General features: G+C 35.5%; 1 protein-coding gene across 6 annotated transcripts; it reads left to right on the top strand.

The window, feature by feature from the left end:
* Positions 1 to 56462: 56462 nt before the first annotated feature.
* MTAP (methylthioadenosine phosphorylase) lies at positions 56463 to 133060 on the top strand. 6 transcript variants are annotated; one of them, XR_007947687.1, is made up of 10 exons: positions 56463 to 56597; positions 80687 to 80773; positions 82355 to 82413; positions 84367 to 84534; positions 101016 to 101118; positions 103041 to 103124; positions 119395 to 119634; positions 122069 to 122191; positions 128256 to 128358; positions 132188 to 133060. XR_007947687.1 is itself a non-coding variant. In XM_051961741.1 (9 exons), the coding sequence occupies exons 1-9, from the start codon at positions 56565 to 56567 to the stop codon at positions 128952 to 128954; spliced, it is 903 nt and encodes a 300-aa protein (XP_051817701.1). In that variant the 5' UTR covers positions 56463 to 56564; the 3' UTR covers positions 128955 to 129720. The 6 variants fall into 6 exon arrangements, 5 of the variants coding, with proteins under 5 accessions (XP_051817701.1, XP_051817682.1, XP_051817691.1 ...); XM_051961741.1 differs by lacking the exons at positions 128256 to 128358; positions 132188 to 133060 and adding an exon at positions 128949 to 129720; XM_051961731.1 differs by lacking the exon at positions 128256 to 128358 and having other exon boundaries at positions 56464 to 56597.
* The last annotated feature ends 11119 nt before the right edge of the window (positions 133061 to 144179 follow it).

Below are 144179 nucleotides of genomic sequence, written 5' to 3'. Positions count from 1 at the left end.
AGGCTAAGATTTATGATTTGCTCCTACAAAATGGCTTGCTCCCACAAGACCTAAGATACCAAGTTGTATGAAATGTTTAATAACAATAAATTATGAAAAAGGAAAACAAGAATTGACAGTGCAGTTCTTACAGCAAGAGCACTTAATGCGTCCTATGATTACTATAACTAGTACAGAAGAAAGAGATATATCAACTAAAAAGGGAGAGAACAAAGAATACAGCAGCAATTCAGGGGAAGCACCAACATTGCAGACTTCCGGCTGGGCAATCCCAGATTACAACCCTGCAAGTCCCAACTAGGAGAGTCCCAGGCAGAGTGTCCTCTCCATGGGTAAGACTCCAATTTGGGTCTATCATGACTTAAATAGCAGGGAACAAAGGTAGCTAAATGCCAAATATACTGACTTCACTTTCTTGAGCAAATCTAAAAGGAGGGGTCAGTCCTACCAGAGTCTGTCAAGAGTGAAGCTTTACTTCTGGAGTAGTGGGTTTGGCCAGAATCCACCCAGGACAGTGTTCTTTAAACTATATTTATTCCCAGGGTTATTCAGCAGCTGCAAAATTGGGGTGAATAATAGTTCACTGTATTGCAATTCCCTATGAACATGGAGGGAAATTGAGGGCCAAGGCCTACAGAATCTTATCCTTATATCTATATCTTTCAGCATTTTATGTCCTTGGCTTCTTCATAAAGAGGGGAAATCCCTTGTAACACTTAATTTACAAACTTTTTGCCAAAAGACTAAAAAAAAATGTTTATATAACTCCATATAATATAAACTATATATTACCATTGTATATATGTTTATCTTAATCCCTCCCTCTTCCAGGTACCAGGAAAGAAAGCATTTATCAAAGTCTTCTCATTTTGGCTACCAAAACAAATATCATAATTAAGGGGAGGAAAGTAGGATAAAATACCTAATCTAAATCTTAGAAGATTTGATTTCATTTAATCCAACTTCTCTTTGTACCTGTTAATTAAATTAAACAATTGGTTTGACTCATTCTTTCCATTCAGTGAATAGAATCAACTGGAGTTTGCAATAATGTAGTCCAACTTTTAGTCTTACCCTTACATACTTGAAAGAAAACTTTAATCTTTGAAGAAAAAAAAATTAAGTGTCTGAGACCAGATTTGAACTCAGGTCCTCCTGACTTCAGGGCTGGTGCACTCTATCCACTGAGCCACCTAGCTACCCTGATCAATTCTTTCTTATGAAAATTCATTGAAAAAATTTTAACTTCTATTTCTACAGGGGGACATCTAATTTTGTCTTTTATTCTACTAAAGTTATGTCATGCCCAATATAAGCCAACCAACCAACAAATGTATATAAAATTCCAACTTAATGTCTGACTCAACCAGAAACAAAAATGATTGGTTTCTCCTAAGGGAGATGAAGGGAATGAAAAAGCAGAAACATTATCCTCATTTTATTCGCTTCCCATCAGGTTTCTTGTATGTAAGGCAAAGCAAAATAGAACACATTTCTTAATTATTTTCCATGACCAGGCAGTTTGCTAGATACTGGAGATACAAATATAAGCAAAGAATAAAACATTCCTCATCCTCAAGCAGTTTATATTCTAATGAGAGAAGTGGTGAGATTTAAATGATGACTCTAAAAAGACAGAAGCATAGACAGGAGAAAAAAGAAGGTAGGCTGACTTTGAACACTCCCCAAAATAAAGGTACCAGGAGGAACTCATCAGTGCAAGAAAAGGTAAAGGCATGTTCCAAGGTTAAAGAACCATAGAGTAGATGAATGTTCTAGAACAAAGCAATCTCAGGCTCTGAGGGAAGTTCCTGGTGTTAAACTCCAGGAAGTCAAAAGCACAAACAAGAGGATACTGAAAGTTGGCCATCCTAGGATCCTCACCCAAATGAAGCCACTGGAAGGAATTCACCAATGAGAGAGGGGGACTAACAAAGTAGAGAGATGTTTCAGGATGAGAGGATTGGAGAGCTAGATAAATGTCCCAGGGTGAAGAGGTTCCAGGCATTGAAGGAAGTTTCAAGATGACCTTGTAGCTAACGCATGATATATCACTTTCATATCTAACTTATCTCTTTTGAACTTCAAAACAACATTGAGAGGTAGATAGGGAATGCGTTATCTTCCTTTTTTTTTTTAGATGAAGATCTAAAATTTAAATCAATAAAATATTTATTAAGTAACCAGGCACTGTGTTAAGTTCTAGTGACTAAAAAGAAAAGACAGTCTCTGTCCTCAAGGAGTTTAAAATCTAATAAATGAAATGGTATTTAAACAATTACATATAAAGTGAACTCTATAGAAAATAAATTGTTGCTGTTGTTTGTCCTCCATTTCCAAAGAAAACAATGGAATGGTTGGACATTATGGAGTAATGCCTTGACTCCTTGGTTAATTGAATTTAAGTGAGGCAGAATTACACAAAGTCATCAGCTTCACTCTTTCTTCCAGTCATCAAACTCCAGTGGCAAGGCAAAAGTCAAGACATTTGGCAGCAACCCAGTATGCATTGACTGACTGCCAGAGACCATGTCCTTGGGGGACATGCCAGAGACCATGTCCTTGGAATCAAAGAGCTAAAGAAGAATGTAATCGCCTGCACATAAATTCTGAAGCTACAACCTTATCGTAAACAAACTATACATCCTAAACTCCTGAGACAAGATGATGTGTGTCCCAGGAAATTGGCCCTATCAGCCCAGGTGCAAGATAACAATTAGGCTCCAGGATGTCTGCCACACATCTGGTGTGACATTCTTTACTTTGCTACCCCCCATTCAGAAATGTATTTAACTAGACCCTCTTCACTCATTAAACTGAGACTTTGTTTCACCCCAACTGGTCTCCCTCCTCATTTCTAACCCCATTACTTTTCAGGCATAGCCTTACAGACAAATTCCAGTCTTGGGACCCGCACTTTGATGACCTGCTGGACGGGTCAACTGACCTTGGTGTTTTATATGCCTGACCAAGCTTGAAGTTCTCCACAGCATTTGACTCAGCCACCTTCATGACCATTGAAACACATTATTCTCCTCTGCCCATTCCTCTGGGAGATATCTTCACGAGTTTGAGGTAGACATCTACTTAACTCACCAAGGGGTTTGTCAGTTTACACTTAGCTTGGTTTTAGATTGTCTTCCAAAAAGGTTTTCTGGAATATGGCCAGTAAGCAGTTTGGAGCCACAAATGAGAGTTGAGTGAAAGGTGGACACCAAAGGTGAATGAAAAGCCCTAAAAAGAACTAGTAAGTCCTTCTTACCAGAGGTCCTAGTATTTCTGGAATACCCTATAGGATAAAAAGAAAATAATTCAGAGAAGGAAAGGAGAAGTGACCCAGATAGTCTATGGTAGCTCTAAGAGTTATATTCAGATTTTCAAGCTTCATATCCAGTGTTCTTTCTAGTACTCCAAATTGCCTTTTTATAAAAATAAAAATAAAAAAAAGTCCCTCTTAATAACAACTCTCTTCTAATTAACAATTGAATAAATTATGATTAAATTAAATAAAAATATTTAATTAATATAAAAATAAATAAAATTCATAAATTCTAATTCATAATGGAATTTTCTTCTTCCTTTTTTTTAAGAATCTAGTATCCTTGTTGGCTTTTTTCACAAAAGTATACAAAATATTCAAATAAAAGATTTATTCTTTTTAATCTGGAAGGTATAATTTAAGATTTGCATCTATTTAGTTTACCTATCAGATCTTTGGAAAAGAGAGGAATTTATGACTAAACAAGAAATAGAAAACATTACAAAATGCAAAAAAAAAAAATTACATTAAATTAAAAAGCTTTTGCATAAACAAAACCAATGCAATTAAGATTAGAAGGGAAGCAGGAAGCTGGAAAACAATTTCTATAGCCAATGTTTCTGATAAAGGCCTCATTTCTAAATTACATAGAGAATTGAATCAAATTTGTAAGAATACAAGTCATGGGGGCAGCTAGGTGGCTTACTGGATAGAACACCAGCCCTGAAGTCAGCAGGACCTGCGTTCAAATCTGGCCTCAGATACTTAACGTGTTCTAGCTGTGTGACTCTGGGCAAGTCACTTAACCCCACTTGCTTCAGGGAAAAAATACAAGTCATACACTATGACCATTATGATAAATATTCAAAGAATATGAACAACTTTCAGATAAAAAAATTAAAGCCATCTATAGTCATATGAAAAAAATGCTGTAAATCACTCCTAATTAGGGAAATGCAAATAAAAACAAAGCTGAGGAACCACCTCACACTTAACAGATTGACTAAGATGACAGGAAAAGATAATGATAAAAGTTGGAGGTAAGGTGGGAAAACTGGGACACATTGCACGTTGAAGTAGTAAATTGATCCAACCATTCTGGAGAACAATTTGGGAGCTGTGCCTAAAGAGATATAAAACTATGTACATCCTTTGATGCAGCAGTACCACTACTGGGTTTGTATTTCAAAGAAATCATAAAAGAAGAAAAAACGACTCATATACGCAAAATTGTTTGTAGCAGCTCTTTTTATGGTGGCAAGGAATTTAAAAATGAATAAATGCCTATCAATTGGGGAATGGCTGGATAAGTTCTGGTATATGAAACTAATAGAATATTATTATTCTATAAAAACTGATGAATTGGCTGATTTTTTAACAATCTTGAAAACATGAACTGATGCTGAATGGAGCAAGTAGAACCAGAAAAATATTGTACATTGCAATAAGGTTGTACGATCATCAGCTATGATTCTTGGTTCTTCTCAGCAATTCAACAATCTAAGATAATTCCAATAAATTTTGGATGGAAAATGCCATCCATATCCAGAGAGAAATCTATGAAAACTGAATGAGGATCAACACACTCTATTTTCACTCTTTCTTATTTTTTTCTCATGGTTGTTACCTTTTGTTCTGATTTTTCTCTCCCAACATAGCTCATATGGAAATATGTTTTTAAAAAATGAATGTACCTGAATAACTTAAAATAAATAGTTTAAATTAAATGTATATAATATTTGCATCTACTAAAGTTATAATTGATGAATTCAAACACAAAATAAAACTCTAGTTTTGACAATGTTTATAGAATGTTGCTGCATGGCAAAATATGATCAATATGAAGAATTTGGAAAAGAATAGAAAGATGTTATGAACTGATGCAGAGTGAAGTAGGTGATCTAGGAAAATTATATACATACATACTACAACAATGTAAATGGAAATAAAAACTTCAACAAAAAATGAAACCAAGTGTTGTATAATGAGAATATCCAAGTTTGACCCTGAAGGAAAATTAAGAAATGTACCTCTTCATTTATTAGAGAGGTGAGAGATTATAGGTGCAAAATATTGTATATATTGTTGCAGATTATCTAAATAATGGTTAATTTTGCCAAACCATTTTTAATCTTTCTTTTTTTATTTTTCTTGGTGAATAATAGAGTAAAAGAGAGAAAAAGATTCATAAATGAGTGTGATATAAAAATAAACATATGAATAAAATATGATTTTGAAAAAATGTTCATATTAAAGATAGAATAGTCTTTTCAAGGAAGTAAATATCACTATGATTGAAATTCAGCATAATGCTATTAGATTTTGAAAACATACTCTGATATTGAAGTAGACCTTCTTTAAGCTGTTTTTATACTGAACTACCAAAAGAACTTTAATAGACACCAACTGAATACGTAAGATACCTTAATATGAACCTCCAAAGACAGTCATAGGAGGTACCAATGCATTTATTATTACTCTCTTAAGTCAATTAAAAAGGCATGTTCTTAAGCATTTGCTAATGAATTAATGTATTTTTAGGTGCTGAGAGGAATACACGAATGAATAAAATGATGGCTACCATCACACACATATATAGTTCCCATTTAAAAGGGACAAACAACAGCAACAATTTATCTTCTCTTTAGATCACTTTATTTATATTTGAGGGGATATTAGGTCCTGCTCTAGACAATTATTTGGCAAGACTTTTCTGAGTTTAACAGCAATATTGTAATAATGATCAACCATGAAAGACATACTTTGAGTAATAATTCAAAACAATAATGATCCAAAACAATTCCAAAAGACTTATGTTAAAAAGTGCTTTCCATCTCCAGAGAGAGAACAAATGAATTCTAAATACAGATTGATTTTTCAGATTTTTCCAGTTTTGTCGAGGTATTTGTGATGATATCAGTGCTGTTTGTTCTTATAATCACAGCATTAGGTAATTTTTGTTTTGGGGGTGCTTTATCAGCAGGGCAGGAACTGGCGAGACACCAATAAAATAGCAGATGTACATAGCAAGATCCAATAACATATCAACCCGACATCAATTGAGGAACTTTATAACACACACGTGTATTTCCAAATGGGGATATTAAATTAAGGATCTAAAGAAATATTATTAACAAATAAAAATTACATATAATTTTATTGATAAGAAATGTGTATATTAATATTAATTACTTTAGGACAAACTATCAATGATCTTTAGCCATATTATTATTATATTACTATTACTCTCCTCAATAGTACATGCATTTATATTCATCCCTTCCCCTTCCCCTCCCCCATAACACTTAAACATAGGTGTAAGCATGAGTGCAAGTGTGAATATAAGCACATATGTGAGCATAGGTGCAAGCAATTTAATAATTTATGGTAATTTATGCTTATAACCATTAAACCTCTGTACTCTCTTTACTAAATTTTATTGCTTCCATCACCCTAAAACCAGATGATAGGCCTTTAATATAGTATATTACTATACCACAGAGAATAGGTACATTAAGTCTCTATGACAAAATAGCAAGTATTATATAAAATATTATAGGATGTTATGTGCACACAAAATATGATAGAATAAATATACTCTATGAAAATTAAGATACACCATCTTTTCAATCAAAATCTTGGTCTTCTAAAATTTATATTTTAAAAAAGACCCATAGTGACATAGTATACAAATTAAAATAAGAGGGGGGCGGAATATTAGTTTATATAGCTTAACCCAAAGCAAAGCACTGAAAATGCTTAGATGGACTGGACTTTAACAAGTCCCACAAACACAAAAGTTTGGTCCTAGTCTTAAAGTTAATTTTTATTAGATCTACACATGCAAGTTTCCACAATCCCATGAGAATGATGAAGTTATTTTCTGAAATTAAACTTTATATTTTTAAAGGAATGCCAACAATGCTAATTCTTTTGTTTTCTTCTTCATTCATCTCTAGAATATGCTCTTGGCATTAGATTTTTTTTTCTTCTTCCATTCTCCAGCATCTCGCTTACCTAGGAAAGATCCCTTTTCTCTTATGGCCCCTTCACCTGATGCTTCTCTCTGGAACCCCATTTTAAGGAAGGATCATTAGATTAACCAAGATCATGTCTTCATTTTTCCATAAGTCCTGCTCCTGACCATATGATATCTTCCATCCTCTTTTTAGCTTCTTTCTGTATGCTGTCTTTCCTCCTTAAGATAAATTCCTCAAAGACTGAAGTTTTCTTTCTTTTTGACTCTATTTGTAACCCCAGGTCTCAGCATAGTATCTGCACATAGCAAAACTTAATAAATATTCAAATATTCACTAAATAAATATCACTTGAGTAATTCCTGCTTTTAATTGAACAGTGTGAGAACAATTTGAATGGTTCATTTTGTTTTGTTTTCCCTGACATAATATTGAAATTCCATATGATTTAAGGGAATGCTAGGAAGAGATAACATTCTATTCTAGCATGTATATATGCTTCTACCCCTTTCATGGGCACTGAAGGTAGATGCCTACTTGCTTCCCTTATACTTTGTAATGAACTACCTACTTGTATCTCTCTCTCAAGAAACACCCCTAGCCTTCTAGTTTCTTTCTAGAGTTCTATGTCCTTTAATCTAGAACTTAGAATATAAAAAGTCAATTAATAGTTTATACATTTGATCAGAATTGGAATGACCTTCACTTCCCCTTTAAACTAACATGCCCTTCCCAACTTTGGTAACCCAAAGGAATGTAATACTATCATTTTAGATTAGAGTAGGCTTACTGTCTATGTGAATGTACTTATACACCACTTAAAAAATCAAGTGAAGGAGGGAGCAATAAGTTGGTGTAGTGGACAGAGGACCAGCCTTGAAATCAGGAGGACCTGATTTCTGACCCCAGACACTTAAAACTCCCTGACTGTGTGACCCTGGGCAAGTCACTTAACCCCAATTGCCTCGGGGGGTGGGGGGAATCAAGTGGAGGAATCACCTCACTCACATCCAATCAAAATCCACATTAAGAGATTCAAAAGAAGACTATCTTGAACTTCTCTCAGGGATAAGTTCTCACCATATTTTTCACCATAACCTATCCCTAGAAGTCCTGCTCAGCACAGTACTATACATAATTTCTACTTCTCTAACCAGGAAATCATTAGGGTCTTCAGGTTTTAGGAAACTTAGTTTCACAAATAGCTCAGAAAACTTTGCACAAGAGATTAGAGGAGAAGGAATCCAGAATTATTATTTCACTTATCTATAATGTCTTTGCAATAATTTTGCTGAATATACTACATCACTATCTGACATCCCTAGAATGCAATAGTCAATTTCGTTTTAACTTCCTGAAATTCCATTAATGACAATAACCTGAGCAATGAAGTCAGCGGGGTCGTGATCACCTCCTTTTCGGTACTTTCACCTCCTTTCCTGAGAAGTCAGGGAGGGTGTGATAACCTCCCCTTGGGGGCTCTGACCTCCCTGAGGAGTCAAGGATGGCATTACCATCTCTGTTCTAAAACAAAAGAAAGTGGGGGGTGTAATGGGCTGAGGCTCGAGTTGATGCACTGAGGTCCCAAGCACGTGAGGCTAAAAAGTAATTGGACCATACTCTATTAATATATATGCTTGGAGAAAGAATGGCCCCCGCCCACTCTTTGTGCAAGTTCTGATGTGTTGTATAGGAAATGACAATTTTTGCCTTAGAAAGGCAAGGGAGTGGAAAGGGACATTGCTGGCGGGCATATTGACACAGCTGCTCCCATTGCTATTGTGACCGCCCTTCACCTCTGATCCCCTTTTCACCTGCAATCCTCCTTCACCTCTGCTAGCTGGCTTCCTGTCACAGCTGCCCGTATTGCTATCACAATCCTTCTTCACTTCTACTGAGAATAAAGATTGAAGATTTTTCCCTTGACCTGAATTCCTGACTCCGGCTGATTTTAAATATGCTGTCATCACAAATTTCTAATTTATTTTCCACCAGGAAAATTTAAGAAATTTCAGAGTCAAAATTCAAGCTCTTTCAAAACATATTTACCATTCTACTATTCCTCCCATGAAAGATTTGGAGCCCCTGCAAAATTATAAAAACATTTGCAAATATCATGATAAATATTACAATATCATACAACTAAAATAATCATTCCTGCATCTTGAATAATTATCCTAGGGCACTATTTATTTAATATCCACATTACCACTGCAACCAGTAAGTAACAAAATGCAAATTTTAGCAACAGAGTTGCTTCAATGATTAAATAACTTAATTATATGCAGAACATATTCATATTGTTATAACAATACAGTAACACAATGCAACATATCTATCATTAATGCATTCACAAATAAACAGAAAATAGACCCCTTCAAAAAAAAGAAAAGACAATAAATAAGAAATGCAATCATTGCTTACACATGACTCAATTAATAGCTATGTATACAGTTGTATCCAATGCACATACATTAATGTTATCATCTATTGATCTACCACATTCAAAGTTATAAGACTTCATAGATAGATTTCATTCTTGTGGTATTTATGCCAGTGACATAAGTAGCAGAAAAAGAGCTTTTTAAGGATTTATCCTCTTTTCCAGCTTTAGGCAGGTGTCTTCTAACAGATGAACTTTTTTACATTTTCATTAAGCAAAACTCAGTTTCCTCTTCAGTTATTGGCCAAAATCATTTGTTATGATCTTTTTATTGTGAGGGGATGGCAGTTTTCCTGTTGTACCTGGTGAACAGGGCTTCCTGGGACCTGATAGTTCAAATATATCCTATCCTTTATGTCATCAAATATTCTTATCAGACAGTGAAAAACACTGAACTTTGAATCAACAATGAAAATTCAAATTCTTGTTCTGTCATGTAATGCCTTTAAAATCCTGTCTATGCCTTAATTTTCTTTTATTTTTAATAATAGCTTTTTATTTTCAAAATATATACAAAGATAGTTTTCAACATTCATTCTTCCAAAATCTTGTGTTCCAAATTTTTCTCCCTCCTTTTCCCTCACCTCCTCCCTAGATAGCAAATAATCCAATAAGTGTTAAACATGTACAATTCTTCTGTACATATTTCCACATTTATCATGCTGGACAAGAAAAATCAGATCAAAAAAGGAAAAAAATGAGAAAAAATCAAGCAAACAAAAAAGGTAAAAATATTACGTTGTAATCCACATTCTGTCCTCACAGTCCTTTTTCTGGATAGAGAGGGCTCTCTCCATCATATAGATCTCAATTTTCTTTGCCTGTAAAATAAAGGGGCTAGATTAGAAGACTTCTAAATGCCTTCTGTCTCTAAATTTCCCAGATTTAACTCATCTCTTCCTATCTCATTACTTCGCAATTAATTGATTGACACTACCTCTCTCAATCTCTTCTCGCCTCTAATTGGAGGGCTGAAGAGAATAGTACCAAACCACTCCTAATGTCTTACTTCATAAAGGGCAGCAACTATATCCTCAGCTCTCTCCATTTTGCTTGATTTCCACTACATGTAATACAGTGCTCCCATACTGGATATCCCCTAGTTTCCCCTAGTTCTATTTCCTCTCTGCTTTTATATATTTTTCTCTCCTCTTCCCTTACCTCCTCCCCACAAACCTATTAGATTGTGAGATTCTTGAGGGAAGGGACTATCTTTTTTATTAATTTTATTCCTAGCACTTAGCATGGAGCCTGGCATGTATTAGGTCCCTAATAAATGTTTATTGGAATGTATTAGATCCTTTAGATGAAAGATTCTTAACCTAGGATTCACAAATTTTATTTATCCATTTAAAAACATTCTGAAAACAGTTAAATAAATTTCACCAGACTTGCAAAGGTATAATCCATGACACAAAAGATTAAAAATTCCTGCCCTGGATTTATGCAAAAAGTGAACTGCAATCCATCACCTATTAATATCTTTTTCCTTTCTCTGGAATTATTGTGTATGCTGGTAGATTACAGATTTTCAGGGATATTAAATTAAATGATCACAATCACAAACCCCAGATTCTAGGTTATATATCTAGTTTCGCTTTCTCTCCTCTAGTTTACTAACACATCCTCAGATGCTTTTTGCATGTTTCAAATTTAATATCTTAGAATAAAAGCAAACTCAGTAGGCTGAAGCATCTTAATTATCTTCCTCTTCTCTTCCAAAACTTTCCTATTTATCTCAAAAGCACCAGCATTCTCCAGTCTCCCAGGTTTCTAGTCTTGGCATCATCTTTGAATCTCCACTCTGCCTCACCCCTCAAATCCAATTTATATCTATAGTTGCAAATCTCTTACATCCAATTCTAATCACAAAACTGACATCTTAATTAAGGTTCAGGGTTCTCACCTCTTGCTTAGCTGATTGCAACTATGTCTCTATTCTCCCCACTACAATTCATCTTCCACACAGTTGTCAAAGTGATTTTCCTGAAGGGCCATTGTGACCATGAGTCTCTCCTTTCAACAAACTCCAGCTTGTTCCATTGCCTAGAGAATGGAATTTATATTCTATTTAGCTTTAAAGCTATTTACAACCTGGCCTGACCCATTTTTTCCAACTTCATTATTCATTAATCTTTCTTTTATATTCTATAACCTGGACAAATATTTCCTTAATTCCCCTCATTTGATATTCGTCATGTATCACTTCTTCATCTCTACCTCAAATAATCCATAACTTCCTTCAAAATGCAGTTCATGCTTTAATTTCAATATGAAGTCTTTTCTGATCTCCTCAGGCTAATGGCTTTTTTCTCAGACTATCATATATTTAATTATTTTTGCTTTTGTTTACATTTATTCTCTTTATAGTTGTTCTATGTACTTATAAAGTCAGACTCCAGCTTCAATTGCTATGTAATAATGATATAATATAGATATAATATAATATGTAATATATGTAATGACAGGTGGTGTGGTATATTGAATATCAGGCCTGGATTCAAAAAGACCTAGTCTCCTGATGTGTCAGATTTGGACACTTCTTACTTGTGTGACCCTGAACAAGTCATGGTTTGCCTTAGTTTTCCTCGTCTGTGAAATGAACTGGAGAAGGAAATGACAAACCACTCCATTATTTTTGCTAAGAAAACTTTGGATAGGATCATAGAGAGTCAGATATTACTGAAAATAATTGAACAACAATATAGGTAATATGTCTAATATAACCATACATAATTTAGATGTGGATGCATCTAACATTAAATGACTGACCTACATATGATACATATAGATAGATTTTTACATCTAGAATCTGGAAGGCACCATTTCCTATTTCCAAAAAGTAATTGCAATTTCTACCTTTGTGAAGAGTAGGGAGAATATCTTAACTATATCACTTATAGTAAAAGCAGGAAAAATCTAGAACTCCAAAGGTATTAGATCAGAATCATGCATCATACCTCCAATTCTGGTAGCTGTCATGTAAGATTTTTCATTCTGACAAAATATTTTGATACCCAGTTTCATTTCACTCCAAGTCTTTATAAAGATTTGTCAACCTTTTTTAAAGGTTTTAAAGATTAAAATTGCCCAGCCTCTGGAATACAGAAATTATACAAAACCAAAAGTCCTGCTTTTCTAGCCTCTTAATTTTTATACCCTTGATCCAAATCCATAAATGTAAACACATTTCTTCAATAACAACAACCAAATGTATGGAACACAAATTTTGACCACGGGAAAGAATATCTAGAAAAAGTCAGTTTGGCTGGGGGAAAAATGATTTGAATTATCATTAGTGGCTTAATAAAAGGATACAAAAGAGAAAAGCTCTTAAGTCCCTACAGATGAAAGAATCTTCTTTGCCCTGAACTTGAAAAAATTTGCCTGTTTATTTCAAATACATTAGAATAAATAGAATTTGAAGCACATGAAAATCTATTGGGAAACAAAAAAATAAAATAAAATAAACATTTACTAATATAGTGTTGTCAGTGTACATTCAGCCTGCAAGTATCTTTTTGCTTTGGACTCCAAAGTAGAAAATGGTAAGATAAATAGTAAATAAAGTAAGGTTTTGGGGAGCATGTGCAGAGCAAATTATTGCAAGTGATTAAGTAGTCTGCTGACTGTCACCAGCATGAAGAATATGACTATAACATGGTAGAATGGGGGGAAAAATTGTTAGTTTCTACGTGGTACATTTTCCATGAAGAAATTGAATTACCTCTAAAAATTATGTACCTCAATATTTTTTCAATTAAGTAGCCTTGACTCTGAGGATCTTTCCTATTCTTAAAGCAGTATTCAGCTGCCTAATTTCTACATGAGTAACTCCATTTATGTATAATTTATTAATTTTTTTCCAAAAATATTTGTGATCCTTTGATACTGTGATCTGTTAGGAGGCATAATTACAGCATAAAGCATTAAGTTGACTATTTAGATATTTAACTCTCTCTTATTATTGAATAGACTAGAAAGATCTCAGGTATTTCCAGAAGGACTGCTTTTCATTATATTTGCATAGAATTACTACTGAAAAGGAATATAGAGTAGAATAGAAAGGAAGGAATTTCACAATTATCTAGACCAAACTTCAGGTTTTACAGTGCTTACAAAGCAGTGTTTATCCATACATTGATTTGGGAAACTGAGGAATGTATAGCTAATATCCCAGTCACTAATACAGGTAGACAATGTGTGACTTATCATCCAGGAAAAGTAGTAGCATCAGAAGTAGTGATACACACTCCTAATAAGCAATTTGGTGATATTTATCCAGATTTTTACTCCCAGCAACAGAATCCAGGAATATTCTAGACTGCAGCTATTGCAGTTGACTATCATATGCTCACTATCTATATAAATAGCATACCACTGGAAGGGTTGGTAGACATGGATGCACATTATATAGTCATTAGAGGTGCCAATTGGCCTAGTCATTGGCCAAAAATTAAGGCAGACACCTATATGTCTGGCACAGGAGGATCAATAGCAGCTGAAGTTAGTGCTACCTCTTTAAGATGGATATTTGAAGGTGAATCAGGAGCTTTTATTCCTTTTATAGTTGAAAAAAAACTCCATCAATCTATGGGGAAGAGACATTCTATCTTTGACCAGTCTTGTGGTGGCTATCCTGCCTTCATCACTATGACCAAGTGATGAAGGAGGAATGACAAGGTGGGACCCCAAAACTCTCTCTCTAAAACTCCTTCAAGGAGAAAGTCTCCTTGATCCTGGCCTCTATAAAAGACCCCGCCTAAGGGAAACAGGATAAACAGCTTCATTCTGTTATCCTGAGAGACAGGCACCACCCCTATTGATAACACTCGCTACTGATTAAGCTTCCCATTGAATTAAAGATCAGTCTAGAGACACTTATTCAATTCTAAGATTCTCTTTTTTAATTCCAGCTCAAGCCACACCCAGCCCCCATTAAGAGTAACCCCTGCTTATAGCCAAGGCCTCCATTATAAAATGAACTTGCAGGATTTGCAGAGGACCTAATATGCCAAGGAATCTCTCTCCATGGCATAGCAGCAACCCTCTGCCCGCTGAAATGATATTCTCTTTCAGTGTTACCCTTTCTTTATCTTTCTCATTTATTTCCTTAACAAGACTTTATACCTCTGTGTCGGGATTTCTTTACTACTTAACTTCTCTGTTGGGACCTTGCCACCAAGAAATTCAGTCTTTCTATTCATGCATAGTAAAGGCTGACTTCCCACTAATAAACTTCTTTTACCAGTCTAGCTTTTGGGGTTCATAAATTCCTTTATGAAGAATTTCTGCGCCTCCAGAAGGGGTTCCCACAACTCCCCACCCTGTGCCAAATCCTAGGGAGATTTAGGGGAGCCAAACCTCTTCATTTGGTTCCCTGAACCCCGAACTTGCCACTAACCTCATCATTTAACTCCCTGACCACCAGAAACCCGAAGTCCTCCAGAAAACTAGCCTGAACATTACAAAGATCCATAGGCGTTGAACCCAATAGTAAATAGTAAGTGGCTGAGCCAAATGTTGAACCCAGACTCTTTGACTTGATATATGGTGTCCCTTCCCCTAGCAAATGGTTCTCAAACTTTTTGGTCACTAGATCACTTTACACTCTTAAAAATTATTGAAACCCCCACCCAAAGAGCTTTTCTCTATCTAGACCATGTTTAATGGGATCCTAGTTTAAAATACAAAGTGCAAAACACTTTACAAGGGCAATTTCTTAGCCAAAAAGGTACCTTTATTTAAGAGAAGAGGTTACAGACAAAATGAAGTAAAATAGGCACCAAGAGTGGTAAAAATGAAATAGATTTGGGAGAGGAATACAGTTAGTAAGGAAAGGGGCTAGAAAGAAGCCATTAAAGGAATGTGCCATGAGACCTGGGTATACCATTGACTAACAAGCTAGAGGAGTTTAGCAGATTAACTAGTGTTAACTATAAAATGCTATGAGGAAGTAGGAAGTACCTCAAAGCAGGCTTAGTCTTGAAAAGGACTTAGCATCGATCTTCATCATAATGGTAGAAATATAGCCTGGCAATTTCTCAGGGGAAGAGGAGAAATAAAAGTAAAAACAAGGATGTATATTGAAATTCTGAGACTGCCTTGAAGATATTAACAAAGGCAATCTGGCAAAGCCTGGGTATCTTAAAGGTATCTTAAAAATGCTAATCAGGACAGTCTAGGCACATTGTAATTGTCTTAATTATGGGAATAAGATAGTCTGGGAAACTAAGTTCCCAGGATGATCATGTTAGCATTTCCTAAAATATAAGAGAGAGAAATATAAGCGAGAGAATAAACTGGTTTAGGATTCACATCATTATCTTTCAATATTTACTATATTAGGAATTAAAATGTCTTAGTATAATAGTGATATAGTTTTAACCTTGAAGGTCCCTAAGGGATTCTAAGAAATCTTTACAGGTCCCCAGATCACATATTAAGAACCATTGCTCTATACCATGCTTACACATCAGCACTTCTGCAGAAGTAGGAATTTTTTGTTGTTGTTATTGTTTTGTCCTGGCTGGGTTTTTGCCTTGCAACTTTATTTCTCTGTGTCTTTTACAAAAATTGTAATTCATGTTCACATTTTATTGAATATAGATTTTTAAAAACTTACCTAATTTGCTGATTTTAAACAGATTTTCATGTCTAAAATCCACAATAGGGTGCATGATAAATGTCAAATAACTGGATAAAACATTTACAAAAGCCCTCCTCTGATGTCTTACCAAGAACTGAATGACCCTAGGTTTTGGAAGATATCTTTGAGAGAAATTAAAATTTTAAATGGCCTTCAGTGCTGCATGGCCCTCTTCTGCTTGCAAAATGGCAGTAACTGAGTGGTGAGAAAGGAACAAAAAATAGAAATGACACATGCGGCAGATTCAGAGGATTATAGACTTGTATGAACTCATAGAGAGTGAAATGAGCAGATCTTGAGAGAAGTTTATGTCATGACCATGTTGAGAAGAAAGACACCCCAACAAGTTTAGAGTCCCCCTGTCCATACTGTGGATTTGGTAAAAAGAATTCTCACTCTCAGTCTCCAAGTTAAGAGTCAAAGATTTATTATTCTGCTTGACAATGGGCTAATTTCTAAGGGAATTTTAGCAAAGAGTCAGAATCAAGAAGATAACTTTATAAGAGAGAGAAACAAAGATTAAGTTAATGTGCTAATATTATGGCTTAGAGGTACAATTTAGGAGTGGTAGTGGTGGGGTAGTTACCATCATTGAGTTCTAAAATTTATTGAACTAGACAATCAATATTAAATTACTGCTATTGATGGCATTGTTTATGGCACTCCAAAGACCAGATAGGTTAGAGTTTCTCAGGCAACCAGCATTGTTTGTGAAACTCCCAAGACTGGGTAGCCTTAGGGTTTCTCAGGAATTGCAACTTTCTAACACCTTATCATTTCCCCCTCAAGCAATTAAAACCCAAATTCATTGGAGTAAAGGGACTGAAGTAATCTTCTTGTAGAACTACTTCAGGCTGACAAGATATGTAGAACTGGCCCTATCTAGCTAAATTCAGACTGAGGAGTATAGTGTTCTCTTCTTTAAAATATAATGGTCCTCTCTGGGAGCAGGTTTCTTGGGGAGGTTTTCTGGAGGCAGCTTTAGTTTCAGTACAGAGTAATAATCACTCCAAACATAGCCAGGTGTTAAAAGTTCAGATTTTTTTATTTTCCTCCAAAATAGCCCGGTTAGTTTTCTTAGAGGCCTATCTCTCTCCTTGGTTCCAAGAGCTCTTATCCCTAATCTTTTGCCTCTGCCAGCTTCAGCTTCTCTTCTTCCAAATGTCTCCAGCCAATACCAAAGTTAAAGTTGGAATGAATCTGACTTCACCCGGGAGATAGGCTTGTAGGCTTCCTCCCAGAGTGCTCATCTCCAACTCCTGGCAATGTTCTGAACTGACTCTGACTGACTCACTGAAGTTCTTTTTATGCTCAGTGTAAAAGGTTGACTCCTCCTCCAAGAGAGGAATTAAGGAAGGTGTGAATTCACAAAGTTACAAAGTTAACTTTGTGAATCTCCCATACTTGTGAACTCCAATGAATACTTAAATACATTAGTGAGTTAGAGAATTTGCTAAGTACCATGCTAAATTAGATAATTATTGTCTCTATCAACTCTAATGAGTTAACACTTTGTAAGGATTCCAACAGAGGAGGAGAAACTTAATGGTGGCCCAGCATCCAGGGGATACTGAGTTTTAGGATTAGATTGTGGCTTGTATTCATTTTAGGAAGTGCATGGAAGACACAAAGCTTTCAAGATGGGGAGAAAACAATTATCTTAGAGAAAGTGGAGGATAACAACAAAAACAGATAAATTCACACTTCTCTGTCCCTATGTTTCCAGTGTTTCCAGAAGTACTGTGGAACAGTAGTTCAGGTCTTCTATGAGTTCACAGGCACATCTAGGAAAATCTGAGGGAGATGAGGTAACAAGAGTGGCACTTTTAATTCTAGAAACATGAGTCTAACTGGGAAGACCTTCCAATTTAACTGAAGTTAGAGTAGTCAGAATGACCCTATATGGTCCTTTCCACTTTATTTATACCCATGGGGTCAGTACCTTGGGCCTTCCAAGATTTCACGTATACCATGTTCCCCAGATTTACTGGACTAATAGTTTGGGCATGAGCATCTGTGATTTTAGGGAGTGGTTTATTTGCATATTCAGAAAGAGCCTTCAGGACTGCATCAAACTATGTGGCAAACAAGTAATCAGTTGCTGTTCTGGATCTATAAGAATGTCAGAGATTAAAAAGAGACTTCCATACAAAGATTCAAAAGGGCTAAGCTTAATGTTCTCTTAAGGTGAAATTCTAAGTAACTCAAATGGGGGATTCTTTACCCAGTCCTCTAAAGTCTCCAGGCACAGTTTAGTAAGGACTCACCTGAGGGTGTGATCCATTTGCTCCACCTTTCCAGAAGAATGAGGATACCAAGCAGAATGGAGGTGGTAAATAATTTTAAGTGTCTCAGCTACAGCTTGAGAAGTGAAGGCCACACCTCTGAAAAGAGTTGGGCAGGCCAAAAGGAGGCATGATTTCTTTTTCAGCTCTAAAAGGGAAGTTCTCTACCCAATTAGAAAAGGTGTCAACAAAAATTAAAAGTGTAATGCTGGAGAAACTAAAGCAAGATAGAGATTAGAGTTTTTAATATTTTTATTTGAGAGGGAGAGGTTGCCTGGGACTAACACAAGATCCATGTTGACCCCAGTGGACTGAATGGGACTCGAGTCTCAAAGCATTCAGCATCGAATGAAGAATTCCAGGGATTTTTATAAGACTCCAGCTATCAGGGAAACAAAGGCAGAGGTAGAGTGAGCACTGGTGAGCAGAAATTTCCAGGAATGGACCATAAATGTGCTTCTAACAGGCTGGGAGTATGGAAGGACTATAAATTCTTGATAAGAGGGAGTGAAGAAGATAGTCAAGCTAGAGACAGGAAGTCTGGAACAAGGGATATGCTTACATATCTCTAAATAACTTATCTGCAATTTATGGTTCTATGGAATGCTAATGGTCAGGACTAGGTAGCTCTGTCCTAATTTATATCACTTCTAATGGTCAGGAAGGGGGGCTGTAACCAAGGGAATTTAGGCAGAACAATTCAGGGAAACTGAAGCAGAACAATTCAAGGAAGCTGTGTCATAACAAGAGTAGTCTGAAATCTCTTCAAGAAGGCATATGTGTAAAATCTATCTGCTACTGCTCTTCTGGTTATGTACTCCTCTTCTGGATGGACTTCAGGAGGGGGAGGTTTTAACAGCTCTTTCAGAATTTACTTGGACATACACTGGCAGACCTAGCAGACTTGTCTAATTATTTTTCCCAGCTTGTGACTTGTGAAAATAGATTTTACAAGGTATTGAAAGGTATTCTTCCCAAGTGAGCAGCTTGATGTAGTCCAAAAAGAAGTTTCTACTGGTTTACCACTGGGATTAGAAGTTGACCTGAAGGTATTTGAAACTACCCAAAAGGAAAAGGGATATATCCCCTTTCTTTAGCAAAAGCCTGTTCCTGGTAGCTATATGAGGGAGTGTAGGAGTCAGGGAACTGAAGAGTCAAAGGTGCCATCAGGGGCAGTCAGGCAGCAGCACGGCAGCTCAATGGACAAGCCTGTTTTCCTTGACCTAAAGTGAATCCCCTTCTGATATCCTTTACAAAAGATAATAGAAAACCTCTCTAGGTCCATGAACAGCTTGCAGTAATTGTAGAATTTCCCCTACATACTTAATGGGGAAATCTTTGGTGTCAAAAATCCCCTTTCTTTCCACATAGTCCTATGAGCATGCAAGATATGAAAGGCATATTTGGAGTTTGTATAAATGTTCATTCTCATTCCTTTCCCCAATTCTAAAGTTCTGGTGAGAGAAATAAGTTTGACTCTCTGGCCAGAGATGGGTGGGGTGGGGAAGAACAGCTTAGCCTCCAAAGTGCTATTGAGGCTCACTGTAGAGCCTCAATAGACTTCCTTTCCTGTTTTCAAAAAATAATAAACCCATCAATAAACCATTCACTGTCTGGGTTATCAAGAGGAATGTCTTTTAAGTCAAGTTAGCTAGAGTAGATAGAATCTAAGGCTTCCTTACAACTGCGAATAATGTCACTCAGTTGAGTGCTGTCAGAGAGCAGTATAACAGAATTGAAAGTATAGTACACTTGGAAAGTCAAGTCACAGGAGTGCCTGATATTTGATAAGCCCACTAGCAAGCCACTGATGACCTTTGGCTTCCAAAATGCTCTGAACCCACTGTGGGGTTAGAACCTCCAATGGTTGGCCTAAGGTGAGCTGTGACAGCCACTGCTCCAAGATAGGGGGTCCATTAGATGACACTGAATCAAGCTTCTTTGAGAAATAAGCAACTGATCTGGGATCTGATTCCAGGGACTCAGTCAAGACCCATAGAGCCTGGTCCCAACTTTCATCAACATAAATTAGGCAAAAAGAAATTGTGACTCTTTATGTAGCGATATACAAAAGAAAGCACTTTTAAGATATAAAGTACAAAATCATTGTGTGTCCCCTGAGAACTGAGTCAGAATAGTCCAGGGATTAGACATGATAGAGTTTATGGGAATAAATGCCTCATTAACAGCTCTGAGATCCTGTACCATACAGAACTCCCCATTCAATTTCTTAACAGGAAGGATGGGAGTAATACAGGGAGACTGACAAGGAAATAAAAACTTGTACTTAAGAAATTTTTCAATCATAGGTTGCAATCCTTCTCTGGCCTCTAGTTTTATTAAGTACTGGCACTTATGAGGGAATATGTTGGGATTCCAGAGTAACCTGCCCAGGATTTCCTCGGTCCCAGACGGAGAGAAATTTCAGATGGAATATAGAAGGGATTTGAGAGAAACACAAAAAGTATACCTGGAGGTCTAAGAAAATAAAATTGGATCGCCAATTTCACTATTAAGTCATGCCACAACAACAGGATAGGACAGGGGGAAATGATAACAGTGTTTGACTAACAGGTCACCAAACTGATAAAGCAGAGAAACTGTTTCTCAAAACAGTTCATAAGTTTCCCTTCGGTTCCCATCACTCTGTAAGGGGAGGGGAAGGACAGGTAGAATCAGAGTCAGGCTCTACTTCCAAAGTCAGGAAGGACAGAATAGGAAGCTCCCATGTCAAAAAGAAATTCAGTGGACGGAATTTTTTGCCACAGCCAAAGTTACCTTGGATTCAGCCATCATGATGCAATGAGGGCATCATGATGCCAAACCCCAAGTACAGTTACTCCTGGTCATAAGACCAGAGGATAAGGCATTGGGGAGAGGGAGCTTGACCCCCTCAACTACGGTGAACATCCTCTTTTCCAGTGCCTCTCCTGTTTGTACTTAGGGCATCGGGGTTTCCTCCAAGAACAGTCGTGAGAACAATAACCCTGGTCATAGCATCTGAAGCATGAAGCCATGTAGTTCCCAGATATATGGCAGCAGCTAAAATTTGAGGCTCCTCTCTGATTCTTGCTTGACACTGCATTTATTCTCCTTTACCTCCAACTTGGTCTTTATTATTGAAAATTCTAAAAGCTGTTTCCAACATCTGTGCCTGGGGAGTTTGAGGACCTATAGCTAACTTCTGCAACTTCCTCCAAATGTCTGGGACAGACTAATAAAATGCATGTTGAGGACAATGGTTCTCTGGAGAAGTGGGATCCAGGTTAATGTCTTTCTTTAGAGCCTCTATAAGGTGCCCCTGAAAGAAGGCAGGATTCTCCTCAGCTCCTTGAGTAACTTTCTTAAGTTTTTTTCATAATTAATCTGCTTCATAATTCCCCTCATTATATGTTCATTGAATCAGATTAGAAAATGATCACTACTCTTTCTGTTTCTGTTTTCCTTCTGATAGTCTTACTCAGTTCCCAGACTGAGATAGCAATAATACTTAGGGGCATCTACAAGAGGAGGAAGAGAACTCAGCTACATCATCCCCAAACTTCTGGGCTAGATCCCAAATTCTTTTCTTCTCTGGTGCAACAAGAGAAGGTAATGATGTTAGCACCTCTCCAGGTAAGAGCAAATTGGAGGAAAATAGCTTTTAACCCTCAAAACATCTAGTGCGGCCTTAGAGCAATGGCCAAATTTTTCCTTGATCTGGGAAAGGTCTGACATTGAAAAAGGCACATGCATCCTGAGTGTTCCACCCCAAGAGGCTGATGTTTCTCTTAATGGGCAGAGTTTAGAAGAGGTGACTGAATCAGGATATTGAGGGAGAGAAAAAGGGAATCCCATTCCTTGTATGGTAGGGACTGAGGGAAGAGGGCCAGGAGATTTCAGAAACCAGCTTATGAGGTGAGGGTCCAGAGAAAAGGTACTGAGTTGAAGAAATATTGCCAGACATAAGTTTCAGATCTTGATAAGGGGGTGGCCCTGGAAGGGATTCTCAGGCTTTCTGAAAATTGCATAAGAGGGCAAATGGAGGATCCCTTGTCCTTGGAGAAGTAGAAAAGGGAAGTCATCTAAGAGGTCAGTGTTCAATTCCCCTAGATCAGGTTTAAAAATAGAAATGAACTGTCCCTTCTTTCGCCACAAGCCTTAGAATTCTTAGTCCTATCTTACCTCTCTTCCATTGGCATCCCAGGGAGGGCAAAAAGTTGGCAAAGGTTTCTTAATCAAGAAAAAACTTTGCCTAGAAATGGCAAGAAATTACAAGTCCTGTGCAAGAAAAATTTGCAGAGCTCAAATGATTAGACAAGTTTTCCTAGGAGCTTGGGATATCCTTCGGCTATAAGATTGGGGTGAAAAGGGATTACCTTAACAAGGAGGGCATAAAATTTGGGGGACAAAGGGCACTAAAAAATGTTGAGGAAAAAGACAACCCAGTAAATTTAGGGTCCTCCTGGTCAGTGCTGTGAGTCTGGTGAAAGAATTCTCACACTCAGTCTCCAAGTTAAGGGGCAAAGATTTATTACACTGTTTGAAAGTGGGCTAATTTTCAAGGGAATTTTAGCCAAGAGTTAGTCAAGAAAACAATTTTTATAAGAAAGAGAAATAAAAATTGGATTGATATGCTAATATTATGGCTTAGGGATACAATTGAGGAGTGGTAGTGGTGGAGTAGTTCCCATCATTAGATTCTACTTTACTTAATTTTACTTTAGGTTCTACATTAGCTTAAAGACTAATAGAATCAGTATTAAATTGCTGCTATTGGCCAGCATTATTTGTGTCACTCTCAATGCCAGTTAGCCTTAGGGTTTCTCAGGCAACTTTCTCACATCTCATCAACTGTGTTGGAGAATTCTTCAATCCAGAGATCCTAAGATCCTCCCAGGAGAGTAACTCCTCCCAACTAGGTTTCTCAGACTGGGCAAATAACAAAAAAAACAAAAACAAAAAACAAACAAACAAACAAAAAAACCCTATCAGGTTAGGCTTCTCATCTACTTTCCCTTATTTCAGAGTTTAAGGGATAGGTTGTCAGGTAATTTTGGATTTGGGAGTTGAAGATGAAAAAGTCTTAACTCTGAAGTAAACTTAGTCCATCTCAGACTATCAGGAAGGGACTGGAGGTCTCCAGTTAATCTCATAAAAATTTCTTAGAGGTGAAATGGAATCCACTCAAAGTTTATTTTTATTTATACAACCTTCCAGGCTATATTACTTTGATCTCTAAGATTACTATTTCTGAGGAGATGTTCTCCTAAACTCACAGTATAAGGGTTTTGTATATCTCCTTCCCAATTGCCAAGTAAACTCCCAAATGGGATCACAAAAAGTCGGACATGATTAAAATGATTGATTTCAAGACTGCTAATGAAATGCATTCTTACCCCCATTCTCTTGGCAGAAAGGTGAAGGATTAAAGGTACATTTATTTTCACGTGATACTGAAATTTTGGTTTGTTTTTGACAACACAAGTTTCCAACACAAATTGGAAAAATTTTTACTCAAATGAGGAGGAAAGAAAAGTTAGTTAGATTATGATAGAAAAAAAAAATTAAAGCACCAAAAACTATTTAAAATGCAAAACTACATATTTAATACTCATTACATGGGTTTTAAGCTATTAAAATGTCATTTAATTTTTGGTTCTCTTAATTTGAAGACCAAAAATCAAAGAGATATACCGTGGGAAGAACTGAACTACTCTTCAATCTGATGTTTTAAGGCCTTTGACAATCTGAATTCAAATTACCTTCTGTCTTTTATATATACTCTTTATTACACTCTACTTTCTAATGAAACTGTGACGATGTAATGATGTTCTGGGTCACTAGGTGGGGTTTACAGAGGAAACCTGAAAATACTGATAAAACTACTCCCTGAGGCAAGCAGGGAAGGATATTGCAGGGGATCAGCTCAACCTTACAGGCTTACCCTCTATGGAGGTTTTATGTAACCCTGCCTTACTGAATCCAAAAAAAAGTCAAATTACAATGTCAAACCCCTGAGATTAAATTTCCCCTATAAATCTGTCTATGGCCTACACCCTCTTTGTTGAATCCTTTTGGGTTAGTTCGCGCTAGTGTTTTACTTCATGGTGTCTTTCTTCCCATCCTCTTCCCTATGCCCCATGGTATTTTTCCTCCTCATAACTGAGTAACTCATTTTGGTTTATAACTAAACTCCTCTATGAATTTAGCCTGTCAGTCAATGGTATGTTATCACTTCATGAAGTATTTCCTTTCTCCTGGGTAATTGTGAGTTTCCCTGGGTCTTCCCTTGTCTTTTTCATTGTTAATTTCCATTGTTAATTGTATATGCTCTTCCAAAACTATTTCATATTTACCATTTCTAGTGTCTATTGCATCTCTTCATTTTTTCTGTAATGTCCTGTCATAAACAAACTTTTTGCTAAAGATAATGACCATTGTGATTTCAACACATGACTGAACTCCAACATTTTATGCAAACCCCAATATTTTGTGCCAATTGCTCTTCTCAGTCTCTTCATCTGGTGCCTACATTAATATCAACGTTTGGTGCTGAAACTCAAACACTGGACTCGCTGGACTCCTAGCTATTCCCCAAACTTGACATTCTATCTCTCACTCTTGGACTCTGACATAAACCATCATCCATTTTCATAACAGAATTTCAAAGTCTTTATCTTCCTTCAAGAACAAGATCATATGCCATATCCTCAGTTAAGTTTTTCCAACTTTTAATGCCTTCCCCCTCTACAAATTGTTGTTCAGTCATTTTAATCATGTCCAACTTTTTGTGACCGCATTTGGGAGTTTATTTGGCAAAGATACTAGATATGTTTTTCATTTCCTTCTCTGGCCTATTTTACAGATAAGAAAACTAAGACAAACAGTAATAAGTGAATTCCCCAGTGTCATACAGCTGATAAGTATCTGAAGTCAGATTTGAATTTAGAAAAAAGTCCTTAGGAAGTCTTCCTGACTCTATGCCCTTCCCTTTATCCATTGCTCTACCTTGCATTCCTCTCCTCAAATTAGTCTACACTTAATTATTTATTTATTTCCCTATAGTAGGTTGTAAGTTGCCTGAGGACAGAGATAATTTGGGGGTTTTTGTGTTTATATACTCAGGGCCTAATACAATTCCTTCTACAAAGTAAATATTTTGCCTATATTTCTTAAATTGAATTGTATATCTATTGTTTAATTTTAGCTCCTACCCAAGTCAGACAGGAGAGGGGAAACATGAGCTACATGTTACATTTAGAGAAAAACATGACTCCTAACTCTTCAGGAGAAATACACAAAGAAAGAAAAAGACTTTGATAGCTGTATATATTTAGGGGAAACTGGCACCATGAAACTTTTTTACACAAAATTTCAAAAATGGAGCAGATTTTAGAAGCCATTTAGTCTAGCACATGGGAAAACAGGAATACTCTTTTTTTTTTTCCAATTTACAAACATTTATTAAATTCCTACTACTTTCTTTTTTTATTTATTTTTTTATTTTTATTTATTTATTTTTATTTTTATTTTTTTTAAATAATTTTTTATTGATAGAACGCATGCCAGGGTAATTTTTTACAGCATTATCCCTTGCATTCATTTCTGTTCCGATTTTTCCCCTCCCTCCCTCCACCCCTTCCCCAGATGGCAAGAGTCCTTTACATGTTGAATGGGTTGCAGTATATCCTAGATACAATATATGTGTGCAGAACCAAACAGTTTTCTTGTTGCACAGGGAGAATTGAATTCAGAAGGTATAAATAACCCGGGAGGAAAAACATAAATGCAAGCAGTTTATATTCATTTCCAGTGTTCTTTCTCTGGGTGTAGCTGCTTCTGCCCATCTTTGATCAATTAAGGCTCTCTTTATCAAAGAGGTCCACTTCCATCAGAATACATCCTCAAACAGTATCATTGTTGAGGTATATAATGATCTCCTGGTCCTGCTCATTTCACTCAGCATCAGTTCATGTAAGTCTCGCCAGTCCTCTCTGTATTCATCCTGCTGGTTGTTCCTTACAGAACAATAATATTCCATAATGTTCATATACCACAATTTACTCAACCATTCTCCAATTGATGAACATCCTTTCATTTTCCAGCTTCTAGCCACTACAAACAGGGCTGCCACAAACATTTTGGCACATACAGGTCCCTTTCCTTTCTTTAGTATCTCTTTGGGGTATAAGCCCAGTAGAAACACTGCTGGATCAAAGGGTATGCACAGCTTGATAACTTTTTGAGCATAGTTCCAAATTGCTCTCCAGAATGGCTGGATGTGTTCACAATTCCACCAACAATGTATCAGTGTCCCTGTTTTCCCACATCCCCTCCAACAAGGAATACTCTTTACAATAACTGCAATAAGTGGTCATCCTGATTCCATTTGAAATTCTCTAATGAAGGAGCACCTAAAGCAATCTTTTCTGCTTTTAAACAGCCCTAGATTTTGGAAACTTGCTCTTTTATTGAATTCAAATTTGTCTCTACACAACTTCAACATTTTAGCTCAAGTACTACCCACTAAAGCAAAGCAGAATGTTCAGATCATTTAAGATGAAGGTATTCATGTGGAAGAGGGCAGGGAACTGTGCCAGCAATTGGTGTGAGTGCTGGATGAAGCTGGATGAATGTGGGGCTAGAAACTTACATCTTGGAACTGACTATTTCTTATATCTCCCCTTTATAGCCCATAAGCATATTTTTCTGTTATCCATTACACAAATGTCAGAAAACCACAGAAAGTATAACCAAAGCTGTGACATTTCCTTGTTCTATTAGTTTTTCTTCATTTTTGAAAACATCCTCTCTCAAAATACACTTTGGTCATGTTGTCCATTATATTTTTGGTAAATAATCTGAAGGAGCATAGATATGAGTTGTTAGCTGTGAAACTGGCCTTGCTAAAAGCCCTAAAGTCCTCTAAAAGACCTCACCTTGCTTTGGTCTTGCTTTTGATCTGCTTCTGTGAGAAGACATTCTATGTTCTTCTACCAAGTGGGTTGTGAAGTATGGGTTAGCTCTCTGGAGGGCTTCAGGGTCCACCAGAGTCAAGATAAATCAAAGTCCTTGGTCTTTAGGGGGAGAAGTGAAAGAGACAGCCAAGCAGAATCTTGGATTGTCAAGTGCAGAGCCACTAGCCTCTCTCCTCCTCATCCTGCTGCAAAGTGAGTCTCTCACCCTTCTCTCTCTGCCCTCCAATCCTTGCCTATGATTATCTTAACACCAAACATTTAGCCAGCACCCAACAGTGAGAAAGAGCCATTTTTCCAAACATATGCTAATAGAGTCATTGTCTCACATCAAATAGGTAATTAGCCTTAAGTGCTCTGTTCTTGTCTGATTCAAGCACAACTTTTTCTGAGTTTCAGCCTTCTACATCTCCCACTTTCTTTTGTTTTAGAACACAGGTGGTCATACCATTCCTGACTTCTCAGGGAGAGAGGTAAAAACACCAAAAAGGAGGTGATCATAGCTCTCCCTGATTTTTCAGGAAGGAAGATAAAAGCACTAAAAAGGAGCTGATCATGCCCTCCCTGACTTCTCAGGAAGGGAGATGACAAACATCAAAGGAAAGTGGGGAGTCAAGCCAGATATTGTTAGAGGTTTCTGGGCTGAAGGGTCTTACTAGAAACAGGTATATACAAACCCATCAGCATGGGAAGTATTACACAAGCAGATAGCAATATAGCACAAGTTAGCAGTGATGACTCTCCCCACAATCAGTGCAGGCTCAATGCGTTGTAAGAAACATGAATTTTACATGCAAGTAGTGATATAAAAAACAAAATGAATCAACATGGTATTGTAAAAAATTTACAGAAGTCCTAGAAAGAGGCTATGTAAATAACAATCACTCAAACGCCTCCTTCAGCAACCAAGAGATAGTCCAAAACCAATTTATTGTCCATTACTTCATGTGTCAAGGAATCCAATGATGCCTGAAAGTTTCTGAAGTTCTGCAACAGTTTCATCATGTCTCAGAGAATTCAATGATTCCTGAGGGTTTTGAAGTCCTGCATCAATCTCATTAACATTTTTTCATGAATCAATTGCCATAACTGCCATGCTCTTTCAGTGGTGGGCACAATCAGTGATGGAATCACCCAATGTTTCTTGGGTCTTCTCCTTCATTTCAATAGTCTGCTCTGTCTCTCTCTGATGGACAAGGTGAATACAACTTATTGGCACCCATCTGATTCCTTCTCCTTTTTTTTTTTTTTAAATTTTATTTTATTTAATAATAACTTTGTATTGACAGAATCCATGCCAGGATAATATTTACACGACATTATCCCTTGCATTCACTTATGTTTCGTTTTTTCCCCTCCCTCTCTCCTCCCCCCCCCCCAGGATGGCAAGCAGTCCTATATATGTTAAATATGTTGCAGTATATCCTAGATACAATATATGTTTGCAGAACCGAACAGTTCTCCTGTTGCACAGGGAGAATTGGATTCAGAAGGTAAAAATAACTCGGGAAGAAAATCAAAAATGCAAATAGTTCACATTCATTTCCCAGTATTCCTTCTTTGGGTGTAGCTGTTTCTGTCCATCATTTCTCCAATGAAACTCAGTTAAGTCTCTCTGTCAGAGAAATCCACTTCCATCAGAATACATCCTCATACAATATCGTTGTCGAAGTGTATAATGATCTCCTGGTTCTGGTCATCTCACTTAGCATCAGTCCATGTAGGTCTCTCCAAGCCTCTCTGTATTCATCCTGCTGGTCATTCCTTACAGAGCAATAATATTCCATAACATTCATATACCACAATTTACCCAGCCATTCTCCAATTGATGGGCATCCATTCATTTTCCAGTTTCTAGCCACTACAAACAGGGCTGCTACAAACATTTTGGCACATACAGGTCCCTTTCCCTTTTTTAGTATCTCTTTGGGGTATAAGCCCAATAGGAACACTGCTGGATCAAAGGGTATGCACAGTTTGATAACTTTTTGGGCATAATTCCAGATTGCTCTCCAGAATGGCTGGATTCGTTCACAACTCCACCAACAATGCATCAGTGTCCCCGTTTTCCCGCATCCCCTCCTACATTCATCATTATTTTTTCCTGTCATCTTAGCCAATCTGACAGGTGTGTAGTGGTATCTCAGAGTTGTCTTAATTTGCATTTCTCTGATCAATAGTGATTTGGAACACTCTTTCATGTGAGTGGTAATAGTTTCAATTTCTTCATCTGAAAATTGTCTGTTCATATCCTTTGACCATTTATCAATTGGAGAATGGCTTGATTTTTTATAAATTTGAGTCAGTTCTCTATATATTTTGGAAATGAGGCCTTTATCAGAACCTTTAATTGTAAAGATGTTTTCCCAGTTTGTTACTTCCCTACTAATCTTGTTTGCATTCGTTCTGTTTGTACAAAGGCTTTTTAATTTGATATAATCAAAATTTTCTATTTTGTTATTGGTAATGGTCTCTAGTTCATCTTTGGTCACAAATTTCTCCTCCACAAGTCTGAGAGATAAACTATCCTATGTTCCTCTAATTTATTTATAATCTCATTCTTTATACCTAGGTCATGGACCCATTTTGATCTTATCTTGGTATGTGGTGTTAAGTGTGGGTCCTTGCCTAATTTCTGCCATACTAATTTCCAGTTATCCCAGCAGTTTTTATCAAATAATGAAATCTTATCCCAAAATTTAGAATCTTTGGGTTTGTCAAACACTAGATTGCTATAGTTGACTATTCTGTCTTGTGAACCTAACCTTTTCCACTGATCAACTAATCTATTTCTAAGCCTTCTCCTTTTGTAGAGGTATAAGCAAACCCTCTCCCCCAAGCAGTTAACTTATCTGGTCCCTTCCATTCACCACTTTCTGGATCTCTTCACATCACCTGGTTATTATCAAAAGATAGTAGAGCTGCTCGCATTGAACCTGTTTGCCAGAGCCAATGCATCTTTGTCAAAAATCAAAGTTCTCTAGGATTACCTGTTGCTCCCCCTTTCTTTTGATTTTGAAGGAGTGACTTAATGTCTCTGTTTCTCCTTTCTACTATTGCCTGTCCTCGAGGATTAAAGGGTATGCCAGTGGTGTGTAAAATCTTATGTGCAAAATCTTATACTGTGCACAAAAGTGTGCAAAATTGTAAGAAGTATATGAAGGTTCATTATCTGTTTTTATTGCTTGTGGAAATAAAACCTTATCTGTTTTTAATCGCTTGTGCCACACCCATACTTGCAAATGCTTGTATAAGGAATTCAATGACCACTTGGGCTGTCTCTTTTGCTGCTGGTATTGCAAAAGTGAATCCTGAAAAGAAGGTATCTACTACAACATGGACAAAAGACAGATGACCAAAAGATTTATAATGGGTCACATCCATTTGCCAGAATAAGAAGGGAAAAAAAAAATGAAGGAAGGATGGAATGAAGGAAGAAAGGAAGGAAGGGAGAGAGGAAGGGAGGAAGGAAGGAAGGAAGGAAGGAAGGAAGGACGGAAGAAAGGAAGGAAGGAAAGAAAAATGCAAAGAAGTGAGGAAGAAAGAAAGGAAGGAAGGAAAAAAATGAAAAAAGGAAAGAAAAAAAGGAAGGAATGAAGGGAAGAAGGGAAGAAGAAAAAGGAAGGAAGGAAGGAAGGAAAAAAGGAAGGAAGGAAGGAAGAAAATGTTGTGCCACAGTTCTCTTTTAATGTCCTGACCCAGTTTCCCTAATTATCCTGTTCAGTTACTCTGCCTCAGGTTATAACCATTCCCACTTCATGTTTGATGGGATAAAGGTCTTTATTCATTTTAAATATCATTAGAATATCAGCAGTCTCTCCAGTACCTCCCTCCACTATGTCATCCTAGATGTCTCCCCCCATTAGGTCATACCCATCCAGGTACTTCCCCATTATGTCATTGTTCTTGTTACCCTATAAAAGAATCTTGTATCTGACATTCATTACTGGATTCTTTGATATGATAATCTCATTCAGCCCTGGGACCAAACAATGGATCCATTTGGTCCCAGTAAATCTCTCCATTAAATAAATTACTAAATTCTCTCTAATCTCTATCTTGCTCAGTTTCTCTGGCATTACAGAAGGAAGGAAAGAAGGAAGGAAGGAAGGAAGAAAAAAAGGAAAGAAAGAAGGAAGGGGAGGAAATGAAGTGTGTTCATGTAATGTCTGAGAAACTGAGGCAATACAGAGATTAGTTTTTCATCTTTTTAATGTGGAGATTTAGGCCTGCCATCCCAAAGAACTCATGTTCAAAAATCATTTGACCCTAAGGATAAGATAATACAAGGATCAAAATAATGCACCTGGATTTTATGATACAATGGAATATAAAGTGGCCAGAGCTTCAAGGTTTTTCTTGACTCAATTCTCCCAGTCCTAATGGCAAGAAAAATGTTGGGGAGGGGGCGGGGAAGAAATAATAATTTTATTCAGGGCATAACACTTCAGGACATAACATGGGAATCATGGTTCATAGTTTGGAAGAATTCAAAAATATTCCCTTAAAATCACAATAAAGTTTATTTATGCCATAGCTGAAAGGTTAATCCTCAAAAAAATAAATAAATAAATAAATAAAAAGTCTGTCAAATTATAAATAGTTCAGGAGGTCTTTATATACTGAAAATTTGGGGCTTAGCTAAAAGGCTAACAGCCTGCAAGGTTGTTGTAAATTATGAAAGAGGTAAGGAAAGGAGACAGGATGCCTTTCATCCAGGTAAGGAGACAAGATTATCTTTTAACAAAGTTTTGACAGATAGGTTGGGGATTTTACAGAGGACAAAATAAGGAACAACTGATAAGAAGTTTTGTTACTCCACATTCCTTAGCTAAGTGTAAAGTTTTGAGTAGGCCCACAGTTCTGAACCACCATCTCCCTCCTTTCTCTCTTTTGGCGAGAGGAAATTCTTGGGACAAAAGTTGGGGATCCATGAAGAGGGAGGGAAAAGGGGAGAAGCAAGGAACAACATTGCCCAACTGACACTGGCAATTGCACATCAACAACTACATACAGAATGTTGTGTCTTTTGTTCTTGAAGAAAACTAATGACATTAGGAAGATGATATCTTGATTTGCAAGTAAATTGGATTTAAGTGAAGTAGGACTAAGCACAGTTACCAGCCTCATTCTCTCTTCCAGAGTCTTGGATGCAAGTGAGAAACCTGAGCCTTTTTGAGCTAAAGTTTTTTTCCCAGGTCTCAGTTTGTCTGAGGCTACACTCATTCAGTGACTGTGTCTAGTAAGAAATGAGGCCAAAATGCCTCTTTTACCAAAAAAAAAAAAAAAAAAAAAAAAAAAAGTCTGAGTCTATTATAGCCCAAACATTGACCAAGTAGGACTTGTTGGCTAATCAATAAAAGACAGAATAATTTGGGTTTAAGGCATGGTCCTTAAAAAGAGCTAGCTAAACCCTAAGATATCTTGAGAGATTTCAGTGTATACATACACACATACATATATATATATTTATATATATTTTTAGCAATCTTTTGGCCAGAGGAACTCAAAATAGTGATGTAATAGGACTTTTTGGACCCCTGATCTTTGTGGGGGCCTGGATCATAAAACTCTGAATCTTCTGGTTCTGGCTCATCACTCCCCCCATCCCACCCCACAACTTTAATTCCTCTGGAAATTCCCCCTAGTAAAAAAATCCCTTAGTTTATTGGGAGATAGCTCTCTAGCTCCAGGCTACAGGAGACCAAATAAAATTCAACTCTGTCTCTTAATTCCCTACTTTTTTCCTTATCAAGATCCTAGCTGGAACTTCCAGCCAAGATGGCGGAGAGGAGGCACACAGCTGTGTAAGCTCCGTGTTTTTCTATCACTATCCATTTCATTACAAGCCTCTGAATTAATGCTTGATTGGAAAAAAACCTACAAATAGTTACCAAGAGAAGCCATCCTTGAGACTCGTCAGGAAAGGTCTGTTTTTGCTCGAGGGCGGGGACAGTTTTAGATCGGACGCAGGCTGGGGGCAGACAGGCAGTGGCAGCGAGAGCACGGAAGGCAGCTCAGAGCCTAGCAGAGCGGAGAGGGGGTGGGGTGTGATCGCAGCCGTCTCTGCGGGGAGAGCTTTCCTACAGGATTGGATACTTTGCTCCGACAGCAACCCAGAAGCCCAGCAGAGAAGCTAAAAACACCGGGGGTAAAGAATACAACCCCAAACAGCTGGAGTCTCTCTGGACCTGGCCACCCCTCCTCCATAGTGTCTCAGCACGCTCTCGGATCTCAGATCGCAGGCGCAACACAGCCATCGTTGTCCTGTTAGGGCCTCACTGCTGCCCCCGCAGTCTGTAGAGGAAGCTCGGTAACACCACCCAGCCCCTCCCCCAAAGAAAGCAGCCTCCATTCAAGGGTTTTTTTCTTGTGTTTCTTTGCTAGTTTGTCTTTGATTATTAGACAGAATGAGCAAGAAATTGAAGAGGACTTTAACCCTTGACAGCTTGTATACAGATAGAGAGCAGACTCTAAATCCTGAGGAGACTAAAAACCAGGTGAATCCCCAAAGGAGGAGATCATCTATTCCTCAGCACAGATGAACCTCATAGTAGAAATTAAAAAGACTCTCACAAGGGAGCTAGAAGAAAAATGGTAAAAGGAGAGGGAGGCTTGGCAAAAGAGTCTGGAGAAATCATCCCACTCATTTAAAGAGAGAGTGGATAAAAAAAATCAAATCCTTGAAAAATAGGATTAGTGAAGTGGAAACAGAAAATAGCTCTCTAAAAAACAAAATTGGCGAAATGGAAAAAAATTCCATAGAACAAAAGAACTCAACTGGACAATTAGAAAAAGATTTTTAAAAAGTGAGTGAAGAAAATACTTCACTGAAAATCAGGGTCGAACAAATGGAATTGAATGACTCGAGGAGACAAGAAGAATCAGTCAAGCAAATCCAAAAAAATCAAACAATGGAAAAGAATGTGAAATAACTTCTTGGGAAAACAACAGACCTGGAAAATAGATCCAGGAAAGACAATCTGATAATTATTGGACTTCCAGAAAAGTATGATGAAAAAAAGAGCCTGGACACTATTTTCCAGGAAATTATCAAAGAGAACTACCCAGAAGTCATAGAAACAGAGGGTAAAATAGATATTGACAGAATTCATCGATCACCTACTGAAAGGGATCCTAAAATCAAAACACCAAGAAATATAGTGGCCAAATGCCAGAACCCTCAGATGAAGGAAAAAATACTGCAAGCAGCTAGAAAAACCCAATTCAAGTATCAAGGAGCCACAGTAAGAATCACCCAGGATCTGGCAGCATCCACATTAAAGGATCGAAGGGCCTGGAATATGATATTCCGAAAGGCTAAGGAACTTGGTATGCAACCAAAAATAACTTACCCAGCGAGAATGAGCATCTTTTTCCTGGGAAGAACATGGACATTCAACGAAGTAAGAGAATTTCACCTATTTTTGATGAAAAAGCCAGAACTTAACAAAAAGTTTGATCTACAAATACAGAACTCAAGAGAAATCTAAAAAGGTAAAGATTAATCTTGGGAACTATATTTCTGCTATAAAGATATATAAAGAATACATGTATACCTTGTTTTAGAAACTAGATGTGGAAAAGACATTGTACCAGAAAAAGGGTAAAGTGGGGGTACTACATCTCATGAAGAGGCAAAGGAAACCTATTATATCTGAGAGAAAGAATGGAGGGGGATGAATATAGTGGGTATTTTACTGCTTTCAGAATTGGCTTTAAGAGAAAAATTTTAGATATATTCAATCTATGGTGAAACTTCTCCCAACCTCATTGAAAAATGAGAAGGGAAAAGTGAAAAGGGAAGGAATAAGCTAAGTGGAAGGGAATACAGAAACTGTGAGGGAGAGGGGTAAGATAGGGGGAGGAACTCTAAGGCAGAGGGAGGGATACTAAAAAGGGAGGGCTGTGAGAAGCAAGTGGTGCTCACAAGCTTAATACTGGGAAGGAGGGTAAGGGGGAAAAAAGGGAGAAAAGCATAAACCGGGGATAACAAGATGGCAAGTAATAGAGAATTGGTCATTTTAACCAAAAATGTGAACGGGGTAAACTCCTCCATAAAGAGGAAGCAGTTAGCAAAATGGATTAAAGCCAGAATCCTACAATATGTTGTTTACAGGAAACACACCTGAAGCTGGGAGATACATGCAAGATAAAGATTGAGCAAAATCTACTATGCTTCAGGTGAAGTCAAAAAAGCAGGGGTAGCCATCCTGATCTCAGATCAAGCTAAAGCAAAAATTGATCTAATTAAAAGAGATAAGGAAGGGCACTATATCTTGCTAAAGGGTAGAATGAATAATGAAACGGTGGAGCATCTAAATTCTTAAAAGAGAAATTAAGAGAGTTGCAAGAAGAAATAGACAGCAAAACTATAATAGTGGGAGATCTCAACCTTGCACTCTCAGAATTAGATAAATCAAACCACAAAATAAATAAGAAAGATGTCAAAGAGATAAATAGAATACTAGAAAAATTAGATATGATAGATCTCTGGAGAAAATGTAATGGGGACAGAAAGGAGTACACCTTCTTTTCAGCAGTTCATGGAACTTATACAAAAATTGACCATATATTAGGACATAAAAACCTCAAACTCAAATGCAGTAAGGCAGAAATAGTAAATGCATCCTTTTCAGACCACGATGCAATGAGAATTACATTCAACAAAAAGCCAGGGGAAAGTAGACCAAAAAATAATTGGAAACTAAATAATCTCATACTAAAGAATGATTGGGTGAAACAGCAAATCATAGACATATTAATAACTTCACCCAAGAAAACGATAATAATGAGACATCATACCAAAATGTATGGGATGCAGCCAAAGCGGTAATAAGGGGAAATCTCATATCTCTAGAGGCCTATTTGTATAAAATAGAGAAAGAGAAGGTCAATGAATTGGGCTTGCAACTAAAAATGCTAGAAAAGGAACAAATTAAAAACCCCCAATCAAACACTAAACTTGAAATTCTAAAAATAAAAGGAGAGATCAATAAAATTGAAAGTAAAAAAACTATTGAATTAATTAATAAAACTAAGAGTTGGTTCTATGAAAAAACCAACAAATAGACAAACCCTTAGTAAATCTGATTAAAAAAAAGAAAGAGGAAAATCAAATTGTTAGTCTTAAAAATGAAAAGGGAGAACTCGCCACTAACGAAGAGGAAATTAGAGCAATAATTAGGAGTTACTTTGCCCAACTTTATGCCAATAAATTCGACAACTTAAATGAAATAGAAGAATACCTCCAAAAATATAGCTTGCCTAAACTAACAGAGGAAGAAGTAAATATCCTAGACACTCCCATCTCAGAAAAAGAAATAGAACAAACTATCAATCAACTCCCTAAGAAAAAAACCCCAGGACCAGATGGATTTACATGTAGATTCTATCAAACATTTAAAGAACAATGAACTCCAATGCTAAATAAACTATTTGAAAAAATAGGGATTGAAGGAATCCTACCAAACTCCTTTTATGACACAGACATGGTATTGATACCTAAACCAGGTAGGCTAAAAACAGAGAAAGAAAATTATAGACCAATCTCCCTAATGAATATTGATGCTAAAATCTTAAATAAAATATTAGCAAAAAGATTACAGAAAATCATCCCCAGGATAATACACTATGACCAAGTAGGATTTATACTAGGAATGCAGGGCTGGTTCAATATTAGGAAAACTATTAGCATAATTGACTATATCAATAACCAACCAAACAAAAACCATATGATCATCTCAATAGATGCAGAAAAAGCATTTGATAAAATCCAACAGCCATTCCTAATAAAAACACTTGAGAGCATAGGAATAAAAGGACTTTTCCTTAAAATAATCAGGAGCATATATTTAAAACCTTCAGTAAGCATCATATGCAATGGGGAAAAACTGGAACCTTTCCCAGTAAGATCTGGAGTGAAGCAAGGTTGCCCACTATCACCATTATTATTCAATATTGTATTAGAAACACTAGCCTCTGCAATAAGAGTCGAGAAAGAGATTAAAGGAATTAGAGTAGGCAATGAGGAAATCAAAATCAAAACAGAAGTAAGTGCAAGGGATAATGTTGTAAAAAATTACCCTGGCATGGATTCTGTCAATATAAAGTTATTATTAAATAAAATAAAATTAAAAAAAAAAAAAGATCCTAGCCCACTGAGAACCCCTCAGTGTCAATAAACCCTCTTTTGCCAAACCTTAACTTGGAGACTGGGACTATTTATTCTTTTGAAAACCTGCAACACCAGCCTGGGGACCCCCAAATACTGTTAGGGTGTCTCATCCTTCAACAATAAGGCTTATCATTTGTATGTCTCTGCACACTGAAAATTGGCTTCTATTCATAACTCTCCATTGAAACTCTTATCTCAAAAGCAACTAAAGATATCTCAGTTAATTGTTGTATTTTTTTTTATTTCAATTGAACCATATTAAAGAATTTAGCCCCATCTATGGAATTTCCCCTCATTTCTCTCACTGCTCCTTATCTGTCTCTTTTCTTTGCTCCTCTTCCTCCTTTAGTCCTAATGTGGGTCTGCCCTAAGGCTTTATACCCATCTCTGACTGAGTCAGAGGAAAAATTTTATTGGCCAAACAATAATTGGTTAGGCTCATGGAGATCATGGAACATTTCTTTATTTTTTTATTTCTTTGTTTCTTTTGCATTTTCTTTTTCTTAGTTTTCAACACGGCAAAATCTTATGTTCCAAAATTTTTCTACCTCCATTCCCCCCAAACCCTCCCTTAAACAGCAAAGTAATCTGATATACGTTAAACATGTGCAATTCTTCTATACATATTACAATGATCATGCTATTCAAGAAAAATCAGATTAAAAAAAAGAAAAAATGATAAAGAAACAAAAAGCAAGCAGAAAACAACAAAAAAAGTGATAATACTATGTTGTGATCTACATTTGTTTGCCAAAGTTCTCTTTTGATGTCCTGACCTAGTTTCCCTAATTGTCCTATTTAGTTATTCTGCCTCAGGTTATAACGTTTCCCTCTTAATGTTTGGTGAGATAAAGATCTACCTCAATTGCTCTCCCAAAACCCTAGGCTATAATCATTCCCTTTTAAATGGTTGATGAGTTAAAGGTTTTATATCTTTAGTTTATAGACATTCCTTCTTAATATTTGACAGGATAAAGGTTTATCCATTTTAGATGTCATTAGAATATCAGTAACATCCCTCCATTGTGTCATCCCAGGTACCTCCCCCATTATGTTGTTGTTATCCTATAAAAAAGTTTGCTCTGTGATACTTAGTGCTGGACTCTTTGAGATGATAGTCTCGTCCAACCCATGGATCCACTGGTCCCAATATCTCTCTCCATTTAACGAACTATTGAATTGGTCTCTAATCTCTGTCTTGCTCAGTTTCTCCAGCATTACACATTCAGTCCCCACATTCCTTTTGCTGGATGCAGGTGACTCTCTTCATCATAAGTCTATTGGAACTGGCTTGAATCATAAACCTCATTTGAAAAGAGCCAAGTCCATAAGAATTTGTTATCACATAATCTTGATGGGAATGAACCCTGAAACTACCATTGACTTTTGGGGTGAGCCCTGAAACTCTCTTGACAGGGACCCATCCTTCAAGGCAGTTAATTGGTTTCATTAAGATTGGCCCAGGACCACTCCCTACTTAATACTTAATTTAGCTGGAGATCTCGACCTGATATTTCTATTGAGCTGAAAAATTAGTCCAGATCCACTCCTTCTTAGATCATTTAAGTGATCTTATTCAACTTGAAATCTAGGCCTGGGAGCAGTGACAACACTGAAGGAATTTCATTCAATTGATCTCTTAGAAAAAAAAGGCAATTTTAAACTCATAACTTGCAGGAACCTGAAGTAGGAATATGCTTTGCCAAGGGACCTCTCCCCTCTTGGCACAGTTGTCTACCAGGAGCCTTGCCTGCTGTGAAGAGACACCCTCTTCACAGTGTTACTACCTCTGTTTATTAATATAATTATTGTTATATAATAATAAATTATTATTATTTATTTCCTCCGCCAAGATTTCTCTGCAGGACTTTTATCTTTCTGCCAGGACTGACTTCTCAGTGCCAATAAAACTTCTCTTTTGCCATTCAAACTTTTTGGTTCATGAATTCTTTCACGTTGGATCTGTGCTGACCAAAAAGGGGTCCCTACAACTCTCTGCACTGCCACTAATGACATCATTTGGTTCCCTAACCACATCAATCTTGCTGTTGCTACATACAATGATCTCTTGATTCTACTCAATTCACTTAGCATCAGTTCATGTAAGTCTCTCAAGACCTTTCTGAAATCATCCTGCTAATCATTTCTTATAAAACAATAATATTTCATAACATTCACATACCATAACTTATTTAGCCATTCTCCAATTGATGGGCATTCACTCATTTTCCATTTCCAAGCCAATTAAAAAAAGTCTGCTGTAAATATTTCTGCACATGTAAGTCCCTTTCCCTCCTTTATCTTTTTTGGGATACAAGCCCAATAGAAAAAATGCAAGATTGAAGGTTGTGGATGATCATGTGAGCACCTTGGATACTTTATAATCAGCTGGAGTCAGGATCAGCAAAAGTCCTTGATTTTTATTCTTTGTGGACATGAAGGGAATGGCCACACAAATCCGCCCAAGAGTCACTCTGGCTTTCTTACTTCAGCCTTTTTTTTCTCCTCCTCATCTCTCTATACAGATTGAGCCTGCACAGAATGGTGGGGCGGGCCATTTTCCAAGCAAATGCTAGTAGAGTATTGTCCAATCGGTAATTAGCTTAAGTGCTTGTTTGTCCAAACCTTAGTGCATCTGCTCAGTTTCAGCCCATTACAAAAGGTTATTCGTATTTTGATAGCCCTTTGATCAAAGTTCCATATTTCTCTTCAGAATTATTGAATCAGTTCACAATCCACTAACAATGAAATAATGTCCCAATTTTCCCATATCCCCTCCAATATTTATCATCTTTTCCTGTCAGCCAATTTGAGAGATGTGTCTTCATTTGCATTTTTCTGATGTGTAGTGATTTAGAACACCTTTTCATATGACTAGAAATGTTTCAATTTCTTCATCTGAAAATTGTGTGTTCACATGCTTTGACCATTTATCAATTGCAGAATGACTTGAATTCTTATAAGTTTGATTCAAGTCTATCTGTATTTTAGAAATGAGGCCTTTATCAGAACTGGTAGATATAATTCTCTCTCCCTCCACCTTCTCCCCAGTTTTCTACTTCCCTTCTAACCTTGTCTGCATTGGCTTTATTTGTACACAAACTTTTTAACTTAATATAATCAAAATCATCCATTTGCATTTCATGATGTACTCTAATTCTTCTTTGGCCATAAATTCCTTCCTTGTCCACAGATCTGAAAGGTAATCTAATTTGCTTATAGCATCATTCTTTAAGTCTAAATCATGAACTCATTTTGACCTATCTTGTATAGGGTGTTAACTGTTACTGAATGTCTAGTTTCTGCTGTACAAGTTTCCAATTTTCCCAGCAATTTTTGTTACATAGTGAATTCTTATCCCAGAAGCTGGATTCTTTAGGTTTATCAAACACTCATTGATTTTTGTGTCTTGTGAACCTAACCTAGTCCACTGATCAACTACTCTATATGTCTTAGCCAGTACCAAATGGTTTTGATTACTGCTGCTTTATATTATCATTTTAGTTCTGTTACAACTAGGCCACCATCATTTGCATTTTTTTCATTACTTTCTTGAAATTCCTTTTGTTCTTCCAGATGAACTTTGTTATTATTATTTGCAAAATAATTTCTTGGCAGTTTAATTGACATGGCACTGATAGATTAATTTAATGAGAATTGTCACTAATCTATCCAGGAACACTATGACCATTCCAATTGTTTGAATCTGATTTTATTTGTGAAGAAGGTGTTTTGTAATTGTATTCATATGGTTCCTGACTTTGTCTTGGCAGGTAAATCCCAAATATTTTATATTGTCTACAATTCTTTTAAATGGAATTTCTCTTTATATCTTTGTTGGTAACATAGAAATGCTGATGATGTATGTGAATTTATGTTGTATCCTGCAACTTGGCTAAAATTTGTGGGTTTCTAGTGGTATTTAGTTGATTCTCTCAGATTCTCTAAATATGTCATCATATGTAAATGGCTGCAGATAGTGGGGAAATTCTGGGTAAGGTATAAAACTCTTCAGCCTAGAGCTGAATTGTCAGCACCCTGCTGAAAATGCCTGGTTCGGCTCCCTATCTCCCTTTGGTGCCTCCACCCTTCTTGAGAAGTCAAGGAGGGAGTGATCACCAGTGTTCTACTTGAAGCAAGGGATACTTACAGTAAAGAAGAATTTACATGTCAATAGCAGAGTCCTTATAGTTAATACTTGCACAGTGTGCTGTGGTGATGTAACACTACTATAATTAGCTATAGTGATATAATCATACTAAGGTATTTAAAGGCTGAGAAGATTTGAAATAAAGGGACTCCATTTTTGACCATCCTCATGGGTCTCCTGATTCATCAGTCCTCCACTAAGACCACTAACAATTATATCATCTGATACCACTACACACCAGTCAGATTGGCTAAGATGACAGGAAAAAATAATGATGAATGTTGGAGGGGATGCAGGAAAACTGGGACACTGATGCATTGCTGGTAGAGTTGTGAATGAATCCAACCATTCTGGAGAGCAATCTGGAATTATGCCCCAAAAGTTATCAAACTGTGCATACCCTTTGATCCAGCAGTGCTACTACTGGGCTTATACCCCAAAGAAATACTAAAGAAGAGAAAGGGACCTGTACATGCCAAAATGTTTGTGACAGCCCTGTTTGTAGTGGCTAGAAACTGAAAAATAAATGGATGCCCATCAACTAGAGAATGGTTGGGTAAATTGTGGTATATGAATGTTATGGAATATTATTGTTCTGTAAGAAATGACCAGCAGGATGAATACAGAGAGGCTTGGAGAGACTTACATGAACTGATGCTAAGTGAAATGAGCAGAACCAGGAGATCATTATACACTTCAACAACGATACTGTATGAAAATGTATTCTGATGGAAGTGGATTTCTTTGACAAAGAGATCTAACTCAGTTCCAACTGATCAATGATGGACAGAAGCAGCTACAGCAAAGAAAGAACACTGGGAAACGAATGTGAACTATTTGCATTTTTGTTTTTCTTCCCGGGTTATTTTTACCTTCTGAATCCAATTCTCCCTGTGCAACAAGAGAACTGTTCGGTATTGCAAACATATATTGTATCTAGGATATACTGCAACATATGTAACATATATAGGACTGCTTGCCATCTAGGGGAGGGGGTGGAGGGAGGGAGGGGAAAAATCGGAACAGAAGCAAGTGCAAGGGATAATATTGTAAAAAAATTACCCTGGCATGGATTCTGTCAATATAAAGTTATTATAAAATTAAATTAAATTAAAACAAACAAACAAAAAACTAGTTACACAAGTTTAACAATTTCCATCCCAAGTCTTAAACACACAGTAATACAGTAAAAATTCTAACAAGTCAACCACTTTCCCACTCTCCCATATCAGTCTAAAATGAAAAGGGGCAATGGTTCTCAATAGCTACTTCCTGCTGAAAATGGGCAAAGATGCTCAGTCCATGGAGGGGGATGGGTGTAGTGTGGCATGCTGACAATCAAAGCTTGATGTAGGTCCCAGCAGAGCAAGTCAATATATTTGTAATTTGACCAAATTTAGAAACAAAAACAAATGCAACAAAGAAAAGTTAGAACAATCTGAGATAGAAATACTGGTCCACAAGGACTGCTACAAGATGTGGCCTCTCATTAGTTATAAACCTTAAAACAAAATAAAACAAAACAAAACAAAACTTGAATATCCAGACACAATATCTAGTAATCAATAGATGACCAGACTAAATACTTATTTGCTCAAGTATTTAGGATATAATGATTACAGATAACTAGATTGGAAACAGCAAGGTATGACATAATTGAATCAACAATTTCTCATTGACCATTGCTCTGATTATAGAAATCAGTTACAGGAGGAAAAAAAATACAGTGACATATTAATTACAAATGCAAGAAATTTTACCTCCAATAACAAACCCTAAACAGATATTTTACCATAGCCTTATCAGTTTGCTGCTTTTAGCCAAGAACCATGTAGCTACAACTTGATAAAAAAAAAAAATGTCTGGAACAGTTTAGAGGGACGGGGGAGAAGAGGATTCCATGTGACTGCCCTTCCCTCCACTCTACCTCCCAAGGGAGGGTGGGGGGGAGTCGAACTAAACTTCACTCCAGGCTAACTAGATGCTTCAATAGCTGAAGTAGCAGCAGTGGGGGGCGAGTTTAAATCTTTACAAAAGATCTGTACACCACCCAACATTTAAAGTAGCAGAATTCAGTTGGTGGGTGGGTGGGTGGGTGAATTCCATAAAACCCACATATCCAGCAGAGCTGGATTTAAAGCATAATCTACAATGTTATAATATAGGTAACAAACAGCTTTAAATTCCCAATAATATAAAAACTGCTTTTCCTATCTCATTTCAAATAATGAAATGGCATAGTTTCTCTCTCTCCTTCTGGCCCTATGTGGCTATTATTCCCTATGGACTCCTAAGCTCCAACTTGGCCAAAGTTGAAGCTTTCAGAAAAATCAGATCCTCTTTGCTACATACTTTACCTAATTAGAGGCACATGACCCCTTTCAGGCAGGTTAACAGAACTTCTTTAACAAGCTATTGTTCTTTTAAGATCTTACAGTTAAAGATAACCAATTCTAGCCTGCATAGGCAACAGTAAAATTTATTTCCCACAATTATAAAACTGCCCAAAAGAATACTCAGAACAAATCTGGCATGTAAAGGCAAACTAGTAAAATTTATTTCCCAAATTTGGAATCATCCTAAAATTCCTAATCAAATGTTTTTTCCAACTGGAGTTCAGTATTGAAATAACCAATTCCCAAATTTGATCATTGTTCTTAAATTTAACAGAGTTCTTAAATTAACAAAACAGACAAAGAAATTACACAGAACACAGAACACAACTAGACTGCCCAGTGACCATTTAACAGACAATAGACTGTCCAGCAGCCATTTAATACAGACAGTAGACTGTTCAGCAGCCATTTAACATAGACAATAGACTGTCCAGCAGCCATTTAACAGAAAATAGACTGTCCAGCAGCCATTTGACACAGACAATAGATTGTCCAGCAACCATTTAACACAGACAATAGACTGTCCAGCAACCATTTAATATTTAACACAGACCAGGGGCTATCTGGAAAGAATACCCCTGAGGGAAGTTGTCTGCTCTAGTCTTCCCTCCCATAATCCAAATGGAGCCTTTTAAAAAAATTAACTTTAAGCCACAAAACATGCAATAACATACAATACATACAGAACACTGATCACACTTAGACTGCACAGTTACAACATTCAGTAGTATAATAACATTAAAACCAAGCCAGATGGCGTCTTAAAAGGACACCCCAATAGTGACAACCATGTCTGGTTCGACACTAATCAAGAACCAAGCCAATGGCATTTGGAAAAGACATCCCAGTAGTGACAACCATGTCCAGTTCAACACTTAATCAAGGCCAAGCCAAATGTGTCTTTAAAAGACATCCAGGTTTATACTCTGGAATGCCCAGAGTTGTGCCAACTGGCACACAGAACCAGATGTGTCTTAGGAGATACTCAGGTATTGCCAACTGCATGCAGTTCGACACTACTTCTCAGAATTTATTCTGAGAACCCAGGTGTTAGCACAAGCAAGTATATTCTAATATTCTGAGAATCCAGGTGCTAACACAGACAGAGAAAAACAAATCAGATTGGATTTACTCTCTCCTGGCCTAATCAAAAGCATCCGCTGTCGGGTGTGGCCCCAGCTGGTGAACTGCTCTCTTCCTTTTCAAAGAAAAAGAAAACCCGGATCCCCAACTGTTTCCAGGCCCAAAGTGGTGACTTGAAATGTGTCTAACCCCTAGTCCCATATTCAGTTTCAATACTTGCTGGGGAAGCTCCAAAATGTAATGCCGGAGAAACTGAGCAAATCACAGGTTAAAGACCAATTTAATAATTTATTAAATGGAGAGAAATACTGGGACCAAATGGATCTTGGTCCCAGGTCTGGATGAGACTATCATCCCAAAGAGTCCAGCCCTAAGTATCACTGAGCAAGCTTTTTTTATAGGATAACAATGACATAATTGGGGAGGTACCTGGAAGGAGGTACTGGAGAGGCTCCTGATATTCTAATGACATCTAAAATGGATAAATCTTTATCCTGTCAAACATTTAGAAGGAATGACTATAACCTAAAGATATAAAACCTTTTTCTCATCAACCATTTAAGAGGGAATGATTATAGCCTGGGGTTTTGGGGGCAGAGCAACTGAGGTAGACTTTTATCTAATCAAACATTAAGAGGGAAAGGTCATAACCTGAGGCAGAGTAATTAAATAGGACAGGAAACTAGGTCAGAATGTCAAAAGGGAACTGTGGCACAACATTCAGCTATGGTCTTTTCATCAAAAATAAACAACCCCCAATTTCATAGAATGCTCATCTTTTCCCCTGAAAGATGGATAATGCTTAATTTTGCTGGATAGTTAATTCTTGGCAGCAGTCCAAGTTCCTTTGCCCTGCAGAATATCATATTCCAGACCCTTGTATCCTTTAAAATGGAAGCTGCTAGGTACTGGGTAATTGTGATTGGAGCTCCCCTATATTTGAATTGTTTCTTTCAGGATGTTTGCAATATTTTCTCCTTGATCTGATAATTCTGAAATTCAGCTATGATATTACTTGGAGTTTTCATTTTGGGACCTCTTTCAAGAGGTGATCAGTGGATTCTTTTAATCATTATTTTACCTTCTGGTTCTAGGACATCAGGGCAGTTTTCCTTAATGATTTCTTTATATATGTTATTATTTAGGTTCTTTTCTTCATTGTGGTTTCCAGGTAGTCCAGAAATTCTCAGATTGTTTCTTTGGGATTTATTTTCCAGGTCAGTTTTTTTTTTCCCCCAATGAGGTATTTTACAGTCTCTTCTATTTTTTCTTCTTTTTTTGCTTTGTTTGAGTGATTCTTGAAGTCCCATTGGGTGTGAAGCCACTGTCACCTATAGAGGAAAGTAGGGACAATCTGCCTTTTGTCCTAAGAGCAAACCTCAACCTTTCAAAATGAGCACAAAAGCAATAAGAGCTCTAAGTATAGATAAGCTATATGGAGAAAGGGAAGACCAGACCTCAAACCCTGGGGTGACAGTGGTTTCACACTGACCTTGGTCTGTTGCTGCTGGCTTCTCTCTTATATTGGGTAGGTGTGGCAAGTTATGCTGGGGTTTAGGAGTTCACTATTTGCCTTCTGTAGTTGTGTTGGAAGTCTCACAGCTAGTCTGCTGATCCACAGACTTCTGAATCAGGACAAAGTGGCCAACACTGCCACTAAAAGCTAAAAGCTTCCCAGGAGATTTCCTCAGCAGGCAGAGGCCTTTCTGCATAGGTCCCTGAGCTGTGCCTATGGTGAGCTGCATTCCCCCCTCTGCACAAATGAGACAGACCTTTCCTGAAGTTCTTCAAAAATATAATCTGCTGGAAATTTGTTATACTCCAAATATTTGTGGATTCTGTCACTCCAAAACTCAGTCAGAGGCTTGATCTCATGTTGATCTGAGAACTCTGACAAAAACCTCTCTACTCTCTTCCATCTTGGATCTAGTCAGAGACATTTCTGATAGAAGGGAATAATGGGGTATATGCCAATCTTGGAAAGGAAACTGATCTTGGGGGAAGAAGATATTTCTCTTTTTTATCCTTCAGCCCCACCAAAGATCATGTAATACAATAAGAGATTTCTACTCATTAGGATAGACCCCTTCTAGTATTTGACTGGTGTTTAAAGTGCAGTGAGGGAGCAGAGAAGCTCAGTCTCCAAAAATTCCAAAAGGAAAAAAGTTCCAGAAATGGAACCCTAATGATTAAAAAAAAATGGAACCAGTTTATGCTTATAAGATAGCACTAGCCTTGATAATCAAAAGTCAAATTTCACTTCAGAAAGGAATATCTCCTGGGGGCATAGTTTAGTGATTCATGCAGCAAAAATGCTGCATCCAAATGAGTTTGATCAGAATTTCAGGAAGGGAAAAAGGACCTCAAGATCTCCAAGAGTACAAGCATTTTGCTATATTTTAAAATTAACTCCACTGGACTTGGGAGGAGTGAAATTAAAAGTCTTTAATTACAACTGCAGAAGTTGTTGACTAGAATAGACACATTTGGAATCAATAGACATGGTGCTGTTGTTTTTTGGTTTTTTTTTTTTTTTTAATACCCTGTCATGGGAAATACAAGTCCCTCCCCTGATTCCCATTGACTAAGTATCACAGAGTTTTACAGCCTATCTAATGCCCTTACAGAAGTTGTAAATCTCCATCCTTGAACATTATTACATCTTTTCTTACAGGATCACCTTATTTGGACATGATTCAGTCTTCCCCCTGATTCCCTACTGGATAAGTACTGCAAAGATAACAGCCTATCTGGACAGTTTAATTCTCCCATGTGAGTCTATATTCCTAATTACAACATTACTTCTTTCTTCCCAATCTGAGTATAAGTACTTAATTACATCTTTCCTTCCATTTGTAAGTTCCCATTTCTCATTATATTTTACAATTCTGTTTCTTATTCTTTACATCCCATCCCTGATTATATTTCACAATTGTTTATAAATCTGAGTCCCTACACTGACTACATTTTCACTCCTTTTTTCTTGTTTTTCTTTATTCCCCACTAACCACCATTTCTTAGGTTTCAATTTCATTTTTCTGATTTAAATTTCATAACTCTGTAGAAACTAAACCTTTATTCAATTCTCACATTTACTATTATGGTACCCTAAGTTTGGCATCACTCTTTTCATATAGTTCTAGGAGAGCATGCTTGAGGTTTTATGGAGTAAATGTTTTGTGGCTATTCTCATTATGCTATTTAAATAAATACCTTTTCTTTGAGCTATTTTAGTTGACCATTAATGGGAACCACACTAGTGGCATTTTGTGAAATATAGTTTTAGAAGTTATCCCCTTTAACTTAAAAGTTGTTAATCCTTCCAAAAGAACACAACTTTGAGTATTGAATTGGCAAAATATCCCAGAGGAAGTGTTATGATTATTTGCACTCTTTCCTTTAACAATTTCATTTTTTCCCATGGATTTACCAACTCCTTAGTTATGGATTCTAGTTTCTTAAACTGTGAGTTATGAGCCCATATGGGACTGAGCTTCTCTGTTCCCTCACTGTACCTCAAATGTCATGAAATTACAAATTATCATAAGTGATTGTTTGATTTGTATCCTTATTTAATATACCTACATACCTAGGGTCAGATAACAATTTCTTGAGTGAAAAAAGTTTAAGAAGCCCTCCTATTCTCAATTCTATCTTTACTTTTTTCCTTTCTCCTACGTTCTAGACACATCTTCACTTGTATATAAAAGGCTCTCCCCAGAATTCAAATTTAATATTTCCCAAATGCTATTAATTATTCTAAAACTATAGGGGTATGGAACCCAAGTATCATTTGATTCCAATCCCTTATTATACACAGAAGTGACATGTCTAAGAAAATATAGGTAATTAAGTAACAGAGTTATGTTCTAAGGATTTAAAGATTGTCCTTTTCCTATTACACCATAATACTGTTTCTAAAAATATGCTGCTCCCTTAGGGGCAGCTAATTGGTGTAGTAGATAGAGCACTACCCCTGAAGTCAGGGGGACCTCAGACACTTAATACTTCATGGCTGTGTGATTCTGGGCAAGTCACTTAGCCCCACTTCTGTTCTTGGTACCATCATTCCATTAAGCACTAATTAAGTATGAAAGCATAGGCACTGGAGATTTAAAGATGAGAAAAAATATCTGTCTTTAAAAAACTTATAATGTATTGAGGAAGATAAGATATAACTAAGTAAATATAACACAAGTTAACAGACTAAGGACTTTGTATTTTCTCCTATAAATAGAGTACTTGATGGTTATTAAACAAATAACCAGGGGAATGACATGATCAGAAAATTATTTTGGGAGCTATATAAAATAGAGACAAAAAAAAAGAAAGTAGGCTACTGCGAATATGATTAGGGCTTGAATTAGGATTATTGTAATGTTTATGGATATAAAAGGTATTTATATTTCTTGTTTTAAGTTCTTCTTTCACTCATTCCTTGATGTTTTACAGTCTGATTTTCAACCTCATTACTCAAAGTGAAACTATTCTATCCAAAATAATTAACAATCTTTTGTTATTGAGTCTGGTTCTTTGTGACTCTATTTGGGGTTTTCTTTGCAAAGATACTGGAATTGGTGCCAGTTGTGGTTCCTTTAAGAAACTAATGCTTTCAGATTTATTTATTCCTTTCTGATTCCCAACCTCTCCTATCTGATGCATTATCAACTCAGGAAGCTAGGACCTTTGATTGACAAATCCTGGTCAAAAGCATCCCTTTGAATTCCAGGCTTGTCCCAGCCCCCATGGGATCTAAGCCAACTTGAACTCTCCCAGCCCCCGTAGGATCTGAGTCAACTTGGGCTGTCCCAAGGCTCATTCTAATGATCTGCTCAGGTTTCCCAACCCCCACCAAGCAAACTAGCCCTCACTGGAACCCATCGAGGAGCCAATTTGGAACTCCACTCACAGGCCCCTTTAGCTAAATTTCTCATTATAAAAAAGCTAAACTGGAGCCCTCTCTTTGCAGAGAGTCAAAACATGCCAGCTATGCCATGCTTGGCATCCCAAGAACTCTCTGCTCACTGGAACCCTGTTTTTGGTGCCCTCCTCTCTTTACCCTCAGCTGTTTCCTTAACTAGACATTAACCTTACTCCCAAACTCCATAATAAACCTCTTTTAGCAATCTAGGTTTTAGAGTCTATAAATTCCTTTACAGGGGACTCTTTTGCTGCTACTAGACCTCATTTAACTCTCCATTCTTGCGCTGAATCCAAAGGGGTTGCAGGGGAGCTCTATTTGATTCCCTGTACCCCAAACCTGCCACTAGACCTCAATTAAACCCTAATTTCATTTAGGTACCCCAAATCTAGACCTCATCAGAATGGTTTGCCGTTTCCTTCTCCAGATCATTTTAAGAATGAGGAAATTGAGATGAACAGGGTTAAGTAACCTGTCCAAGTTCATATAGTTAATAACTCTCTGAAGCCAGGTTTGAATTTGGAGTCTCTTCCTGACTCCAGGTCCTGCACTTTATCCACTATACTACCCCAGCTACCAATAATCTATGAACAATCAAACTAATAGTCCTTTCTCAGTACTCATCCCTTTTGACCTATTTCCTGCATTTGGTACCACTGAGAACCTTTTCTTTTTGGCAGTTAGATGGAACAGAGTAGAATGAGTGTTAGTACTAGAGATGGGAATTCCTGAGTTGAAATTCTGAGACGTATCTACTTAATTATATGAACCTGGATGAGTCAGTTAATTTGTTTTTCCTCAGTTTTCTCATTTGTTAAGGAGGGTAGGAAAATTATTACTTACCCACCAATGTTAAGCAAATAAAATTATATTTGTAAAGTATTTTGCAGTCCTTAAGGCACTATATAAACATTAACTCTTCCTATTACTTATAATATTTCTCTTATTATCAGTTATAATAATGCTTCTCTTTCCTTTCTGGGTTTCTGGAACATAGCCATCTTCTTTGGTTCTCCTTCTACTTCTCTGACTCTTCCTTCTCAGTTTCCTTTCCTAACTCACACTCCCAAATTATAGATCTTACTCAAGACTCCATCCTTGAGATTCTTTTATTCTCTCTCTATACTCTTGTTTTTTGTGACTTTTTAGCACCTATCAATTTAATTATAATTTCTATGCAGATTTCTCACAGTAATATATAGAACCTTGGATATATTCTTTTGAACTTCAGACTTGTATCAAATACTGTCTGTTAAATATTTCTAAGTGGATGTTCCCAGAAGACATCTCTTTTTCTTTTTTTTTCCTGAGGCAATTGGGGTTAAGTGACTTGCCCAGAAAGTATTAAGTGTCTGAGGTCATATTTGAACTCAGGTCTTCCTAACTTCAGGGCTGATGCTTTATCCACTGCGCCACCTAGCTGCCCCTCCAGAAATGTCCAAAGCAGAAATCACCTTTTCATCAAAATGCATTCCTTCCTAAAATTATCTGTTTCTGTCAAAGGCATCATCATTCTTCCATTCTCCTAAGATCACCTTTATCTCCAAACTCCATATTAACCCCTTTTGCCCAACCAGTTGCCAATTTTTACAGTTAAATCCTTGTTTCCATTTACATAATAGCCTTTTTTCTTTACTCACAAAGCCACAACCTTTTCATTTCTCAATTGATTATTGAAAAACTCTCTTAATTGTCTCAGGGACTCCTGGAGTCTTCCACTCCAATCCATACTCTACATAGCTGCCAAAGTGATTTTCTTTAACGGAATATCAGATCACATCACTTCCTGTTAATCAACTCCAGTGACTGGTAATTCTTCTAGTTACTTTAGTTGCCTACAAGATAAAATAATAATTTGGCCCTTATCTTTTCAACCATATTATAGATTTTGCCCTTTCTGCACTTCACATTCCATCCAAGCTGTCCTTTCCTGTGTTTTTTCACACACAGTACTGTATCTGCTGTCTCTGCTACTTTCTACTGGCTGTTCTCAATGTCTGAAACACAATGTCTTCTCACCTCTGCTCACAAAATCCTTTTCTTTCAAAACACAGCTCAAGCACCTCCCTCTACACAAAGGCTTTTTTAATCACTTAGGGTGATTGGCACAAAGTAGGTACTTAATAAATGCTTAGATGAGTTATTGATTGATTACCTGACTTTAGTTTGATTTTGGTCTTCCCAGAAACTCTCTAGTACAGATTATATAGTTTATATAAAAGAGTGCCAAAGTTTTTCCTGGACTAATTTTTTGATTTAATCCTTAACTCTAATGAATCAACCTTTAAGTATGCCTCTAAGCATATGGTAGTTATAGTAAACAAGTAATAAATAAAGGACTTTTTTTTGGTACTTCATGTATAGTATCTTGCAGCTGTGAGATCAGCCAGTAGGTAATTAATTACCTAGGGCTAGAAAAGTCCTAACACTAGAGAAATAACCCACTCTTTCTGCAAGCTGAATGATAATTGGGAAAAGATATAGGATAATAAGTTGAGAGGATGAAAGATTTTTTTTTTAAGAATATAGAACTGAACACATTTATAGAAAGAAAGGAAGAAACTGGGTTGGGGAGAAAGTGTGTATATATGTACATGTGTATATGAAAGAGAAAGAAGGATAGATAAATAGACAGAATGGTCAATGAAACAAATTCAAGGGGAAGGTTGAGGAGATAGCTTCAAGGATAAAGTGGAAGAGTTCTGGCTTTGGCAAAGAGAGGATCTACTTCATCCTGAAACTTATAGAAAGTGAGGTGATAAAAAAGCATAGATTTTGAAGTCTAAAGAAGAGGTGATAAAGACTGTTCAAATTAGATTAAAGGCCCAAATCTTCAAAATAGAGTGAGATAAAAGGTCATTTTGGTAGAGTGGGATAAAAGGTCATTTTTCTTTTTGTGAGGCAATTGGAATTAAGTGACTTACCCAGGGTCATACAGCTAGCTAACGACCCCAAATGAGAGTAAAATGGGGAAATTGAAGAAATAGGAGTCAGTATGGCTACTGTGAAAGAGTGAGTTTGTAGTAAACTTAGAAGTTCTGTTTTGGAATAAGTGAAAAGACCTGAAACAGGTACTATCAAAATTTTAAAATCAGAAGTGAGTAGTTTAAGATGAGGAAGCTAGATAGCTTAGTGTACAATGGAGTGTGCAATTCATAATCCTGATTTAGGATTAAATGACTGAACAAGTCATTTAACCTGTCTGCCTCAGTTTTTTCATCTGTATTATGGGCATAATAATAGAACCAATTCCCCAGAGTTGTTGAGAGAATCAAATGAAATCATATTTGTAAATTTTAAAATGTCATGCAAACTTTGGCTATTTTAATTTTTTTTTCATTCCAAAGAAACTACCACAACAGAATCTCACAGGAATCTAAATAAAAACACTTTGCTTTCAGATAATGTAATAGCTATCAACTGGTTCTGGGTTTGAGAGGTCCCCTTGAGAAATTTTTATAGCAAGAATTCTTAACTTTTTTTATATCACTATGGACCTCAACATAATGTTTGTTACATGCACTAAATAAAATACAATAAGATTACAAATTTTGCTTAACTTTATTAGTTTTCAACATTTACTTTTGTAATATTTTGATTTCCATTTCTTTCTCCTTCACTTCTTTCCCTCTTCCCTCCCTAAAGTGGAAATCAAAGAGGTTTTACATGTACAATCATATTAAATATATTTTGTGAGAAAAGAATCAAAACAAAAAGGAAAAATTATGAGAAAGAAAAGACAACAAAAAAGTGAAAAATATTATGCTTCTGTATGCATTCAAATTCCGTCCTCTGGATTTAGATAGCATTTTCCATGAAAAGTCTTTTGTAATTATCTTTGATCATTGTATTACTGAGAAGAGCAAAATCTTTCAAAGTTGATCATCTTCACAATGTTGCTGTTGCTATGTATAATGTTCTGGTTCTATTCACTGCAATCATCATTAGGTAATGTAAGTCGTCGTAGGGTTTTCTGAAACCAGATTACTGATCATTTCTTATTGAGCAATGGTATTCCATTACATTCATAGACTAACTTATTCGGCTATCTCCCAAGTGATTAACATCTACTGAATTTCCAATTCTTTGCCACCACAAAGAAACTGCTATAAATATTTTTGCACACGTGGGTCCTTTTTCATTTTTTTTTATGATCTCTTTGGATTACAGACCTAGTAGTGGTATTGCTAGATCAAAAGGTATGCCTTTTAATATATATGTTCATAATGGTTGGATCAGTTCACAACTCTACCAATAATGCATTAGTGTTCCGATTTTCTCACATTCTCTCCAACGTTTATCATTTTCCTTTTCTGTCATCTTAGCCAATCTGATAGTTATGGGGTAATAATTCAGAGTTGTTTTAATTTGAGTTTCTTCTAGTGAATAGAGCATGTTTTTATATGACTATAGATGACTTTAAATTCTTCTGTAAATAGTCTATTCATATCTTTGACTATCAATTGGGGAATGGCTTGTATTGTTATAAATTTGATTCATTCTCTATATATTTTAGAGATGAGGCCTTTATAAGAAACTGGCTTATAAAAATTATTTTCCAGCTCTCTGCTTTCCTTCTAATATTAATTGCATTGACTTTATTTGTGCAAAATCTTTTTAATTTAATGTAATCAAAGTTATCTATCTTATATCTCATAATATTCTCTATCTCCTGTTTGGTTATAGATATGCTAGATAAACTATTCCTTGTTCCCCTAATTTACTTATGATCTTACTCTATATGTCTAAATCATATACCCATTCTGACCTTAACTAGGTATATGGTGTGAAATGTTGATTAATGCCGAATTTCTGCCATACTATTTTCTGGTTTTCTAAGCATTTTTTTTTTTTTTTTTTGTCAAAAAGGGAGTTCTTATTTCAGATGCTGTTATCTATGGATTTATCAAACAGTAGATTACTATAGTCATTGATTATTGTGTTGCATGTATCTCTTGCACTGATCCACCACTCTTTCTTAGTCAGTACCAACTAGTTTTGATAACTGTCACTTTATAATATAATTATAGATTTTATATGGCTAGGTACTTCCTTTGCACTTTTGTTTCATTACTTCCCTTAATATTCTTGACTTTTTTTTCTTCCGGATATTATTATTTTTTCTAGCTCACAAAATAATTTTGGCAGTTTTATTGGCATGAGAGTGGATAAGTAAATTATTTTAAGCAGAATTGTCATTTTTTGTTATATTAGCTCAATTTACCCATGAGCAGTATTATATTTTTCCAACCACAGAAAGCTACTACTAAAAAACTACTTTCTATAGTCAAGATTCTTTTTTGTTTCTTGATTTTGGAGGGTCTATTTTGTGGCTCTTGAAGTTGAGCCCCAAGGTACAAGGGATACTGTCCCAAGCATCTTGTGAGGGGGTCAATGACTTTAAGGGTCGGACCCTCAGGTGTTTGGTGACATTTATTGGGCTGAGGTAGCCAGACCTACTAGAATCTGTTGTCCCCTGCCTTCTGGGTTGGCAATTTGCCTTCTAGCTGGGGCTTCATCACTTTTCTGCCGTGCTACTCTCCTTTTGAGTCAGAACCAAGATGTTAGTTGCTGAATTGTGCTGTGGTGAAGATCCTCATGCTAGCTTGCTCAGACACTATCTGCCCTTTTACTATGCTCCCCTTTTACCCAAGTGAGTCTGATATTTCCTGAAGTACTTCTAAGGTATCTTAAGATGGAAAATTGCTTCCTTTCGTCTCTTTGGGGTTCTCTTGCTCCGGAATCTGTTCAGAGCTTGATTTAAAGTTGTTTCCAACGAAAACTGGGGAAAGTTCAGGCAATTTTCTGACTTTTTTTTTTTTTTTTTGGCTACCTTAACTCACACAAAACCAATTATTTTGAAAGGCAATTAACATATTATTCCCACAGTTTAAGGAAAACTATTTCTATATAGAACAATATGACAGAGTTATAATGATTTATGGTAGTAAAATAATTAAGAAATTAAGAAGAGCTTAAAGAGAAAGGAGAAATTAAAAATTAATTTTAAATACAAAATTGCGGGGTGGGGGAGATGGAGAGGGAGGGGAAGGAGCAACACAATGGCAGAGGGGCGGGGATGATGGCTCAAAAGGGTGGGATCCCACTCAACCAACCAATTCAACTCCGGGAAAGAAAAGGGAGGGGCCAGATCCCTCTCCCGCGGTCTCTTCTTCGCTCCTCCCTTTGCCTGTAGCGGCGTCGGAACAAGGCCTGTAGTTAGTCCTCAGACCCTCCTTTCTCCTTTTTTTTAGCTGTTCTACAAACATGGCCACTGCAGCTGTTTCCCCGCCTGTGAAGGTAAGTGAGAAACTGGGGACTGTAGCCTAAACTTCCGGAGAGAGGGAGAAGCTCAGTAGAAGATCTGGGATTGGGACCCCCAGGATTTAGCTATGCACCCCTTCTTTTTCCCGCTCCTGGCTCCTCTCCCTCCAGGACCGACGTGAACCGTTCTGGAGAGAGGAAAAACTAAATCTCTCTCACCTTTTGCACTGGTGGATCATGCCTGCCAAGGAAACCGCCCTGTTTTGGGAGCACCTCTGCAGCAGCCCACACCCGGGGCTGGACTCCGGGCCGTGAGCTGGAGTCAGGAATGGGCCCTTCTTTTCCACTGGTTTATTACCAATTGTTATGAGCGTGGTCTGGGATTTGGGTGGTAGGCATGGTTGGAGGGGGGAGGGTTTGTAGTTTTCAAAACTTAGAGGACCAAGAGGTCTTAGAGGTCATCTAGACCTGCACTCCAATTCTACATATCAAAATCCTTGGAGAGAGTCCAGCAATATCAAATACACCTCTTGCCCTGCTGTACTCTGCCAAGTTAGAATTGCTTTCTTCCTCCTTTTCTCAACTATTCCTTTCCGCCCATGTGTGCACATGAAGATAGTCGCCGTCAGATTTACTTTTCATTGGGGGGAGTCCCAGCCGTGTGGGGTGCCTTGTGCTTTGGAGAGCCCAGTGCCTGGAGCTAAATGACCACTAAGATGTGACCGAGGCTACCATCCCCCCACCCCCCACCTTTAAAAAATTCTCTCCCATTAAAGACTGAGTTTTATCTAGGCCATTTACTGCTTGATAAAGTCTGGCCCCGGGTTTGTTGCCTGAAAGTTAGAGATTCTTTTACTTGCATGTTGGGTTATTGTGTAGTGGAAAGTTTTGGTTTCGAAGTAGCTAATCTGTCTTTGAGGGGAATGCAAATCTCTTTTCCCTAGAGCTTTTAGACATTTTTTCCTCTGATGGTTTCATTAGATGCTGGAAAATTACACTGCATATTTTATTAAATTAAAAAAAAAAAAAACGTGATATGAGATTTTATTAGCCAAGAGTGTAGTTAATGTCTTCCAACTGGAAATGTTAATTTTTTTCACAAGAATTTAATTTTTAAAAATTTTTTCACTTCAGCCATTTCATGTATAGTAGTATTCCTTTTCTTTCATTTTACTGTGCTCTTCTCCTTATTCATATTCCCCTCCCACTATATCCACATTTCTGTTGCAGTCATGTATTCAACTTTCTTTTCTTAGGATTTCAGGACCTGCTTCATAGTTTTGTCTTTACTGAAACATCTACCCCCATTCTTAAGGGGGCCAGTGAAGAAACTGATTTGATGAACTGGGACTCCATGTTTCCCTCAATTCTCATACTTGCATTTCAGGGATGACCATATCTCTTCTATGTTTTTATCATCACCAATACCTGTTTTACTTCCAATTATCCAGAATTTTGTAATTCTTTTTTCTGTTTATAATCTTCATATCCTTCCATATCTCCCACTGCCTAAATTATTAAATCTGTTTTTCTGTTCTGTCTGACTCTCTTCTGGTCATTCAGTCCCCTTCTCAATTTTGGCTATAATTTAATTAATTCAGACATAATCAGATTGTCCCCAAAATTCCAAAAGATTTAAGCTTTAATTACTCCAACCATGTAACTTAGTTTCCATTCTTACTGGGGTGCTGCTGAATTCACCTTAAAGGAAGACATAGTAAACATGATGTTACTTCTAACAAACATTTACATCTCACTGATGTTGTCTAAAATCAGCTAGGCCCTTACTAGAGCAATACTTTTATTACTTTATTATCTTAAATATTTTTCTCATCGCTATTCTAACCTTTATTATTCAGCTTGGTAGATAGACTCGAAGTATATAGTGCTAGATTCAAATCATACCTCTGTTTTTTACTATGTAATAGTGAATAGTGATCAAGTTGTTTTACCTTTCTTAGTCTCAATGTTCTTTATAGTTTAAATCAAGAGAGTGGCAGTCATCTCATAAATTTGTCGTGAAATTAAAAATGAGAGAATATTGCCTAAATCACTGTGCTTGAAATTACTTGAAATCACCAACCTTGAAAACCCTATGTAAATGCTTCCCATACAACCTCTTTCTTTTAGCAGAATACCTCCACTCCTATTTTATTGAAAACATCAGTCACACAATCTTTATTTTATCTCATTCTTTCTTTGCTTCAGTTATTAATAAGGAAGTAGTCCTCTTTCTTAATTCTTACCCCCCACACACATCCACCCACACATATATACCCAGTTTACCTCTACCTAGTGAGCAGAGTTCTGTTTCTTTTTTTTTTTTTTTTTGATCTTTATGTTTTCAGCACCTAAATAGTGTTTATTCCACAGTAAATACTTGCAAATGGTCAGATTCTGTCTTATCCATTGAATCCTTCCCTAGTATACACAAACAGCAAATGGGATCTTCTTCCTTGATCTCTGAAGCTATCCTGTATTATCTAGAGCTTTCCTTTTCCCTGCCAAACTTCCCACCAAAACCATCTGCCTGCATGTCTTTACCAGTTCATTTCTCAACCACTTAAAATCTGGCATCTGACCTTCACCACTTAATGTCCTTTTGAGGCACCAGAAATAATCTTAATTGCTCATAATCTTTTCCCAGTTCTCAATCTCTTTGACTGGACTTAAATTTTTAATCCTTTTAACCACCTTCCTCCTCTTGAATACTTTTTTTCCTTGTTTTACATAGCAATGCAGTTTTCTATTTATCCTACCTGTCAGGCTCTTCCTTCTCAGTTTTCTTTGCTGGATCTGTCCATATCCCACTGTCTATGTCCCATTCTCAACCATAGGTAAACCTGAAGACTATATCCTAGAATCTCAGTTCTATATCTCATTGTTATCTCATTATTTCTTATGATTTCATTTACTATCAATCTCATGATTTCATCAACTCTCATGGATTCACTTATCATTTATTTCTATGTTGATAATTTTTAAAGCCTTATCAAATTTGTCAGCCAGGTGGAATTGGCTTCTAACCTATGGATGGCCAGAGCTCAACATAGGCTAGGAACAGGAGTTAGGAATCAAACAGAAGTTTCATTTCAAAGTGAGAGAAATGGCTTGCAAGAAAGGACATGTGTTCTAGAGCTCCCTCTAAACTTGAGGCAGTGTAGGAAGATCTCAATTCTTAAACCTATGACTACATGGTGATCTGTAATCCTGATAAAAGAGTATTTGCCACAATAATTGTCCTGAACGTCTCTCCCTGCTTAAGAAACCTAATTGGTTCTATATTGTCCCTAGGATGAAACATAAGCTCTATGGTCTGGCTCCTCAAATACTTTTGCATTCATATTTAACTCCCAATCATGAACTCCATGTTCTAGCCAAACTGCCTAACATGTGTTTCCTAAATTTGGAATTCAATCTCCTGCCTTTGGGTCTTTGTCAAAACTGTCCCCTTTCTACCATATCTATCTTTTGGATCTCTTAATTTTATTCAAAGTTCAATTTAGTAACCACCTCCTTTAGAAACCTTTTCTGAATTCCTTATTTAGACCAAGTGTGATCTTTCTCTTCAAATTATCTGTGTTTATTTGTTTACATATTTTAGCTGCTTGAGAGCAGGAACTGTTTTAATTTATTTTTACTTTTGTCTTAATACACTCAGGATATAGCACAATCCCTTGTACTTTATTAACAGAATCCTAGTCAGTGACTTCGGAAGTTGTTTAGCTGCTAGAATAGTTTGCCAATTTCTTTCTCTAGTTCATTTTTCAGATGAGTAAACTAAGGAAAACAAAGTTAAATGATTTGCCTAGAGTCACACAGCTAACTGTAACAGGAACCATTCTGCATATTGATCATTTTTCTCTTCCATTGTTGTGTTACAGCTAGACAGCTAGGTTATGGCTTGGGCCTGAAGTCAGGAAAATCTTGGTTCAATTCCCTGCTCAAATACTAATTCTGTGAGTCCAGACAAGTCGTTTAGCCTTTATTTGCCTTAGTTTCTTCAATTGAAAAATAAGACAATAGTACCTGTCTCATTAGGTTGGTGAGTATCAAATGAAATATTTTAAAGTACATAGCACAGTGCCTGGCCCATCATAAGTATTTTATAAATTCTTATTTTCTTACTTCCTACAATCTAATACAGTTGAAATGTAAAGCAAATTGTATTGGAAACTTTTTCCACATTATGGAAACTAGTTGCTACCTATTCCAGGTAGTTCCTGGGATAACCTGAGTAGCTGTAGTGTATAATTAACCATAAGTAATTACTGTTTTTTTTCCCCCAGTCTCATAATTCACACTGGCCAGTTTCTTAAGCACATTAAAGTTAATCCTATTCTATTTTTTTTTTTCAATTAGATGTAAAGGCAATTTTTACCATTTTAATTTTTTATGTATTTCCTTCCGAATCATGTGAGAGAAAAATCAGAACTAAAGGCAAAAATCACAAGAGAAAAAAAAAAACAAAAGAAAAGGAAAAAAAATTAACATAGTATGTATTGATTTACATTAAATCTCCATAGTTCTCTCTGGATGTAGATGGTATTCTCCATCCAAAGTTTATTGCTATTGTTGTGATCACTGAACCACTGAGAAGAACAAAGTCTGTCATAGTTTATCAAGGCACATCTTGTGTACGTTGTTTTCCTGTTTCTGCTTGTTTCATTCAGCATCAGTTCATGTAAATCTTTTCAGGCCTTTCATTAATTTTTATAGAACAATAATATTCCATTATTTTTATATACCATAACTTAATCAGCCATTTCCCAGTTGATGGGAAATCTTTTAATCTAATAATAATAGGATCATCTTCTTATTCTTTGCCAGCACAAAAAGCTGCTGCAAACATTTTTTGCAAATATGGCTCCTTTTCCCTCTTTTATGATTTCTTTGGGATACAGACCCAATAGAGACACTGCTGCATCAAAGTATATGTACAGTTTTATAGCTTTTTCTAAATTGCTCTCTAGAATGGTTGTATCATTTTATAACTCCACCAACAATCATAAATATCCTAGTTTTCCCATATCCTCTCCAACATCTATCATTTTTTCCTATCATTTTAGCCAATCTGGGAGGTATAAGATAAGTACCTCAGAGTTGTTTTAATCTACATTTGTCTAATCAATAGTGATTAAGAGCTTTTTTAATATGTCATAGATGACTTTAATTTCTTCATCTAAAAATTGTTCATATCAATTGAGGAATGACTTGTCTTTTTATAAATTTGACTCAGTTCTTTATCAGAAACACTGGCTATAAAATTTTTTCCCCAGCTTTCTATTTCCCTTCTAATCTAGTCTACATTGGTTTTGTTTGTGCAAAATCTTTTTAATTTAATGTGACCAAAGTTATTCATTTTTGCATTTCATGTACACCCCCTCATGCCAAAATAAAGTCAAAATGGGTACATGATTTAGGTGTAAACTAGAGAAATTATGAAATGCAAAAATGAATAGATGTATGTTTATGCCAAGTTTCTGACATTATTTTCCAGTTTTCCTAGCAATTTATATCAAATGGTGAGTTTTTATCCCAGAACCTGGAGTTCTGGAGTTTATAAAACACTAGATTATTATAGTCATTGTATCATTTGCATCTAATCTGTTGCATTGATCCACCACTCTTATTTCCTAGCCAAGAAAAAAGCCAGATAGTTTTGATAATGCTTTATAAAAGATTTTTAGGTATGGTATTGCTAGGCTACCTTCCTTTGCATTTTTTCCCAATTCCCTTGATATTCTTGACCTTTTGTTCTTCCAGATGAATTTTGTTATTTTTTTCTAGCTCCATTACATAATTTTTTGGCAGTTTGATTGGATTGTCACTGAACAAGTATACGGATTTAGGTAGAATTGTCATTTTTATTATGTTAATTCGACCTACCCATGAGCAATTGATATTTCTTTAGTTGTTTAGGTCTGACTTTATTTGAATGAAAAATGTTTTGTAATTGTGTTCATATAGTTCCTGGGTGTGTTTTGGAAGGTACATACCCAAATATTTTATTTTGTCTACAGTTATTTTAAATGGGATTTCTCTTTGTGTTGGTTTATTTTATATGCTGCAACTTTGCAAATAAAGTAGGTTTTTGGATGATTCTCTAAGTATATCTGCAAAGCTGTAAAAGCCCAAATTCTAGTACATTATTAGTGAATAATGGAAGTGATCATGGGTATCCTTGTTTCACCACTGATATTACTGGGAATGTCTCTAGGTTCTAGCCATTACAAATAATACTTGCTGATGATTTTAGGTAAATGTTTTTTTTTATTTTAAGGAAAACCATTTATTCCTGTGTCCTTTAGTGTTTTTAATAGAAATGAGTACTGTATTTTGTCAAAAGCTTTGTTTGCATCCATTGAGATTAGTTTTGTTTTTGTTTTTTTTGTTGTTGTTGTTGATGATGATTTTTGTTAGTTTTGTGCCAACAGTTTTCCTTCTATTGAGCTAGCCCTGCATTTCTGGTATAAATCTCACTTTCACTGAGTGTATTATCTTGCTGATAGATTGTAATCTCCTTAATTAGGAAGATAGGTCTGTCATTTTCTTTCTCTGTTTTGACTCTTCTTGGTTTAGATAGCACTGTATTTGCATCATAAAAGGACTTTGGGAGGACTCTTTCTTTGCCTAGTTTTCCAAATAGTTTACACAGTATTGGAATTAATTTTCTTTAAATGTTTGATACAATTCACTTGTAAATCCATCTTACCCTTGATATTTTTTCTTAGGGAGCTCATTGTTCAATTCCCCCCTCGCCCCCAATACTGCCAATCTAATCTAATCATCTGTTAATTTGGGCAATATATTTTGTAAGTATTCATTCATTTCACTTAGATTTCAGATTTATTGGCATACAGTTGGGCAAAGTAACTCCTAATTGCTGCTTTAATTTCTTCTTCATTGGTGGTAATTTCATCCTTTTCATATTTGATCTAGTTACTTGGTTTTCATTTCTTTTTCTTTTTCTTTTTATAATTTTAAATAGTTTTTTATTTACAAGTTATATGCATGGGTAATTTTACAGCATGACAATTGCCAAATCTTTTGTTCCAATTTTTCCCCTCCTTCCCCCCACCTCCTCCCCTAGATGGCAGGATGATCACTACGTTAAATATGTTAAAGTATAAATTAAATACAAAGTAATTATACATGTCCAAATCGTTATTTTGCTGTACAGAAAGAATCGATCTCTGAAATATTGTACAATTAGCTTGTGAAGGAAATTAAAAATGCAGGCGAGCAAAAATATAGGGATTGGGAATTCTATGTAATGGCTCTTAGTCATCTCCCAGAGTTCTTTCACTGGGTGTAGCTGGTTCAGTTCATTACTGCTCCATTGGAACTGATTTGGTTCATCTCATTGCTGAAGATGGCCAGATCCATCAGAATTGATCATCATATAGTATTGTTGTTAAAGTATATAATGATCTCCTGGTCCTGCTCATTTCACTCAACATCAGTTCATGTATGTCTCTCCAGACCTTTCTGAAATCATCCTATTGGTCATTTCTTACCAAACAATAATACTCATATACCACAATTTATTCAGCCATTCTCCAATTGATGGGCATCTACTCAGTTTCCAGTTTCTGGTCACTACAAAGGGGGCTGCCACAACATTCTTGTACATACAAGTATCTTTCCCTTCTTTAAGATCTCTTTGGGATATAAGCCCAGTAGTAACACTGCTGGATCAAAGGGTATGCACAGTTTGATAATTTTTTGAGCATAGTTCCAAATTGCTCTCCAGAATGGCTGGATGTATTCACAATTCCACCAACAATGTATTAGGGTCCCTATTTTCCCACATCCCTTCCAACATTCAGCATTATCTTTCCTTGTCATTCTAGCCACTCTGACAGCTGTGGAGTGGTATCTCAGAGTTGTCTTAATTTGCATTTCTCTGATTAATTCATTTCTTTTTCTAATCAAATTAAGCAAAGGTCTTTCGATTTTGTTCTTTTTTTCATAAATTTTAGTTTTATTAATTAGTTCAATAGTTTTCTTTCCATTTTATTCATCTTTGCTTTCATTTTCAAAATTTCTAAATTAATATTTAATTGGGGATTTTTAATTTGTTCTTCTATCATGTTTAAGTAGCATGCCCAGTTCATTGAGCTCTTTTTTCTCTATTTTATTCACATAAGTATTTAGAGATATAAAATTTCCCTTAAGAACTGCTTTGGCTGTGTATCATCTGGGATATTGTCTCATTATTGTTAGTCTCTCGGATGAAATTCTTGATTGTTTCTGTGATTTGTTATTTGACCCACTCATTCTTTAGAATTAGATTTTTATTTGCATCATGGTCTGAAAAGGAAGGTTTTACAATCTCTGCCTTCTGCATTTGATTGTGAGGTTTTTATGCCCTGGTATATGGTCAGTTTTTATGGAGATGCCATATAATTCTGAGAATTTCTGTCACTATTCAGTTTTTTTTCCCAGAGTGCTATCATAGCTAACTCTTCTAAGATTCTATTAACCTTCCTAATTTCTTGTTTATTTTGTGGTTAGATTTATTTAGTTTTTTGAGGACAAGGTTGAGGTGTTCCCCATTAGTGTAGTTTTTGCTGTTCCTGTAACTTGCTTAACTTCTTTAGGAATCTGGATACTTGGCCACTTGGGGCATATAGATATAATATTGATTGTGTATGTCCCTTTAAAAAGATATAGTTTCCTTCTTTAATTAAATTTATATTTGCTATTATTGCTTTAGATTAATTAGGTCTACACTGCTTTTGATTTATTTTGATTTGATTTTGATTATGATCTACATTTGCTTTAGATTAATTAGATCTAGATTTGCTTTTTTATCTGACATCAGAATTGCTACCTTTTTTTTTTTTTTTTTGCTTCTGCTGAATGTATCTCTCTTGTTTCCAATGTGTTTCTTATAAACACATTATTATAGGATTCTGGTTTTTAGTCTACTCTATTTGCTTCCATTTTATAGAACAGTTCATTCCATTCACAGTTATAATTACCAGTTCTGAATCCTCCAAACTATTTTCTTCCCTCTATATATATTTTTGTTCTCTCTTTCTATCCTGTCCCTCCTTAATAGTGTTTTGTTTCTGACCCATTCTGTCCTTCTGTCATTCCTACTCTCTTCTCTTACCTAGTGTTTCTGTCTTCCCTTCTATCCAATTCCTCTTTTCTTCTCCCTAGCTCTTTCTGCTTCCTTAAAGGGGAAGATAAATTTCTATGTCCAGCTGAATGAATGTTATTCCCTCTTTAAGCCAAAACAGATGAGATTAAGCTTCAGACTATGCTTATTCCCTTCCTTCCTTTCATATCATAATGGGTCTTTTGTACCTCTTCATGTGATCTGATTTTTCCCATTTTACCTCCTCTTTCCTCTTCTCTCACTACAATCCTTTTTTTAAAAAAAATATTTTATTTTATTTTATAATAACTTTATAAAATAAAATATTAAAAAAAACCTTTATATTGACAGAATCCATGCCAGGGTAATTTTTTTTACAACATTATCCCTTGCACTAGCTTCTGTTCCGATTTTTCCCCTCCCTCCCTCCACCTCCTCCCCTAGATGGCAAGCAGTCCTATATATGTTAAATATGTTGCAGTATATCCTAGATACAATATATGTGTGCAGAACTGAGCAGTTCTCTTGTTGCACAGGGAGAATTGGATTCAGAAGGTAAAAAACAACTTGGAAGGAAAAACAAAAATGCAAATAGTTCACATTCATTTCTCAGTGTTCTTTCTTTGGGTGTAGCTGCTTCTGTCCATCATTTATCAATTGAAATTGAGTCTTTGTCAAAGAAATCCACTCCCATCAGAATACATCCTCATACATTATTGTTGTTGATGTATATAACGATCTCCTGGTTCTGCTCATTTCACTTAGCATCAGTTCATGTAAGTCTCTCCAAGCCTCTCTGTATTCATCCTGCTGGTCATTTCTTATAGAACAATAATATTCCATAACATTCATATACCACAATTTACCCAGCCATTCTCCAATTGATGGGCATCCATTCATTTTCCAGTTTCTAGCCACTACAAACAGGGCTGCTACAAACATTTTGGCACATACAGGTCCCTTTCCCTTCTTTAGTATTTCTTTGGGGTATAAGCCCAATAGAAACACTGCTGGATCAAAGGGTATGCACAATTTGGTAACGTTTTGGGCATAATTCCAAATTGCTCTCCAGAATGGTTGGATTCGTTCACAACTCCACCAACAATGCATCAGTGTCCCAGTTTTCCCGCATCCCCTCCAACATTCATCATTATTTTTTCCTGTCATCTTAGCCAATCTGACAGGTGTGTAGTGGTATCTCAGAGTTGTCTTAATTTGCATTTCTCTAACCAATAATGATTTGGAACACTCTTTCATATGAGTGGTAATAGTTTCAATTTCATCATCTGAAAATTGTCTGGTCCTTTGACCATTTATCAATTGGAGAATGGCTTGATTTCTTATAAATTTGAGTCAGTTCTCTATATATTTTGGAAATGAGGCCTTTATCAGAACCTTTAACTGTGAAGATGTTTTCCCAGTTTGTTGCTTCCCTTCTAATCTTGTTTGCATTAGTTTTGTTTGTACAAAGGCTTTTTAATTTGATATAATCAAAATTTTCTATTTTGTGATCGGTAATAGTCTCTAGTTCATCTTTGGTCACAAATTTCTTTCTCCTCCACAAGTCTGAGAGATAAACTATCCTATGTTCCTCCAATTTATTTATAATCTCGTTCTTTATGCCTAAGTCATGGACCCATTTCGATCTTATCTTGGTATATGGTGTTAAGTGTGGGTCCATGCCTAATTTCTGCCATATTAATTTCCAGTTATCCCAGCATCTCACTACAATCCTTTACCCACCTCTTAATCTTTTTCTTTAGGTCATTATTTCAGTCACTTTATACCCACATCCTCTGTCTATATATGCCCCCTGTGACTGCTTTGATAAAAGATACAGTTCTCAAGAGTTACAAGTATCATTTTCTCATCTAAGGATATAAACAGTTTAACCTTTAAATAATGTTCGTATCGTTTTATCTTTCCATGCTTCTTTTGAGTCCTATGTTTGAAGATCAAATTTTCTGCTAGTTCTAGTCTTTTGAATAGAAGGCTCCTGAAAAACGATGCTCAGTCTCACTGGGTAGTTAATTTTAGCTTATAATACCAGGTCCTTTGTTTTCTGGAATGTGGTATTCCAGGCCTTCCAATTCTATTTTGCAGAAGCTGGCAGAGCTTGGGTTATTCTGACTTTAATAATAATTTTGTTTTTACTAGAATTGTGTTTTTCTGTCAGCTTGCAGTATTTTTACCTTGAGATTATGGTTCTGGAGTTTTGCAACAGTGTTTCTTGGGGTTTTCCTTCTCAGAGATGCTGATGGATTTTTTAAAAAGTATATCCGGGAAGTTTTCCTTGATAGCTGATCTCTTGAAGAATACTATTAATTTTTTTTTTGTTGTTGTTGTTGTTCATGGCTTTCAGGTAAAGCAAGTAGTCTAATATATGTTAAACATCTACAGTTCTTTTGTACATATTTTCACAGCTATCATGTTGCATGAGAAAAATCAGAACAAAAAGGGGAAAAATAAGAAAGAAAACAAAATGCAAACAAACAACAATAAAGAATGAAAATACTAAGTTGTCATCCACACTCAGTCCCCTCAGTCCTCTCTCTAGGGAGAAGACTCCCCTCAGTCTTCTTCATGAGACCATTGGAGCTGGCCTGATTCATCTCATTGTTGAAAAGAGCCACATCCATCAGAATTGATCATTGTGTAATTTTGCTGTTGCCCTATACAATGATTTCCCGGTTCTACTCATTTCACTTAGTTCATGTAACTCTCTAAACCTCTCTGAAATCATCCTGCTGGTCATTTCTTATAGAAAAATAATATTATATAACATTCATATATAATAACTTATTCAAACATTCTCCAACTGATAGGCATCCACTCGGTTTCCAGTTTCTTACCACTGCAAAAAGGTCTGCCACAAACATTTTTTCATATGTGGATCCCTTTCCCTCCTTTATCTTTTTTGGGTTACAGGCCCAGTAGAGACACTGCTGGATCAAGGAGTAAGCACATTCTTATAGCCCTTTGGGCATAGTTTCATATATATTGCTCTTCAGAATGATTGAATCAGTTCACAACTCCATTAGCAATGTATTAGTGTCCCAGTTTTCCTATATCCACTGCAACATTCCTCATTATCTCTTCCTGTTGTCTTAGCCAATCTAAAAAGGGGTATACTAGTATCTCAGTATTTTCTTAATTTGCATTTCTCTGATCAATAGAAATTTTAGCCCACCTTTTCATATGACTAGACATGGTTACAAATTATTCATCTGAAAGCTATCTATTCATATCCTTTGATCATTTATCAATTGGAGAATGATTTGAATTCTTGAACTTTGAGTCAATTCTCTATACATTTTAGAAATGAAGCTTTTATCAGAACCTTTGAATGTAAATATTTTTTCCCAATTTATTGCTTCCCTTTTAATCTTGTCTGCATTTGTTTTGCTTATACAAAAATCTTTTAACTTAATATAATCAAAATTATCCATTTTGCATTTTATAATGTATTCCAGTTCTTCTTTGGCCACAAATTCCTTCCTTCTCCACACATCTGAGAGGTAAGCTATCTTTTGTTCTTCTAATTTGTTCATAATATCACTCTTTTATGTCTAAATCATGAATCCATTTCCATCCTATGTTGGTGTTAGGTGTGGATCAATGCCTAGTTTCTGACTTACTAATTTCCAATTTTCTCTGTCAAATAGTGAGTCTGAACTGAATTCTTTGGGTCTATCAAACATTAGATTACTAGTCATTGACTATTGTATCTTATGAAGCTATCCTATTCCACTGATCGATTACTTTTATTTCTTAGCCAGTACCAAATGGTTTTGATGACTGCTGCTTTATACTATAGTTCTAGGTTTGGTACAGCTAGGCGATCTTCATTTGCATTTTTTTTATTAATTCCTTTGAAATGCTTGACTTTTTATTCTTCCAGATAAACTTTATTATTTTTTCTAACTCTGTAAAATAATTTCTTGGCAGTTTGATTGGTATGGCACTGAATAAGTAGATTAATTTAGGTATGTTTTGTGATTTTTAAGATAGAACTCTGCTCCTGAGGGTGCTATTCAAAGCTTCTTGTGCAACTCTGAGCCTTGGCCTTACGCACAGAGGCCCATTCTGTTTGGTGTGTTGCTCACAGCAGGTAATACCCCCAACTGGCCTCTCCAACCAACAGCCTGGTTTCCCTGGCTGACAATTTTCCTTTTGTGCTGGGACTGGAGGCTGCCCCACTGGTCTGCTCTGCTCTGGAGCAAGGACCAAGGCTCTCAGTCGCAGTTGCTGATCTGCTGTGATTTAAGATCTTCTCACTGGCTTTAATCCTGAAGTCCTTCTAATCTGTCTTGAGCTGGAGTGATTCAACTTCCTGGCTTCACTCCTCCATCTTCTCTCCATCCCTTGTGCTAACCAATATTTTATTGTTAGATCATTTAACCACAACTTGTTGAGCCATTCCCCAATTGATGGGCATTTTTTTAGTTTTCAATTCTTTGCCACCATAAACTTCAACCTTTACATTCATTGTTGCCAAAAATATCAAACATATTTGACTTCTGCTGTGACATTTACCTTTAGACATTTTAAAATACTTTTAATATAACATTGTAGCAGTTTTGAAAAGGAGTAATGTTTATAGCTTTCATTTGACTATCACAGTGGGTAGACCAGCTGCAAGTCTTTCCTCTAATATGTCATGTCTGATACATGCTCTCCAACTCCAAGCAAGACTCTTAACTTCTCAGTCCTCTAGGAACCTCATCTCCAAGGCTGAGTTTCAGAGAAGCTTACTTACTTTTCTTTTCTTTTTTCCTTTTCTTTTCCCCCCCTTTTTTTTTGCTGAGGCAATTGGAGTTAAGTGACTTGCCCAAGATCACACAGCCAGGAAAGTGTTAAGTGTTAAGTGTCTGAGACCAGATTTGACCTTGGGTCCTCCTGACTTCAGGACTGGTGCTCTATACATTGTACCACCTAGTTTACTTGTTGGACCATTCCCTAAATTAATGAAATTGTAGGTCTAATTCTTGTTTACATACTCATTTGACTGCATCTTCTGATGAACAAATAGGAAAAAGGGCCTTCTTTATATTAATATGATGTTACAGACATTGACAGGAGTGGATTGGGTTTAATATGATTTCATTTTAATAACCTGTTGGGGTACAGTTAAAATTTTTCTCTGGGGAAGATATTTCTTTTTCTTTTTTAATGGTATTTTATTTTCTCAAATACATATAGTGTTCAGTATTTATTTTTGTAAGACTTTGTGCTCCAAATTTTTTCTCCCTTTCTCTGGAGACCTTGCCTCTCATCTCCTCAAGAGGAAGACATTTCTTATATTGGTTTTTGTTGTATAAATTTGACATGATTTTTGAGTTTATTAACAACTATTTGGTAAGTGTCTTTGTGGCTTGCCTACACTAATTCCATTCATCAGTACTTAGCTGGTTATATTAGTTTTTAGAAAAGACCTGGAAATCAAATCTTCATCTTTTTTTTTTTTTTTTTTTAATTTTAATATCTTTTTATTGATAGAATGCATGCCAGGGTAATTTTTTACAGCATTATCCCTTGCATTCATTTCTGTTCCCATTTTTCCCCTCCCTCCCTCCACCCCTTCCCCCAGATGGCAAGCAGTCCTTTACATGTTGAACAGGTTACAGTATATCCTGGATACAATATATTTGTGCAGAACCGGACAGTTTTCTTGTTGTACAGGGAGAATTGAATTCAGAAGGTATAAATAACCCGGGAAGAAAAACAAAAATGCAAGCAGTTTATATTCATTTCCCAGTGTTCTTTCTCTGGGTATAACTGCTTCTGTCCATCTTTGATCAATTAAGGCTCTCTTTATCAAAGAGATCCACTTCCATCAGAATACATCCTCAAACAGTATCGTTGTTGAGGTATATAATGATCTCCTGGTTCTGCTCATTTCACTCAGCATCAGTTCATGTAAGTCTCGCCAGTCCTCTCTGTATTCATCCTGCTGGTCATTCCTTACAGAACAATAATATTTCATAACATTCATATACCACAATTTACTCAACCATTCTCCAATTGATGGACATCCTTTCATTTTCCAGCTTCTAGCCACTACAAACAGGGCTGCCACAAACATTTTGGCATATACAGGTCCCTTTCCTTTCTTTAGTGTCTCTTTGAGGTATAAGCCCAGTAGAAACACTGCTGGATCAAAGGGTATGCACAGTTTGATAACTTTTTGAGCATAGTTCCAAATTGCTCTCCAGAATGGCTGGATGTGTTCACAATTCCACCAACAATGTATCAGTGTCCCTGTTTTCCCACATCCCCTCCAACATTCCCCATTATCTTTCCCTGTCATTCTAGCCAATCTGACAGGTGTGTAGTGGTATCTCAGAGTTGTCTTAATTTGCATTTCTCTGATTAATAATGATTTGGAGCATATTTTCATATGTCTATAAAATAGTTTCAGTTTCTTCATCTGAGAATTGTCTGTTCATATCCTTTGACCATTTATCAATTGGAGAATGGTTTGATTTCTTATAGATTAGAGTCAATTCTCTATATATTTTGGAAATGAGGCCTTTATCAGAACCTTTGATTGTAAAAATGTTTTCCCAGTTTATTGTTTCCCTTCTAATCTTGTTTGCATTTGTTTTGTTTGTACAAAAACTTTTCAATTTTATATAATCAAAATTTTCTATGTTGTGGTCAATAGCGATCTCTAGTTCTTCTTTGGTCATAAATTCCTCCCTCTTCCACAGGTCTGCGAGGTAAACTATCCTATGCTCTTCCAATTTATTTATCATCTCATCAAATCTTCATCTTAAAAGTGTTTACAATTTGGTTAGGAAGAGATAAGACACACTTCTGTAAACATATAAGTAAACATCTTAACATTGGCCTATTTTAATTTCTCTCTTTTCCTCAGAAATAAAGCTTCAAACTAACAAAACAACTCTGAGATACCACTACACACCTGTGAGATTGGCTAGACTGACAGAGAAAGATAATGCTGAATGTTGGAGGGGATGTGGGAAAACAGGGACATACATTGTTGGTGGAATTGTGAATACATCCAGCCATTCTGGAGAGCAATTTGGAACTATGCTCAAAAAGTTATCAAACTGTGCATACCCTTTGATCCAGCAGTGTTTCTACTGGGCTTATATCCCAAAGAGATCTTAAAGAAGGGAAAGATACTTGTATGTATACGAATGTTTGTGGCAGGTCTCTTTGTAGTAGCCAGAAACTGGAAACTGAATGGATGCCCATCAATTGGAGAATGGCTGAATTGATTGTGGTATATGAATATTATTTAATAATATTGTTCGGTAAGAAATGAACAGCAGGAAGATTTCAGAAAGATTTGAAGAGACTTACATGGAAATGCTGAGTGAAATGAGCAGGACCAGGAGATCATTATATACTTCAACAACAATACTATATGATGAACAATTCTGATGGACCTGGCCATCTCCAGCAATGAGATGAACCATATCAGTTCGAACAGAGTAGTAATGAATTGAACCAGCTACACCCAGTGAAAGAACTCTGGGAGATGACTATGAACCATTACATAGAATTCCCAATCCTTATATTTTTGTCTACCTGCATTTTTGATTTCCATCACAGGCTAATAGTACACTATTTCAAAATCCGATTCTTTTTGTACAGCAAAATAACTGTTAGGACATATATACTTATATTGTATTTAATTTATACTTTAATATATTTAACATGTATTGGTCAACCTGCCATCAGGGGAAGGAGATGGGGGGAAGGAGGGGAAAAATTGGAACAAAAGGTTTGGCAGTTGTCAGTGCTGTAAAATTACCCATACATATAATTTGTAAATAAAACCTATAAAAAAATTAAAAATAAAAAGTAAAGCTTCACTTATCAGAATCCTAAATGAATAAGATTTTCCTTTCACCTCTATCCTGCCCTTTGGATATTAAAGGTCAATGAAATTAAAAGAAATTAGCCTAAGTTTTTTCACATCAGCTGTCTTGGAATCTCAAAATAATAATAAACCTTTTTTTTAAAAAGAGATTTTTATGAGAAACAGTTACTAAATAAACCAAACAATCAACAAACTTTACTTAAGGACATATTTTTTATGCAAAAGTTTTGGAATGGACACTAGGTCCAGAGAGACGATAAAGTAGAGAAGTTCTGAATCCTAGTAGGAAGTCTTCTCCCTCACATTGTCACACCAGTTCTCATTGTGACTATTGGCAATCTTTCAGAAATCAATCTCTGCATAAGGGGAGATAGCTGTCACTCATAGTAGTTGTTGTAAGGCTTCATTGGGAATGTATGTAAATTGTTTGGCAATCATAAAAATGCTATAGAAATGGCATTTGTTATGGTTAGACTTAAGAGTCAAGTGAGTCATTGTAATCTCTCCTTTAGCTTTAATTTGCCTTTTTTTATGACTGGGAAAATCACTTTACCTGTCTTCATTTCTAAAACAAAGGGAATGAACTAGTGTTCTTTCTAGCTCTAATAGTCTATAATTCTACAAAGAAGCACCCATTAAAGCTACTGTCTTAAGGAAAATATGAAATGAATTCAAAATAACCATTCCATTATAGCAAACTAAAGAAAAAAAATATCAAGATAACCTTGGGACTGTGGGGGAGGAAAATAACTATTTTAAGGCACAGAGTTAAACCTATGTGATGAGGTATGGTCAAAAATAATGGAAAGGCTGGAAGGAAAGAAAATGCAGAAAAGATCTGCATAAATTACAAAAGGGCTTTAAAATGCATGAATAAATGAAGTATATTACATTTAAATGATTCCTTAAATTATAATGAAAGTAAGAAAATATGCTTTTTCCCTCAAAAACTAAAAAAATGTTAAAAAAAATTTTTTCTGTATCAAGATATTCTTTAGAAAATAAAATAAAAAAAGTTCCATGTTTGGAAAAAAAAAATCCAAGTGATAAAACATAGTCAAGATTTAAGAGGGTTATAAAGTGCTCTATTCTCTATTCTACTAGGAGATGAGATCCTTGAAGGCAGAAACTGTTTTTTGGTTTTTCTGTCCCCACCACCTGGGGATTGTACTTTGCATGTTAATCAACTTGGTTAAATGACTTTAGCATATTTAAGAAAATCTAAACAAAACAATAAACAGCACCAATGAAGAGAGCATTGTGTATCTCTATATGTCATGGTTTTGTCTTTCATTTTCTGCTAATATTTCTTTGCCTTGGAAAATATCTTGATTACTTGATAACTTGAGCTTTTAAATTGTACACTAAAATACATTTTGCTTAAGTTTCCAAAGTTATACCACAAAGTGGCACTAACATGCAAGAAATAAAACTGTCAGCCTTGAATGGCACCAGCTCTGTGAAATTTTATTCATTAGAACAGTATTCTGGTAATCCAATAAAGCCACACAGAGATTTAGCTTGTTTTAAAATGAGATCCACTCTGATTAATTTTAATTTTCCACGATGCAGTAGTTAAATTGGGTTAAATTAAAATTAAATTAAATTGAGTTAAATTAAAACTAGTGAAATTTATGACTTCAATCATAGATAATAGGCTTTCAGATGTGGAAGGGAACCTAGAAAAATGATCTAGTCTAGACTTTCTTAAACCTGGAGTTTAGGAAATGAGCGAAAGAGAGAGAACACAATATTTCACTAAGTAGGTTTCCTTTGTAATCATAGCTATTTTGTTTTATACATTTGAAAACAATATTCTGAGAAATATATGTTTCACCAGACTGCCAGAGAGGGGACCTTAACACAAAAAAGATCAAAAACTTCAAACCTAGTCTAACCCCATTTTATTAATGAGAATTAAGTCCAGAGAAGTTAAGGGAGTTCCCTGAATTCACATAGTTTCCTAAGGAAAGACCAAGCATATATCTTCTAAAATCTGTCCTGAAAAGTCTTTAATTGGCTTATTCTTTCCATCATTATTTTTGCTGTGAAAGATTGTTATTGAGAGTTCTTTTCTCCCCCTAGAAATACTCACTTTTGAAGTTAAGTAATTCCCAAAATTCTGGTAATCCTCTCTCTATTTTATATGTGCTATTAAAATGTTTTTAACAAAGGTTTCCAGAATAATTCTTAGATCATTCTAAACCGTGTTATGGGTGCTAAAAATGAAATACAAAAGACATTTGATCGTTATCTTTTTGATATTCTTTTAACTTTTATGCTTAACCCAATTTTATTTGCCTTTTAAAGCTCTTCTCAAATTCCATTGTGACAAACTTTCTTCAAGTTATTTCTGCTCCCCCGATCTCTTTTTCTAGCACTTGTTTTTAGTTCTGATAGGTTAAATCAGGACTAAAATGCTTATAGTGTCAGGTGGATGTTGTTTAATTGTATTTTCTGTGTTAATCTCTCTATGAGGATCATTTTCTTTTATATTCTATGACTATATATTGTCAATCCATCAGTATTTATTAAGTACCTGCTTAGGGACAAGCACTGCTCTGAAAGATTATAAAGTATTTTAATTTATAGTAATTTAATTAATTTAAATAATAAAGTAATTTAAGTAATAATAATTTCCATAAAGTATTTTAAGGAAATTTGAAGGTAAAGATTTGGTTTAATGAATTTTAAAGTCAAGTATCAAAAATGTTTTGGGGAAAGATTGTATACTGTGGGGAAAATTTGGGAAAAGGACTGAATCGGAATAACTATTTATTGTAATTATTACCTTGCTAATAGCTGTGTGATTTTGGACAAGTCACCTGAATAAGAAGTTTTCTAGTGAAAAATGAAGGCAATGAATTTTGTCTTTTTAACTTGGATTATAAATTGACAGGGGGGGGGTGGGGGGGGGCGGGCGCAGGAGAACTGGGCTGAGAAGCCATCAGCAATCATTAATCTGTGTGTCTGCTTTCTCATTTTTATTTAAAAAAAAAAAAAAAAGATAGGCATAGTAGAAATAGACCTGGACTTGAATTGGGAAGATCAAATGCTACCTGCAGCACCCATTGACCATATGATCTGTGAATTTGATCAAATCTTTTATAAAGAATAGCATCAGTATTACTTCTGAAAATGCTTTCCAGACCTGAAAGGACTATATAAATGTTTGTTGTTAATATTACTATAAAATAATTAAGATTATATATACATCAAGGTGTCATCCTGGATAAAAAGCCCGAGAAGAGAACACAAAGCATATTGCCTTCCTATTGTTTACACAGCTGCTTGACCTGAGAAGTACAGAGAAAATAAGATAATATTGTTTGTTTAAATTTCAAGAAAGCATCTGACTTAGGTGTCTCACCAAAGTTATTATATACATATGTATATAATATACCATGATATGTTTCTGTAGTGATCATTTTATTCAATGATCTGATTAATAATAAGATTATGACTTTAAAAGATTGATGAAGCATGCCTCCTCTCTCTTGACAGATTAGAGATGCAGAATATGATTTTTAGATATGTTCATGTGTTGAGTTGCTTTCCTATTCTATACTTATTTGTCATAGGGTCAAGGAGCTCCTATGGAGGATATAAGTTTAATGGGTGGGAATAGAGATGCAATTTTAACATATTTAACACATATTGGATTGCTTGCAATCTAGGGGAGGGTGTGGGGGAAAAGAGGGGAAAATCTGAAACACAAGGTTAGGCAAGGTTCAATGTTGTCAAATTATACATGCATATTTTTTGAAAATAAAAAGCTTTAAAAAAATAAAGATACACATCAAAAAGAAATAATAATAATAAAATATTATAAAATGAGAGAAAATGATAAAGTTTGGAAGGAGACTCAAATAGGTCATTTTTTAAAAATTGTAATTATATTCAACACTTTATTTCTTTGTATGTTGAATGTGATGTAATAATAAAAAGGAAAAAAGATTAAATTGACATTAAGTGCATTTTTAAATAGGGATATGTGTTTATCTAAAGTGTTCACCAGTTAAGTGCCAAAAAGCAGATCCTACCACTGATGGTGGGATCTTCCAAGACCTCCTGTTCACAGATAATAGGATGATGATTTCATTGAGTCTTAAGATATTATAGAATGTTCTTAAGAAAAATAAAATATGAAAAATACATATTGGTTCAGTTAGGCATGTACCTAGATAAGCAATAGTGTGTATTTGATGCATAAGCTTGCAAGTGGAATAATGAACTAGTTCAGTACTAGAAGCTGCAAGAGACAATCAGACTGATTGTATTTGGGAAATCATGCAGTGTTTTTAAATTGCTTCCTGTTGCAAAAACCTATCTCAAACATAATATTCTTCTGACAATGTTTAATGTCTGAGCCATGGCTCCAAAAGAATTAGAAATAAAAATAACCCAAAGACAAGCAAGAAAAAATGATTAAGCTGATAGAATGTGGACATTTTATAGCTTTTTGCTTGTGACTACCTCCTTTGTTCAAGAAGTGATAAGAGACTAAGAATTTTTGTGATCAGAAAAGGAAGTGGCATAGTCTTGTAACAACGAAAGAAAATGTATGTGGTATCCTCATACCACAGTTTGAGTAATCTCACATCATATAGAGTTATGTCTTCACCATTCCAGGATAACAAAGGGAAATCCTCCTACACTTTTTTTATGGCTTTTTATAGAAGATGTATGAGGAAATAAGGAAAAGAATCATTTAGAATGAGAAATCAATCAGAAGAATTTATTAAGTGCCTACTGTATGTTGAGTGCTATTTTAGGCAGTAGAGAATGCAAATATCAAAGTAGTATGTTTAGGAGTTGTTCTGTTGGAAAGCAACATGTAACTCTAAGTGCAAACTTTTATGTTAAGTATATACGAAGTAATTTCAAGGATGAAAGTAATTAGCAGTTGGGGGAGGTTGTCATCTTAGATGAACTTTGTAAGGAATTTAATAGGCAGAGATGAGAGGAGAGAATATTCCAGGTATAAGATAGAACTTATGCAGAGGAACAGAAAAGGAAAATTGTAATGTCATGTGTGTATGTCAAACATGGGATAAAATATTTTGCCATAACAAATGATGAAAAGAATGGTTTAGGAGAAACTTGAGAGTACTTTATGAACTGATATAGTGATATAAGCAGGACTAGGAAAACTTCATATGAGTATGGTAAAGAAAAACAACAGTGAAAGACTCAAGGGCTATGACATTGAAATGTCCAGTTACAACTCCAGAAGACTTGGATCATGCTTTCTGTCTTTTTTGAATAAGGATTTGCAAGGCAGCTAGGAAGCACAGTGGATACAGAATCAGGCCTGGAGTACTTGGAATTTCAAATTTGGCCTCAAACAATTAGCTGTGTGACCCTGTTCATCTAAGTTTTCTCATCTGTAAAATGAATTGGAGAGGGAAATGGCAAACTATTCTTGTTACTTTGCCAAGAAAACCCCAAATAGAGTCACACCAAAAAAAAAAAAAAAAAATCAAACAACTGGCGTAGATTAGAAATGTAAAGACATGTTCAAACCCATCCAATATGTGTGTTTGTTTAGTTTTCACTGACTTATTTGTTACTGGGGTAGGGATGTTCCCCATTTTTAAAAGGAGGAGAGTTGGATTATGAATATTAATGAAACTAGAAAAAAGAAAAAAAATATCCGTGAAATATTTAGAAAACAAAACAGTAAAAGGAAGTCTTAAAGAGGACACAGGCAATCTACCTGACACTACTATGTGCATTTTTTGTATGTTAATTGCATTTTTTAAAAAGAAAGAAAGGTAATTGGGAGAGGGGACTTGAGCCTTGTTGTAGACAGTCCTTTTTGTTTGTTTTGTATTTTGAGACATTCATGTTGATTGGTTTTTACAAAGTTCATAAAAAGAAAGAAAAATCTTTTTTTAAAGCACTACTTTAATATCTTGTTATCTCTTGGAGGTAACTGGGTTCTTGAACTAAGTTGAATAGAAGTTCTGATAGGTTCTACAAAGCTGGAAGATCTTTGAGTATTGATTCTGCTAGGACCAACATAGCAAAATTTGGAAAAGTTAATCACCAGAAGATTTTATATGAAATGGGTTTTGTTTTTTGGAGTCTGGAAGTGGGAGGAGATAAGGCATAGCAGCCCAGGAGGACAGTCTCCTGAGACTCTTCATCAAAGAAAGATGTGCCCACACTGAAGGAGGCACTGATTTTTGAAGTATAAGAAATAATTGAGTTCTTAAGTAGGTAGGGAAAGAAGATAACAGAATTATTTTAAGATTTACTTTCTTAGGGGTAAATGTCTCCTAATAAGAGTGGTAGTGTAAATGTAAGATATCTCATATTTCTTTTAGCATTTAGATTTACCTATTTTGATTCGTTAAACTATTTATTTTAACTTTAGCAACAAATTCTGAGTTAGCTGCTTTATTCTATGCTGGGACATTTTTTTTTTTTTTTCCAGCAGTCACTTTAAAAAAAAAAAAAAAGCTAAAAGTTTCAGTCCTTCCAATCCATTTGAACTTTAGCGGTTGTTAGAGAGAAAATGGCAGCATACCCACAAGTTTAAAAAAAGGATATGAGCCATTTCTTATTACAATTGGCATAATTATTATGTGCCAACAATTGTGCTGAGTACTGGGTATATATACAGGAAAAAAAGAAAATTTGTTTCTGTCTTCAAAGAGTTTATATTCTGATAAGAGACTACGCGCGCGCGCATACACACACACACACACAAACACAAACCAAAGGGAACTGTAAACTAGTAGTGGAAGGGATGAAGCAAGTCAAGAATAGGAACAGTTTGGCTAGGAAATGAAGTCTGGCTTGGACCTTTCTACACATTGGAGGCCCTAGGATGAACTGTGCTGGAAGAGAAATTTGCTGTGTGCTTTGGAAGCCATGTGGACAGCTACATATTCCAGAATGAGGAGGTTCCTAGCACTGAGGGAAGTCCTAGATTTCAGAGACATGGCTTTGGGGTCTAGAAGTCAATAAGAAGGGAAATAAGATTCATACAGTCTTTTTCTTAAAGTAGAGGCCCTGGTAGGAGCTTGACAATGGAAGAAGATAGGCCCTACAGAAGGATAAAAAAAAAAAAATCACTGAATAATTCTTATTTTAAAATAGTATTATTAATGCAAAACACATGATTTTTCTCCTTTTTTTTTCCCTTAGATTGGGATTATTGGTGGAACCGGTCTAGATGATCCTGAAATTTTGGAAGGAAGAACTGAAAAATATGTTGACACACCATATGGCAAGGTTGATATTCTAAATCAAGTACTGCTTATTTTTTTCTCTTGAATGTTTTGATATTTTTAAAGTGAAATTCAAATTTCCTTACAGAACCTCAGTAATTACCAGTGATCTGTTTTTAGATGTAGACCATGCCAATAAATTGGGATATTTTTGAAAATGGAAAAAAATGTATATGTCTAATAAAAAAACAACAACTAAAGGGCACCTTCAAATTTTATACAAACTAGATTTGAAGAGAATGTATGGCTTGTATTTCAAAGTGTGAATATAGATATATTGCAGTATATGTACATCAGTGTAGCAATATCATTAGGTTCAGGGTAACTTAATCATCTGTAATTAATAAGGAAGTAATTAGATAAAAAAAAAGAAAATTCTTAACAGAAATGTGAAGGAAACTAATAACTTTCTGGAAATAATAAAGTTAGAAATATCATTGAGTGAAAAGAAAAAAACTCATAATAGCATGCATGACTTACCTAAATTAACCCCAACAAAACACAAGTTTATCAATTCTGATGAAATACTAAAGAAAAAAGAAAAAAAGATATCAGAGTTGAGACTCAAAACTTCCCAATTCTTTGTTTCACAGAATAAGTGTTATGTCATCTCCTTTGAACTCTGCAAAAAACCTCATATTAAAAAAAACAAAACCTTTTCATATGTCTAGGTATAGTTTCCAACAGATTTTCAATAATAATGGGGGGAAAGCATTATTTTGAGTAAGGAAATCCAAATGTTACTATCTGCAAAGTTAAGGACTTATATGTTGGCATCATTAGAATACATAGTTTATTTTGAAGGGAGGGTGCACAATATGCTGAGATAGGAAGTAGCAAATAATTCTTAAAGAGACCCATCTTACTTAACTAAAAGTAAAACTGAATTATTGAATCATTTTGCTTTAAAATAGTGTTTAAAATTTTAAAATAATTTGTACAACAGTAGCATTAGATTTAGGGCTCAAAAGGACTTCCAGGAGCCATCTAGTCCCTATCCTCTCATATTATTTCTTTTTTAATACCATTAACAAAAATAGTCACAACTTTTATTTTTTAAGATTTATTGAAATTATTCCATACTTTTCCCCCCTTATCTTTCTTATTCAATATAAGGGAGAACTCATTCTGAGCATATTTTGATGATTTTTAAAAGTCAAAGTTTGAGTAGGTTTGAAGGATCTTTTCCCCACTACCAAAAACTTCTTGCTTGGGTGCATTATTCAGTATCGAATTTGGGTGACTTAGAACATGAGACTAAAAAGGACTGAGATTACTAGGCTGATCTCTCCAGAAGTTGTCTCACTTGATACAGAAGTTCATGTATATACCTTACAAGACTGAATATACTTTCAGTTCTAGTCAATTGCAAGAGAATTTAAACCATTGACCACAAAGAAATTCAATGAGAACATAAATAGTCCCATTACCTCTCCTAGTAAACTGAGATCACCTGTTCAGCTGACAAGGTAGCATTTTCATGTGTGAGGGCAGGAATATTTATTTTCATGGGGTGTGTCTTTAAACAGTGATCATTTAATTTCTCACCAGTGTTTGTGTGCTTTTCTTTCCACATAATGAGCAGCCATCAGATGCCTTGATTTTGGGGAAGATAAAAAATGTTGACTGTGTCCTGCTTGCAAGGTAAACAATCACAAATTTAGGGGCAGGTAGGTGGCGCAGTGGATAGAATACCAGCCCTGAAGTTAGGAGGACCTGAGTTCCAACCTGGTCTCAAACATTTAACACTTCCCTTGCTTTGTGACCCTGTGCAAGTCATTTAACCCCATTGCCTTAGCAAAACAACAACCAAAAAAACAAAAACAAAAAAACAAACAAAAAAAGAGAATCACGAATTGAAAGCTAGCAAGCAAGGACTTTAGAGACCACCACAAAATCCAGTCATCCACCTTTTACAGATAAACTAAAGAGGTTAATTGATGTTTCCAAAGCAACAATGAATAAAGTTACAGTAACAGTTTGCAAAGACCAGATTTGAACCCAGATTCTGTGACTCCAAATCTAGTCAAATCCTTTTCATTCTGCCTTGTTGCCTCCAGTTTTAATTTTGTTTTATTTTAAGTAGGATTTGACTTTTTTTTTTAAATCTTATTCAGCAAGGAGGGCAGTAATGATCTGGCCTTTAAAATTTTATTAGTGTTTTCTTTTAAATTTCAGCTAAATTTCAAATTAAAATTGCTTGTTAGTTAATCTCAGTGTTACCCAAAATCTTTTGTAGAATGGCAAAAATTATATGTGACAAAGCTGGTGAAGCCTCAGCCAGTTTACTGCCTTAAAATTAAATACTGTCAAATTGAAGGCACTTATTTCTGGGATGATAGAATAAGTTTTGAAAAGATCACTAAATGAAGTCAGAATTAAATGGCTTCTCAGATTTCAGTGAAAAGAGCTGATTTCTTATTAAAGTTTTGTTCCTTTGAATTTTTTTGCTACAGAATGGTCAGTTTTTTATTGTTGATATTTAATTATTTGATATTTAATCAGTGAATCAATGTTCTCTTTGTTGGTATATTCTATTGGTGATTGTTGAAGATTAAACTCAAGAATAGATGATTTTATTTCTCCTCCTGTTTTATGATGGTATCCCTAATTTGACTCCCCTGAAGCCTTATTAATATTTTGTCTTCAAAACTAGAATATGAATTATCAGAGCTGTGGGATTTATATTCAGCTTCTGGATTATTTGTTGTGCCCAAGTCCTTTATTGTCACCCATCTATTGTATGTTTTCTTTTTTGGTTTTGTTTTGTTTTGCTGAGGCAATTGGATTAAGTGACTTGCCCTAGGGGTCACATAGCTAGAAAGTGTAAAGTGTTAAGGTTCAGATTTGAACTCAGGTCTTCCTGACTTCAGGGCTGGTGCTCTATCCACTGTGGCACATAGCTGCCCCCTATTGTATGTTTTTATTAGGTTGTCTCTTTTATTAGAAGTTTTTTCCCTTTCAGTTTCAAATGTGTTTAAATTACATAATTATGTAAAAATTGTGTGTGTATATATGTGTGTGTATGTGTGTGTATACATACATACAATATCCTTTTAGATATTGCATCCCCAAAACCCAAGATTTGAAAACGATAACTGTTATTGATAATATTTGCCTGGAATAACTATATTTTTAAAAAATTTCACCTTTGGGGGCAGTTAGATAGTGAATGGAAACACCATTGGCCCTGGAGCCAAGAAGACCTGAGTTCAAATTTGGCTTCAAAACACTAACTGTGTGACCCTGGGCAAGTCACTTAACCACAGTTGTCGTCCTCAAAGCAAAAAACTTTTCCCTTTTCTGGCTGCTAACCATCATTCTGCGAGTTGAGGTTTAAAGTATTTAATAATTCAGAGTAATGGACATTTTATTTTTATAATTTAAAAGAGGGGCAGCTAGGTGTCCCAGTGGATAGATCGCTGGTCTTGGAGTCAAGAGGATTTGAGTTCAGACATAACCTCAGACACTTAACTGTGTGATCCTGGGCAAGTCAAGTCACTTAACTTCAATTGATCTGTCATCAACCTACCTATCCTCTCCTTCCCCCAAAAGAAAAGGTCTTGTGTTTTTTTCTTTTGTCTTTTTTTCCTGTAGACATGGAAGGCAGCATACCATCATGCCTTCAAATATCAACTTCCAAGCAAACATTTGGGCCTTAAAGGAAGAAGGCTGCACTCACATTATAGTGACTACTGCTTGTGGCTCTTTAAGAGAAGAAATTCAACCTGGAGATATTGTCATAATTGACCAGTTTATTGACAGGTAAAGAGTCATTATTTGTTATTATTGTTTTAAAGAAGTTTCAAACTTTATGTAAGATCATGTATCCTTAGGTGTATATAAAAAAATGCTTTTCCTCTCCTGGATAGGTATAATCAGGCTTGTCGTCATATTTAAAATGTAGATGTGGAGCAGGAATATTTTAGGTTGCAGGAAAAAAATTATAATTTAAATGCTATTGTTCTTCTAAAGATCACTTACTACCTCAACCCCTGGTAGTAGACAAAGTTCTGAGTCTGTACTGGATTCTCAAAAAGGATGGAGAGGAATTGGAGGACAAAATGTACTTTTGTACAAAAGAATTCCCAAAACACTTTGGAGTATTGGAGTATTAGATAAGGAATGAATATTAAATTAATCTCAATTCTAGAATGGGCATGGATAGTGAATTTTTTTTTTTATTTTTATTTTTAGCTATAAATAATTGCCATCCTATATTCATACCCTTTTGTCCTCTAGTAAAGTTGATAGGGCTTTTACTAGTCTGGTCTCTATTTAATGACTTTTTAACAGATAGTATGGAGAGAGAAGAATAGGGTATTGTTAAAGTGGCTTGAGGTGCCTGGAAAGAAAAGAACAGGAATTTGGACTCCTTTTTGAGATTCCTTTTCATTTCCTTCTTTCCTTCCTCTCTTCTTTTTTCCTTCTCTCTCTTATTTATTTCCCTCTCTATATTTCCTTCTTTTCCTATTTCCTTTTTCCTTTACTTTTTTCTTCTTTTCTTTTTTTTAAAAATTACAATTCCAAAATGGTCATTTTCATTGTTATAATCTTAAAAGTAGCTGCCTAACTACTTAGCTGATTCCTTTTTCACTGATTTTTTTTTTTTTTTTTTTTGTCAGACCTAAAGTGTAAAAAGTTTTCTGGATCAGTCTATAGCTTCTCAAAACCATCTGTTTTGTATTTATTTACTTAGTGCCTGACACATTTTAGAGGGCTTAATTGATGCTTGTTAATTGATTGATTGTTGAAAAGTTGGCAGATAATCAGAAGTCTTTTACTTTTAACCCAGCCTTCATGTAATCCGTGCTGTCATCAAATTTGAAATGGAGAAATGAAGAATCCACTTCTGAACCAGAAGACCTAGATTCAAATCCTGACTATGACAATCACATATTGTATGACTTGGAACAAGTTATAGAACATTTTATAATCCTCTATTTGGAAGGGACCGCTTCCATTTTCCCAATATTATTATTTTAGTATCAATCCTTATTATCATCTTCCTCAACTTTGGCAGTTCAGTAGCTTCCTTGTAGGTAGGCTTTCTCCCCTCTAATCTGTTCTTTATGTTGCTGCTGGAAAATCTTTTTTACCTGTTTATCTTACCCATATTATTGTTTAAAAAAAAAAAAAAGCTTTCCAGGTTAAAATTGATCATACTGCTCCAGTCTTCTGTTCAATAAATTCTTTATAACTTCTAAGATAAAAAATAAAAATGCTGTGTTTGCAGCCTCCGAAGGAATGAGATAGGGCATATTTACCTCTTTGAAAAGAGTAGTAATCAATGAATGAATCCCTTAGTCCCATTGAAGAATGTAGAAACTGCAACCTCATTCAAGAGAGGAGTCTGTATCTCAGGAAAGACAAGAAAAGAGATCTCAAAGCATATATCATAATAGAGTGATGAAATTGGACTCAGGAAGATTTGGGTTCAAATTCTTCCTCAGATGACTAGTTCTATGATGATGGACAATACACTTAATACTCTTTGAGTCTCACTTTAAACGTTTTATTTTTCATTTATGAAATAAAACAAGCCTCTCCATAACATGGTAAAATTTAAAAATAAAATAAAAAATAAAAATAAAATTTAAAAAAAAAAAAAAGAATTACAGATGAAACTGCAAATCTATTTATATATAATTTGCTATTTCCTTTAAATATGTAGTAATATATGTAGTCAATAACTAATGTCTCCTTTAAGGAGTTTTTGTGGAGATTCCAGTATTTTTCTCTCTTATAGTTCTTTATTGTTATATCATTTCTTTCTCATTTTTCAGTGGAGACAACCTCAGTGGTGCTTTGTGCTAGTTCATTACTTCTGTGGAGGAGTGGGGGAGGTGGAAAGAAAAAAAGTGGGAGTCCGTGGAAAGAAAAAAAGTGGGAGTCCATGGAAAGAAAAAAATTGCTTCCAGAATTTTCCTTTTCTAAAAATAGTTTCTAAGTCAAGTTCTAACCCCAGTGGAGTTAGTAAATGTGTTTTATAGGGGTTTCCCCAACAACTTCAGGCCTTTACTAACAAGTGCCAGAGTATTTGTCTGTATAAGTTTAACCACTATTATAAATTTTCATAACTAGGGAGTATTTAGAAGAATTGTTTTTCTTTCACTTTCTTATTAAAGTGAAGATGGGTATGTTGCATGCATGTTTTGTTTTCAAAGTTTGACTTAATTTTGAAAGAATGACATCTCCAGCATGATTACCAACATTTATTAAGTGTTTATTGCAAGTCAAAACACAGAACTAGGGCAAAAACAATAATAATAAATAATATAATTAATAATAAAATCATGTTATTGAACCCATGCTCTAAGGAAAGATTCATTCTTCTATAATTCTCCTCTTTTTTTCTTTACAGCATAAACCTGTATCTTATGTTTATTAATGCTTCTGCCATGACTTTGACATTTACTGTGGGGGTGGAGAAGCTGTCTGAATACTTCATTTTTTCCAACTAAGAAAGTTCTCAGAATGACCTCACAATCTGCCAAAACATTGATCCTAATAACCTCCTCTTGTCCTCTGGACCTAACCCAAATGAGTCTACTTTATTTTTCTATAAGATGACCTTTGAGATATTTGAAAACAAAGTTCATATGCCTCCTTTCTCTTTTTATGTACTATTTGTCCAGTTCCTTTGACTGACCCTAATATAGCATGGCTTCAAAATTTAGGTATCACCAGCTACTACTAGCTACAAAAGTCCTACCTTGGACACTTAAAATGAATTTATGACCCTGAGAAAGCCATTAACATGTCAGTACCCCCAAATTGTCTTAGATAGTTGCACTGAAGGTATTGATATTGATTGGTAAAGGAAGTTCCTCCCTAAGAACTCATTATATACAAAAAAATCACAGGAACAAGCAAGCCCTTCCTCTTCTCCCCCCACAAAAATCTTTCATAAAATATGACATCCTGAACTTAATATCACTAGTCCTTGATTTCCTTACCTGTTAAACAAAGATAATTTTACCTCCCTTAGGTTGTGAGGATGCTATTTTGTGCCTTGTGTGTAGTAAGTGGATGTTGATTAGATTAGATTGTTGTATTAGATTAAATTTCTTTTGTTAATAGCTTTTCTGTGTGTGTGTGGGGGGGGGGGAATTGAGGGAATTTGGGAGCTTTACTCAAAAATATTCAATAATTCTGGGCCTTGCTTTATTACTACTGCCATCCCCAAGGTTTTCCACCCTCAGTTTATGATAGTAGTTTTTCTGATATTGAACCAGATCTGTATTCCTGGTATAAGTCCCACTTGATTGTAGTGTGTTATTCCACTGATAAATTGCTGTAATCTCTTTGCTAATGTTTTATTTAAAAATTTTGTATCAATATTCATTAGGGAGATTGGTCTATAATTTTCTTTTTCTGTTTTGGCCCTTCCTGGTTTATGTATCAGTACCATATTTGCATCATAGAAGGAATTTGGCAGTACTCCTTTATCTATTTTTCCAAATAGTTTATGTAGTATTGGAATTAATGGTTGTTTAAATGTTTGGTAGAATTCATTTGGGAATCCATCTGGCCCTGAAGATTTTTTCTTACTGAGTTCATTGATGACTAGTAGAATTTCTTTTTCTAAAAGGGAACTATTTAAATATTTTATTTCTTCTGTTAATCTGGGAAATTTATACTTTTGTGATCCATTTCGATTAGATTATCAGACTTGTACCACACATACAGGGCAAAATAGCTCCTGATTATTGCTTTAATTTCATTGGTAATTAGTTCACCCTTTTCATTTTTGATGCTAGTAATTTCTTTTTTTTTCCTTTCCTTTTTCTGATCAAATTAGCTAGCCAAAGTTTTGTCTATTTTAGTTTTTTCCATAAAATCAACTCTTAGTTTTGTTTATTAGTTCAATAATTTTCTTGGTCTCTATTAATCTCTCCTTTGAATTTCAAAATTTCTAATTTGGTATTTACTTGGGGGTTTTTAATTTGTTCTTTTTCTAGCTTACTTGCATGCTCAATTCATTGATTTCCTCTTTCTGTATTTTATTTATGTAGCTCCCCAAAGAACTGCTTTGGCTGCATCTCATAGGTTTTTAGTGTGCTGTCTCATTTTTGTCATTTTCTTGGATGAAATTATGGGGTTTTTTTGGTGATTTGTTGTTTGACCCAGTTGTTCTTTTGAATTAGATTATTTAAATTCCAATTGGTTTTTAGTCTATTTTTCCATGGCCCTTTATTGAATGTAACTTTTACTGCACTGTAATCTAAAAAGAAAGCATTTACTATTTCTGCCCTTTTTTATGTGACTGAGATTTTTATACCTTAATAAATGGTCAGTTTTTGTATAAGTTCCATGTACTGCTGAAGAAAAGATGTATTATTTTTTGTCCCTATTCAGTTTACTTCAGAGATCTATCATAGCTAGGTTTTCTAGGATCCTATTAACCTTCCTAGTTTCTTTTTTGTTTATTTTGTGTTTAGATTTGTCTAATTCTGAGAGAGGAAGGTTGAGGTCACAGGGCAGACAGAGGGGAGCATCACATGGACTGAGGGTGTGGTTGTGAATGGTCCCTTTTGTGATGACATCAAAGAAAAAGACATTAAGGGCTAGAAAAAGGTCTGCCATCCCCAAGGTCTTCCCTCAATTTATGGTAGTGGTTTTCCTGATATTGAATGAGATCTGCATTCCTGGTATAAGTCCCACTTGGTCATAGTGTGTTATTCCACTATAAATTGCTTTAATCTCTTTGCTAATGTTTTATTTAAAATTTTTGCATCAATATTCATTAGGGAAATTGGCCTATAATTTTCTTTCTCTGTTTTGGCCCTTCCTGGTTTACATATCAGTACCATAGAAAAAAGAGGAAAGAGGAGGTATAATGGGACAATTCACATGAAGAAGTGCAAAAGACTTATTATAATAGAGGGAAAGAAAGAAGGGGGATGAGCATTGTCTAAAACTTGATCTCATCAGTTTTGTCTTTAAGAGGTAAAAATTTAATCATTCAGTTGGGTAGAGAAATATCTAACCCTATAAAGAAGTAGGAGGAGAAAGTAAAAGAAAAGGGAGGGACAGGAGAGAAGAGAAGGCAATAACACTAGGGGAAAAGGTAAGAGAAGGAGGGAAAGGTTGATAGAAGATAAAGAAGTAGGTGAAGTAGGTTAAAAGATAACTAAGAGAAAGGGAGGGGGAGGAGTAATAGGAGATAAAGTAGTGGGGAGTGGGTAAAAATTCCACAAGACTAAGGACAGGATGGAAAGGGAGAACAAAAGTATTTACAGGGGAGAAAATAGGATAGAGGGAAATAGAGAGCTTGTAATCATAATGAAATTTGAATGGGATGAACTTATAAAACAGAAGCAAATAGAAGGGATTAAAAAGAATCCTACACAAGAAACACATTTGACACAGAGAGACACATACAAAGAAAGGTAAAAAGGCAATTCTGAACTCAGAGAAAGCAAAAGTAAAAATAAATCTAATTAAAAGAGATAAAGAGAGAAAGTAGATCTTGATGAAGGGTACATTAAATAATGAAGTAGTTATGATGCTAAATGTGTATGCACCAAGTGGTAGAACAAGCAAATTCTTAGAGAAGATTTTAAGCCAGTTTCCACCCTCAGTTGAAATCCTACTTCTTGCACTTATTACCTATATTATTTTGAACAAGTCATTTAATCATTCTTGTGTTATGAGCCAGAACTCTGTGCTTGAAACAAGGATTCTTAAGCTCTAAATCAGTGGAATTGATAGACAATGGTTATCTAGGTTAGCATGGTGATTAATAGTTCTCTAGTTCAGTATATGTACTTAGTACTTAATATAGTTCTACAAGATTGACACCTATTCTACAACATTCACATTTATGATAATGTAATTAAAATAGATCATATAATCTGGGACAAACTCGGCCAGATTCATTCACTCCATCTCATACCACTATGGTGGCAGGCTCTCCTTCCTTTCTCCACTGAAACCAAGATGTCAGAACGCAAGGAAACTGGATTGTGAAGGAAATAATAAAGGATTTGGACTTTAACACCTGGCAATTCTTTTGGTGATTACTCTACTGAAACGAAGACTGCTCCAAGACCTCCAGAAAACCAACCAGAACACTACATTCTGGGCCTCAATTTTCTCATCTGTAAAAATGAAGAGGATAAATCAGATTTCCTCTGAGTTACCTTCTGAACTTTTATGTCTAAGGATACCAAGGATTTCTTAACTGTTAAATTTTCTCAATCCTCATCTTCATTTACTTTTCTGAATCCTTTGATTTCTCCTTCTTGGATACTCTTATCCCTTAGCTTTCATAACACCTTCTGACTTTTCTATCTCTTTTGTAGAACAATGATGTCCTACTTTCTAATAGTGATTAGAACTGTTCACTTGTGGAATAGACCAGCTTAATGAGATATGAAGTTTCCTAGTACAGAAGATGTTCAAAAACAGTCTGAATATTCACTTATTAGGAATATGGCTATTCTTGTCCAGGTATGATTTGGACTAAGTGATAATATCTGAGGTGTTTTCAGACTTAGATTTTACCTGATGGTGAGAATAGCATGCTTCTTGCTTAGAAGTATGAGGAGTTAAGAATTCATTTTTTATATTATGTGTTTAATATTGCATCCCTTCGGAAATGAGGACGTTTTTATTTAATGTAAAGAAAAGGTTTTAAATTTGAATTATCATAGTTAATAGTTTATAGTTTAATGGTTTCCACAAGCTGACAGAATATTTCCTAGTACTTAAAAGTAATAAGCATAATAGATTTGGAATTGGACAAAACCTTAGAAACCATCTTATTCAATGCTTTAATGTTACAGATGAATACACTGAGACTCGGGAAATAAACTGCTTAGAATTGGGCATGGGTTTTTTAAATTTCCACTTAATTTATTTCTCCCTTAATAAATCTTCAAAGAAACTTTCCCATGTTAATATGTGTGTCTGTATATTTGTGTATTAATCAGCTATGAATCTGCAAGATTTGTGATTTCATGACTCCCCTGGAATTGTGGTTACTTATTTCATTGAAGAGTTCTTTAAAAGTCTTTCAGAGTTGTCTGTTTTCATAATATTATTGTTATTGGAAACTGCTTCTGTATCAGTTCATATAAGTTAGAAATGTATTAGAATTGATTCAAGCCTATTGAAAAGCTGATTGTAAAACTTTTATTGGGAACATTTACACCTTGGAAAATCAACCAGTGATACCAATCAAGGCTTGATTTATTGTTTTGTTGATTGTCTAAACTTGAGAAAGAAAGTGTTTTAAAAAAACCCAAGGTAGATTAAAATTAAAAGGCTATCATGCCACATTTTTTTCCCCAGGAGAGTCAATTGTTAAATATAAACTACCTTATTCTTCTTATAACTCTTCCTAAGTTTGTTTAAAACCATCTTCATCATCATTTCTTAGGGCATTCTGTCAGTTTTAGTTACTGTTAATTTGTTTAGATTTTTCTTAATTGATAGGAAAACCACTTCAGTTTTCCAGTTCTTGGCCACCAAAAAAAATTATTATAAATAGTTTTGCACATGTAATTTCCTTTTCTCTTTCTTTGCTCTTTTTGGCACATGGATTTTTAATGTGAAAATTTATGCACGGTTTTTAAATTTTTGATGCATAATTGCAAATTTTTTTCCAGAATGGCTGGACCATTTTCACCTACTGTGCATGTTTTCCCACAGAATTTGGGGCAAATGTTGAAAGAGTTGAGGTGTGATTGTGATTTAAAAAAATACACAGAAGAATCAGGTTTTTGTAAACCTAATTCTTCCTCTAACTCTACAGGAGTTAGCATCCTTGACTTTGAAACAAAAGGTTTGGGCAAGATTATTCAACTTAACATTTCTTGATTTGCAAAATGTTTCTGATGATGTGTATATTTGTATGGGTGGGTAGATGGTGGATGAGGAAGATTTCTAGCTATCTAAATTTATTAGTTAATTGAAGAGGACACTTGTTTTGACCTTGCAATTTATAGAATGTGGAAATTAGATTTTCTTAATTTCAATGGTGTAAGGAATGATTGAAGTCCTATATCAGTGTTGTGAGAAGTTAATCCACAGATTACTGTCCTATAATCAGATGTGTCTTAGAAAAAAAAGAGGTAATTTCTAGGCTGAAAAACCGAGCTTTGGTAAATATTCAAGTGCTCTCATTTAGGAAAAAGCATTGGACTAAATGTCATTCTTAGACCTGATCTCTTTGTACAATTTCAACCAATTGTAATGTACTGTATTTGGAATCAGGAAGATCTGGGTTGAGTTATCTTCAGTATTTTACTAATTGTATGGCCATTAGCAAGCAACTTTAAAAAAAGGAGAGAAACTGTATCTCTAGTCTCCTGGCCTCGTTTTGTTGTCTGTAAAATCCTGACAACAATTCCTATAGTATCTGACTCATAAAGTTGTGAGTCTCAAATGAAATGATGTGTATAAAATGTATTGCAAATTTTAAAGCATTATGTAAATGTCAAGTATTATTTTACTACCGTCAACTCTCTCCCTTTCTTTCCTTTTCTCCTCCAGAGTAGTTCATGTAGAAAGTAGGTATACTGAAGGAAGAGTATCAATAGATATCCAGTCTGTCAAAATCCAAGAAAGGGAACACCAACAAAATATGGCTTCAAGTATCTATAGACAGATGGAAGAAAATATGAGGGATAATGTAGTTGGTGGTAGTGTGTACCCCTACTGTTTACAGCTTTTTTCATTCATTTTACTGCAGTAACACTCCTTTACTGAAGATTCTTATACTCATTCAATCTTTACCCTTGTTCTTCTTGATTTCTGTAGCATAAATCTTGTCAGCTGTTTTGTCTTTGCTATTGTGTTCTCTTACAATTTTGGTATTTTTAAACTCCAAATTCTTCTATTTCTCTGATGCCTCTCTCTCTTTTAGGATTCTTTTTCCTTCCACCCGCTAAAACTAGGCTTTCTCCAGAACTTTGGTTCCACTTTTCTAAATGCCTGCAGAAAATCTTCATCTGTATGTATGCTCTACTTCCCCCAGAAAACCTAAAACCATTTCTAGCACTCTCAAATATAACCTTCTAGTATTTTCTCAGTATATTACCAGTATTCAAATTCAGGTTTTAATTTGATAATATTCATAATATTTTCTATTATGAAAGTATGATTTTTGATTCCTCCTTTCCATTCCCCACATCCTGTTGTTTTTCCCTGTATAATAGCTTTCAAATAGGAATACAAAAGACACCACTCTGGTTCAGTTCCTCATTACCTCATTTCTGGACTATTGTCAGAGCTTCCCATTTCATCTTTCCCCTCCTCCACCCCCCCATTCAGTCTTCATTGCTGCTGAATTAATGTATTAATGAATTAATGTCCCCTTCTGCCTAGACTATCTCCTCCACTATTCCTGTCTGTTCATCACTTAAGGTTCAGCTTAAAACCCATCCTCCATGAAGCATTCTTTGGTTATCCTAAGTAAAAAGAACTTCTCAGAATTTCTTTAGCCTATATTAACTTGTATTCTATAATCTATCTGTGTATGTGTATATTTATATGTGCATGTGTTTGATATATGTGTAAATGATAAGTGTCTTGAGATAGAGGGATTGAGTGGGGGGGGATGCAGTTGGGCCACAACTACAAATATAAAAGTAATTTGAGGAGAGTGAAATTACTAGAAACTGGAAGGCTTCATAGATTAAATATTAGTTCCCCGAATTGATATCACCAATGAAGCCAGTGATTCTGAGAGGCAGGATCAAGTATTGAATCCCAGGAATGATGGAAATCTTAGGTAAATGTAAAGATAGAAAATGGTTATCTATCTGGGCTGTAGTGCTGAGTCTTTGAAGGTGAATGGTAAAGAAATAAGCCTAGAAAGGTAAATTAGATTAAACTTTAAATGCTCAACTGAGAAATTTGTTTTTATCCTGGATAACTATCCTGGTAGTAACTAAGGAGTTTTAAGTAGGAAAGTAGTATTACGTCTTGCCCTTGCTATACATTTTGAACTACTATGCTAGGCATAGGACTAATCGTGGGGAACTGTTATACCCTAGGGACAAAAGAGTATTTGTTTATACTACTGTTCTTTTATGTCTAAATCATGAACACATTTTGGTCTTAAATGTGTATAGGTGTGGATCAATACCTAGTTTCTGCTTTAGGTTGACATTAAATGACATAGCCAAATCAAATTTGTGTTTTTTTCCAAAATGAGGGGAAAGCCACTATATCCTAGGATTACCTATTTCATCTTTGTCAGACAATAGTAAGCAAGCATGTATTATATTAAGCTCTCACTCTGTGCTAGGCACTGTGGTAATCTCTGAGGATACAAATTAGTCCCTAGCATCAGAGAGTTCACAGTCTAAATAACACACAAACAAATATGGATATATAAGATGTATACAGGATAAAAGGGAAGTGATTTTGCAGGGATAACTATTGTTTAGCAAGATTTTTCTTATATTAATTTACATTTTTTATTCTTTTGGCCCTTTGGAACCAAGCAGAATTGTCATTTGAAGACCATTTCCTAAATCTTTTTTTCTTCCATTTAGACATCCCCAAAGCCCCATGGCTGATCTTCATATTGCACATTCTACAGTTATTGCTTGTCCAAGACCTTGTTTAGAGTGATACCTTTTCATTTTAGCATTCTGTTTCAATATTGTATCTATAGCAGAGGTGGGGAATGTCTGACCCGCAGGATGTCCCACAAAGTCATTTGGTCTGGCCTTGCCAATGCAGTTACAGAGTGGGACTCAAAATTCAATAAATCTAGGAGCTTTTTTCATAGCAATATAAATTTATGTTAAGTGAATTGTAATAATAAAGTAAATTTTGAGGGACAAACAAGAATATTTCATTACAGCATAGACAAGGTACATATAAGTAAGTCCATGATGGAACAGACTTGTGTGCTTCTCATCAGCTGCCCATGGCCCATTTGTCTGTATTGTGGTGACTTAGAGGACAGTACCAGGCAGGATAGAAGTGTACATGTTGTAAAAGTGTTAACACTCAAAGCTACAGTGATCTGGTGATGATGAGAAGAGAAAGAACTGAATCTCAGTCTTGAGCTAAATGTTTTAATTATATAACATTGTATCATATATGAAGTCTCACAGTCAGTTGCAGCTCAACAGTGTGATGTCAATAGTGTCAGGCATAAATTTTATCAAAAGCAGGTGCAATAGATACTCTACTGAAAGTTCAGGAAAAAAAATTTATGTTTTGTTTGAAAGTGAGTAGAAACGTTATTGTATAGTATGAGAATGAGTGGAATTGCCTTTCTGAAAAGTGACCATGTTTTTCTGCTGAAATTTCCTTAATGACTCCTAGCTCAATTCTGCCTTTGTCTTCTCTTCAACATTTCTTCATCTTTGTCCCAAATTAGTTTCTTCCCTCCTCCCCCCAGTTTTGCTGCTGCTTTGATTTCAAGATAGATATAGTTTAAGGAATTGGTGAGTGATCTTCATTCTAAGTATGGTGATCTTGTTTATCACCATGAAGTGTGAGTTGTGGAATCATACTCATGAGGTTTTGTGAGCTGCAGATGAAGTCAAGCAGTTCATGGACATGAAAAGAAAAGCTGTCAAGAAACTTGATAACAAATGTCTATGTGATCTAGCATTCATGATGGACATTACCAAATACTTCTCAGAACTGGGTTCAACCTTCGTGCTGCAGATCCCCAACCAGTTTCTCAACTCCTTACTTTCAAATGTGAATCTTTTGAAGATAAATTAAGGCTGAAAGTACAACTCTAAAGAAATACCTTAATGCATTTCCCTACTCTAGAAGGACAAAAAAAAAGCCTTCTAAAACACTTGCATATGCTGGTGAGGTATTTAATGAAAGATTCAAGGATGTGAAAAGTAAACAGATAGAATAGAACATCTTTGCTGTACTGTGCAATTGATGTACAGCTAATGTATTTTAGACAACCGATAGTACAAAATCATTCAGCTACAAAGTGATGTGCAACAACCTCCTACTGCTTGATTTCTATAAATGTTACATAAGCAATGATGAATTTTCCATTTTGAGGAGACATGCATTGAAATATGCATCTGTGTTGGAAGAACTTACTGCTGTGAACAGTTCTTTTCAAGACTAATCATCACAAAAATCAAACACATTCAAAACTTAACCAGACTTAGAACCAAAACAGTTGTGAGTAGAAGCAGCCACTCATCATCAGCTAACATCATAGGCCTCATCACAGAGAAGTAGTTCTAGACATTGCATTAGGGATGAGTTAATTAAATATAGCAGACTCATTTTTATTAAGTTGATAGCTTTGTATGGCATGGAAAATGATGTATCTAATTGGCCTGTGGCAGAAAAAAGATCCCCCACTTCTGATCTATGAAGTAGTGTTTTTCCAAGCTTCAGTATTGACATATTTGTGAGAAAGAAGATATTTCCTCTGCTTCTGTGAAATATTGTGAATTAGAATTATCTCTTTAACCTTTTAGTTCATCTGGCCCATCCTCCCTTCCAAGTAGGATAGATGCACAATTATTTCTCCTTCTGGCAACTTAATTTTTACCTTCTCAGAGTTGTGCCTTCATTCTGAATGATTTGCCTTTTCCCTCTTCCTCTGCCCCACAAAAGGAGCTGAACTGTAAGAGCCTGTAGATATTCTAGCTAAAGTTCAGGAAAAAAACATTTATGTTTTGTTTGAAAGTGAGTAGAAACATTGTTGTGTAGTATAAGAATGAGTGGAATTGCCTTTCTGTAAAGTGACCATGGTTTTCTGCTGAAATTTCTTTAATGGCTCCTAGCTCAATTCTGCCTTTGTCTTCTCTTCAACCTTTCTTCCATTTTTCTCCCAAATTAGTTTTTCCTCCTTAGCTTTGCTGCTGCTTTGATTTCAAGATGGATAGAAAATCTATCCTGCAGTACCTTTAAAACTGAAGCTGATGATTTCAGAAAAGCCAGAAAACATATGAATGCTCACTTTATGAGCAGAACCAGGAGAATATTGTACAGATTGTGTGATTAACTGTGATACACTTAGCTCTTTTTAGCAATTTAAGGCAATTCCAATAAATTTGGGAGGGAAAATGCCATCTACATCCAGAGAAAGAAAAAGTAATTGAATGTGAATTGAAGCATACTATTTTGGCCTCTTATTAAACTTTTTTTTAAAATAGTTTTTCTCTCTTTTGTTTTGATTTTTCTTTCACAACATGACAAATAAGGAAATGTGTTTAAAATGATTGTCATGTATAACCTATATAAGTTTGCTTACTCTCTTGTAAGCTTTCCCTTTGGGAAGGGAGAAGAGAAAGGAAGGGAGAAAAAATTTTTTTAACTCAAAATCTTAACTGTGGCTGCACTTTATATTTATGTTGCTATTTTCTTTATGTGTAGTTTGTTAAAGGGAATATTTGTTTTGTAAAACTGAGGTTACATTTGCTAAATTTGTGTCTTATAAGGGAAAAATATATGATTTAGAATTATTTCCCACCAGTCTTATTAACAAACAATTGCCCTCTAACCAATGAGTTTGAGTTATAGTCTTTGTATGTCTTATCTTATGTGGGGCATGTCTGCTGATTGGAAACATATTATTTGACCATGAGCTTTTTGGTGTTTTTTTATGGTTTTGCCTTCTTCTAAACTCCTGACTCGCAAACCAGTTCTATTTTGAAAGTTCCTTTTTAAATTCAGTCAGTTGGTACTCAGAACACAACTTTTCATAAAAGCTGTTTTTATTTTTTTTGTAGTTACTTTTTCATGTAGACAGTTTTTTAATAATGTGTTATAGAAATGCTTATTTTATTTCATAAATTAAAAATGAAAGGAAAAATCAAATTTTGAGGGAAAAAAAGAAAGCAAATGGAAAAGCAACTAAGCAATGCAGTTTGAAAAAGCTTGTTCTATCAAAATCCAAGCATATCTACTATGATTTTAATCCAAACTTCTGTCAATGCAATAATTCTTGTGGTAGCCCTGCTAGGATTGAAGCAATTCATTATATATTGTACAATGTGCTCAGATGACAAAGAACTGGAAAGTATCACTATAGTAAGTAATATGCTGTATCTTTAAGGACAGGAATCATGTCTAGATCATTTCCTTCCTGTGTTTAGCAGAGTCTGATGAACCATTTGATGATTAGCATAGAATGCCTCAATTAATCAGAAAAATAGAGGTAGCTGTGTCAATCACAGCTTTTAAACTTTTTGTTTATCTAGCCCTGAATTTTCCATTTTGAGGAGACGTACATTGAAATATGCATCTGTGTGTGGAAGAACTTACTGTTGCGAACAGTTCTTTACAGGACTTAAGCATCACAAAAATCAAATTCATTCAAAACTGACTCAAACCTAGAACTAAAGCAGTGGTGAGTAGAAGTAGCATTATTACCAGCTAACATCATATGAGTCAAATCAGCTTTGGGTGCAGAGGTAAGATAATGGGGTTCCAATCAAGATCTTCCACTGTGTGCTGTCATGACTGAGAAAATTTGTTTTTCTGTGATTCATCTGTAAAAGAAGGATATGAATACCTCAACTACCTAACTTACAAGATTGTTTTGATGATTAGGTAAGATCATTATGGGAAGCAATTAATAAATCAGAAACTACACATCCCCTTTTATTACATCTAATGTTACTGAGAGTGCCTTGAAAAGAACATTGTTATTAGTCACAAGTCACACAAGAGTTCAGTTCTTGCTCTGATAATTACTAGCTTTGAGATGCTAAGCAAGTTTGTGAATCTCAATCTTTTCTTCTGGAAAATGATCCTGCTCTGCTTTCCTCTAATACAACTATTCTGGTGAAAGCTCTTGTCACCTTGTGTCTGGATTCAGATGGCAGTGGCCTGCTGATTTGTCTCAATGCCTCAAGTTCATCTTCCTGTTAGCTGTCAGCTTGATTTTTCTTAAGTGAAAATCTGACCATGTCACTCTAGCAATCACAAGGGTGACAAGGGGCTATCTAGTTTAACTTATGCCCATACCTATGGTACTTTCCCAACAAGTGGTTGTCATATACAGCTGAACCCAGAAGAGTTTGGAAATATGCTAGATTTAGTCTAAAGAAAAGGTAGAAAAATTTAGTTATAATGACAGATAAAAGGAAACCGATTGAATAAGAATTTAACTTTTGTGAGGGTTTTTAAAAGATAGAACACTAATTGCTTATACCGTGTATATAAAATTGCTTTGTATCAATTCCTTTAATGACAATTATAATTTTCTCTGAATTCTCTGAAGTAGATAATAGTACAGATTTGATAGATGAAGTAAAGATAAAATAATTCACTCATGGTTACTTAGCTGATAAGGAATGAACAATAGTTCTGTGTTTGGCATTCTTTCTATGTTATGATGAAAAAAAAGGGTAAGAAAGATGGAGGGAAAGAAGAAAAAGGGTAATTAAGTGGGGGTAGGTAGACAGAAGTAGTGATGAAGAGGCAGGGGGAAGAAATTATCATGGACTAATTTTTCTACCAGGAATTTTTAAAAGTATTTTATTTTTATAACTATAGGTGTATTTAGAAATAGAACCTTGAACGCTTGTTTGTGGGACTTGTAAAGCAGAATTATTACATTTTGCAAAAGAAGAAAAATCCTTTGGGAATATGTGTGTGTGTGTGTGTGTGTGTGTGTGTGTGTGTTCAATTAAGTATTTTTCAACTTCATTTTTCAGTTCTACTTGAATTGTGAGTCCCACACCTCAGGAACAAGAAATTAAATAATATTTTGTTTAGCAGCAGCTATTTAAACTCTTGATTTTAGTTCTTCATAAACCAAAGGAAAGATCAGATAATTTTATTTCTTGGGTTACTCATGAATTCAGGCATTAGATCTCTAAAACATGAATGTTTTAGTAGTCTTGCTTCTGATTACTACTGGTGAAAAGCACTAGAAGATAATTGATATTTTGTGATTCAAGAAGTCACCAAATCAAGGAACATCAAAGATGTTCCTTTAAAAAAGCCTTCTATGTCTAGCTCAGGATATAGTTTTTTAGCTCCCATTTTATTACCTGTGCCATTGAGACTTGGGAATAATAAACTAAAATCCACTTAAATTATGAAATCCATTTAACAACTATTGGCACCAAACTTTGTGCTTCCACTAAATCAGAAATTTCACATTAAAAAGCACTACCAATTCTAACTTAAGAATTGCTAATGAGAAGACTTAACAAGGAGGCAGGACAGAAGAGGTGAAGAAACAGAAAGCCTATGTAATACAAAATTTTGATACCTCAGTTGCTGAATAATTGAGATTTGATTGTGTTTTGCTTTTCATTTTATTTTTATAGGACAACCAAAAGACGTCAAACCTTCCATGATGGCAGCCATGCCTGCTCTGGAGGAGTGTGTCACATTCCAATGGCTGAGCCATTTTGTTCTAAAACCAGAGAGGTTAGTAGAGTGTCTGAAAACCCAATCCAGATTTGTGATGAACAGGTTTCAATGATGTGGTAGGGGAAAAAAACATCTGTCACCTCTCTGATTTTCAGAGTTGATTTGTGGTAACTCCTATTAACTAAGTTTTTGTTCCCTTTTTCCCTTCACTTTTCCACATTTATCTCCCTGAAGATATAGCAGAGGGTACATTTTTAGATCAAGGACATAAAAGTAGATGGGTCCTTATGAAGACTTTAGATCCCTTATTGTCAAACACCTCAGCGTGTATCCAAAATTGTTTCTTTTCTGTATGTAATGGTGTCATCTTTGCACTCTTTAGCAGAATGGAGCCTTGCCATTATCTGTTTTTAAGGATTTTGTGATATTGACTCCACAAACTAAATTTTAATTCACTCTTGACCAGCTGAGTGACATGAAATACTGGGAAATAACTGGAAGAATCAAAGCTCTTAGAATAGCTGTTTCTGTCTCCACTAATTTTCTAGGAGCCCAAAATAGTAACTCACTTAGCAAAAGTAACTTGGTTAACCATCTTGAAAATCCATGCTTTTGGGAAATTTCTCCATTAAACAATAGATTGCAACCAAACCAGCTATACATATTAGTTTCTACCTTTACCCTAGAGGAAGTCAAACGTGGATCTGAAAAAAAAAATTAAGCAACAAATCTAAGAGTAATTTAAGAAACTCTGCTTCTTACTTTCCTACTTTTTATAAGTTCCTGATCCTTTGATCAAGACTCTCCTCCATTCCATCTTCCAAACAGTTGACAAAGTGATTTTGCTGACTCATTAGTCGAACTCTTTCCACCCTTTCTCCTGTCAGCAAACTTCAGTGCCTCTCCATGGTAGCACAAGAATCAAATATAAAATCCTCTGAATTTTAAAGCCATTCAAAAACTATTTGTGTTCTTATTCATTACTTCTCTGTGGCCCAGGCCTACCAGTCTACTGCCCAAAGTTGTTGCAAATTTCAAATGGAAAGATATCATAAAGTGCTTAGCACAGTTCCTGGTACTTAGTAGGCATTATTATTAATTCATCTACAACAAAGTTCTAACATTGTTTTCCTTCTGTCTAAGGGAAGATACTGAAAATTCTTGTTTCAAGAATTTAAAAATCCCTGCTTTAAAGTATATAAATATTGACAGATCTTGCATTCATACATTTAGGAATTCAGGACCTTGCTAAATGGTCCTTTAAGCATATATATCAAATGTACTGAATTTCCTTTTCAGAACTGAAGTATGAAGAGTGGAAATACACAAGTCATTACTGTATTAGTGTAGTTGATTCAGGCAAGATACTAAGTTTCTAAATCACTTCAAGGAACATAATGGGGAGTAATGATCTTGGTTTTCATGTGTCCATTAATGTATACCCTATGGTGTGTGTATGTATGTGTGTTTATGTAATGTATACACACATAGGCATATAAAGTTTTTGCCACCAAAAGGCCTTGACACTATCAATAGTTCAACATTAAGAACTATGTTCTGTTCTCCAAGGAAGCCCTGTCTGGGCATCACATTGTTCAGGTTTGATCCCTTGATTCTTGCTTTCTAGCACAGCTCAAATCAATTGACTGGGAACTTAGTCATAGATCTGGTTCTAACTCACATGTAAGGTGATTCTAGTCTGGTTACTGGTGCTTACCATAGAAAGGAAGTAGAGCCTCTTGATCTGTTGATACTAATTAATGAATTTATGAAGCACATGCTTGACACAAAGCAGAATGTTTATTGCTGGGAGAATCAGGGTGAGAACAAGAATTGGGAATACTCCAGCAACATGGACACTGGATTTGGAGGAGTGATTCATGCTCAAATGCTGAGTTTTCAGAAAAATGAGTCTTCGAGATTTCTTGACAGGGGGATTTAGCTTGTTATGAACTAACTGACTCCATTGCTCCTTTCAGTCTTGTCTACACAAGTACCGCTCTAATCTTAGTCATCGAGCAAAGATAGAACTGGAACCAAAAGAGATTCGGCCTATGAAGAAGGTACAGAGTTGGAGTATGGATTATAGTTCTGAGTGGTTTCTTTTAAAAAGCCAGAGTAACACTAGAAGGCATGGTCAGTAAAATCACCAAATGCAACTTATTGCAAACTTATATAAAGTTTTCAGTAGAAATGACATTTATAAAAAGGCATTACCATCCCCTTTGCTGCTTCATCCTAAAATGACAGGACTCTGATTTGAAGCAAGAACTTTTTATGTGTGTTGCTTTTCTGCATTAAAATGTGAGGGCATTCTTGAGCAGATTTCTGGCTTTTATTTGTATCTCTGATTCCTTGCACATAGTAAACATTTAATAAATGATTTAATCATATATGTATATATGTCATATGTATGTATTGTATGTCTTTATATATACATGCATACATAGATAAATACAAAAAGATAACAGATAAATGCAAACTTCTGTGTGAAAATTGAACCATTTACTCTCATGAGACCACAAAAAACTGGGCAGGAAGCTTGAAACTCAGTAGTTGAGTCAGTTGTACAGATAAATGAACAGAAATGAAAATAGCAATTATTCAATCTTTGTAGTTTTTAGGTTATGTAGGTATAACTATATAACCACCATCATGGTGCTGTCCTCCCTCTATATAATTTCACTTCCTATTCAACTGTCATGGATTTAGTTATAATCTCTATGCTGATGATTCCCAAATCTACCTATGTTGTCTAAATCTTTCTGCTGACTTCTAATCTCCTCCCCCCTTCCCCCAGGCAATTGGGGTTAAGTCCAGGGTCACACAACTAGGAAGTATTAAATGTCCAAGACTAGATTTGAACTCACTTTCTCCTTATTTCAGAGCTGGTGCTCTAGCTACTGCACCACATCTTAAGCTCATTATGTCTAAAACAGAACTCATTATTTTTTCCCCTAACCCCTTCTTCCTTACCTTTCCAATTGCTATTGAAGGCAATACCATGTTCCTAATCCTTCAAATTTAAAACCTAGGAGTCATTTTTGACTCCTGGCTATCTTTCAACACCCATATCCTAGCTGCTGCCAAGGTCTTTTGTTTTCACCTCTGCAATATCATTCCTATGTCACTTTGTCTGCTCTGATACTTCTACCATTCTGGTTCAGGACCTTATCACCTTATCCCAAGTGCAGGTCCAGCCATGTCATTCCCTTGACTAAACTCTGACCATGTTGCCTTCAAGATCAAATACAAATACAAAATGCTGTTTGGAATTCAAAGCCCTTAGTAACCAAGCTTCCTCCTACTTTTCCAGTATTTACATCTTACTTCCTGAGAAGTAATTTTCATTCCAGTTCACCTTATGGCTATTCCACAAACAAGATATCTGTCTCTTGGCTCTAGGCATTCTTTCTGGCTATTCCCCTTGCTTGAAATGACCTCTGCCCTCAACAACACAAATATTACCATCTTTTACTGGAAACCTTTTCCAATCCCTCTTAATTTTTGTGCCTTCCATCTGTCATTTATTTATTACTTATTGTATTTTTTTTTTTTTTTTTTGCCTATTTAAAATATCCTTAGCTTTGTAACCTGCCTAGCTCATAGTGGGTGCTTGGTTGATTGATTCTTATAGCTTCACTTCAAGGGTGAGCTATGTAACATACCTATGTAACATATCTAGCATATCACTGCCATCCTTGATGTTACTTTAGCTTCAGAAGGCTTTAGCAAGAAAGGAATTTCCTTCCATCTAGGAAAAACTGTCATTCACACAGCATTTTCTTTATGTAACTAGATGTCACAGAGGATGGATTGATGGACTTGATATCAGAAAAATCTGAATTCAAATTCTTCCTCATATATTTACTAAATTGTGACTCTGGGAAGTCATTTAACCTCTTTCTGATTCTCAGTTTCATCATCTGTAAAAATTGGAAAAATAATAGCATCTAACTAACAAAATTATTACGAGACTCAGATAAAGTGATATATGTTTTTTTTTTTTAATAAACTATACCATTATAAAAATTCAGAGGCATGAACTCAAAAGTTTTTAAATGCATAGCACTTTCTCTCCAGTTAAAGTAGGAAAACATGTGACCTTAAGTTATCCCTTCCTTCTAAGCATTTTAAATATTATTTGGGCAAGGGATGATTCAGAACTGTGACACATTCAGTATAATGATGTTACTGCAATATTTCATGGAAATTTGAATATCAGGACTGCTGTTAGGGCAATCAGGCATCTAGGTGGTACAGTGGATAGAGTGCTGGACTTGGAATCAGAACAACCTTCCTGAGTTCAAATCCAGCCTCAGACACTTATCTTTGTGATCCTAGAGAAGGCATGTCATCACTGTCTGTCTCAGTGTCCTCATCTGTAAAATGAGGATAATAATGACATCAACTCTTAGCGTTGTGAAGATTAGATGAGATCGTGTATGTTAAGTGCTTAACTCAGTGCCAGGGCATACAGTAGGAGCATACTTCTTCCTTTCTTTTCCCTATTAAGAACACCAAAAGAAAACCTTAGTCCCACATATGTCCATACAGTTTCTTTTGAGATTCAAGATGCTTGTTAATTGTTTAGACTATTGAATTTTTTCCCATAGTCATCAGTAATTTTTAAAAATGCTTTGCTTTTTAACTTTCTCTCAGTTTCTACCATTTGGAACATATTTGTCCTTTCCACTTTCATGTATGAGATTCAGGCAAAGCTTCATTTTTAAACCAGTGGTACTGAAATACCCAGGCAAAAGAAAATACTGGACAGCCAAAATAATGTAAATTTAAGAGTGTTTATTGCTAGCTAGCCAGCAACTAAACCCCCTAGAACCAAACTAAGGGAGTCAGCCTGAGCAGTTTCAGAGACACCTATTTAAAGAAAAAAAAAAACCGACAAAAAATCCTGCAAAACATTTATCACACTAAAAATTCCATTCCCAATCAAACAATATATTTTTTCTTTTTTCTTTCTTTTTTTTTTTTTAGAAAAATTTTAATAATACTTTACTTTTTCATATACATGTAAAGATAGTTTTCAATATTCATTTTTGTAAGATTTTGAGTCCCAAATTTTTTTCCCTCTCTAGGGATTTAACTTTACTTTTCCCCTCTCCAAAAATACAAGCATTTTTAGCCCTCTAAAAAAAAAGGTGGTTCCCCCCACTTAAATAAACTTTGAACTCCTTTTTTCTCCACAGTTTGCTGCCATATAACTTTTTAAAAAAATTTTTTTTCATTATGTTGCAATTGCTCTTTTTTTTTTTTATTATTATAGCTTTTTTTTTTTTTGACAAAACATATGTATGCCTAATTTTTCAACATTGACCCTTACAAAAACTTCTGTTCCAACTTTTCCTCTCCTTCCCTCCACCCTGTTCCCTAGATGGCCGGTAGTCCCATACATGCCAAACATGTTAAAGTATATGTTAAATATCATACATGTATACATATTTATACAGTGAGACAATATTTCTTAGTTTTGTATTTGCCAAGTTGTCAAGGTCTTAAGGGGGCACATCTGGGGGCTGTGTGTACCTGCAATTGGAAACAGAAAATACCACCTGTGTTAGGGAGTGTGTAGAGCTGGCAACATAGTTCTGACTGCAGAGAGAGCTGAAATAATGTTCTCACGGTCTCGAGAGTGCATAAGCAGGTTAGGGACAGCATCCATTTCACTCCCCCCATTTACTTGTGACTGTTTAGGAACTAGCAACAAACAACTTAACAGCCTGGATCCTTTTCCTCATATATGTGGTTAAACAGTTAATCAAAACTTGTAGGGCCAGCAGAAATAGAGTAAGGGAGCCTATCAGGGAGGTTATAAGGAAGGTCACTTGAACCCAAGGGCCTGTGCCAGGGATTGAACAATATTGGAGACAAAAGCCGAGCCATTGTCAGACCCGAGGGAGAAATTTCAGTCACAAGTATTTTGGCTACAACCAAAGCGGATTCGGATTTTACAGGAAAGGCTTCAGGCCAACCTGAGAAGGTGTCAACAAAAAGCAAAAGCAAATTATGTCTTTGAACCCAGGTTTCCATGTCCGTGAGATCAACTTCACAGTGTTCAACGGGTGTGAGTGCTCATCAAGGGCCCAGAGCAGGCACAGTGGGAGGATTGGCAGGGTTCACTTTGGCACATCAGTATTGGCAGGCAGCAGTCCCAGGGAGGGTTTTCATTCCAAGCAAGAAGAAGAAACAGGAAAGGAGATCATATAGGCAAGTCCCCCCTAAGTGAGTACGAGAGTGCATTTTTGAAATAAAAGGATAGCTCGAGGCTTTTTGGAAGAATCCTTCTAAAGTACATTGCTAGCCCTGGACATCAGCTAGGTCAGGAGGATCTTGAGGTCCGTACGAGGGTCAGTTGCCCATAGGTTTTGTTGAACTCCTCCCCCTTATCTTGAGTTTGCACATTTACAATTTATAACCTTAGAATAACTAGTCCTAAGTTATATCAGTATTAATGAAAAGGAGGAGGGTTTGCAAACGGGAACTGAGGCAGAACAGTTCAGGGAAACTGAGGTAGAACAATTAAAGGGAACTGTGGCAAAATATTACACACTGTCTCTTCTGAATATTGAAATCGTTGAATTACCTTCCTCTAGATACCTGGAAGATCTCAGCACTATAATTTTGACCAACTCTATTTGAGGCAAAAAAACCAAAATAGAACTAAAAAAAATGCAAGGACTTATATGGCAAGGCCAAGTCTCACCCTGACAACCCTGGAGTTAGCAGTACAAAGGCTCCCTGTTGCAGCATGTCGGCTCCTTTGCAAGTTGGAGCCCCATCTCAGCCAGAGAATCCAGTTTGAGATGCACAGTTCACTGTGAGTTATGTGGTCTGCAGTCATTTGTGCACTTAACTCAGCCCCTGCTTATATAGGGAGTAGCAGGGCTCAAGACAGTCATGCTGCCTATTCAGAGGGGCAACCCACTCCAGGGGAGAAGGGTAAGGCTTGGAGTAGCTTCACCTGTCTCCACCCAGAGGAACGACAGGGCTGCTACTAGGATTTAGGATGGATCCAAATTTCTGAATAGAGTATGCACAGTTAGACCATCAAGGCAGGCAAACTCCGAACTTTTAGAGGCCCTGTCTCAAAATGGCAGTGTCCTTTGAGAATGCTGAAATACAAATTAAGCAACTGGAGTTACAGGACTGGAGACTGCCAAGTCCCAAAGTGCCTGATTTCTGGTTGTTTCCCCAAAAAAAAAAAAAAAAAAAAAAAAAAAAAGTCCCAAAAACTGAATCTGCCAGGGAAATTCCAACAGAATAAGGTGTTTCAAAGTTAAAGCATAACTAGCAGTCCCAGTAGATCATATCCCAAAGAGTAAAAATGGAAAAAAGGGCTGCTTAAAGAACTTCTAATTCAATCTGAACTAGTAAGATAGGGGGCTAAGGCAAAGGAACAGGAAACTAGGGATTCCCATTCTTCCAGGTATTTTTGAGAAAAATTCACCAGTTTCCCCAATCTCCTATCTCTTCCTCCCTCCTTTTTCTTTAAGGCAAATGGAATCATCCAAAAAAAAAAAGCAAATACATTGTCAAATAACCATCCCACATATAAATCCCAAGAGTGAATTCCTATATATATCACAGTAGGGTGTCTTAAAAATCTCTCAAACAGCAATAGTTACACAATTTTAACAATTTACATCCCAAATCTTAAATACATAGTAATAAATGACCCAGTCAGGATTTAACAGTCATTCATCAACCATTTTCCAATTCCCCATTTCAGTCTATCAGGGGCAGGGGATGAAGCTTCTCATTCAAAAACTGTTTCATGCTTGATAAAGGGGCACAGACAGTCTGAGATAGAAAGACTGATCCACAAGGACTGGTACAAGATGTGGGGAGGCCAAAATAGATTGGCCAGCAACTTCCCTTGTAAGGAAACATGCTTGTGTCTCAGGACAGGCAAATGGCTGTCAGTCTCAATAAAAACAGCAGTTAGGTTTTACAGACCACTGTTAATTGTCCTCTCATCATTTAGAAACCTTTAAAAAAACTTTTAAAAACTTCAATATCCATGGACACAAATATCCAGTAACAGATAGTTGACCAGGCTAAATACTCATTTGCCTAAATATTTGGGTTATAATGATTACATATAACCAGATTGGAAACAGCAAGATATAACATAATTGAACTGCATTAACAAATTCTATTGACCATTGGCTCTGATTAGGCACAGGAGGGGGAAAAAATGCAGGAATATGCATATAACATAATATAAAAACTAATTCTTCACCACCTACGTAGGACATACTTAATGCAGTTTTACTCCAATAATTGTCCCAATGGAGCTTTAAAACCCCCAATAAATATTAATTACAAGCTCAAGAAATTTTACTTCCAATAACAACTCCCATTTACCAAAGTTTCAGATAAATCCCAAACAGGTATTTACCATTACCTTATATTGATAACAGTAAGAAATTTGTCCCTGTAAGTTCACAACTCATCTTTCATATTTAAGTAGAGTTTCAAAAGTTGAACATTATACAAATCATTTTGCTTTAAAATACCTAATACATAGAAAAAAATTCAAATTGCATATTGACCATAACACAAACAATTTTCAAAAGAACATAGAAAAACCTTATTATCAGTTGCCCTTTAAATGATGGGTATTAAAAAAAAAAAAAAAGGCTGGAACAAGCTTAGGAGATGGGGTAGGGGGAAGGGAAGGTTAGCTAAATCTGCATAGATTCCTTCTTCCCCACTCAAGTTTCTCCACACAGAATTTGTTCCATTAAAAACTTTCCTTTTTCTCTTCCTACTTAACTCTTCTCTTTTCCTCAGATACGGATCTTAAACAAATTCTAACCATCCATTGATAAAAGTAGCAGAAGCAGTGGGGGAGGGGGGAGGGGAGTAAGTTGAATCTTTACCTCCGAAGACAAAAGATCCTTTCCCGTTTCTCCCTCCCCCACCTTTTCTCTTACTTAGTCTAAGTCTACAAACTGTGCTGACAAATGAATCTTTCATAAATCACCATCCTCCTTTCCTTTTCCCTTCAAAAATTTTAAGATTCACAATACAGTGAATAGCTAATAATTCCATAAAACCCACATGTCCAGCAAACCATAGCTTATGATATTAAGAAATTACCCAGTGTTTCAGAAGGTAACAAACTGAAGCAAACCAAATACATTTGTTATTTTTTAAGTTCTTCTTCCTTCTAGCTGAGTGTTTGAAGGCCACTAGCATAAACTTCTTTTCTTCAGGTGGCTTCAATCAGATAAGGTTTTTATTGCCGTTACTCGGCTCTAGCAGGCTTTGAAAACCTGCTTTTCAGGGAAAAACTTCCCTGCTAGTTTAAAATAGTCAAGATTTTCTGTTCTTTTATTTACAAATTAGTACAACAGGTTAAAAAGTTTAAAATCACAAGCAAATTTCTATACTAAGCACAAGGCTGCACAATTACAATATTAAACAAAACATTTTACATATATAGGCTAGGGGCTATCTGGAAACCTTAGAATAGCCCTTTAGGGAAGTTGTTGCAGGTCAAGAGTCTTCCCTCCCAGAATTCAAAGGGATCTTCATAGGCTTCCAAACCCCCATTTGGTGCATTTCTCTGCCTTCACAGAGAATGCCCATAGATAACCAGATAGGACCAAAAGGCACGCAGAACCAGAGTTGTGCTACTGGCAGACAGAACCATATAGATACAAGTACACTTAACCAGAAAGAGACAGTAGACAAACAATTCCACAACACAAAAGACAGACAATCCAACAAGGGCACTCAGTGGCATCCCATGGTAGCCAGTAGGGGGTACTGATGCTGTGTCCAGCATAGCCACCTACTGTTCCAAAATACTCACCTGAAATTGAACCGGTTCCCAGAACTCTTGAAGCCAATTGAGCCAATCTTTAGGTCTCACCCTCCCAGTCCAAAGAAGGAGGTATTGAAGTCTGGGGCCGAGTAACATCTTCTCGGTGGCCATCCTGTAGAGATGGTAACTCCCTTTGCCCTCCAGGAAAAGGGACTAGCTGTCAGAGCCAAAGGCTCTCACAGGGGCCTCCAACTGAAATACCAGGGCAAGAGAAAGTAAGTACAGGACAGCCAAAATAATGTAAATTTAAAAGTGTTTATTGCTAACTGGCCAGTGATTGAGCCGCCCAGAACCCAACTAGGAGAGTTAACCTAGAGAAGTTTCAGAGACTTATTTTTTTTTTTTTTAAGAGTGCTTTCTTTTTTTTTTTTTTTAATTTAATAATAACTTTATATTGACAGATTCCGTGCCAAGGTAATTTTTTTACAACATTATCCCTTGCACTCGCTTCTGTTCCGATTTTCCCCCTCCCTCCACCCCCAGAGACACATTTAAAGGGAAAAAAACCAACACAAAAAATGCTCTGAAACATTTATCACACTAAAAATTCCATTCCCAAACAGGCGGCAAAAGGTTATCACACTAAAAATTCCATTCCCAGATAGGCAGCAAGGGTTAACAAGGAGACAATGTTAAAGTTTTATATTTCTCAAGTTGTCATGGTCTTAAGGTGGCACATCTGGGGGCTATGTGTGCCTGCAATTAGAAAGTGAAAATACCACCTGGGTTAGGGAATATATAGCTGGCAACTTAGTTCTGACTGCAGACAGAGCTGAAACCAAAATAAGGTTTTCATGGTCTTAGGAGTGTATAGGCAGATTAAGGACAGCATCCATTTCAGTACTTGGTTTTTATTTTAGTTTTTGAAAACAGCATAATTGAAAATACATTAGATGTTATGGCTATCATAGACCCAAGTTTTCTTGAACTGGATCCAGTTCTGTGTTTCACAACTAGATTTTTCATTTGAATTTTGATAGGAGCTGTTCAGGGTCTCATCTTGCTAAGATTCTTGCTAAAATTCTTCCTGTCTGCAGTAATGATATTTTCTCCCTCTGCCTTCACCCTTTCTCCAGCTATTAAGTTATTTTCTAAAAAAAAGGGTAGAGATGTAGAAATTTTTTTTTTTTAATTTTTATTTAATACTAACTATATTGACATATCCCTTGCACTCGCTTCTGTTCGGATTTTTCCCCTCCCTCTCTCCACCTCCTCCCCTAGATGGCAAGCAGTCCTATATATGTTACATATGTTGCAGTATAGTCTAGATACAATATATGTTTGCAGAACCAAACAGTTCTCTTGTTGCACAGGGAGAATTGGATTCAGAAGGTAAAAATAACCCGGGAGGAAAAACAAAAATACAAATAGTTCACATTCATTTCCCAGTGTTCTTTCTTTGGATGTAGCTGCTTCTGTCCATGATTTATCAATTGAAACTGAGTTAGGTCTCTTTGTCAAAGAAATCCAATTGCATCAGAATACATCCTCATACAATATCGTTGTGGAAGTGTATAATGATCTCCTGATTCTGCTCATTTCACTTAGCATCAGTTCATGTAAGTCTCTCCAAGCCTCTCTGTATTCATCCTGCTGGTCATTTCTTACAGAACAATAATATTCCATAACATTCATATACCACAATTTACCCAGCTATTCTTCAATTGATGGGCATCCATTCAATTTCCAGTTTCTAGCTACTACAGGGCTGCCACAAACATTTTGGCACATACAGGTCCCTTTCCCTTCTTTGTATAAGCCCAGTAGTAGCACTGCTGGATCAAAGGGTATGCACAGTTTGATAACTTTTTGGGCATAATTCCAGATTGCTCTCCAGAATGGTTGGATTCGTTCACAGTTCCACCAACAATGCATCAGTGTCCCAGTTTTCCTGCATCCCCTCCAACATTCATCATTATTTTTTCCTGTCATCTTAGCCAATCTGACAGGTGTGTAGTGGTATCTCAGAGTTGTCTTAATTTGCATTTCTCTGATCAATAATGATTTGGAACACTCTTTCATATGAGTGGTAATAGTTTCAATTTCATCATCTGAAAATTGTCTGTTCATATCCTTTGACCATTTATCAATTGGAGAATGGCTTGATTTCTTATAAATTAGAGTCAGTTCTCTATATATTTTGGAAATGAGGCCTTTATCAGAACCTTTAATTGTGAAGATGTTTTCCCAGTTTGTTGTTTCCCTTCTAATCTTGTTTTCATTAGTTTTGTTTGTACAAAGGCTTTTTAATTTGATATAATCAAAATTTTCTATTTTGTGATCGGTAATAGTCTCTAGTTCATCTTTGGTCACAAATTTCTTTCTCCTCCACAAGTCTGAGAGATAAACTATCCTATGTTCCTCCAATTTATTTATAATCTCATTCTTTATGCCTAAGTCATGGACCCATTTCGATCTTATCTTGGTATATGGTGTTAAGTGTGGGTCCTTGCCTAATTTCTGCCAAATTTCCAGTTATCCCGGCAGTTTTTATCAAATAATGAATTCTTATACCAAAAGTTGGGATCTTTGGGTTTGTCAAACACTAGATTGCTATAGTTGACTATTCTGTCTTGTGAACCTAACCTTTTCCACTTATCAAATAATCTATTTCTTAGCCAATACCAAGTGATATTGGTGACTGCTGCTTTATAATATAATTTTAGATCAGGTACAGCTAGGCCACCTTCATTTGATTTTTTTTTTTTTCATTAGTTCTCTTGAGATTCTCGACTTTTTATTTTTCCATATGAATTTTCTTGTTATTTTTTCTAGATCATTAAAATATTTTCTTGGAAGTCTGATTGGTATAGCACTAAATAAATAGATCAGTTTTGGGAGTATTGTCATCTTTATTATATTCGCTCGGCCTATCCAAGAGCACTTGATATTTTTCCCGTTATTTAAGTCTGACTTTATTTGTGTGGAAAGTTTTTTGACTTTCCTTTGGTAGATAGATTCCCAAATATTTTATGCTATCAACAGTTATTTTGAATAGAATTTCTCTTTGTAGCTCTTGCTGTTGGATTTTGTTGGTGATGTATAAAAATGCTGAGGATTTATGGGGATTTATTTTGTATCGTGCTACTTTGTTAAAGTTATGAATTGTTTCTAATAGCTTTTTAGTAGAATCTCTGGGGTTCTCTAGTAATTCCATCATTTCATCTGCAAAGAGTGATAGTTTGGTTTCCTCATTGCCTACTCTAATTCCTTTAATCTCTTTCTCGACTCTTCTTGCAGAGGCTAGTGTTTCTAATACGATATTGAATAATAATGGTGATAGTTGGCAACCTTGCTTCACTCCAGATCTTACTGGGAAAGGTTCCAGTTTTTCCCCATTGTATATGATGCTTACTGACAGTTTTAAATATATGCTCCTGACTATTTTAAGGAAAAGAATATTTATTCCTATGCTCTCAAGTGTTTTTATTAGAAATGGATGTTGGAGTTTATCAAATGCTTTTTCTGCATCTATTGCTATGATCATATGGTTTTTGTTTGTTTGGTTATTGATATAGTCAATTATGCTAATAGTTTTCCTAATATCGAACCAGCCCTGCATTCCTATATAAATCCTACTTGGTCATAGTGTATTATCCTAGGGATGATTTTCTGTAATCTTTTTGCTAATATTTTATTTAAGATTTTAGCATCAATATTCATTAGGGAGACTGGTCTATAATTTTCTTTCTCTGTTTTTAGCCTACCTGGTTTAGGCATCAGTACCATGTCAGTGTCATAAAAGGAGTTTGATATGACTCCTTAAATCCTTATTTTTTCAAATAGTTTATTTAGCATTGGAGTTAATTGTTCTTTAAATGTTTGATAGAATTCACATGTAAATCCATCTGGTCCTGGGGATTTTTTCTTAGGGAGTTGGTTGATAGTTTGTTCTATTTCTTTTTCTGAGATGGGACTGTTTAGGATATTTACTTCTTCCTCTGTTAGTTTGGGCAAGCTATGTTTTTGGAGGTATTCTTCTATTTCATTTAAGTTGTCAAATTTATTGGCATAAAGTTGAGCAAAGTAACTCCTAATTATTGCTCTAATTTCCTCTTCATTAGTGGCGAGTTCTCCCTTTTCATTTTTAAGACTAACAATTTGATTTTCCTCTTTCCTTTTTTAAATCAGATTTACTAAGGGTTTGTCTATTTTGTTGGTTTTTTCATAGAACCAACTCTTAGTTTTATTAATTAATTCAATAGGTTTTTTTTTTACTTTCAATTTTATTGATCTCTCCTTTTATTTTTAGAATTTCAAGTTTAGTGTTTGACTGGGGGGTTTTAATTTGTTTCTTTTCTAGCATTTTTAATTGCAAGCCCAATTCATTGACCTTCTCTTTCTCTATTTTATGCAAATAGGCCTCTAGAGATAGGAAATTTCCCCTTATTACCGCTTTGGCTGCATCCCATACATTTTGGTATGATGTCTCATTATTATCATTTTCTTGAGTGAAGTTATTAATTATGTCTATGATTTACTGTTTCACCCAATCATTCTTTAGTATGAGATTATTTAGTTTCCAATTATTTTTTGGTCTACTTTCCCCTGGCTTTTTGTTGAATGTAATTTTCACTGCATCATGGTCTGAAAAGAATACATTTACTATTTTTGCCTTCCTGCATTTGAGTTTGAGGTTTTTATGTCCTAATATATGGTCAGTTTTTGTATAGGTTCCATGAACTGCTGAAAAGAAGGTGTACTCCTTTCTGTCTCCATTACATTTTCTCCAGAGATCTATCATATCTAATTTTTCTAGTATTCTATTTACCTCTTTGACTTCTTTCTTATTTATTTTGTGGTTTGATTTATCTAATTCTGAGAGTGCAAAGTTGAGATCTCCCACTATTATAGTTTTGCTGTCTATTTCTTCTTGCAGCTCTCTTAATTTCTCTTTTAAGAATTTAGATGCTACATCACTTGGTGCATATATTTTTAATATAGATACTGCTTCATTATTCATTCTACCCTTTAACAAGATATAGTGCCTTTCCTTATCTCTTTTAATTAGATCAATTTTTGCTTTAGCTTGATCTGAGATCAGGATGGCTACCCCTGCTTTTTTGACTTCACCTGAAGCATAGTAGATTTTGCTCCAACCTTTTACCTTTATCCCGCATGTATCTCCCCGTTTCAGATGTGTTTCCTGTAAACAACATATTGTAGGATTCTGGCTTTTAATCCATTCTGCTAACTGCTTCCTCTTTATGGAGGAGTTTACCCCGTTCACATTTATGGTTAAAATGACCAATTCTGTATGACTTGCCATCTTGTTAACCCCTGTTTATGGTTTTCTCCCTTCTTTCCCCCTTACCCCCCTTCCCAGTATTAAGCTTGTGAGCACCACTTGCTTCTCACAGCCCTCCCTTTTTAGTATCTCTCCCCTCACCTTAGAACTCCTCCCCCATCTTACCCCTTTCCCTTCCAGTTTCTGTATTCCCTTCCTCTTAGCTTATTCCTTCCCTTTTCACTTTTCCCTTCTCACTTTTCAATGAGGTGAGAGAAGTTTCACCATAAATTGAATATGTCTAAAATTTTTCTCTTAAAGCCAATTCTGAAGGCAGTAAGATACACACTATATTCATCCCCCTCCATTCTTTCTCTCAGATATAATAGGTTTCCTTTGCCTCTTCACTTTACCCTTTTTCTGGTACAATGTCTTTTCCACATCTAGTTTCTAAAACAAGGTATACATGTATTCTTTATATATCTTTATAGCAGAAATATAGTTCCCAAGATTAATCTTTACCTTTTTAGATTTCTCTTGAGTTCTATATTTGTAGATCAAACTTTTTGTTAAGTTCTGGCTTTTTCATCAAAAATAGGTGAAATTCACTTACTTTGTTGAATGTCCATGTTCTTCCCTGGAAAAAGATGCTCATTCTAGCTGGGTAAGTTATTTTTGGTTGCATACCAAGTTCCTTAGCCTTTCAGAATATCATATTCCAGGCCCTTTGATCCTTTAATGTGGATGCTGCCAGATCCTGGGTGATTCTTGTTGTGGCTCCTCGATACTTGAATTGGGTTTTTCTAGCTGCTTGCAGTATTTTTTCCTTCATCTGAGGGTTCTGGCATTTGGCCCCTATATTTCTTGGTGTTTTGATTTTAGGATCCCTTTCAGTAGGTGATCGATGGATTCTTTCAATGTCTATTTTACCCTCTGTTTCTATGACTTCTAGGCAGTTCTCTTTGATAATTTCCTGGAAAATAGTGTCCAGGCTCTTTTTTTCATCATACTTTTCTGGAAGTCCAATAATTCTCAGATTGTCTCTCCTGGATCTATTTTCCAGGTCTCTTGTTTTCCCAAGAAGGTATTTCACATTCTTTTCCATTGTTTGATTTTTTTGGATTTGCTTGACTGATTGTTCTTGTCTCCTCGAGTCATTCAATTCCATTTGTTCGATTCTGATTTTCAATGAAGTATTTTCTTCACTCACTTTTTAAATATCTTTTTCTAATTGTCCAATTGAGTTCTTTTGTTCTATAGAATTTTTTTCCATTTTGCCAATTTTGTTTTTTAGAGAGCTATTTTCTGTTTCCAGTTCACTAATCCTATTTTTCAAGGATTTTATTTCTTTATCCACTCTGTCTTTAAATGAGTGGGATGACTTTTCCAGACTCTCTTGCCAAGCCTCCCTCTCTTTTTCCCATTTTTCTTCTAGCTCTTTTGTGAGAGCCTTTTTAATTTCTTCTATGAGATTCATCTGTGCTGAGGAACAGGTGATCTCTTCCTTTGGGGATTCACCTGGAGACAGTCTGTTTTTAGTCTCCTCAGGGTTTAGAGTCTGCTCTCTATCCGTATAGTAGCTGTCAAGGGTTAAGGTCCTTTTCAGTTTTTTGCTCATTTTGTCAGAGAAGAATCAAAGACAAACTAGCAAAAAGAAAAAAAGAAAAAACCCCTAAATGGAATCTGCTTTTTTGGGGGGGATGGGCTAGGTGGTGTTACCGAGCTTCCTCTACAGACTGCGAGGGCAGCAGCGAGGCAGAGCAGTGCTGCGCCTGGGCTCTGAGACTCTGAGAGTGTGCTGAGACACTGTGGGGGAGTGTGGCCAGGTTCCGAGAGACTCCAGCTCTTTGGGGTTGTATTCTTCACACCCCCTCCTTCCCCACCCAACCTCCCCACCCCATGTTTTTAGCTTCTCTGATGGGCTGCTGGCTTGCTGCCAGAACAAAATATCCAATCCTGCAGCAAAGCTCCCCCCGCAGAGACGGCTGCGATCACACCCCACCCTGCTCCAGTCTGCTTGGCTGTGAGCTGCCTGCTGGACTCTTGGTGCTGCCGCTTGCCCTCAGCCTGCACCCGATCTAAAACCTTCCTCACCCTTGAGCAAAAACAGACCTTTCCTGGCGAATTTCAAGGATATCTTCTCTTGGTAACTATTTGTGGGGGGTTTTTCAGTCAAGCATTAATTCAGAGGCTTGTAATGAAATGGATTCTGAGAGAAAACGCGGAGCTTACACAGTTGTCTGCCTCCTCTCCGCCATCTTGGCCGGAAGTCCCATATATGTAATTCTTCTATACATATTTCCACAATTGTCATGTTGCACAAGAAAAATCGGACCAGAAAGGAAAAAAAAATAAGAAAGAAAACAAAATGCAAGTAAACAACAACAAAAAAGTGAAAATACTGTGTTGTGATCCACACTTAGTCCCCACAGTTTTCTCTCTGGATGCAGATGGCTCTCATCATCAAAAGAACCATTCTCTTGGTTCTATTCACTTCACTTAGCATCAGTTCATGTAAGTCTCTCCAGGCCTCTCTGAAATCAACCTGCTGATCATTTCTTAAAGAACAATAATATTCCATAACTTATTCAGTCATTCTCTAACTGATAGTTCTAGTTCCTTGACACTACAAAATGTTCTGCTATAAATATTTTTGCACATATGGATCCTTTTCCCTCTTTGGGATATAGGCCCACTAACGACACTGTTGGATTAAAGGTTATGCACAGTTTGATAGCATAGTTCCATATTGCTCTCCAGAATGGTTGCATCAGTTCACAACTCCACCAACACTGTATTAGTTTTCCAGTTTTCCCACAAACCCTCCAACATTCATAACATGATATTGTAATTATATATGTATCATATTGGAACTCATGTTGTTGACAAGATGAATTTTACCTTCTCTTATATACTCTTTTCCCTCTCCTATTAATTTCTTATTTCTAGGCCAATAGTTTCTAATTATTTTTAAAATGTAAGGATTTTTTTAAATTTTAATTTCAAAAAATTTCACAATGAATTCTCAAACATTAGAAATTACAGAATAATAATTGGTAACATTTGATGCACATATGGATTGAAAAGGTCACATGACCAATAACCATCCCGTGAAGATCAACAATACTAAAGAGTTAAAGCCACTGCCCTACATTACTGAAACATTATCTTGTAGATGTATCTTTAAGAAACTGAGAGATAATTTTTGGTGGCTATGGGATTTTTTTTTTGGGGGGGGGCTACTTTGTTTTAGGTTCTCCTAGAGACTGCTAAGAAACTTGGACTCAAGTGTCACTCAAAGGGAACAATGGTAACCGTGGAAGGACCCCGTTTTAGTTCTCGGGCAGAAAGTTTAATGTTCCGTGTTTGGGGAGGAGATCTTATCAACATGACAACAGTTCCAGAGGTCGTGCTTGCCAGAGAAGCTGGAATTTGCTATGCAGCCATTGCTATGGCAACAGATTATGATTGCTGGAAAGAGCATGAAGAGGCGGTGGGTAGAATCTCTTTCCTTATAGAAGTCACTTCTTTGATGAAAATATTTAATAGATTAATAGTCCATTCAGAGAAAGTTCCTTAGTAAATAAGTTCTTTAGAACTAGTTCTGTGTTTACATACTCCCTAGGATTTTGCAATGTTTCAAAATCTGCTTTTCAGAAATAGAGATGAGACTTCTTTTTATTGTTTATGGAAACACTATATTGTAGCAAAATGTCCTCTTTTCAATTTTTAGGGGAAACTTATCTTAAATTCTCTTTTTGGCAAGGAGTTAAGGACAAACTAGTTTCTAAATGATCAGTTATTTTGCAAAATTGTCTACATTTCCAAGACCTCCAAACAATTTTGGAAATGTGACTTTATTATATATAGGAACAATTCTGATTCAGTGTGAAATTTCCTTTTTATTCATTTCTCTTCTCCCATTCCCCCCAAAAAAGGGAAGGGGTGCTTTTAAAGAAGATATCATTCATGGTTTGGATAATTCAGGAATCAGCTTAATCTCATAGTTTTCACTGGTTATTGAATGGAAAATTTCAAATCTGAGTGTTCTTCACTGGGAAGCCATTGATTTTAGAAGTGAGATAGTTTTAAGATGAAGTGGCAAGAACACTGGTCTAGAAATCCAAAAACCAAGTCTTTAGAATTAACTCTATAACTCTGGGCTGATTTGCCTTTATCTTTTTGGATCTCAGTTTCATTATCTGTGACTTGCTGGAGTTCAGTGAAATGATCTCTAAAATTCCCTCTATTTCTAAAGACTTCTGATGGGAGAATAGGGTATTAATGTGTTCTTTGCTAACCCACATGTGCAAATTGCCGTGGAGGAAATAACCAGCTACAATAGTACTTTACAATTTACAAGCTATTTTCCTTATAGCAGCCCTGCAGGGTAGATAGTAGTATTACTCCCATTTTAAAGATGAGGAAATTGAGACTTAGAGAGGTTAAGAAATATACTCATGGTCACATACCTTATTGTAGATAGCACTCTGTCCACCCAGTAATATATCCATTGTGCTAGATGTGGAGTTAGAAAGACTTAGTTTCCCAGGTTCAAATTTGGCCTTGGACTGTAACTCTGGGAAAGCCACTTAACCTTTTTGACCTTAGTTCTTCATCTGCCAAATGAACTGGAAAAGTAAATGAAAAATTACCCTGGCATGGATTCTGTCAATATAAAGTTATTATAAAATAAAATAAAATATTAAAAAAAAAGAAGAAGTAAATGACAAAAAAATTCCAGTATCTCTTTCAATAAAACTCCAAGTAGGGTCATGGGGAATTGAACAAAACTAAAAATGACTGAATAATAACCAAATTTGGGACTTAACTCCTGGTTTTATTTCATGTAATATTTTTTTCCACCACATTCCTCCTTGGCTATGAAAAAAGCAAGGACCTAGGACCAAACTTGGGGAGAATGCAGCTTCCTAATGTAAATTTCTTCTGAAAGGTGAATGTTAGAGTAGAGAGCATGAATGAATGATTTGTTTGAGTACAACTACATATAATACAAATGAGAAAAGATGCTTGTACTCAGGATGAGGATTCAGTAGGATAAAAAGAGTGATACTACTCCATATGATGCCTATATGTCTAAGAAAAAGAAATATTTATTTAAGAAATACTTACCTAAGAAAATCTGTTAGCAAAATGCTTCTATATCTTGTCAGAAAAGTTGGCTGTGCAACTTGCAGAAAGTCAGTTACTTCCAATTGCATTTGGATTTGACCATGAATAATCTAAATTTTCAAAATCTGTAGATCCCCTATCCTTTTCCTTGATTTTTTTCCCTCCTTGACTGAAGGATTTAATTATTTGTATTTATAAGAAGTCGGGAAATGCTGAGAGACAATTTCTACTGTTGCAAACATACAGGTCTGTCATATCCCTCCAGAATTTGTTTTGTTGCAATAACTCAACCCCAGGCATATGAGGACAGCATGAGTTTCATAATTCAGTGGTCTTGATTGCCCATTTAAGGGTACCTATATTAGGTCAACCAGAATTACACTTGCCCCAGTGATGATTTGTTTTGTTTTGTTTTTAATTTATATTATCTGTCATCTGATTTATCAGATCATGCTGGAAGAGGAATTGGAAGACAGGAACTCTTCACTCTGTTTGCCCAGAGTAAAAGGGATGTCTTCTCAGATTAACCTTAGTGTTTGTCTCATTCCAACTCCTTGGGAAATTGAGGTCTAGAGTAACAAAGGGAGTATAGAAGATGCAGCATTTAAATTCCAAATCTAACATTCTTTCAAATTGCTTACTATTTCCTTTAGAAAATTAGAAGTTTAGTATAAATGGTGATAAATCATGTTTTACATAGCTAAGATATTTCTAGGTCGCTTGATAATCACAAAATGTAAAATGGTAATTTGCAAAACATCAGGGCTTTTAATGTCGCATGCTATTTTATTTAGGTTTCAGTTGATAATGTCATGAAGACTCTGAAAGAAAATTCAAATAAGGCCACTAGTTTACTTCTTACTGCAATACCACAGATTGGGTCTATGGAATGGAAAGAAACCCTGCGCAGCATGAAGGTAAGTCTTCCAAAAAAAAAAAAAAAACAAAAGAAAACAAATTTGTAGAGGGACGAGATGTGGAATAGACAGCTTTTTGCCTGATCTCTCCTGGCTTCCCTCAGAATCAATACCAGATCAATTTCTGAACAGGTTTTGGAGGGTAACAAATTTCCAACAGAAGATATTTTGGAAGGACTTAAGGAAATTCTATCTCAATTGTACAGGTAGAATGCAGCTCAGCACAGGTGGGGCATAAGGAGACTCAGATTGAACCCTGCATGGAGATTTTAGTGGGAAGCTTTTAGTCAAAATAAAGCAGCAGCAGCTGTTCTGTCCTGGTCCAGAAGCCAGGGAATCAGCAGACTAGCTATGAGACCTCCAGTGCAGTTACAAAAGGCAAATAGTGAATCCCTGAATCCCAGCATAACAAAGAAGACTTAGCCACACTTACTTAGCATGGAAAAGAAGCCAACAGCACTGACCCCAAGGCATGATAAAACCCCTCTCTGTCATCTTGTAGAAAAAGCTTGGGACAATTTCCCTGTTTCCCTAAAAGTAAATCTCAACCTTTAAAAATGAAAAAAAGAACAAAAAGAACTTTATCATAGTCAGCTGTTTTGGGACCAGGGAAGAACAAACCTTTTACCCTGAGGTCACTAAAGGTAAAACATCTCCAGATGAGGCCTCAAAGGGTGAGTTGATCTCCAAATCAAAAAGCTCTCTTGGAAGAATTTTTAAAGTGTCTTAAAAGAGTGTTAGAAGAAATATGGGAGCACCAATCCTGAAGTCGGGAGGACCCGAGTTCAAATGTGGTCTCAGACCAAACTATGATTCTGGGCAAGTCACTTAACCCATCAGCAAAAAAAGAAAAAAAGAAAAAAGAAATATGGGGAAAGACAATGATAATTTTGAAAAAGGAAATATAGAAATTGTCTGAAGAAAATAATTCCTTAAAAAAATACAATTGGGGTAATGGAAAAAAAGAATTGAAGGGCCTGGAACATAAGCAGTCCTCAGGGTAAAGAAGGTTGGACTGAAGCCAAGAATCTGCTATCCAGCAAAACTAAGGTTTACCTTTTTTTTAAAATAACTTTTTATTTACAAGTTATATGCATGGGTAATTTTACAGCCAAACCTTTTGTTCCAATTTTTCTTTTCCTTTCCCCCACCCCCTCCCCTAGATGGTAGGATGACCAATACATGTTAAATATATTAGAGTGTAAATTAAATACAAAATAAATATACATGTCCAAACCGTTATTTTGCTGTACAAAAAGAATCAGACTCTGAAATATTGTACAGTTAGCCTGTGAAATCAAAAATGCAGATGGGCAAAAATATAGGGATTAGGAATTCTATGTAATGGTTCTTAGTCATCTCCCAGAGTTCTTTTGCTGGGTGTAACTCGTTCAGTTCATTACTGCTCCATTAGAATTGATTTGGTTCATCTCATTGCTGAAGATGGCCAGGTCCATCAGAATTGATCATCATATAGTATTGTTGTTGAAGTATATAATGATCTCTGGTCCTGGTCATTTCACTCAGCATCAGTTCATATAAGTCTCTCCAGGCCTTTCTAAAATCATCCTGTTTTTCATTTTTTACCGAACAATAATATTCCATAATATTCATATACCACAATTTATTCAGCCATTCTCCAATTGATGAGCATCCACTCAGTTTCCAGTTTCTGGCCACTACAAAGAAACTTGCCAGAAACATTCGTGCACATACAGGTGCCTTTCCCTTCTTTAAGATCTCTTTGGGATATAAGCCCAGTAGTAACACTTAAGCATTATCTTTTAGAGAAAAAAAATGGACATTCAATGAAATAGGGGATTTTCAATTATTTTTGATGAAAAGACCAGAACTGAACAGACAATTTAATCATCAAATACAAAACTCAAGAGAAGCATAAAAATGTAAAAAGAAAAAGAAAAAAAAAACCCTCTGTTTTTTAAAAGGTTAAAATGTTCACATCCCCACATAGGACATTGATATGTTTAACTCTTGAGAACTGTATCTTTGTTAGGGGTAGGGTCCAGGTATCATTTGACTTTATTGTGATATAAAAAAGAAACTATGGGTAGAATAGTAATTGTATTGGAAAAAAGACCTATTACAGTGGAGGGAAAGAAGACAGGGAAATTTGCAAGGCTTGAACCTTAATCTCACCAGATTTGGCTCAGAGAGAGCCAAATATTAGTTATAGAAACTTTTCTCATCCTATAAGGAAGGAGGAGGAGAAAGGGGAAAGGAAATGGTCAGGCTAATAGAAGGGAGAGTAGAAGTAGAAGGAGAAAAGTATAAGGGGAGAGGTTGTAAAAGAGGAGGACTGATTGAATGATGTAGTAGTCAGAAGCAAAACACTGATGAAGAGGAAAAAGATGGAAAGGAAAAAGAAAAATAGAATTTGGGGAAAAATAGATTGGTGAGAAATGTAGAGTTAATCATTTTAATTGTGAATGTGAAAGGGATGAACTCTCCCATAAAATAGAAGTGGATAGTAGTACATGGGATTAAAAAACAGAATATGTTAACAAGAAATATCTTTAAAGCAGAGATACATATAAAATAAAGGTAAAAAGTTGGAATAGAATCTATTATGCTTCAGTAGAAATAAAAAGCGCAGAGGTAGCAAGTCTGATCTCAGATCAAACAAAAGCAAAAATAGATATGAATAAGAGATAAGAAACGAATTCATTTGTGCTTTTTAAAAGTTACCATAGGTAATAAAACAATATCACTGCTAAACATATGCAACAAGTAGTATAGCATGAATTCCTAGACAAGAAGTTAAGAGATCTGCAAGTGGCTGTGAGCAGTAAAATTATACCAGAGGTGATCTCAACCTTGCTCTATCAGAACTAGACAAATAGAACCACAAAATAAACAAGAAAGAAGTTAAGGAGGTAAATAGAACTTTAGAAAAGATAGGTATGATAGACATTTGGAAAAAATTGAATGGAAACAGAAAGGAATGTACCTTTTTCTTGATGTAAATGGAACCTACACAAAAATTGACCATAGCCTGAGGTTGTAAAAACCTCAAAATCAAATGCAGAAAGGCAGAAATACCAAATGCATCTTTTTCAGATCATGATGCAACAAAATTACATGTAATAAAAAGCCAGGAAAAAATAGACCAAAAACTAAATAATTTAATCTTAATGAGTGAGTGAAACAACAAATCATAGACACAATCAATAATTTGATCCAAGAGAATGACAATAATGAGACAACGTACCAAAATTTATGAAGTGCAGCCAAAGCAGTTCTTGGGGGAAGTTTTATATCTGTAGATGCTCATTTGCATAAAATGGGGAAAGAGAAGATCAATGAACAGGGCTTGCAGCTAAAAAAGCTAGTAAAAGAACAAAGCCCTAATTAAAAACTAAATCTGAAATTCTAGAAATAAGATGGACAGTTAATAAAATTGGAAGTATGAAAACTATTGAGCTAAAAAAACTAAAAGTTGGTTTTATGAAAAAACAAATAATAGATAAATCTTTAGTTAATTAATTTGATTAGAAAAAAATAAGATGAAAATCAAATTGACAGTATTAAAAATGAAAAAGGTGAACTTACCATAGTTGAAGAGAAAATTAAAGGAATAAGTAGAAGCTACTTTGCCCAACTGTATGCTTATAAATCTGATAATATAAATGAAATGGATGAATACTTAAAAAGTATAGATTGCCCCAATTAACAGAGGAGGAAATAAATTAAATAGTCCCATTTTAGAAAAAGAAATTGAACAAACTATTAATAAACTCCCTAAAAAAAAAAAATCTCAAGAACCAGGTGCATTTATAAGTGAATTCTTTCAAACACTACTATTTGGAAAAATAGGGAAAGAAGGCGCTACCAAATTCCTTTTATAACACACATTATGACATAATGCTGATACCTAAACCAACTAGAGTCAAAAAAGAGAAAGAAAATGATAGACCAATCCTCCAATGAATCCAGCAATGATGCTGTACTCTCTTTACTAATATATTTTTAAAGATTTTTGCAAGTTATCACCAGGATAACATATTATAACCAAGTAGGCTTTATACCAGGAATGCAGGGCTGGTTTAATATTAGGAAAACTATTAACACAATTGACTGTATCAATAACCCAACTAACAGAAATCATATGATTGTCTCAATAGATGCATAAAAAGCATTTGACAAAATCCCAACACTCATTCCAATTAAAAACACTGGAGAATACTGTAATAAATGGAGTTTTTCTTATGATCAGTAGAATCTTTTGAAAACCATCAGCAAACATTACATGTAATGGACATAAATTAGAAGGATTCCCAATAAGATCACGTGTGAAACAAGGTTGTTCACTATCACTATTACTATTTAATATTGTATTAGAAATCTTAGCTTTAGCAATAGAAGAAAAAGATTAAAGGAATTAGAATAGGTAATGAGGAAACCAAATTATCACTCTTTGAAGATGATATAATGGTATACTTAGAGAATCTGAGAGAATCAATTAAAAATCTACTAGAAACAATTCAAACTTTAGCAAAGTTGCAGCATACAAAATAAATCCATATAAATCATCAGCATTTTTATGCATTACCAACTAAGTCCAGCAGGCAAATTCCTTTTAAAATAACTGTGGATACTATAAAATGTTTGAAGATCTACTTGCAAAGACCAAGTCAGGAAGTATATGAACACAATTACAAAACACTTTCCACACAAATAAAGTCAAGTCTAAACAATTGGGAGAATATCAAGTGTTCATGGATAGGTTGAGCTAATATAAACCGACAGTCTATCTAAATTAATCTACATATTCAGTGTCATACCATTCAAACTGCCAAGAAATTATTTTGCTGAGCTAGAAAAAATAATAACAAAGAATTTCAAGGGAATAAATGAAAAAAAAAAAAAGCAAATGAAGGCGGCCTAGTTGTACCAGACTATATTACAAAGCCGCTGTCATCAAAGCCATTTGGTTCTGGCTAAGAAATAAAATAGTTGACCAATGGGAAAGATTAGGTTCACAGTAGTGAATGAATATAGTAATCTAGTGTCTTGATAAAACCAAAACATCTCAGCTATGGGATAAGAAGAAAAATTGTGAGAAAATTGGAAAATATAAGCAGAAAATAGACATTGATTAGACCTGAGATTGATAAGCTCAAAATGGGTTCATGATTTAGATATAAAGGGTGACATTCTAAACAAATTGGGAGAAAAAGGAATAGTCCACCTTTCAGAGTTGTGAAGAAGGAAGGAATTTATGGCCAAAGGAGAACTAAAGAAGATTATGAAATGCAAAATGGATCGTTTTGATTATATTAAGTTAAAACATTTTTGTACAAACAAAACCAATGCAGACAAGATTAGAAGGGAAGCAAACAACTGGGAAAACATTTTTACATCCAAGGGTTCTGATAAAGGCCTCATTTCTAAAATATATAGAGAATTGACTAAGATTTATAAAAATTCAAGCCATTCTCCAACTGATAAAGTGACAAAGGATGTGAACAGACAATTTTCAGATTAAGAAATTAAAATAATTTCTAGTCATATGAAAATGTGCTTTAAATCAGAGAAATGCAATTTAAGACAGCTTTGAGATAACATGCCTCTCATTTGGCTAAAATGACAGGAAGATAATGATGAATGTTGGAGAAGATGTGGGAAAACTAGAACATTGTTGGTGGAATTCCAGCAAGAAATTGGAACCTGAGTTGATGCCTATCAGTTGGAGAATGTCTGAATAAGTTATGGTTTATGAATATTACGGAGTATTATTGTTCTGTGTAAGAATCCAGTTGATAAATGGTGAAAGGATATGAAAAGACTATTTTCAGATGAAGAAATTGAAATCCTTTCTAGTCATATGAAAAAGTGCTCTAAATCACTATTGATTAGAGAAATGCAAATTAAGACAACTCTGAGGAACCACTAGATGACAGGATAATGATAAATGTTGGAGGGAATGTGGGAAAACTGGTACACTGCCTTTCTATAAGTTGTGAACTTATTCAACTATTCCGGAGAGCAATTTGAACCTATGCCCAAAGGGCTGTCAAACTGTGTATACCCTTTGATTTTGCAGTGAATCTATTGGATCTGTATCCCAAAGAGATCATAAAAAACGAAAAAGGATCCACATTTGCAAACATGTTTGTAGCAACCTTTTTGTTCCAAGAAACTGGAAAGTAAGTAGGTTTCCATGAATTGGAGAGTGGCTGAATAAGTTATGGTATATGAATATTATGGAATATTATTCTATAAGAAATGATCAGCAAGGAGATTTTAGAAAAGCTTGGAAAGAATTAACCCGAATTGATGCCAAACGAAGTGAGTAGAACCAAAAGAACATTGGACACAGTGACAACAAGTTACATGATCAACTCTAATGGATTTGGCTCTTTTCAACAATGAAGTGATTTAAACCAATTCCAACATATATTGGATTACTTGTCTAGAGGAGGGGGTGGGGAGAAGGCAGGGAGAAAAATTTGGAACGCAAAATTTTGTGAGGATGATTTTTGAAAATAAAAAGCTGTTAAAAATTTTTTTTGAAAATTGAAATAAAAAAAGCTGAACTTGCAGCAGAAGACAAATAATGGATTGTTCCCCTACATTTATCCTTTTTCATCCCTTAGAGGTCTTTCACTACCTCTCTCCTCAAACACCTATTCCTGCTTTCCACCCCTATTCTCTCCCCCTTCCCCACTATCCCACCATTTTCCACTTTATATGCCTGGATTATTCTGTTATATTGCCTCATAATTTATAATTTTAGGTTTGAAGAAAACTTGAAGCCAACTTAACTGAATATGACCCTAATCAAGAATCTCCATTCTTAACTGTCCAACAGGTGATTATCCAGGATCTCCTTAGAGATAGAAAGCTTCCAAGGCAGCCTACATACACTTTTTGTACTTTTAGAGCATGATGATTGCCTTTCTATGAGAAATATTTAAATAAAGCCTGAAGCTGAAAATATTAGGCAAATCTCTGATAATTTAATTTGGTTTAATCTGACACAATGGAAAAGAAATAATCACTGAAAGAGAAAGTTTCCTAACTCTTTCTCTCCCTCCCAAAAAATGTTTGTGAATAATGTTTCTTTGCTTTTGGCAATATTATAATAATAATGATGATGATGATAATAACTATTATGAAAGATTATATGAAATTTCCTTTAGTTATCTTACTTTTTTTGTCCTCCTTTCTCCCCAATTAAAAAGGAGCAAAATGCTCAAAATTCTGTCTCTCTCTTTCACACACACATACACAGAGTTTTTGTGCTAGAAAGTTCAGTTCAAATACTACACAATCCAAAGCATGTTCTATGTGCAGATATCATGCACAGTAAGCATCTAATAGTTTTAATATGTTGTTTATTTACCTATTTGTTTGGCTTAGGGAGCCAATATATGATTCTGCCAGGCAAGTCTCTTCTATGACCTGATGGCAGCAGATTTGCAGGTTACTTGCAATTCTGTGAGGGGCAATCTAGAATAATTACCTGGATAATTAAGTGGAAAATATGTTCAAATAGTACCTATATAAAAACTAAAATAGATAGTGAAAGAACAGACAGTATCGTGTGATTCTGAAAATCTGAGGTTATGGCTTTGAATAATCTGACAAAGTGTGATAAAGAACAATTTTGTTGTATTTTTCACTAAGAAAAATGTTTTTCAGTAAAAGAAATTTTTATAATCAGAAGTGTTTTGTGAATATCTCCTATCATAGACTATAGCTGTCATTGGATTTTTTTCTTTTTAGGCCTGGGTTATTCAGGTTAAATCTCTCAATGCAATAATATTTGTATTTAGCAAATATTATAAGCAAAACTGCTTACTATGCTAATGAGGCATTGAGGTCACTCCTTTTCCTACTTCACCCTACATCCCTGCATTTCTGCCGATCCAGTCCTCTTCCATCAAGCTTTTTCTACTCTTCTTAAGCAGCTCTCCCTTGTCTAAATTAACAGGCTTTTATTTCTCTCTTTCCATTCTTTCAAAATCTACCTTGTACTGAAATTATTATATGAAAATAAACTTTCCTTTTATTAAGTTTGCCTTCCATATGCATTTAATAGGCATTATAAGTATAGTGAACAGAGAGCATCAGACCTGGGTCAAATCATCCCAGGACATGTATAGACTTTATGACTCTGGACAAAGCAGTTAACTCTCTCAGTTCTGTGGGCAGTTCTTGTAAAGACAGAAATTTCTTAAGCACAAGAGTGTTCTCTGCCTTAAGAATATTGATTTAATAGTTGTATAGAGGGGCAGCTAGGTGGCACAATAGATAGAATGCCATGCTTGAAATCAGAAAGACTCATCTTCCTAAATTCAAATCTGGTCTCAGATATTTATGAGGTGGCCAAATCACTTTAGCCATATTCTGTAAAATGAGCTGGAGAAGGAAATGGGATAATGAAGAGTTGAACATGACTGAACAACAAAAATTACAAAGAGGTGTGTTGCTACATCTAAGGCAAATAGTGGGCCACTAAATGGAAGTTAAATCTCCCCGTGGACTACATTTTAACTTTGTTCTAATGTTGGGTTTTGTTTTGTTTTGTTTTGATCAAATTGTTTTCAATTATATTTTGATCTGGCTTTGAAGGCACTAGAGAGTGTTGCTGTGCCATTTGATTTAAGGGCAGCATTTTGATCTTAGGCAACTAGTATTGAGAAAGAATTAGAGAAAGGAAAAGACATGCGTGTGTGTGTGAGAGAGAGAGAGAGAGAGAGAGAGAGAGAGAGATGTAACTTAGTACTGGAAAGGATTTTAGAGGTCACTTAGACTTAAGCTTCTCATTTCATAAATGAGGAAACTTGAGGCCCAGGGAAGTTTTTGAATTGTCAGTGATCAAATAGATACTAAAGAGCAAAATGGAATTTAAACCCTAAAGCGGACCTTAAATCCAGTGCTATTCCTATTGTATCACACTGCCTCCCTATTATACTTTTTGGTTGTATCCCTGATCTTGAGAACTAGATAAGTAATTGAGGCTACTCTCACATCAGAAAAGGATCGGGGACATTAAGTGTATCCTCAAGTCACATATTAATGAGCAGCCCTAGGACTTTTAGATCTCCAATTCTAGGATTCTTCTAAAAACCTAGCAACTAAAAACAAAGCTTTCATTTCTACTTTAATTATTAACCTTTCTTGCAGCTTATATGTGGAAGTATGTTTAGAAGAATTGCACATATTTAACCTATACTGAATTTTTTGATGTGTAGGGAAGGGGTGGAGGAGAGAGGAAGAAAGATATGGAACACAAGGTTTTACAAGGGTGAATGTTGAAAATTATCTTTGCATGTATTTTGAAAAATAAAAAGCTATTATCATTCTTGCAGCTTATTTTTCTATTGTTAATAAAAATAACAATTAGAGTAGAAAGGAAAGCCTTGTTTTAGTTGCTAGGTTTTTTAAATTAAGGGGACTTTCTACGCATAAGTTTAAATCATCTACACATCAATTGTTAGAAGCTTGCAAAAAAAAAAGAGCCCAGTTGAATGGAGGTTTATGACAAATTTTCCTGAGGATCATCAGGGAGGCATTAGAGTATAATGAATGTAAAGACTTGGGTTAAAAGAGCATGGTTGCACCATGACATGTGTAATGGGAAGAACCCTAGACTTGAAGATCTAAGAGAACCTTAGGGTTAGTAATATTGCTCCTTGTTAATAGTTATGTGACTTGGGGATATTCTTAATGTATATCCTTTTCTCCTCTAAAAATGTAGTACCTTCCTCAAGGAGTTATTGTGAGAAGCAAATGGGATCGTATGTTTCCATATGATCATATGATGCATGCATCATTATTAAATTTTTCTATCAGTGGATTTATCTTGTTAATGGGTGTCTTTCTCTTTACCAGGGGCTCATACGGTTGTAGCTTTCCATTTGTCCTAAGAGATTGTGACATGTGCTATTTTCTAGTAAAGAAAGAAAATTATTACTTGTTTATAGTGACCTATTTGAATTCATAAATTTGTTGATATTTTTGTTTCAGCATGTGGTCCAGTTTTCCATCATTTTACCAAGACACTGAAATGGTTTGGATACTCTGAGGAGCAGAAGACGTCCCTTCTCTAGTACTTTCCAGGATGTATAATTACCACAAATAATAGAGAATCACATTCTCTGTGTCACTTGTGAAATAGTTGTGGTAGTAAAAGACCATATTTTCTCAGAGAATTTACTTCTATGGCATGGTAGCTTCAGAAGTAAGACTGCAGATTTCAAAAAGTACTTGAAAGCAAACTACCATTCCAGTATCTTTAATGTTTACAAGTCTAGAAAAAGGAATATGAAAATGGATCATTTCTCCCAACATTAAATGCTAACAATATATTTGTGCTCCCAAAAGGAAGTAGGTAGTTTCCTGAGTCTTTTCTACCAGAAAAGAATTTGGCCTTCATTTTCATTGCCTATATATCCAAGAAAAATTATTTTTATCTAGAAATGACAATTCAAGAAAATATATGCATCTTAGTATCATAGACATTTTATTGCTGGCATTTCATCTATTTTTTTTAATCTTTGCTACTTTTGTGAACCTGTGAATTCCTTCACTTACGTTTTATTAATTTGAACTTTTTTATTTTTAACGAAATCATTTTCTTCCTCTACCATAAAGTTAAACTTTTAAAAAAAAGTTTACGATTGATATTGAACAGAATTTCTGAGGAAAACCATTTGAACTTGACAAATGGTTTGCTTCTGTGATCTACAACAAAATGTTCTTTAAAGTTCATAAGCCTTTGTCTGTTGTTTGAAATGTTTGTGATCATGTTTCAGTTCTACGCTTTGTTATCTGTAGAAAATATGCAGACTTGCCTGTGAGATAATCTCTTTCTCTAAAAATAAATTATATGAACTCCTATCTTGTCCTACCTTGTTCGCATTGTTAGGAAAAGAAAAACAAAACAAATTGTGTGTCAGTGCCAGGTATAAAAGAAGGCAGCTTCATGAAAGAGTGCTTGTTTTATCCAAGAAAACAAAATTTGAGCAGCCAGCAAAAATCTTCCCCAAAACCAAAATCCATAGTTAATTTGATAAGCATATGAGGGAGGAAAAATCCTTTAAAAGATTTAGAAACACTAATGAGATGATTGAACTGTGCATTTTTCTTTAAAATAAGAATGCTAAAACAGGGGTTGAGAAAAGAAACAAAACTACTAAAGCATTCTACAAGCCTACAATGCCAGTATTCCACACCTAAGTTCATATGTGGTTTTGGTTTCAGTGCAGATTTTGAAGAACTGGAGAAATTCTGACCTTTCAAGTTTAAAAGAATCTCTGCAGCAATCTACTCCAACCCATAACCCAAAATTTGCTTTTAGTTTAGCTTTTTTTAAAAGCAAACTTTTTTCAATTAATAAGTATCTACTGTGTTTCCCCGATAATAAGACCTATCCCGAAAATAAGCCCTCCTCTTACTATGTAAGATTCCTCTAAAATAAGCCCTCCCCCGAAAATAAGCCCTATTGAGATTGCTACTGTAGTGAAGGTGATCCCCTGCGCTACACACTACATTACGGTACCCTCTGTATGCACCGTCCCTCCTCCCTCCCCCCGCCCCCCGGGTGAAACGCACACCCAGCAGTGAGTGCGTCATCCTGTTCTTCCCCAGTGATTTGCTTGCTGGCGCCATTGAGAGCAGTGCCGCGGAGGAAAGCTGAGGCAGGACAACATAAAAACCCGGTATGTAAGCGGGAGTGAGGGGGCATGATGGAGGATAAAAGGGGCATGAGGGAAGATAAAAGAAGAACTCAGGGGGCATGATGGAGGATAAAAGAAGAACTCGGGGGCATCATGGAGGATAGAAGGAGCACTCAGGGAGCATGATGGGGTTAAAACATTATTGAGGGGCATGATGGAGTGAAAAGAAGGACTGATGGTCATAATTTTATTATTCTGTCTGCATGGATCACCTGTGTTTTGGCAATTCGTTTGGATGGAAAGAAAGCCACACCTCTAATCATCAGTAAGGGCAAGAAAGATAAGATTGAACATGTATCAGGCATTTACGTTCTTGAAACCAAAAAAGCCTGGTGTACACAAGCCATTATAAGAAAGTGGGTTGATTTAATGCTGCCACTTGTTATGCGAGGTAACCAAAGAGATCTGATAATCTGGATTTAGCTAGCACTCACCACACTAAAGAAATGAAGAACTTCCTTGCAGAGAGAAGAATAGATCAAGTAATGATTCCTGCAGGAATGACTGCCTATCTCCAGACCCTTGATATTGCAATAAACAAGCCATTCAAGGACCATTTGTGCATGGAAGTCAATGACTACATTGAAAATAGAATGGAAAGAAATTAGCGTGGAAACTTTGTGAAGCCCTGTTTGCAAGAAGTCGTGACTTGAGTGAAGAAGTCATGGGATAGAATTACTGACAGCTGTGTCACCAAGGCACTACGAGCAGGTTACCTGGACAAGACATGTTCATTTAAAGAGAGCTATATTGCTGGACATGAAAGATTGGGTCCACGTCTTCTGAAGGAAATAGAGGCGCAAGACATCCAGGACGGAATTCAGGGTATGGACACTTATGATGGTGTTGTTGAAGAAGATGACATGATCATTATTGAATAAAGGTACTTTTTTTTGTTCACATTTACTTGTTTATTAAAATTGCTGTCAATGTTCATTAAAATAAGCCCTCCCCTGAAAATAAGCCCTCTGGGGTTTTTCTGTCCAAAAAATTAATAAGACAGTGTCTTATTATCGGGGAAACACGGTAATCTCTAAGGAAGTCTTGATTCCTTACTTATCTCTCTTTTTCCATAACAGCTTAGTGTATATAAGTGAAGGAAGGAGCTTAGAATTCTAGATGCCTGATTGGGTAGAAATCAAAGTTGTGAGTAGAATTATCCAAGTTTTTAGAGTCTTCACTAGAAGCTTTGAAGTGAGAATGGGGTGCGATGGAAGAACTCTGCATCTTTACCATCTGCATTTTCCTTTCTCCCAAGAAAGACAGGTATTAGGATTCAGTTTCTTTTTTTTTTTTTTTTTAATTTTTATTTAATAATTACTTTATATTGACACTCGTTTCTGTTCCAATTTTTTTTTCCCTCCCTCCCTCCACCCCCTCCCCTAAATGGCAAGCAGTCCTTTATATGTTGGACATGTTGCAGTATATCCTAGATACAACATATGTTTGCAGAACCGAACAGTTCTCTTGTTGCATAGGGAGAATTGGATTCAGAAGGTATAAATAACCCGGGAAGAAAAACAAAAATGCAGATAGTTCACATTCGTTTCCCAGTGTTCTTTCTTTGGGTGTAGCTGCTTTTGTCCGTCATTTATCAATTGAAACTCAGATCTCTTTGTCAAAGAAATCCCCTTCCATAGGATTCAGTTTCAACCTTAAAAGGGAGTCAGAAACATCTTCTCCAACTTCAGTCTTTTCCCCTGCCTTTCTCATGAGATTTCAGTTTTCTACCCAAAGAGTAATTTGTTATCTAATAATAATTTTCAATTTTGCAAAGCAGTTTACAGATGAGGAAACTGAAGTTCACAGAAGTTAATTGACCTGTCTTTGGTCACACAATTTAGTAAATGTCAGAGATAGGATTTGAACCTAGGTCTACCTGACTTCCAGATTCATAATATTTTTCCACTCTACACTATCTTTCTAATTAGAAAGTTTTAATTAGAATACAAATAAATCGTACATCAATTATATTTAGTGACAAATTTTTTTAGCAATATTAAGATGTTTTTCATCTTTAATATTTAATTTAATATCAAAGATATCTCTTTTTCCTCTATATTAATCTAAAGGACACTACTAAACAGCTTCTGTTAAACTTATTAATGATTTTTAATAATTTAATAATAAATAGTGATTTAGAGGAAAATATAGAGGAAAGTTATATGACAGTGGAGCAAATGTGAAAGTCAAACACAGTAGTATTTGGTTATTAACTTCTTACCTTTACTTTCAAATCCATCCTCCTAAAATTCCTTATTTTTGTTGAGATCATCATAATTCCCCCAGTCACCCAGGTTCAAAACTTTTTATTTTCATCTTTGACACAACTCTTTCTTTCTTTCATCCCATATATATAATCAGCTGCCAAATTTTGTCACTTCTACCTCCATAATTCTATATATTTTACCTTTTCTCTACTCATGCAGACTATTCAAAGTTCAGGCCCTCATCATCCCTTGCCTAAACTATTTCAATAGCTTTCTAACTGGTCTTCTTACTTTGTCTTTTCTTATACCAACCAATTCATCCAAAAATCTTCCTAAAAGTTCAAATCTGACTAGGCCACTCAATAAATTCCAGTAGCCTCTTATTACTTCCAAGCAAAAATTAAAAACTCTTTTGTTAGGAATTTAAACCTCTTCTGAATGAGACAGTGTTGGAGTAGTGCATAGATGTCAAATATGTGGTAGGAATGCCAGCAATAGGCCAGAGTTCTACTGAACCATATAAAAATATAATTAACAAATATTTTATAATATAAAAACTAAGATATAAATAATGTTGATACATGGTTAATGTCAATTTATAGCCTACAAAAATGCTTATTAATGGTTTAGAGGATGCATTTATATTTGATACTATTGGTATATTGACATTATATTGGTATAGTGGATAGAGAGCTGGTTTCAAAGCCATGAACTTAAATTCAAGTCCCACTTTAGAAACTAACTGTGTAAAATACTTAACATCTTAGTGCTATAGGCCAGAACTTCTTAAATTTTTTCCACTCATAACCCCTTTTTGTCCAAAAAATTTTTATGTGACCATGAGATCACATATATAAGTATATAAGATGGATATATAAATCAAATACTTACTGATGACAAATCATAATTTCTCAACCCCCACATTCAGTTATGGAATTGTGACCCATAGTTTAAGAAGCTAATAACCAAATACTGTTGTGTTTGATTTTCTCATTGCTTCATTGTCATATAACTTTCCTCTATTTTTTCCTCTAGATTAACCATTAATAAATTTAAATAGAAGCTCTTTAGTAATGTCCTTTAGAATAACACAGAGGAAAAAGAGATGACTCTGACAGTATGAATTTTCTCATAATCATGAAAAACACTTTATTGTTGCTAAAAGTTTTGGTCATTAAATATAATTGGCATGCTATTCATTTGTATTCTATAATGCTTACCGGTTTTAACTTTTTCAACAATTCATGCTCTAGGCAATTCTTTGTGGCTATAAATTGTTAAGAAGGTACCAGGTTAGTAGTAATGAAGGGCTACATGTAGCATCAATGCAGAAAGTCAGGGAGCTTCCTCACATGGGAGTTTCTCATACTAATGAAATCATAGGCACAGTCTTTATCTCTATCCCTAAAATTTGGTACCTTTCTTTGTTGTTTTTCAACTGTTTTCAGTGGTGCTCGATTCTTAATGATCCCATTTCTTGGTGAAGATATTAGAGTGGTTTATCATTATTTTCTCCAGTTCATTTTACAAATAAGAAACTGAGGCAAGCACAGTTAAGTGACATCCAGAGTTACATATCTGCTATGCATCTAAAACCAGATTTGAGCTCAAGATGAGTATTCAGAGTTCCAGACCCAGTACTCTATGTACTCTACCATCTAGCTGCCCTAACACATTTACCTTTTTACTTATCCAGTCTTAGACACAATTCCTATACACACACTCTACAATTTAGCCTTATTAAGCCCATTTGCTATTCTATATATACAATGTTCCATCTGTTTCTATGATTCTGTATTGATCCACCTCTTCTCACTTAAAACTTAGCTCATGATCCAACTTCTCCAGGAGGCCTTTCCTGTTATCTTCAGCTACTAATGCCTTTCTTTTCAAAAGTCATCAGAGTATGGTGACTAAATGGTGTTAAGTACCCAAGTCTTAAAGAATCTGGCTATACATTATAGAGGTCTTTTATGTATTCAGACCAGAAAGCTGCATCAGGGAAACTGAATGAGTTAGGTTGGGGAGAAAGGAAGCTGTGTCAAGGAAATCAGGGAGGCTATGTCAAAAATCCAGTGGTACTATCATATTTATGCTTGATGTTGGAATAAAATGAGACTCTCATAGTTAACATAGAGATTTATGCTTAATACTGGAATTAAAGGAAATATTGGTAGATTATTCAATAGTTAGCAAAAGATTTTACATAACCATAGTAGAAGGATGTTCAACAAGGATATATCTTGACAACAATCAGATGATTCAATTGGGTGAAGCTTCTAGTTTGAATGGTTTGTTATGATTTGCCAGAGAAGCATCATCAGCTTCTAGTGACTGTTTTCTCTTCAGACATCCAAGTGATGTCAATAGCCTGATCTTTTGTCTCCAGAGCTAATCAAGCCTAAAAGATTGTTTTAATATTTTAAATGTACGCTTAGCTTAACTTGCATGAGGGAGGAAATGTTGAGATGTTGTTTCCACAACATGCAGTGTTTTTCTGTCTCAAATCATTTTGCCACATTTTCTGTATTTGTAATGCTTTCTCTGGGATTAGAATCCTACTCCTCCTTCAAGGCCCATCCCTACCAGGAAATCTTCCACCGTCTATCATTCAGTCACAGTCTCATCTTCATTTGAACTATAAAAATTTTATTAGCAATTTTTTAAATACCCCCCCCCTTTTTTTTTTCACTGAGAAAGCTTGGAAAGTTTAAAACTTTTGGAGGGGGAAAATAGAACATAAATAAAAGTTGTACATAAAATCTTTCCTGATCCCCCCAAACTCCACCTCTTTTCCCAAATATTCTCTTGAATTTATTTTGGTTTTGATTGTTTTTTAATATCGTATACCTTATTTCTGCTGATAGAATGAAAGTTCCTTAAGGACAGAGACTTTTATTTTTACCATTGTCTTCCCAGTATCTAGCATAGTGCCTGGTATATAGCAGATACTGAAAAATGCTTATTGATCGATTGATTCTTGAAGCAGTACATTCTACTTTGAATAGATCTAATTTTTAGGGAAAATTTTCTTGTCATCAACTCAAAATTTTCTTTCCTGAAACTTTTTACCCATTATTACAATGTCTTTTTCTTGAAGAAAAATATTGAAACAAAATCCAATTCATGTCTACTATGATAATTCTTCAACAATGTGGATGCAAAGATTAGGTCCATGAATGATTAGAGACCACATGCTCCTAAGCTTCCATCCATGCTAAACACCTCTAATTCCTACAGTCTGACTCCCATATTGTATTTTCTCCCATTACAAAGTATCATGACTTACTTTCTTTGAATCATTCATGAAGTCTCTAATTATGGGCTCATTCTGTCATGTATATAATTTCTAGACTCTAGGGCCTGGATCATCTTATAATGGGAAACAACTTTGTAGTTAACAGAGAGGGTCTAAATATTGCTTTAAATATAAATTGGAACCAGATTGTGAAGGACTAGGCTAAGGAGTTTGTACTCTATCCTATAGAATCTCTTAAGGTGACCTTGACCTTATATCTAGAAGTATGATTTCACTAATAACATGGTAGAAAAAGGAAACTTAGGTGTTTGTTTGCTTGTTTTCTGAGGCAATTGGGGTTAAGTGACTTGCTCAGAATCCCACAGCTAAGAGGTATTAAGTGTCTGAGATCAGATTTGAACTCAGGTCTTTCTGATTTTAGGGCTGGTGCTCTAATTATTAAGCCACCTAGTTGCCCCCAACTTAGGTTATTCTTAAGGCATTTTTTTTTTAAAAGTAACCCAGCCATTGCTTCCTGGACTTTTGGTTAATATCAGGTGTTCTTATCAGTTTAATTTAAGTAGCCTAGGCCAGTTCAGGAGTTAAATTGAATGATTTAGGCATGCATTCTTGATCATATTATTATTAATGGTTAATAAATAAGATCATACATATGAAAATTATAAGTTCTTTTAAAATGTGAGGTATTATAGTTGCCATTCAATTTAATAAATGTTTACTGAAATTCAGTTTATCACAACAAATGCTTATCTAGCACAGTTTTTAGTTATTTTATAAGGAAGTGCCAACAAATAAACCAGAAGATAAATATGGTGACATTAGTCACAAAGCTCCTCTAAAGAAAGACACTGAAATTATACTATTTTAGATTAACAGAATGTAGGGTACATAAGTAGCCTTCTAGTACTTAGGGTAGGAATTCTGTAGCTGCTTGATTTGGGCTTCTTAAACTGTACCTTTTTAGATTAAAAAACTGGAAAGCAACACTGACAAAACTATTTATTTGTGCCATATAACATAAGAATTGTCATTCATATGGTCTAAATCTTGGGGATATTTTGCGTGAGAACTGTCCTGCCTGATTCATTTGCCCTCATCTAGATTGATAATGGGAGCTTTGAAAGGCATTCAAATCTAAACTTTGAGTAGCCTATGGTATTAACCTGATTTAGGAAAACATTGAATTAGGGAAATAGTTATTCAGAACTGAAGCAAATAATCAAATCTCAGGGAACCAACCTCATACACAATGAAGAATAGATAAAAGGCTGAGCCTTATAAAAGATATGAATGGACATTTATTTATTTAATTAAATAGAACATCCAAAATATATCTTTGTATCCCTTCCAGGACTTAGCAAAATGAAGATATTTAATAAATTTTGATAAAAGGTACATGGGGTGGTGGTAAGTACAGTGGAGTTCTCCCCCAAACTCCTCAGAACACTTTTAAATAAAGCCATAAAACAATTCTTGGAGTGGCAGAATCCACAAAGATGGGGTGAACTAATTTTCCAGTCAAAGACAACTTAAGAGATCAGTAGGAAAAGTCAGTCACACCTGAGGGAGAGTCAGTCCAATTCAGGCTGCACCAACACATACTGACTACAGCAAACCAAGATTAGGCCTTGGGAACCATTGAATCGGGAGTGACAGCAGCAAGTTTCTCTTTGATGATACTGGGGGTTTTGACCACTGTTTTTTTGTCCATATTCAGATCTAGATCAAAGTCCTTGGTAGTAATTCCAAGGTAAGGAGGAACATTAGCATAATAGAGCTTGCAGACAGTGGATGGAACAAGAATCCTTCCTCATCACATTTTCAAGGCAGAAAAGAGTGTTGTCATTCACAAATGAGAGCACAGTCCAGAAGAATAGCAAATACACTTCTCCTTAGATCATTACCACATTGAAAGAATTGAAAACTTAAATTTCTCTAGAAATACTTCTGAAAACAGCTGCACAAAACTTCTGAATCTTGATACAATGCACCCTCCATCCTGGTTAACAAAAAGTTAAGGTCAAGAAAGGATTTTGAAACATCAAATTAAGAGAAGTAGAGGAAAAATTGGAAAGAGAAATGAGAGTGATTCAAGAAAATCATGAAAAAAGAGTCAACAGCTTGGTAAAGGAGAAACAAAAAAAAATTCTGAAAAAAATAACACCTTAAAAACAGACTAGACCAAATGGTAAAAGAGGTACAAAAAGCCAATGAGGAGAAGAAGGATGCTATGAAAAACAGAATTGGTCAAATAGAAAAAAAGAGGCACAAAAATTCATTGAAGGAAAAATCTTCTTAAAAAGTAGAACTGAAATTTCCAGGAATATTACAACCAATTTTCAGACCTCCCTGATCAAGAAAAAAATACTGTAACCAGCCCAAAAGAAACAATCCAAGTATTGTGGAGCCATAGTCAGGATAACACAAAATTTATCAACTTCTACATTAAAGGATTGGAGAGCTTGAATTATGATATTCTGGAGGGCAAAGGACCTAGGATTGAAACCAAGAATAATCTCCCTAACAAAACTGATATAGTACTTGGGGAGATGGGGTTTGAATATTCAATGAATTAGAGAGGTCTTTCAGGAATTCTTGATGAAAAGCCTGGAACTCAGTAGAATATCTGACTTTCAAATACAAGACTCAAAAGAAGCATAAAAAGGTAAAGAATAAAGGCATTTACTAAGGTTAAACTGTTTATATTCCTACATAAGAAGATAATACTTGTAATTTATAAAAACTTTCTCATTATTAGGGCAGCTAGAGTGTATAAAAAGAGGTCACACCTGTATGTGCCAAAATGTTTGTAGCAGCCCTATTTGTAGTGGCTAGAAACTGGAAAATGAATGGATGCCCATCAATTGGAGAATGGCTGGGTAAATTGTGGTATATGAGTGTTATGGAATATTATTGTTCTGTAAGAAATGACCAGCAGGATGAATACAGAGAGGACTGGCGAGACTTACATGAACTGATGCTAAGTGAAATGAGCAGAACCAGGAGATCATTATACACTTCGACAACGATATTGTATGAGGACATATTTTGATGGAAGTGGATTTCTTTGACAAAGAGACCTGAGTTTCAATTGATAAATGACGGACAAAAGCAGCTACACCCAAAGAAAGAACACTGGGAAACGAATGTGAACTATCTGCATTTTTGTTTTTCTTCCCGGGTTATTTATACCTTCTGAATCCAATTCTCCCTATGCAACAAGAGAACTGTTCAGTTCTGCAAACATATATTGTATCTAGGATATACTGCAACATATCCAACATATAAAGGACTGCTTGCCATCTAGGGGAGGGGGTGGAGGGAGGGAGGGAAAAAAAAAATCGGAACAGAAACGAGTATCAATATAAAGTAATTATTAAATAAAAATTAAATTAAAAAAATAAAATAAAAAGAGGTCACAGGTGTGAGTTGAATATGAAGGGATACTATCTTAAAGCATCCCTTTGCTTCCTGTGCAAAAGGTAGAATGGGGGTAAATTTTCTCACATAAAAGAGGCAAGAAAAAGCTTTTACAGTGAAGAAGGAAGAGAGGGGGATGTGAGGCAGAGTAAATCTTATTCTTTTCGTATTTGGCTCAAAGAGCCAAGCATATACACTCAATTGGACATAAAAATCTGTATTACCCTACAGGAATGTTAGGGAAGGGAAATTGTGAAGAGAGCAAGGTGATGATAGAAAGGAGGGCAGATTGATGGGTGTAAAAGTCAGAAACAAAATGCTTTTGTGGAAGAATTGGGTGAAAAGAGAAAAATAATAAATAGGAGGGTATAGAATGGAAATAAATACATTTAGTGTGAAAAAAAATTGAAGTAAGTTTCCCTGATAAAGACCTCATTTTTCAAAGGATAACTTTATAAAAATAAGACCCATTACCCAAATGATAGATGATCAAAAGCTATGAACAGTTTTCAGATGAAGCAAGCAAAATTATCTATAGCCATAATTCTCCTAAAAAAATGTTCTAAATCACTATTGATTGTAGAAATGCAAATTAAACAATTCCGAACTATTACTTCATACCTTTTAGTTTGGGCAGTAGTAAAGAAAAAGAAAATGACCAGTGTTGGAGGGGATGAGAGGAAAATGAGACATTAATGAACTGTTTAGTGAAGTTGTTAACAGATTCAACCACTTTTTACAGTAAGAAGCTCGAAAGGCTTTGAGAGAAGTTGAACTGGCTTTATCTAATGCAGTTGAAAGTAATAATCACACCTCAAAACACAGCCAGATGATAAAAGTTCAGATCTTTTATTGCCTCCAATATAGCACAGTTAGCTTAGAGGCCTATCTCTCTGCTTGGTTCCAAGAGCTCCCTCCGAATGTCTCCAAATCCAAAGGTTTGTCCTTTAGCCCAGCCAGCACAAAGGTGAATCTGTCTTGCCTCTGAGAGAGGGCTTCTGGCTCTCAATCTCCTAGAGTGCTCCTCTCCGACCCCAGTCAATGTTCCGAAGTAAAATTCCTCACTCAGAGAGGGCTTCTGGCTGAACTCATTTGATACTCCCCTCTCAATTTAAATTCAGTTGAACTCCCGACTGACTCCGCTTCTTATATCATCTCCCAAGGTTGACTCCTCCTTCTGGAGGCACACCTAAGGGAGGTGTGAATTCACAAAGTTACAAAGTTTGCTTTGTAAATCTCCCATACTTGTGAACTCCAATGAGTACTAGTGTGAACACAAGCATTGTATCATTCTACTTAGTACCTTGTTTCAGGTTCTGGCCCAAAACATCTCCTTGTAAGATCAGATCAGTGATACTGAACCATGCTAAATTAGATAATTATTGTCTATC

This window comes from Antechinus flavipes, chromosome 1 (assembly GCF_016432865.1).
Source record: "Antechinus flavipes isolate AdamAnt ecotype Samford, QLD, Australia chromosome 1, AdamAnt_v2, whole genome shotgun sequence".
Taxonomy (NCBI): Eukaryota; Metazoa; Chordata; class Mammalia; order Dasyuromorphia; family Dasyuridae; genus Antechinus; species Antechinus flavipes.
Note: the sequence above shows the minus strand (reverse complement) of the source record. Positions and strands in the feature narration are given on the sequence as shown.

Coding starts and splice junctions, on each gene's coding strand:
- MTAP (XM_051961722.1), top strand. CDS start 56,565: ATGGCCACTGCAGCTGTTTCCCCGCCTGTGAAG. Junction 84,535..101,015: donor ATTGACCAGTTTATTGACAG/GTAAAGAGTCAT, acceptor TTATTTTTATAG/GACAACCAAAAGACGTCAAA. Junction 101,119..103,040: donor TTTGTTCTAAAACCAGAGAG/GTTAGTAGAGTG, acceptor TGCTCCTTTCAG/TCTTGTCTACACAAGTACCG.